Genomic DNA, 138,858 nt, shown 5'->3' with positions numbered 1-138,858 from the left:
CCAAAACCGATTCCGCAATTATTGGGATTTGTTACGCGTCCGCAACGGATTCCGACTGCCAAAAAGATAAGCACGACCTGGCACGGCTCGAATTCGAACTCGATCCACGAAACCCGGCGCGCGCATGCACGTCGTGACGAGGCGAGCGGCGGAGGAGGAGCGCGCGTGGGCATTTCCCTTGCTCACTTGCTCAAGAGGTGAGAACCAACATACCTTATATATTGGTCCAACTACCCCTAAACTAGCAAGGTGGAACTATTCCCACTTCCTCATCCCACTGCATGAATGGGCTTTTGAGATTTTCCAGGAATTAATTTCAGATTGGGCCTTGGGCCTAACCCAAAATTCCAACAATCCCCCACAATATCTTATAAGCACATAAAATTGCCGTTGATCCAAAACTCTGTTTTTGATATACCAGCGTTTCAGTGGAGACCGGTTAAGGTTGAACATCCATCTAAACAAATAGCTTCACTCACGCACAACTGAACAATGGACAAACCTTGAATTGTCATTTTTCTGTGTTAGAGCTTCACTAAATTGTTGTCTGGTACTGGGCTGCCGAATGCTACCCCGCGGTGTGGAGCATATAAGTCATTCTCCAGGCCTTTTCATGAGCTTACTAGAGACCACCCAAATCTCATAGACTGCAACCAACAGTCAGGCTCATATAGGTGTGTTGTTTAGAGACTACTCTGTAGGACAGTATTTCCCTTGCAAATTAATGCAACGCGTTAGAACACATTAAGTTAAACAATCTACCATACATTACACGAGAGTAATGCATCGTCAACGGAGTGGGATAAAGAATGTACACTCTCTTCAGTTATCCAATGACTTGTTTCCCAGGTCCTAATTCACGGGATCTCCGATCACATAGGTTGGTTTACCGCCATGGTAACTCACGTGGGTCGTAACCCCATCTCCCTTGATACAGATTCTATCACATTCCTTGATAGACCCTTTGTAAAGGGATCTGCCAGATTTTTAGCCGTTGGGATATATCCCCATGCTATTATTCCGGAATTTCTCATTGCTCTGACAGATTTCAGACGTCTCCTGATGTGTCTTGATGACTTCATGTTATCTTTAGAACTGTTCACTTTGACTATCACAGTTTGATTGTCACAGTTCATAAGAATCGTTGGTATTGGTTTTTCAACAATCGGCAAGTCCATCAAGAGCTCAAGAAGCCAGTCGGCTTCAACCGTGGATGTATCTAATGCTGAAAGTTCTGCTTCCATTGTTGATCTGGTTAAGATCGTTTGCTTGCAAGACTTCCATGAAACAACACCCCCTCCGAGTGTGAACACATATCCACTCGTGGTCTTTAGCTCATCAACATCAGATATCCAGTTTGAATCACTATAACCCTCAAGTACCTTGGGGTACCCAGTATAGTGTATACCATAGCTCATTGTGCCCTTTAGATAGCGCATGACCCTCTCGAGTGCACTCCAATGATCATCTCCCGAATTCTTATTGAACCGACTCAGTTTGCTCACAGCAAAAGAGATGTCAGGTCTAATTGCGCTAGCCAAATACATGAGTGAACCAATAATCTGAGAATATCTCACTTGGTCTCTTCCAATTCTGTGATTCTTTCGAAGCGGAACGCTTGTATCACAAGGAGTTGGAGAAGGTTTACAATCAGCATAGTCGAAACGACTCAAAATCTTCTCCACATAGTGAGATTGCAACAAAGTGATCTCATCATTGTCGCCTCCCACGAGCTTGATGTTCAGAATAACATCAGCTACACCAAGGTCTTTCATGTCAAAGCACTTCGACAAGAAAGTCTTAACCTCTTCAATAACTTTGAGGTTAGTCCCAAATATTAGTATGTCATCGACATACAAATAAAGTATAACTCCCTCACCCCCACCATGACGGTAGTATACACATTTGTCAGCTTCGTTTACAACAAAGCTGGCAGATGTTAAAGTTTTGTCAAACTTCTCATGCCATTGCTTAGGAGCTTGTTTCAAGCCATATAGAGACTTTAATAACTTCCACACTTTGCCTTCATGACCCTTTATTACAAATCCATCTGGCTGGTTCATGTAAATTTCCTCGTCCAACTCTCCGTTAAGGAAAGCTGTCTTAATGTCCATTTGATGGACGATCAGACCATATGAGGCAGCTAGTGATAGTAATACTCTGATTGTGGTCAATCGAGCTACAGGTGAGTAAGTATCAAAGAAATCTTCACCTTCTTTCGGGGTAAAACCCTTGGCCACAAGCTGCGCCTTGTACTTCTCAATAGTACCATCAGGCCTAAGCTTTTTCTTGAATATCCACTTGCATCCTACAGGTTTGCACCTATACGGACGGTCAATGACCTCCCAAGTATCAATAGCCATGATAGAATCCATCTCACTACGAATGGCTTCCCTTCCAATAGTCTGCATTCGGAGATGCAAATGCCTCATTAATGGTTTTAGGGGTGTCATTCACAAGGTACACAATGAAATCATCACCAAAGGATTTAGCAATCCTTTGTCGCTTGCCCCTAATAGGGGCTTCATTGTCATACTCCTCAGGAATCTCATCACGTGTTTGTTCAAGATTTTCCACTGGGATGGCGGTTTCAGGAGCTACACCATGATCCTGATGTTCCTCTGAACTGACGGGTTCAGCAAGTACATCATGATCCTCTCTAGATGTGCTATGTATATCTCTCATGGGAAATATGTCCTCAAAGAATGTAGCATCACTGGACTCCATAATTGTATCGACGCTCATGTCAGGTACTCCAGAATTTATAACCAAGAATCTATAGCCAACACTCCGAAGTGCGTAGCCAAGAAAGACACAATCAACGGTTTTTGGTCCAAGCTTACGTTTCTTGGTGATTGGTACATTGACTTTCGCCAAACAACACCAAGTCCGTAAGTAAGAAAGTGTGAGTCTCTTCTTTTCCCATAGCTCGTATGGGGTGACTTCTTTATCTTTTGGGGGAACACGATTTAGTACATGACACGAAGTCAATAGCGCCTCCCCCCACCATGCCTTGGATAAACCAGCAGTGTCTAACATGGCATCGACCAAGTCAGTCAGTGTGCGGTTTTTCCTCTCAGCAACCCCGTTTGACTAGGGCGAATAAGGAGGCGTCCTCTCATGGACTATGCCATGTTCCTCACAAAATGAATTAAACTCACTGGAGAAATATTCTCCACCGTGGTCAGACCGCAAACGTTTAATTTTCTTCTCAAGTTGATTCTCGACTTCAGCTTTATAGATCTTAAAATAATGCAATGCTTCATCCTTTGATTTTAATAAATACACATAACAGAATCTAGTCGCATCATCAATGAAAGTCATAAAGTAACGTTTTCCACCTTTGGTTAATACACCGTTCATCTCACAAAGATCAGAATGTATGAGCTCTAACGGTGCTAGGTTTCTCTCCTGAGCAGCCTTGTGAGGCTTGCGAGGCTGCTTCGCTTGCACACAAGCTTGACACTTCGAACCTTTAGCCACAATGATATTATGTATTAAACTCAGATTTGCTAATCGCGTCATGCAACCAAAATTAATGTGACAAAGTCGTGAATGCCAAACATTAGACTCATTATTAATAGAATTGACGCTGTTCATGACCTTATTACAAAAATCCGAAAGGGATAAGCGGAACAAGCCTCCGCACTCATAACCTTTACCAATAAATTGTTCATACTTAGACACAATAACTTTATTGGACTCAAACACTAACTTAAATCCGTCCTTGCAGAGGAGGGATCCACTAACAAGATTCTTCTGAATGGAGGGCACATGATGCACGTTTCTCAGCTGTACGATCTTTCCCGAAGTAAACTTCAGATCCACCGTGCCAACACCATGAACAGAAGCATGGGTGCCGTTCCCCATCATCACTGAGGAGCTGATGGCCTGATATGAAGAAAACAAGGAAATATCAACACACACATGAATAGTTGCACCTGTATCGACCCACCAATCGGTGGACTGACATACAGAAAATACAGTAATTAAATTACCATACCTGCCTGCATCTTCATTGTTGCCAATGGTCAAATTAATTAGCAAACTTTTGTCGGATCTGTCCTCCTTTGCGCTCCTTGCAGTTACTCGCCCAATGGCCAAGTCCTCCGCACACAAAGTAAGGATCCTTGTCCTTGTTGCCTCCTTTCTTCTTCTTCTTGAAAGTGGTAGTGTTCTTTGGACCAGCATTGTTGAATGCTTTTCCCTTTCCCTTGTTGTTACTGTTGTTGTGGTTGTTCCTTTGAACTATGTTGACAATGGATATACCCTCTTGTGTGTTGCCTTTGGGGCCAGCATCTTTTGCTCTCGCCTTCTCCTCAACATCAAGAGTACCAATCAGGTTCTCCACAGAGATTTCTTCTCTCTTGTGTTTTAGTGAAGTAGCAAAGTTCCTTCACGAGGGAGCAAGCTTGGCGATGATGCCCCCGACGACAAACTTGTCGGGTAGTGGACACTTGAATTGCTCAAGTTCCTTAGCCATAGTCAGTAACTCATGAGCTTATTCCACTACAGATCGGTTTGCAACCATCTTATAGTCAAAAAACTGCTCCATAACGTACAACTCACTGCCAGCGTCAGATGCGCCAAACTTAGCATCGAGCGCATCCCACAACTCTTTGGCATCCTGATAGTGCAGATAAGCATCAACGAGCTTATCTTCCAGCACACTACAGATCGCACCGACGACTACAACACAAGCCTCAACATACAACTGCTGAGAAGCAATTGTTTGAGTCTTCCCATGTTGTACCGCCCACCATGCGCCCATAGCCACGAGCTACATATGAAATTTATACTACCACCTCTTAAAGTGCAGTCCAGTAAACACAGGTGGTTTCAATGCGACAGCAAATTGAGACATCGAAAATTGCCTACACGTATAAGGTTTTTGGAATGCTGAGTAATTAGGTAATTTCGATGAATATTTAATCCAGAAAAACAGTGTGTAAAACATGTAGCATATTATATCATGCAAACTAGACAAATTAAATAGCAACGCACAGCAATAAAACTCATCTAATTTCACGGCATGAATAATAGAACTACTAATCAAAATCAACAAAAAAGAGCAGATTACGTACGGTTCTGTACTCTTTTCTTGTGTTTGTTTGTTGAGGTCGGTGACGAGTCCGGTGGCGTCGATGTTCACACCGGCAGCAGCACCAGCCTTGACTACCTCCTGAGCAGCGGCTAGTGCCTGCGCTTGCACCTGTGCAGCAGCAGTTGCCTGGGCTTGGAGTTGGGCAGCCTGCTGCTGCTGACATAGAGCGGCAGCCTGAGCCGCGGGATCTCCGAGGTCGTTGGCCATTGGTGAGGAAGATGCCGACGAAACAGGAACGTGAAGAAGCGAGCAGTCGCGTGAGAATGCTCCCCAAAAACCTTATCGACCGTCTCCCAGGCAGGATCTCGAAGGTCGGGGTTCTGGAGGCCTGCTCTCCCGGCGATCTGTGCACGCAGTCAATGAGATGGAGTAGCAGTTGGCGGTGAACAGCGAGATTGGATCGTAGGCGTGATGGCTAGGGTTGTGTTGTGTTTTTTTTCCGGAGGCTGCGGTCGTCTTATTATATAGGCACGCAGGCGGACTTCGGTTCGGTTTAGAAAACCAAAACCGATTCCGCAATTATCGGGATTTGTTACGCATCCGCAACAAATTCCGACGGCCAAAAAGATAAGCACGACCCGGCATGGCTCGAACTCAAACTCGATCCACGAAACCCGTCCGCAACGGATCTAATTTCAGATTGGGCCTTGGGACTAACCCAAAATTCCAACAGAAAATGTACTTAATAATAGTCCTAATGATAGTTTGATGTTGCATATGTTAATGTTTTTTTCATGCGAATGTCGTTGCTCGGTGCTCCGACACCGGGGGCGTGCGGCCACATCCCCCTTTTAGGTTCGGTAGGGGCGTTTGGGGCGGAGACCCGGTGATCGCCGGCACGGCCGATGAGGCCCTACGGGGCCGGTGAGACAACGTGCTAAGGGTGTGCGCTAGTCCGGGAACAGGTGCACGCACGTTTTTTACCCAGGTTCGGGCCACCCGGAGGTATAAAACCCTACGTCCTGCCTGTCTGAGCTGATATTGATTATGGATCAAATGCTTACAGGTTGCCGGGCAAGCTCCCGGGCTTTCTCTCAGTGGCTTAGCACTCCTCACTGCTCTCTGATGGCCGTCTACTAGAACCAACTGATCCTAGATCTAACGAGCCAGCGAAGGGGACTTGAGGAACTGAGCAACTGTCTTGCTGACTAACTGACCTACTGACCAACCCCTTGACCGTTGGCATGGATCCTCCTTTTATATACAAGGGGATGCCACGGTGCATGAGCTACAAGGGTCCAACGGGGAGGCATGCAACTCCCCCGGGTGAGCTGGTGGCGTGCATGGGTGCCACCTCCGCTGCTAGGAGCCTAAGACCCTAGGGTAGGATTAGACAACCATTGTTCCTTGCATCGGACGGGTAACTACCCGTCGGTCGGCTCGTTTACTGAGCCGCGCGCCTTACTCCTTGCCTTGGTGGGACCGCGCGTCCCGCGCCCGCGTGGCACTATCCACTGGGCCCCACGACCCGAGGCGGGGGCACGCGCCCGGGAACCCCCAGTCCCAGCAAGTTGACCCCGGGAACCACCTGGGCCCAACGCGCCCGAGAACCCCCGAAGCCCCGCTAGCCCCTTTCGGACTGGTAGCTTGCCGGGGAGCTCATAGACGATCCCCGGGATGAGACCTTCCCAGGAACCCGAAAGAGGGCCCACGCGTCGCGCAGCGGTGGTACCCCGAGTGCCACTGGTGCGACAGCGAAGCCGGTCAAAGTTGACAGAGTTTGACTTAAGACAACCTCAAGTGTACACATATTTAGAAACGGACAAAAAGTACTGCCTCGATCCATAATTAGTATCGGAAATTTAGTACAAAGTTAGTACGTAGACACTCGTTATGGATGGGAGGGAGTAAATAATAACTATTTAGGCCCACCTTGAGAGTTAGATTCAAATGTGGTCTCATAGATAGGAAGATGTTATATTCTTCTCAAATCTTATATTTGGGGGCTAGTGCTTTCTATTGGTCAGTTTAGCTATGCGGAAGTGATAATTGAATTTGACAAAATAAGCTCCAATCATTTGCAAGTTACGTTCGTGTGTATCAGCTGGTTGCGTTTGTGGCGGAGAAAAACTCTTGATAGTCAATACTGGTTGTTCGGCGAACCAAGTTGGTTGCCAGAAAATGTATATAGTGACATGAATGACAGCCGCTTACACATGATAGGCCAATTGAGATCTTTTTTAGCATATTCTAACCTATTTTTCTGCTTTTGTAACGCTGGTTGGCGATGTAGTATTTTTAACTGCTTGGCTGGTACGTGCAATTGTGCACAATTGTTGTAGAGACCCGGAGACACTAAAGCTCCTCTTACAAAAAAAAAAAAGTGTACCAAACCAGGTACTCCTTCGGTTACAAAATAAGTGACGTGCATTAGCATAGATTTTTATACGAATTAATGTCACTTATTTCCGGACGGAGGGAGTACATGATATTTGTGATGATATACACGGATGGCGTAGACACGATTCTATACCTCGTGACTAATTACCATGTCGTTTTCTTTGCTTTGATACTGCTATTCCTCTGTCTCTGATTCAAATTCTGTACCATGTAAGCGAATAAACCGGTTTATAGCCAACAAGCCAGGCCAAATCGTTTTCTTTCTCGTGCAACTAAACGTGCTGACGGCTATACGTTACTTCGCAGTTTGCAGAGGATTTCCAGATTTGGTCAGATCCATAGCCATAGCATAGGCTCTGTTTTGGTGCTCACAGAAACATCGCTGAAGGAAAGAAGAATTAAGAAAATGCGTTCCCCATAAATAAAACCGCTGGACCGTGTACATCAAATATCTCAGGCTCCGGCGACGAGTTTGCCAGTTCCAGCACTCAACCACCCTCTCCCCCGCACGTCCGCGCGTCCAACAAAAATGCGTGTGCCGCACGCCGCACACCGGCGATTCGGTTCGATCCAAATCATCCCACCCTGTACATTGTTGTCGCTCGCGGCAGAGATACAAGCGCAATCTATCTGGACAGCACAAGGGAGCAACAGACAACCAGCGTTTATTCACACATATACTCCTTTGGCATGGGTGTTTTGCCGCAAAGCATCGTTGACCCGACAATTAATGAGTCGAAACCCGCGCCACACGTATCTCTACTCCCGTCCCTTTCCTCTATAATTTCAGACACGTTTTCGGTTCTCCGCATACGCTGCGCAACGCTAAGATTGAAGCACCATTCCATTCGAATTGAGTTGTATATATATGCGGATGTTTTAAGGCACCGCATGGTTTGGTACGAAAAGATGGCCACGAGTTAATGCCCGAATTGCCGTCCACATTTGATCAGCAGGCTGCAGGGAGGAGATTAGGCTGACGCGGCGGCGTGTTTGCGCACCAACCGGACACTCTGTCGGACGGGCTCTGGGACTGGGAGGCGATCGACCAGTTAACTTGCGGGGGCATATTTTCCTGCATCATCGAGACAGTGACATCAACGTCAACCAAAAGATTGGGCGTGCAATCAGATGAACTTGGTTTGCAACGAACTCTCTCGGCGTCTGCAGGTTGCAGTGGCAAGATGGCACAAGGCCTGAAAGAGAGCAGATGCGCAATATGAATGCGAAGTGACAAAAAGTTCGGTCCTTTGCCGTTGTAGGCTTGTATAGTAGCTAGCTCGTTAGGTTAGGTGACTTGTGTTGATCAACAACAAGGCGAACTGACTTTCCACACATGGACACATGCTGATGATATCATAGGTAGTTTAACTAAGGGCATTCTCAACAAAGGATACTATACGGGTACCAACAAATCAGTGGCCAATATGAAGGAAAGAGTAATGCCATAACTAAGTAATGATCATTTGAAAAAGTAACAGGTACTATATGGATACCAAAACAGCAAAGAAGATGACATGTGAGTCCATAAAAAAAATGAAATGAATAGGAAGAAATGAATCACATTGAAAAAGGGTGAGAGAAAAGTTAGTACCGTAACTAGCTGGTATCTTGTTAGAAATGCCTTAAGAGTACCGGAAGAAAAAATATGATACTCCCTTCGATCCATATTGATTGTCAAAATATTGCATGTATCTAGACGATTTTTAGAAATAGATTTTAGGCAAATTTGAGACAATCAATACGATCATAAGGCAAATGCATGCATACGCCGAGGACACCATCAAGGAGACTCACCCACACGAGTGTGCCTTTTCGTCACAGTTGAATTTTCTAAGGGAGGAACTTACGAGGAATAAGATGCCTGTAGAGCGATTTTGGAAGAAGAAAGGACACATCTGGACAGTGGCGGACCTAGGAAAATTTTTTAAGGAGGCCAAGGGTTGCCCACCTTTTCAAAAAAAAAGAAAAAAATTTAAGGGGCGGCGATGCAATACAACTATCGTGATTTTGGTTGTCAGTTGCAATTTTGGTTGTCGAATATACCTCTCGTGACGACAGCGTATCGTGATTTTTTTTCTTAGGTGGCATCTTGGCAATCGAGCTCTAACTGCCCTGCTGCACGGCGGCGCGGCAGCGTCTCCTCCGTTGATGGCGTGGTCAAGGTAGAAGAAGATCAAATTTCGAAGGGACGATTTCGAAGGAGAAGCCGTGGTGTGCCTGCCAGCCGCTGGGAGGAATAACTGAAGAAGGAATTGAGAACTTCGGGACGGGAACAGAGAAGCGGCAGATAGATCGATCTGAGATCGATCAGTAAGTTTTCACGATCGAGAGACATATAGGCCCGATTCAGGCCTGCCCAGCCCAGTCCCCCGTGCAGCCCACCTCAATTCTCAGGCCCAATAGCCATGTAGACAGCGTATACTATGCGTATATTAGACTTCTGTACCGTATCTTAGGTGCGGCGGCGGCCGTACCTCGCCATATTGGTAGGTCCGCCCCTGCATCTGGATTGAAGGAGACAAGGATAATCCACAAATTTCATGTATTTCTTTATTAAATCGCATGAACATGTGAGCACCATAATAAATTTGACCTTTTTCCGGGATGTAGAAGTTGAACTTTAGTACATAGGATGTAGAAGTTGAACTTTATTAGATGAGATCATGTACCAACAATTTAACGACCACCAAATTACTTCCTTCATCTCATGTGAAGTGACTTTTCATTACATGTAACTAAACACTTTTTAGACATACGTAACAAGAATTTTGAGCTATGATTAAGAGTAAAAACAAAATGAAAACTCCCCGGAAGTATGGAGCAAAACAAAAATAGAGAGATTCCAAAATAGAAAACTTCAAAAAGTTCTGAAATAGAAACATTAATGGTTGCCTGCAGTGTTGTCGGCGCCGTGCTCATTGTCGTGGGGCTATACACGGTGATCTGGGGCAAAGGGAGGGACATGGATGCCGTTGAAGAAACAGCGGCAAATGGTGATGAGGAGACGAACAACGCAGATGGATGATGCCCACGAGGGCGTCATGGCCTCATGGGCACCGCGCCTCGCTAGCTGCTGATCGACATCAAGTGATGCGCCCGGATATAGCATGATGCGAAATTAGTATTGCCTTCTTGGTCGGTGTGATGCACGTATATGCCAACTTTGAAGCTTCTTTACCTCAACAAGACGTGTGGTTAATTTGTTACAAACTGGTGTCCCGCGTTGCGCAGCAAACATTTTTAATTTGGATAACCTCTTGTTCAACTCCCCTTTGCCTTGGCATGCGCCCTATTTTTACTTCTGAGCAATCCATTCATGATACTTTGTTGTTATCAAGCCATGGAGAATGGTAAACGGTATCCGATTGAGTATCTCGAAAGGAACATGCTCCTACATGTTCCTTTCCATGTGGAGAATGGTACTCTCATTTTTTAGAGTATCTCGAAGATTAGAAATGACCGCATCTTTAACTTTATTCGACCCAATATGTATAGACGCAGAAGGATTTTCAAGAAGAAATTTGTTTTTTTTCGCGGAGAAAAAGAAAGAGATATGCAACTGTTTGGCAAAAAAAAAGTCCTGTAATTTAGAACAGAGATAGTACGAATAGTAGTTAAATAAGGGCGACGAATAATGTCACTAAACTACTAAAGTGATGTTGGGCTGATCCCTCCACATGGAGGTGGTGAGCTGCAGCCCAATGAAGACCAAAAACCCAGCTCACGTGAACCGTTGGTCTTAGCCCCTCCAATGGTTGAGATTGCTCTCCTTATTGTATATAAGGAGAAGAAGAAAACCCTAACCACTAGAACCTCAGTTCAGAGAGTGTGGCTGCCATTGTGAGAGCAAAAAAGAGCAACACAAAAACACAACCTATGAGAAGAGAGGAAGAAGAAGCCCAGAGCTGATTTCTGTCCAGATCGGTGACCCAGACCGGCTGTCTTCAAGCCGATGGTAGCTTGTTCCTTATTTTGAGTACTTCGATCTGATGGCTGGTTTGAGTGTTGGGTCAGAGGAGCATCAGATTTGAGAGTGGTTTTGTCATCTTAGTGACTGCAGTTTCAGAACAGAGTAGTTTTGGTAGACGAACAGTTTGGGTAGGCAAACAGTATCCGATTGAGCTGAAATTTGGAGGGCTTATTGAGGACTCGTGGGTCTAATGGTCTGCCAAATTTGGTGCTGTTTGGATCGGCGGTTTAAGAACAGTTGACAGAATACTGAAGGGAACAAGTTGTGTCAACTCTGCTTTGTTATGGTTCTACCTCTCATGGTTGTTGTTGTGATTACCGGTTGGCAAGAGTGTGTTGTACATCTCTAAATGTTTTAGAGAGACTCTTGTACCCATTTGCTCATAGTGAAAGTTGCGTGGACCTATCGGTCCACAGGCATTGTTTTTACTCCTCACGTTGAGGAGGGTTTTTCACGTTAAATCCTTGTGTCAGTAGTGCATGTTGTTTGTGTTATTTTTACTGCATATTTATGGTTGAAGCTATCCTCAAAGTTCATTACAGGTCGAGGGGTTTATGTTTGCTTAATTGTTGTCCCTATTTCCAACAAGTGAATCCATTGGACCGCCGAGCGGAGATAAGGGCCGGTTCTATGGGACAAAGAAGTGGACATGAACTCCTCAACTTTGGAAGCATTCTAGGCCAAGACTATCCTATCAACATTACATGAACCAGGCAGCCTGCAGAAGCAGAGTGAAGCTTTTGGGAGCAAATCACAACTTTGTGATCACAAGCCGTCTGTGACGGTCTGTAGAATCCTTACCTCGCATGGTTTTAGGCTTTTAGCTTCTCCTGCTGCTAGTTTATATCCCGGTATTCCTGTACAGAACAGAACGTAGCAGACCAGCAGTGGCACATGATAAAACAGTTGTAAAATTCTCCAAAATTCTTTGTCTGGTTAACTTCCACAGATGCGATCTTTTTTTGTATAGCATGGTGTAAACTGTAGAGTAATTACACTTGCTTCTCCCTTCCTCCCACTCTACCTACCTATTATTCCTTTCGATCTGTCGTAAGAATATAAAAATCCAATGGAGATATGGAAATTAAGAAAGAATCGAATCTATGCTACGCAACGAGGTCGATCTTCACCGGGAAAGAGAATGACAGCGATTCGTCTCCGACCAGGACCCTGCTGACCCCGGCCGGCACGACGGTGTACGCCGTGCCCTCGACGATCGCGAACGCCTTGCACACGCTGAGCGTGAACGGCACTTCCACGGCATCCCCCGCCGGCACGAACATTCTCCGGAACGCCACCAGCTGCTTCAGCGGCGCGTCGTCCACCTCGGCCGGGGGCGCCGTGTAGACCGGCACGACGTGGGAGCCGCCGATGCCGCCCGTGTTGGACACCTTCAGCGTGAAGCTGACTTCCTCTTGGCACCCGTGGCCGGCCACGTTGATGGCCGGGCAGGGCGCCGTGGATGCCGTCGTCCCTGGCTTGTAGGTGAGGTTCTTGCAGGAGTCCTCCCAGGCGGTGCCGATTTTGACCGTGACCGATGCGCCGGTGGTGTAGGAGTCGTAGGTGAAGTTTGTGTAGCTGAGGCCGTGCCCGAACGGGTAGAGCACGTCCGGGCCGCTGTAGAACTTGTAGGTTCGCCCCGGGTACCCCTTGTCTGCGACGGGGCGCAGCGCCATGGATGTCATCGGAAGCTTGCCGATGTACTCGTTCTTATACCACGTCAGCGGAAGCCTCCCTCCTGACAATTTTGGTGACAATCACCCGAGAAATCTTTCAGAAATCATGTAAAGAATCTGCGCGCAATTGATTGATCACGCAATGATAGTAGTAGGTACCTGGATTGTATTTTCCGAAGAGCACATCCGCGATGCCCGTGCCGCCTTCCTCGCCAGGGTACCCGGCCCACAGGATGGCGCCGATCTTGGGGTTGTTCTGCGCGAAGGAGATGTCGACGCCCCCGGCCGAAATGATCACCAGGGTGATTGGGTCCCGTGACGCCTCGGCTACCGCGTTGATCCATTGGGTCTGGTCCCATGGCAGCAGGAGGTCCTCCCTGTCATTGCCTTCCCTCTCCACGCTCATGTTCAGACCGGTAATGACGATGGTGGCATCGACGGTCTTGGCAGCAATGGCCGCTCCCAACGCCGTAGTACCGCAGGCACCCTTGTCGCACGCTTGCATCGACGTGCCACTGACAACCTTTCTTATCGCTTCGTATGGCGTCACGACCCTGCAAGGTTTGCCTGGAGGCAGAGACGAAGAATTTTACACGACGGTATACAGTAAAAAATTAGTAGCCTGTTGCTGGGGTAGTGAAAACAACAATTTACTGTACCTCTGTAGTCTCCAAGCATGACATCCGTGGCATTGATGTGTTGCAGCAGGCCAACCAACGCCAGCGAATTAACCTTGTTGGCATCCAATGGGAGCCGATCGTGGTCGTTCTTGAGGAGCACCATGCCTTGCCTGGCGGCCTCGGCTGCCATCTCCTTGTGCTCCTCCGTGCAGACGTCGCTGGCTCCGAGGGACTGGAACTCGGGCGAGCCGTCGAAGAAGCCGAGCCTCATGAGTGTCAAGTAGAGGTGGCCGAGCGCTTCGTCGACCTCGGCCTCCTTGAGCTTCCCTTGCCGCACGGCCTGGAGGCCGTAGGCGGTGAAGAAGTCCTTGGCGCCCTCCCAGAACATGCCGCAGTCGAGGTCCAGCCCGGCCTTCATGGCCGCGGCCGTGGCCTGGACGCCGTCGTAGCCGAGCCACTTGGCGTCCCTGACCATGACGCGCACCGAGTCGCAGTCGGAGACGATGTAGCCGTGGAGCTGCCAGTCGCGGCGCACGGTGCCCGTGAGGAGCCGCCCGTTGGCGCAGGCCGGGACGCCGTTGATGCGGTTGTAGGAGCACATGACGCAGCTGGCGTCCCCGTCCCTGACGCACATCTCGAACGGCCGCTCGAAGGTCTCCACCATGTCACGCTCCTGGACATTGGCGTCGAAGCTGAGCCGGTCGGCGCCGAACCACTTGTCCACGTCGTAGGCCGCGTAGTGCTTGCAGCAGCTGGACACCTTGAGACGCCGGGCGAAGGGGTCGGCCGCGCCGGCACCGGCATTGGCACCATCATCGATGTCCTGCATCGCGCGGACGAAGCTGACGGCGAAGCGGCCGACGAGGAAAGGGTCCTCACCGGGCGTCTCGCTGGCGCGGCCCCAGCGCGGGTCGCGGACCACGTTGATGTTGGGGCTCCAGTAGGTGAGCTCGGCGTGGCCCAGGTTGTACATGGCCCGGATCTCCGTGGACGTGGCGCCGCCGATGGCGCGCCACAGGGTCTCGTTGAAGGCGGCCGCGCTGTTGAGGACGAGCGGGAAGCTGGTGGCGCCGGGAACCACGTCGCCGAACCGCGTGCCGCCGGGGTTGGTGTCCGACACGCCGTGCAGCGCCTCGCCCCACCACATGTACCGCGGCAGCCCCACGCGCTGCTCCGCGCCCTTGGCTTGGTCGCCCAGGTTGGCCACTTTCTCCTCCAGCGTCAGCCGCCCGACGAGGTCGCGCACACGCTCCGCGTAGGGAAGCGACGCGTCGCAGTACCGGAAACCGGCCATGTCGAGGCCCAGGGACGCGAACCGGGCCGGGTCGCACACCTTGGTGTAGTTCCGGCCATTGGTGGTGATGGGGCCCAGAACGGAGTCGGAGGCGAATGCCACGGAGACGACGCAGAGGAGGAGAGACGCCGCCAAGAGCACGACACAATGGCGAAGCGAGGACGACGCCATTGTGCCGAGCGACAGGCGCTCGCTCGCTAGTTGCTCTTGGACTGGAGCAAGAGTGTACGTACAGTGAAGCAGTGTTTGTATGTGTAACTATATAGTAGGATGGATTACAGGGGTCATTTGGACCAGACAACCGGCAGCGGGAACAGCTGGTTTTCAGATCTCGAGAGCTGGCAGGAATTGAAAGCTGGGGATCAGAAATCAGACCCCCGCACATGAAACGCGGATGATGAAGAATTCTTTCTCTTCTCTTTCGCATTGACTGCTTTGTCATGGACCCATGAACGTGCCCGGCCGCGAGGACAACGAGGCTCGTATTCTACAGCACAAACTTCACATGATTCCGTTCGGGGACAACCTCACTACATCACGCGCAAGCTATGTACTAATTCAGTAAGGTTCCTCACGCCTCTTTTTCTTGCTTCAAGGAAGAATCTTTTTCCAAGCAGGGATAAAACCCGGATTCCAATTAGCTGCTTGCTTCGAGCAAATGCAGGGCATCTTGCTTCTCACACAAGACGTACCGATGTTCTAAATAAATCACATAAATACTTCAAGTATCGAGCAAGAAAGGAACGGTATTCAAGCAGGAAAGCACGATCGACTAAAATTGTCTACGTTTTGCCCTCCGGCCATCTAGTTAATTCAGAGTACTAGTTTCTATATATGCCTCTCAACTATTAACTGATTTTATAATTTTTTCTGTCCCCGAACTATAAACGAATCAAAGTTTGACATCTAACTTTCAGCCCCAAGATTAGCCCCTACGGTCAATGGGTGCATGAGTATAGAGAAGTACTCCCTCCGATCCTAAATTTTTGTCTCAAATTTGCCCAAATACATGTAATATTTCGACAACAATTTAGGATTGGAGGGAGTACTTTGTTCCTTGGGATATAGTCGCGGTTTTTTCTGTCATGTGGTTCTGATTTGTGGGCCTGAGCGATCAAATTTTAGATCAAATGTCTAGTATCAACATTTGGGTTCTGTAATGCTCCATCCGTCACATATTAAGTGTACACAAAGTTGCGACACTTAATATGAGGCGGAAGAAGTACTAACTAGTGCAATAACTATGGTCATAAGAAAAAAAAAGGTACAAAAGTCATGGTTTCATAATGCTAAACCCGCAATTTTTTGTAGGTGTTTTGTGAAATTTACTGTAAATATTAAAAAACATGAAAAATCTAACTATTGGAGTGATACCGAACCAGTATATGTTGTGCACTATTTGGCCCATGCCATTATATTGCCAGCCTCCCTTTTGACGGCGCCGATGATCAGAGAGGACGGGAAAGGAAGTTATGTGCGTGTATATAGAGGAGAACTTATTTGCTTGTTTCTCTTCTCCATGGAGGCTTTTCTTTTCAGAGCGGTGTTGTACTCAGATTATTTGTCTCCTTTGTTGCCTCCGGTGGGAAGTGTCCAACTCGTTCCGTCGCTCTCTCCTTCGACCGGCTCTCCTTCTGCCTCCCTCTTTACATTTGAATAAATCATGCTGTGGCGTTTTAGAATAACTACAGTCCATGGCCTTTGTTGTAGTTTGCACACCTTGATCCTTCCTCTTGTAGATCTGTCATGAGAACCTTTCAACCACCAAATAGCAAGGCCCCCTCTATGGGTATCAGGCCATGCCGGCTTTGAAGATGAAAAGCGATGGCGACTCCTCGGGTTCCAAGGGTTGACAACTTGTTGTTGGGACACTTATTCCCTCTTTGGGTCATGCGCTTTTTCAACATCATTGGGGCCGTTGTGAGGGCTATCCTCATTATCCGGAGCCTTCTATCCAATGGCGAAGCCACGTTGGAGGCTACGATCAGCTAACCACACGGACTTTTAACAAAATAGTGTAAATTCATGTGAAAAATCATGAAAAACGGTTTTCTTCGTTCATTAGGGACTAAGTTGTATTTTCTTCGTTCCTTGGGGTCCTGGGACTATGTCTTGTTTGTAACTTTGCTTGGAGGTGCTTTTACATCTTATCTTAATATATGGAGTAGCAGTATTTAGCAGGACTGTTTCCAAAAAAAAAGTGACGTTGTAAGCCGTTTCCAACCCGAGGCGTCGAAAACAGTTCGGGGCCGGCGACGTGGCATCTGAGATCTGACCGGTGGAAACATCACACCTTAATTTTTCAGATTAGTGTTTTTGAGACCAGGTGTCTCAAAAGTTGTATTTTTTAAGAGAATTACAAACAACCAGGTTTTATGAGACAATTACAAACAACAAGGTTTCGTGAGACCACACTACCACAAAAGTTGTGGTTTTACTCACGTTGAAAAGGAAACCCAGCCTCACAACTCACAAGTCACAAGGACGTTAGAAATGGAAAAAATGAGTTGGATATAGAAACGCGCTACCAAGTACAGGACGAACATGTTGAAGATTTAACAAAAGTTCTACTTAATTAACTCGTAACCGCCCTGACATAATTGCCGAACTGTAGTACTACTCCATGAAGCAAGTGCTGTTGAACAAAGGCTAATCTACGGTAAGTGTGTCCTTGGCACCATCCTAGCAGCATGCTCTCTGGTGTTTGATACTGCGAGCTATGCAGCTAGCTGAAGCTCTTGCGGAGGTGATCCACGGCTTCCACGAAGCCACGCGCCAGAGAAGCATCAGCGCCATCGCACTGTTTGTGATTTGAGTACTCCTATGTCCTTGTCACTGTGAAAAATCACAAGCAGATCGATTCGATTACCGAGCCAGGTGATTTACTAATTGTGTATTCATTACTGAAGTGAATCTTTTGTTAGTTACAGCTATTAATACTAATTGTGCTCTTAACAGCATTTGACTCTTCAGTGGTTAACTTAAATGCAACTTGCCACTCGACACAAAAATCGTATTACAGGGAATCCAAAAGATAGCAATTCAGTACTTCACTCCTAAACGCCCCAAGCACCTGAACTGCCAAAAGTCTACGGAGTACGAAGATTTGAGGCTTTGATATTGTTCGAAACTCGAGAACCGGCAGGAATTGAAAGCTGGACAGCTAATTGGAGATACTACACCAAGATCAGATCGGGCGCACGTAATGCACCGTGATGAAGAATTCTTATCTTCTGCCGCATTGACTGCTAGGCGATAATTAGAACGTACCCGCGTGGGCAACGAGGTTCATTTTCTGTAAAGCTGTGCTTCTATTCGGAGACAACCCATTGATCGTCCATTACGCAATATATGATCCAAAGATCAAATTCAGTAAAACGCTCCTCGCCTATTTTCTTGCTTCGAGGAAGACTTTCTTTTTCTCCTGAACGGGTATGACCCGGATTCCATTAACTGCTTGCTTCAAGCAAGTGTGGGCTATCTCGATTGACACACGATGTTCCTATTTTCTAGAAGGCGTGTCACGAGAATTAAAATGACAAACGCTAATTTATAGATATCTGGTGTATGGGGTGATATTCTGCGGATGCTATCCACTGATCACGTACCGTCACTTCAATTGCCGATCAGCAAAAAAGGAATGGTATTGTAAAGTGTGACGCAGCTCCCCTGATGTACTACGACGAATATGTTCATACCTGTAACTAATCAGTCACAGGTAGCGGAGCAAGGCGTGCTTCTGCCTGTCCTCGGCTCCGATGTTCGCGTGTCTCCCTCCACGCAGATGATGCCGGAATTTTCTTCAGCCCGCACCCGGCGGATTTGGCCGCGATCAACCGCCTCCTTCATGTGTTCGGCGATGCCTTCGGGACTCCGCACGAACGTGGACAAATCGAGCTCTTCCCCATCGCCTGTGACGACGAGACCACCCTTGCGGCTCTGCAGGAGGCCTTCCCGGCGAAGCATGGCGCTTTCCCGACCACCTACTTAGGCCTCCCCCTCAACCCTTCATGACCCAAGGGCGCAGCTTTCCAACCTCGTGGCGACAAGGTTGGCACGCGGCTGGCCGGATGGAAGGGGGCCCTTTCACTCGCGCCGGTCGTGTGGTCCTCGCCAAATCCGTCCTCTCCACAATGGTCACGAATCATCTCACGTCTTTCAACATTCCTGGGTGCTCCGACGAATTAATAAGTTAACGAGAACCTTCATTCGAGCGAAACACTGGGAGCATAATTCATCGGCCTCGTCCGTCTCTCTGGTGAACTGGAGCACCGTCTGTCATCCTCGCTCCCTTGGCAGACGGGAATCCCGGACCTGACCCGGTTTGGGCGCGCCCTCTGCCTGCGTTGGCTTTGGTTTGCCTGGAAGAACCGGACCAGACCTTGGGTGGGCTTACCTTCCTTCCCCTGCGATGGGGCCGACCGGGCCCTTTTCCGGGCCTCTACCTGGGTCCAGCTGGGTGATGGGACCTCGGCGCTGTTTTGGCACGATGTTCGGCTCCCGGACGGCTCCTCGCCGGGCCAACACTGGGCGGGGCTCCTTGTCATCGCCACCAGGAAAATGACGCACGGTCCAGAAGGAGCTATCTTCTCATATTTGGATACGCTACCTCTTAAAAATTGCCACGCCACAACGACTCATGGACTTCGTCGAGCTTTGGGCATGTCTCGATGGGATCACCCTCTCCGACTAGCAAGACGACATCTCTTGGTGATGGACGGCTTCAGGAATTTACTCTTCACATTCGTCCTGCAAGACGCAATTTCTTGGCTCGGTGCCTCTGTTCTCCACCAACAAGATCTGGAAGGCCAATGCGGAGCCCAAGTGCAAGTTTTTTGGTTGGACGATGATCCATGAGAAGATTCTCACGGCTGACAACCTAGCGGTACTAAGCTGGCTGCATAACCCCACTTGCCAGCTCTATAGGATTCACCCGGAAACGATCATGCACATTTCCATGATTGCTCCTTTACTCGCGAGGTCTGGAGACATCTGCAGATATGGTGTCCGGATCAACCCCCAGTCCCACGGCCACTGGCTCCATCAATGAGCTCTGGGATGGCCTCTCGTCAGGGCTCCACAAGCACGCCAAGCGAGACCTCGATCAACGGACGTCTCATCTATACGTGGTGGGGAATTTGAAAAGAGCGCAACCGAAAAACTTTTAGGGGATCGACGATGAATGCCCTTCAAGTGATCCATTTGATATGGGAAGAGATACAGAGGGTAGGATTTGGACATGCAACCAACGATTCGGGAGTCTAGATCTTTGTTCTTTCTTTTCTTTTTCTTCTCTTATGCTTTGTTTCCTCCTCCCCTTATCTGAGGATCAACGTTTGATCCTTATCCTGTACATGTACAGTGCTCTTTTTAATCGACGGAATCAACCGTCCTGTTCCTAAAAAAAAGACTCTCACAGAGTCATGAGTTGTGACAGGCCATGATGCATAATATATGCAACATTGCCAGTACTTGTCGGTTACCGCGCGTTTTCCATTTTTGGACAGGCACTAATATACAACTCCGTACTCCATGGGCAGAGAGCTCATGTTCAACTCTTGTCCGCGCGCGCGGCCTGATTTGTCCCGTGTGTGAACTTTTTGTCCATAATAATTGGTTGGATATCAGCTGGTACGTACGACATGGGTGAGCTGAGACTTGCTGGAACATTTTGGCTGGATTAACTTGCCTCACATGGGCGCGGACGCGCCTAAGCTTTCGGCCGGATTAATTTACCTCCCATGCGTGCAAGTTGGGCAAACGTACTACGTACGTATTAGCTGGAATCACTCCATATACCTCGCCTATAAACAGAAAAAAAAAATCAAATAAAGGTTCTACGATTGGACGTACATCGGGACTTCGGGACCGCGCGCCCGTGCGCAGAGCAAGCACCGACGGAAGCAGAGTTGCCAGGTTCAAGGTTCATCGGTCGGTAGCCGGTCGTACGAGACTTGCTACTAGCATCATTTATTGGTAGGGACGGGCTAGGAATTCAGGTTCCGAAGTGAATCAATGAGCTGCAAGCCTGAAGCGCGTGATGTTGGTCTCTCCCACGTTACGCTTCTGACTGACCGTCTCGAACTCTTGATGTTGACAGAACGCCACGTCTCAATGTTCACTCGCTAAGGTCATCCACGCTTCCATTTGTTTCTCTCCATTTTTTCATTTGGCTGGTTAGACAAACGAGGTGGAGAAAATACCATCGTAGTGTCCATATGAATTCACATTTCTTGTCTTTGACATGTGTGACACACGTCCAAATTTTGGACAAGTTTTGCATAAGTGAAAACTCTCTATTCTCTCATCCAAATTATAAACGAAGCATGAGAGGTGGACACTTTTGAACCAATGATGATCTTCATTGCACTACATTGGATTGCGGTTTTATTTATAAACCCTCAAATAGACAAATCAGAAGGCCTTTGAACATGCCCTAACGCTGTGGGAGTGTGGGTGTGGCTGACGAGAGGCTAGCTGGTGGGTTTATTTTTCGATAAAGGATTCTTTTATTGAACTTAAAAGTCCCATAAAGAAGATACAACAAACAAGTTACATAACAAGATGCACACAACCCAGCAAAACCGAACGAAAAGGAAAAGTAAAAATCTTAATACAACCAACAAGAAAAACACTAAGGAGCCTGCAACCGAAGATTATGCTGCCACCAATTTTGGGTAAAAACCTACTTGAGAGCTCGCTTCACTTGAGTATATGCAGCCATAACCATAGGTCTGTCCATGTGCCGCTGTAGTAATATAGCATCCATGAACAGAGCCAATAAGTACACTGGAAGATAACCTGCATAAGAGATGTAGATTGTCTCGGTTATAATTAAAAATAATGTCGTTCTGCATAGCCAAATTGACCAACAAGGCCAGTGGGTTTATGACTGGTATGGTGTTCTGTGGGAACCGAAGAATCTGAGTAGTACTTCCTTTGATTCCAAATTTTTGACTCAAATTTGTCCAAATATATATGTAACTATTCTTAAAAAATGTTTAGATACACGTAATATTTCGACAACAATTTAGAATCGGAGGGAGTACTTTGCAGGGTCTCACACGGTCAGCTTCAATTTGATTTTTTTTAATGGGAAGGCTTTAATTTGTTAGACGAGAATACATGACTACAGGACCACATCTTAGCATCTGTTTATTATTTTTTCAGTGGGCGAACTTAATAGTAATACTAATGATAAGTCGATGCATACTCTACGTCTATGTGAAGGAAATCGACCTGATCGCCTAGTGGGCCGGCCGGGATTCAAACTTTGACGGGTTACAAGCAAAAGTTCCTTATAAAAGCCCACGAGAATCGAATAGGAGCCTGCGAACCGGCGAAAAAGACGTGCGCGTCTGGCAAAAATGACAGCCTGTAAAACAGATTAAATCTCTTAAACTACGTACCGAATAGGATAGAGTAGTTTAAAAAACATCTACTACTTGAGTAGTACGAGATAAGGAGCAATGGGTGGGTCCCCCTTAATTCGTCGTGTCATGTTTTTCCTCCATTTTCCGTTGAATTTGCCCACTCCTGACAATCGCCCTCCACATCTGGTGTTTATCTGTTTCCTTTTACCAGCTGTCAAACAGAAACAACTACCGCGAATCTATGTGCGTCGTCCCTCAGCTCTCCTAGCTTAATTTAGGGGCCGCGTCACGCACTCGGCAATTGATGGATCACGTGCTGCCCCTGGCCCTGGCGCCGGCGGAGAGTACAGCCCTCTTCCTCCGCCGATGTCGTCGATGCTCCAGCCCGGCTCTCCCTGTCCCAGAGCGCTCGTCGTCGCGGAATACGCGAGCAGGCGGCACGCCATAGAGACGAGGCTTCGCCTGCTGCATGGCTTCGAAGGTACTACGTGCTGCTACATGCATGCATGTTTGTAACTGTATAAGCTGTGATGTACTGTGATGAATCTTTCGGTGCTGTGTTTAATTTGCTTGCAGTGGAGGCTTACAGCGATCCAACGATGGCCATGGCGATGCGCAGGGGAAGCTACCAGCGCGTGATGGTCGACATGTTCCCGCTACGCGGCGGCGCGGTTGAGCTCTTGGAGTGCGCCTTCAGCGAGATGCACGCTGACGCATATGGTAATTGAGTTAGGATTCACGGTTTAGTCCTGTCTCTTATTCCATTGAATCCAATACTAGAGATATGGGAGTTTTCTCATTGCTATGATCTATGGACAAAGATCTAAAATTTGGTTAATATATATGAATCAGTGCGCGCCGAAGAATTTAGAGCTGTGTTGCTAAATTCTTCTTTGTGGAGAAAAAGAGCTCGGAAAACATTGATCTAACTGCTTGGGACAAGAGAAAGATATCATGGTTGTGTAGAGTTAGTATGGATGCATGCTAGTGTGTTTTCTTCTATTTACTTTTCCAGATAACTACATGCTATTTAATTCTTTTTATTGCTTAAATTGTATATTAAAAAAGGGAAGCAAGTTCATGCTTGATTGAGCTTAGGAATTACTTCGATTTAGAGTATCTTTGCTATACATGATCTTCAAAATTGCATCCTATGAGTTTGCGCAAAAATAATCCCTCCGAAACCAACGGCAAGAACACTGCCTGCATTGCCTTTTGCATTCTGAAAGAGAGCATTATAGTTTTGACTTCACAGGATAACACAAAAATAATAGAAACCTAACTAAACCTCAGCTCAGAGGAAATTCAAGTTTGAAATGTTTTTTATGAACTTGATTAGAAATAACATAAAGAGATGAAGTCTATCTATTATATTGTCAACGTCATTTTCTTTTCTTCTTCGTTTTCTTGATTTTCCTTGTTGGGAATGTAATAGGATGGAATAGGCAGCGAACGTTCACTACCTGTTCTTTCGATGCGATGGATAAAGTTGCCATCCGCATAGATCTCAAGTTGCCACCCTCACAGACTAAAGTTGCCAACCCCACAAAACTAAAGTTGCCACCACACGGGAATTAAACGTTCGCTCCCTAGTTTTCTGACACGACGGAGTAAAGTTGCTACCTGCACAAAACTAAAGTTGCCATACTCACGGAGCAAAGTTGACACGCCACGGAACTAAAGTTGTTATCCCACAAGACACGTGGCGCGATTTCAGGCACAGTCTTCTCAATCGGATGGCCAACATGCAAATCGTTTTCTCCGAGAGACTAAAGAGCGAACGTTCGCTCAATATAAATTCCGTCGGAATAAGGCATCATCAATTATATACACTTGCTTATCAAATCACACAACTTGACCAAATATTATTTTAGTTTTTAAGGCTGGATTTTTCTTTGAATTACTAATATACTGGCTTAGAGTTATTACGTATGATTTCTTGAGTACTTTTTTTTGACATGTTGATTGCTTGACTACTTACTATAGACTATATCTTCAAACCGATGCAATTTCATTACTTATTTCTGAAGCAAAAATATGTCTTTTATCTCTCTTTTAATACCAACATTTATCATTTTTTAATTCATGTCAAGCACTATCAAAAGTTGGTGATAGTTATGGACCCCTGTCCATGAATAATATTGAGACCTTCAAGCGAGCCATTAAGTTCCACATATCTACATCAATAGAAGCCACGCCGAACCATCGGAGCAACAACTCAGCAACACATACCGTATCCACAACATTGTCATCCTCAAGAAGGAGGGCGACAAGCAGGGAGATGAGACGACAAAGCGAGACAAAGATTCAAGAGGCGGAGCAGGATGGAGAGCACAGTGAGGAGGAGCAACAACCGGTGAAAAAGGAGTCGAAAAAAGTGCGGCTTGTTTGGACTGAGGAATTAAAAAAAAAGTTTGTGAATGTGTATAACAAACTCCCTCCCAAAGGTATCGTTGTTAATTATCTATCTGCATATCTTAACTTTTACAATTGAAAAATGCATGCATCATATTTGCAATTAATTACTATGAATACTTGAATTTTTACAATTGAAAAATGCATGCATCATATTTGCAATTGATTACTATGAATACTTGAATGTGAGAATTTGAACATGGTTAATATTTACATGATTTTTTTAGTTTACAAGGTGTTATCGAATTATTTTTGTTATAATTATTTTCTCAGATGCCGTGCCAACGAAAATACTTAAACTGATGAACGATCCAACACTCACTAGGGAGAACATTGCCAGCCACCTTCAGGTAATCGAACTAAGGTTATTTAATCTGATCTTCTTTATGATTTAATTATGGGCGTATTTCTTGTTTCTTCTTCTTTTGTCTTCGTGGTTTTATTGTCTAAGGACGAGCAATTACAGAAATATAGGAATTTGAAACATGGAGAAGCGCACACTATTCATAAAAACAATTCAAGAACAAATCATCATACGTCTGCTGAAGGATCCTTTCTCCCTCACAACATATCTCAGCAGGTACTATATTATGCATCTAAACTAAAATCATTTATTAAATACTGATACCGAATTTTTTTCCAAAGCTATACCTTCAACATGTGTGTACAGGTACCTCATATGATGATCCAAGTTCAGTCGAGGGAAAATTTCCAGAATATTTTCATGATATAAAAAGCTCATGTTAATAAAAACATTATCTCACATATCTGATTATCATACAGTGATCAAGCTTCAGAAAATACTGAAATAAAAAGGTACATGTGATGAATCTTTTTTATTGTTGTTTTCTAATTATATGTTGCACTTTAATATGTGTTGTGTTGTTACTCTTTGTTATAGATTGCATACCAGAAAAGACGTACACCGGACCTCAGGTTGAGGTGGAATATAAAGTTGATGTTCAACACAAATAAGAAATGAGAAATTTATGACAATGCCACTAGTCTCCCTGAACTAACAAAGATAAGATCGAACACATATTGATTATCTAGTCTAAGATTATAAATGATAGACAACATTCTCTTTAAAGATATGTAGTGTATTTTATTTTAGTCCATAGCAACGCACATGTATTATACTACTCCCTTCTTTTTACAAAGGTTTGCATATTTGGTTTAGTTAAGACAAAGCTTTGATCAATATTACTAAATTAATGTGTTTTTTCATACACGAAATTTATATCAATAGATTCATCTTCAAAAATCTTTTCTGGTGATTGTGGTTTCGTATCATATAAATACATATGAATAAAGTTAAGATTGGTCAATACTTTGGGCTGTTTGGTTTGAGCCCAAAGTTGTCCTACCAAAATTTGGCTAGACAAATAATTGATGATGATTTTACTAGCCCATTAGTTGGCCAACTTTGGTTAAAAAGTTGAACTAAAGTTGGTTATGAAATATTGGCTAGCCAAATATTTGATCAGCATACAAACAAGCACCAAATTCTGGTCAATGACTAAAAAATTAGATTTGTATGTTTTGTTAGCAAACCAAACACACCTTTTGTCTTAACGAAAACAAACACGCCACCTTTGTGAAAAGGAAGGAGTAATATTTTAGCATTTCTTTCTTTAAGAGAATATTTTTTAACACCAGTACGCGGCCGGCCCAAAGATAAGAGTTCCTACGGCAGCCCATGTTTCGCCCTCAGCCGTTGGGCCGGACCATATATGTGTGGTTCTAGCTACCGAATTGTTCAGAGGGGACCTGCACCTATGAGAGATCAGATACGGAGTACATATCAGAAGTCCCCATAAGTGATTCGATAGGGAAAAAACAGCAACAAATTTACTCACCTAGTCACCTGATGGAAACAAAGCCCCCAACAAGAGCCAACCAGAAGTCATCAACGAACTTCTTCAGTCACAGTTGCCATCAAACTGCCCCGTCCGTCATCCTCCTTGGTCGATTGCAAGACTGCAGCTGAGCGTGCAGCGGCCAGCTCTGTTGGAGTGTTGGCCCCTGCCTCCTGCGACGATCGATGCTGCCTGGCCTGATGAAAGTTCAACTGTTCAACACAGAGAGTAGTGCTATTTTCGTTCTCATTCCTAGCCTAATGGCAGTGCGCTCCCATGCAACTATTCGCCGTATCCTTCCATTTGCAGGGACTCAAAACTTTCCGTATAGGAGCTAGCTAATTCTGAATATAGTGAATCACAAGTCACGACGTAAGGATAACAAGGACGAGCTAGGATCCAGAATTCCAGATCGATTTGCGCGGTAGTTGAAGTGCTCCAAAATTGAGCAAGGAATGCATGCCCACTCCTGTGAAACTTCGGTGGATCACAGAGAATCTCTAATGTGTATTGGTCCCGGCCCTTTTCGGAGTTAGTATGAGATGGAGCATCTTTCGCAGCTTTTTTTTCCCGCAACAAACAAACATTCCCTGCCTGTATGCTTGCTCTTCATCTTTAGAAAAACCGGCAAGAAGATCTAGGGGGCAGAGAGCCTGTAAAGCCAAAAGCTCCCTTGCCTTTCTGCACACTGATCAGCGTTTCGGTCCGTGCTTGATGTCACTCTACTTGCTTATCTGAAATGAATTATTCGCGCTTTTGTCGCAAGCATTTCTTTGGTAGCGTAGATTAGTCCTATGTCCAATCTGTACATGCATGTCTTTCTTTACTCATATACTGATTATCATCTGCCTGCAAGGTTGCAATTGATGCAACAATGGTGTTTCTTGAGTTTGCACATTTTCTAATGCAGATTTTCCGCAACTATTGTGCCGCCCGCACCCCATATGGTCGGAAGTTTCGGAGTTTTCAGAAAACTGAAGCTTGTGTTGTATCTTAATCTGTAAAATTTCATCCCCAAAATACAACCGTATGTGATATGTGCAGAAAAGGAGATAAAAATTAAGCCGCTTGTCTTTTTTGTGCAAATCATAATTGGTTATATTGTTGAATGAAATTATATGGATTTAGGAAATGTAGCCAAATCTATATTTGTTTTTCTAGGGACAAAAATCCATATTTGTGACTTTTTTGGCTGTGTGCATCGATTGATGCAGAGGCCGGGGGTTTTCCTCCTTTTCAAAAAAAATATTTGTGACTTTTTTCAAAAAAATTTAAGTCAACCATAAAATACGGGGTTGCCGCCGCAACTAGCTGCGGATTATAGTTTCTCTGTTACTACCTATATTTATAAAATAAAAGCTTGAGAACTTTTATTTAGTAATACAGCTTGACAACTTACATCTCCTTAATTTCATTTTCCTGCAAGGTTCAACAGATCGAACTAGCAAGCATGCAGGAACCACTTTCTGACAGCAAGAACACCCATCCGCAGGTCTTCTTGTCGATCAGACCCTTCCGCTCGATCAGTCGATCCTTTTCTTCTTAAGAAACAGAGATCGTTCCTGACGAACATGCTTGAAACTCACTCGCGCCAAATCGATCTCCTTTATCTACTCTGCCCGCCCAGATTTGGACCATTGCAAGTGCCTAGTGACATAGACGACTTGAAGCATATAGTCTTTATGTTAGATTTTTTTTCGCTGGTTTATTTCTATATCCACGATTTCCGATAACTGAGTTGTATAACTTTTGAATACTTGACAATAAAATTGGTTGTGTGCATCAATCAATTGAGCATAGGTTTTCAAAGAAAAAGTGCCCAGTGACATGTACATAGTCCGTCCATTCAGTGAGGTGATTCACCGTTGACGATGCATAGATATATTTGCTTGCTTACACTGGCAAAAGAGTTAAACATGCAGCTGGGATATGGTCCTGCATACAGCCTATAATTACATGCTGCTCCTGATCTGAGTGGCGTTCCAATAATGCAGCTCTGGTTCTTGGATTATTGGTCCATATATCCTTTTGTGGGAGCCTCCCTGGACGCATGCCTGCCTTGTTAACATCTTGCCTGCAGGGTCAATCTGCATGCCTCGGTAGAGTGCAGATAGAATGTTCTTGTTTTGTCAGAATTCAGGTGGAATGTTGCCAGCTTATCTTGTCAGAGTGCATGTATGTCCTTATGTCAATGTCTGGAGACGTGTTGAATGATGCCTTTTGCTTTCTTTCTTTTTTACTCTACATATAAACCACAGTTTGCATTCACTCGGTTGATAAGTGGCAGCACTGTTGGGGATACCTGGTTTTACAGTTCGATAGTACTACACTCCTAAGTGCTGGCCCGAAATCAGTACCCTGTATATTCCTAATAAAGGATGGCTAGAGATTATATGCAACCAGACATCATCAGTAGATATGCCAGAAATCAGTTATGAGACTCTGAGTACAACGTGCGTGATCTGAGAAACCTTTGAAGCATCAAGCATGCCCGTGGGCCACGGTACTACACAGTATGGGCCCAAGGGTCTCATCGCGATTGTCCAGAAAAATTATCGGTGAATAATTGTGAACGACGTACTACTGGAACATGTTTTTCCACCGAAAGCCCCAATATGTACCTGCAGTTTGATCGGTGCTATACTATATATTAAGCAGATAAATTACATTAAGATCAATTTAATTGATGATGTGCCAAACAGGCCGGCAGCTAACTAAATTTGCGGCTATAAAGTGAGAAACGTTGATGGTGTACGTGTGTAATACGTACTACTAACCAATGAGTTTATAGTAACAACACCTAGTACCGTGCTTTGTTACGGATCAACTTTATGTTGCTTAACATGTTTGAACCACTATTATAGAGTTGGAAGTATTCAACACATAATTGAGTTATTATTTGTGGGGAGTAACATCTTGGGCAAACTTGGACTGAATGCTGGCTGTCAAAAAAAAAAAACTTGGACTGAATGCTGTGGATGCACTTACGAGGATGGACATATTGGCTTTTGCTACAATCTAAAAATAGTGTCACGTGTGTGAGAAGAGTGTGGAAATGTGAGGGACCTTGCCATGTATTACAGGTAGCGAGGTTGTATCAACGCAACGGTTCCTGGTGGAGTCTATTGCTACGTCGACATATATGGTCTTGTATCCAGTTTTAGCTAGGTTTTCGCTAATTAACTGGAAAACTTGAATTTTTATGTGATGATGATTTGGGCAACCCTTTTCACTGGTGAATTCAATATTATTTGCTCTGCCCATTTTCTACATGAGTCTTCCAGCTGAGGTTATTTTACAAATTGATAAATATAGAAGGCGTTGCTTATGACATGGCAAATCACCAAGAAGAATCCTCCACCGGTAGCATTGCAAATGGTCGATCGACTTAAGAAGGAAGCGGACCTTGGAGTCCAGAATCTTGCTCTCCACAATACCTCACAAGTTTTTCAATCATGTTGACCTTCCTTCGGTCTGGTATGGAAATCTCACTATTCTCATGGCATCCCTCCCAAATGTTCTGCATCTGCCTCTTCCTGGTGGAGAGATTCACTTAAGCTTATTTACATTTTCAATAATTCTGCTACATGTAATATGCACAATGGGAAATCCATTCTTTTTTGGAAAGATAATTGGAGGGATAATCAACTTCACCATGAATGACCTCATCTCTTTTCATTTGCTATCAATAAGGATGCTACAGTTGCTGAGATCCTGCAGTGTAATGATAAAACTACTCTCGTCCAGATGCCCCCCTCTATTGAGGCATTTGACCAGTTCCAAGCATTTATGCTCATGGTTGATCAGGTTACCCTGGATCATAATCATGATACATGGTCTCTCAAATGCTCCCTGAATGGCTTCCGCACAACAAAGATATATTTATCACTTATTGATCACCTTGAGATTGCTGATTCCTTCAAATGGCTCTGGAAGTCATGCCGTCAGCTCAAGCATAACTTTTTCAGTTGGTTTTGATTGTTTCATCGCCTCAACACCTGATGCATGCTTCAGAATCAGAACTTCAATCTGCCCTCACATGAATGCATCCTTTCTCGAGAATCATCTACTTGAAAAGTGATCATGTTTTCTTCCATTGCCCATTTGTTCAGAGTTGTTCGAGATATTTATGTCCCCAATTTTCACCAAGGCAAAATGTGCATCAGAACTTCAGGTTGAATGTTTCTTTCTTCATGGAGATTGCAAGTCTTGCTTGTTGGAGTATTTGGAAGATCAGGATAATGACTTCATCTTCAGTGTGATCCAGCCAGGATAATGACTTCATCTTCAGTATTTCGAGCATTTTAAGATGTAGAAAGACTTTTAGGGTTGAGGTGAACCTTGTCTTCCACAGGGCCTGAAGAAAATCATACACTAGTTTTAAGGATTGGATTTGTAATTTTCATTGATTTAGCTTTTATTTTGGTGATAACAATCTTATGTTATTACCTTGTATAGTTAACCTTTTTTCTTAATATAAGTGCAGTAGATATTGACCTACTGTTTTTCCTATAAAAACTTTTTCCTGAGGTTTCTTGGGAAAGAAAAAACATGTAGATATTGCCACTCTGTAGAGAGAGAGAGAGAGAGAAAGCAAAATATTAGAAAGAAACAGGGGTATTTTGTTAATCGAACAACAACAGCTATAAACCATGTCCGGGCTTGAATTTTGTTGCGCAAATCATGTCTATCTCTTGTTGCGGGAATCAATGGATGTCTCTGTTTTCCAGGGCAACTAGCCCGGCCAACTAGTTAATTCCAAAAGAAATGTTGGGTCTTTTTCTACCGGGGAGAAAGGGGGATGGGCAGAGTTAGGATTTAGGAACCATCATGCCCTTACCCCTACTAGAGGGGACCAAGGAAGAACTACCGAGCGCAAAGCAAAAGGGAAGATGCATGCATGGCACATGAGGGAGGCAAAAGAAAGATAAAGAAACTATATATACGACCACGGACCACATGTGTATATTATACTAGTACATCGTTTATAATGCAAATGGAAATTAACCTTCAATGAGCTCGTTAATTAGATGCAAAGTAGTGAGCTAGCTAGTAGATTACCTTTTGAGAGACAGGGAGAGAAAGAGCATTGACTGATGGAATTCTTTAGCCAGCACAGCATAGCACGATCAGTTCGCTCGTAGCGCCATGCAAACTGCAAGCAAAGCCAGGCAACACAAAACACTAGGACTATCCGACTATATCAGACTATGTGTAGAAAAACGGGCGACTGCTTGTTATAGGTAGATCACGGAAAGCAATGCCACATGGACTCAACACTAGTGCAACTGGCCTGGTTTTGATCGCGTGCATGCCATCAGGGCAACTCCAGCGGGAGACCCATTTTTAATTCGTTTTGTGGTCATTTTTGTCCGTTTGGGTCGTGGTTGGAACAGACCAAAGGACTTTGCTGGACCACGTCGGGGTTGACGCCCAGGAACGGGCCCGTGTCCTCCAGCTGACTGGGAGAGAGCTGGAGTTTGTCCACCAACTTGACGGACAAGAGGTTGAGGCTGGCCCCATTGTCGACCGGCACCTTGGTCACGGTCACGTTGTTGATGACCGGTGACACCACGAGGGGAAGCACACCAGAGCCCAGCCGGAGGACAGGATGGTCGCCGGAGTCGAAAGTAATCGGCACATGCGACCACTTCACCGGTTGCTGCGCCTCCGTGCTCGGAAGCACCGTGCAAACCTCATAAGCGAGCCACTTCACCTCGATGTGGGAGGTGAGAGCATAAGCTCCCCCATGGATGCAGGCGACGTCGCGGGGTTCCTGGAAGCTGGGCTCCCCGTCTTCTTCGTGTTGCTCCCCAGCGCAGGGATTATCGCGTCCCGGGGAGGCCAATCTCGACCGCCACGGCCTCGACCTCGCCCTCCCCGAGCTCCATTGCCGGGATTTTTTGCGAACTCCCGGGAGAGATGCCCTATGTCGCTGTAGTTAAAGCAGGCATCGGCAGCGCGGCGCTCCTCATGACGCTGCTCGCGTTTCTCCACGATGTTCGGCAGGACGCGGAAGTCCTACGCGTCGTAGGTCCTGCTGGTGTGGATGGGGCACCTCGAGGCCGTTGCCGGCTTGCTCGTGGATGCGCCTGCTGCTGAGGCCTTCTTCGTAGGCCTCGTGGGTGCCCTCGGCTCCACGGCGAGCACCTATTTCCCACCGCGCTTCTGAGAACACTTCTTTTGGGCGCCTCCGAGGGAGTGGCCGCCGCCTTGGCTGCTACTTCGAGTGCCATGCGTCCTTCTTTAGCCATTGCGCACTTGTGTCCAAGCGCGTAGAGCTCATGTGTCATCCGGATCCTATGCTTGTCCAGCTTCTCACGCATCTTGACATCGTGGATGTTGATGGCGAAGGTGTTGATGATGGCCGCAGCCTCCACCTCCGGGATGGTGTAGGAGTTGTTGGAGAAGCAATGAATGAAGCTCCTCAACGTCTTCCCGGGCTTCTACACGATAGCGTGCAGCTCAGCCATTGTTCCCGGGCGCTTATAGCCTCCCTGGAACGCGTTCGTGAACTGGTCCCGCAGGTCCGCCCAAGAGGCAATAGTCCCGGGAGGCAGGTTCAGCAGCTAGGTCCTCGCCGATTGCCTAAGCACCATCGGGAACCAAATGGCCATGACTTTCTCATCAGCGCCAACCGCGCACATGCCCAACGAGCAAGTCAAGAAAAAGTCCTTGGGGTTGGTAGCCCCGTCGTACATCCCGAGCGGAGGCACTCGAAACTTGCGGGGCCACGCTACCCGCTGCAGCTCTCGGATGAACGCGGCGCAGCCATCGTCGAGCCGGGAGGAGCTTCTCCCTGCTCCCCGGGGTGGTTGCGGGCAAACTCCCACTGGCGACGGCGCTCGAGGCGCTTGTGCATATCCTCGCCACGGCGCGTGTTGACGATGGCTCGCATCGACTGTCGGGGTCGTTGAAGAGGACCCGATAGAGTACTCACCGTGTCCGGCGCCGGTGCACCGATCCGTCAGTGGAGTTTGATGTGCCGAGGTCATGGTAGAGCCTCGGATCCTGGTTCTTCGTCCAGCCCCGTCCCTTGCTCGTGACTAGGCACGGTGCGGGAGAAGGACGGGTTGCACGCTGCTCCGAGTGTCGGCAACCAAATAGGAGGAACGAATTAAGCTCCCCGCGCCAGTCTTCTTGGGCCGGCGTTCCTTGCGGTGGCTCGTAGCGAACCATCGTAGCGGAACTGGCCCGTCGCCCACCACTTCCTCATGAGTTCCGATGCCATGCCTCATGGCAACAGAGTCGGTGGTCGGAGTGCGCGACGTGCTTGGGCGGTGCGAGCCTTGCTGTTGCTTGGCATTCCTCCGGGTGCGGTCGCCAACGGCCACGCATCGGTGGCTACAACGTTGGCGACGATGACGTCACGGCCAGTGTTCGCCGCGTCGCTGGCGGCAGCACCACGCCTTGCGTCCGCTCCTGCGAGGCGTGTGGTGGCGGCAGTGGCAGCTCATGCTGTTGATGGAGGTCATGGTGTGATTAAGCACCACCCTCTCGTATCTGTGACGCCCGGGCCGTGTCGTGCGACCGGGTGTTCGCCACTAGCACGTCAGGCATGCCTAGCCTGGGCTCGTCAGCCTTCTTCGGTGGCATGGCGGGTCACGTAGCGAATGGAGTGTTGCTGGTGATGCCGACGATCACGAAGCTCTCCGCATGCCACCCTACCTGGTGCGCCAAATGTCGGAGCCCGAAGCTCAAACACCGGGGATGCCGGGCACCGCATTTTAGGTTTCGGTGGTGGGCGAAAGGGACCACTCTAGCGAACGTCGACATGGTCAAGGAACACGAAGTGTGAGACAACGAATTTTTACTCAGGTTCGGGCTGCTCAGAAGCGTATATCCTAAGTCCTGCTTGTCTGTATTGCTCTCTTAGTATTTGAGTGGATTACAGGTTGCAATTAGAGATTTGCGAGTTCTAGGGCTGGTAGATCATCTACTATGTTTGCTAATTGCCCCCAAAGAGTCCACCCCCTTCTAAGGGTGCGTTTGGTTCTGCTTTACTTTTGGAGAAAGCTGCTTTGCTTTTTCTGCTGTGGAAAAGCTGCTTTGCTTTTCCTGCTGTGGAAAAGCAGGAAGCGTGTTTGGTTTGGACAACTGCTTTTGCTTTTGTAATTATCTGAAGACTGTTTATATGCGAATTGATCGTAAATTTATGATCTTTGCATTGATTGTGACGACGAAGAAAAAATTAATTTTGATTCTAATTATTGTTTACGTAAGAAGGGATGAGTGCAAGAAGTTGAATATCTCATCCCTCCTTGAAGTGCACGACCACGACGAAGACGGAACTCCGGTAGATGGTATGTACTCCCCTTGATCGGTGCAAGGTATCCAGTTCGGTTAGGATAACCAGCATCCACGAGGTAGTACTACTCTACAGGTAAATAACAAGTTAGCTTTAAAAAATGAAGAAAAAGAATATCATCAAGAATAAGTTTGTACCTTTGGGAGGGACGGGAAAAGAAGGAAAATTTGCCAATGCATGATTGAGCACCCTTGTATCATGTACAGATCCGGGCCAACCAGCAACCACAAAGATAAACCTCATGTCGAAGTCACACATCGCTAGCACATTCTGAGATGTATATCCATGTCGACATGTGTAGTTCACCGTTTCATCGGTTGGGACAATAACAGGAATATGTGTTCCATCAATAGCGCCAATAGCTCCCCTGAAATGAGGCCAAAAACGTTCTTCTCTGACCTTATCATGGTCGACACTGAAAGTAGGATCTCTCGGCTTGATGTTGTGTTTCGATAACTTGCACAGACATCTCAATACTTCCTTGAACTTTGTGTGAACTGTCCACAGCGACCGTGTAAAACGGTTTTCAACTTGTGCAAATGATTGCGGGCCTCCAACAATCCATAAGAACATAGCTAATGACTCAATTGATGACACACGGCTAGTGGACCTCAAACCATAGGATGACACCAACAGATCACTAAGTGCCATAAAAACCTCAGGGCTCACCCGAAACATCTTATAAAAATATCTAGGACGCTGAAAGCACCTCATGACCCACTGCAAACCAGTTTCAGGAGTTGATCTATACGAATCTTTCTTCAAGTACTTTTCAGTGTAGTTGTTACCCATCTTTCCAAGGATAGCAGCATGATGAGCAAGTTCATCTAGGCGTGCTAGTCTCATGCCCCTTTTTGGCCACATCCAACATGCTTTCATCCATCTACATTGGACAAATATAACTGCACATCAATACGATGTCAAAAAATGAAAGAAATGACAAGGACAAAAATATGACAGGGACAATAACTCCTAGCAAATATGTTCATAACACAATATAAGAAAACACGGTTCAGGAAAAAAATTAATGGTTCACAACACACAAGTAGCAAATAGATAGTTCATAACACAATAGAAGATAACACGGTTCATGAAAAAAATTAATGGTTCACAATACACAACTAGCAAATAGGTAGTTCATAACACAAGAGAAGATAACATGGTGCCAGCTACATGTGCCTCGACTGCTTCTCATGCTCCCTCTCCAGCAAATCCAATCTTCCTTCTTTTGTTTCTAGCAAGGTAAAGATCTCCCTAAATTCTGGCTTCACTATCAGAAAGGTAGCCGTATGCATCAAAGCAGTCTTCTCTTTCACTCCACATTCTTTTACCAACTTCATAACCTCGGCAATGGTAGGAATTTGGTTGACTGAAGAAGGACTTGATGATGATGAAACACTATCAGATATTTTATTTGATGCATCTCCTATTTCTGCACAAGTGGTCTTGTACAAACGAAGGAAAGGGCTCTTCTCTTCCTTATCTTGCTCAATTTTGCGCTTCTTGGTTTCTTTTCCTTTCTTCACTAAAGGCAACTTCGGTGAATCGATGTCATCATCTTTCTCTACCCCCGTAATATAATCATCTCCGGAATCATCAGAAGATAAATCCCCAGGACATGCTGTAGTAACCCCAGTGACATGTGCATTAGAAAACAAAATATCAAAATCATGCAGCTGATTGGGACCACGTTTCCTGAACCTCACATGGTTACACTTGATTCCTTTTTCTGGATTGTTGCATTTCTATAATTCAAGAATATGAGCAAGTTAACTAGTGCACACGGATTAGCATGGTTTGTGCAGAAAACATAAAAATGCAACTATTCTTACCCGAAGATGCTCATCCCACCATTCCTTTGATGCATCAAGAGTATTCGTTGCATCAATCCATCCCAGACCAATAGCGGCATTTTTCAGCTCCATAAACCATGTATAGAACTGTTTCATGTTGTCCCATTTGTTCTTAAATTGTGTCTTGGTTAGTTTCTTTCCCGTTTTTGCAGCAAATATCCTCAAGATTCTTCCAACCTTTGTTGTTCAAATAGGTAGTAGGCATATTTCCATCAAATACCTCCTCCTTGCAAATATCAACAAAATGTTTGACATTTGCCGCATCCCAAACTTCCTTCTCACCCATACTTCAATAAAAAAGTTTGGGACAAACATTACTTTAGTGACAATGCAACAATCTATACCAGCACAATCCCATAATTGTACACCTTCAATTGCTAGAAATTAGAAAGGAAGAAGGGACACAGAGAGGGATGAGACGGGATGAGACGTACATGAGGATCGGAGGGGCGGTGGCGGCGTCTGCAAGTCAGGAACGGGCGGGCCGGGGCGGCCGGGGACGGACGGGCCGGGATCGGGCGGTGCGTGACGCTGCCGGAGGAGACCGCCGTCGGTGGAGAGACCGCCGGAGCTAGGGTTCCTCCCGGCCGGTCAGAGGAAGAGCTCGATGGGAGACCCTAACATGTTAGAAAATGAATCGTTTTTCACTTATGGGTGGCAAAGGTGGGTAAATAACTCCAAGTTGGCAAGAAAAAGCAACCAAAAGTACCTCTGGACCTACTTTGAGGATTGTACTACGAAAAGCAGATTGCTTTTTTGCTTTTTGCTGTGGAAAATAACCCTTTGGTTAGCTTTTTCTGCTTTTCGGAAGCAAAAGCAGAAAAGCAGCCTAACCAAACGCACCCTAAAGATAGCCATGGTCCTCCTTTTATAACCGAAGGGGATATCACAGTGGCTATCTGACCAGTTGACACGCGGGGTAGGCACGTGTCGGGGTAAAAAATGAGGTGGCCTAGCTTCACCTTGTTGTTGCTCATGCAACGCCTCTTCTTACTGTTTGATGGGCTAGACGGGCCCTAGCTCCACCGCTATAGCACTGCCAGTGTAATTAATGCCACCGCTTTGAATTGGTCTTCCAGGAGGATGCCGCTGCTTCTGGAAAGGAGTTGCCGGACGCAAGCGTTCCCCCAGCTGCCTCGCCCGCCTAGGCAGGGCGCTACCACGGGGAAGGGTCGTCGGGATGAGCGGTTGCCGGGTAGGTGCACCCGAGGAGTTGACGGGAGGAGTCTCGCTCTTCCCCCACAACACCCATTGACCTTGTCCACGCGGGAACTGGCTGCGGCGACCCACACGTCCAGCATCAGTGGGGACCCCTGGGACCACTGGTGCGACAAAATCCATCACACGCAATGAACAACACATATATAGGATCTGGGCACAACGGGTTGTGTAAAATCCATGTTTGTAAAGATTAAAGATAAAACTCAAAGCCTCACGCCAAACAAAACCATGATATTATTGAAGGAGAATCAAACTTAATTTTTGGACTCAGCTGGCATACAGCCTGTCGGCGATAGCGGCTGCCAAGTAAGACAGGGAAATGGCATCATTGTTCTCCTTCGTCATCGGGTTCTTCTTGGCGCTCCCCATGAACAATCGCATGTCGCACAACTCAGGATCACCAACAGCAATGCTGAGCAAGCCAGATGCCGTCTGGGCGTGACCCGCGTGGATGTTGCATGCCGCGGTCACGAGCATGTTGGCCATCCACTTGTAGGCACTCAGGCACGCAGTGAGGCTCTCGTGGAGGTCGTCGAGCACGAGCAGCGTTGCCGAGACGTTGGCTACGGCCAGGTTTGCCGCGACAACGGCCAGCGCGCGGGCATCCTTCGCGACGCCGGCCGCCAAGTCTGCCGCGAGCGCAAGCACACAGAAATCATAATCCACATGTGTGGTGAAGTTAGACAGCCCGGCGCACGCCTTTGTTATGGTCGCTGATGACGCGTCCGCAGTGGCGAGGAATTTGCCTTGTAGCGCCTCCATGGTGATGCCGTACGCCATGTAGGACAGGGATCCGGCGTCCTGGTTCTCCTTACTCATAGGGTTCTTCTTGGCGCTCCTCTTGGAGAAGGACGAGTCACACTTGCCCGGCTTACCGGCAGCACCAGACAACTTACCGGCAGCCGCCTCCGTGCGCCCGGCGTGGATTTCGTCTACCGCCGTCTTCACTGTGTGGTTGATCTCGCCGTAGTTTCCCAGGCACCCTGCGATGTTGTACATGAGGTCCTCCAGCACCAACACCGTCGATGTGATGTTATCCACCACAAGCTTCGTGGCAATGATGGCCAGCACGCGGGTGCTATTGGCAGCCGCCGCTGCCGGGTCTGCTATCAGCACGCCGACACAGAAGTCGTAGTGCACGAACGTGGTGGAGTTGGATGCTTCGGCGCAGGTCTTGGAGATGATGGCCGATGGAGTGCCTTCGCCTCCCGCGAAGAGGAGGACGGAAGAAGAGGAATACTAAGGCAAATTGGTTCGTCACCATCTTACTCATGGTCATTGTGTCGTCAATTATGCATGTGGAGAAGAAACTGCCGGATCAGTAAAATTGGAGAGGAATCAATACTCCTCTAATTTAAAGGGGGGTGCAAGTAATTGGACAGAAATCAATACTTCACTAATTTAAAGGGGAGGGTCAGCAATTGGAAAGAAATCAATACTACACTAATTTACAGGGAAGGGTGAGTAAATGGAAAGAAATTAATGCTCCTATGTTGTTTGAAAGATCTCTATTGAAGACAATCGATGACCAGAACATATCTCGTACTATCTACTCCCTCCGTGCCATGTACCTGCGTAATAAAACACGTCTAGATACATGCGTATCTAGGAAAAGTTGCGGCACTTAAAAGGGAGTATTAATTTTTAGTTGGTGTCTGCTCATGTGTCGTTGTAACACCCCTACCTAGAATATTACCCCTCTAACCCAATTAACACTAACTCTAGGAAGTACCGCTCCTGGCTTTTCATCAGCGACGGTGGGTGCATCTTTGGCGGTGCACGGTCCATATGCCTACCCTGTAAGTACCGCGCCTTCGCGAAGCTAGTGCAAATGTGCAATGAGGTTAGATTTGGAGGATCTATTGTGGTTTTTACCCAAGCCTAAGAGATTTCTACATGCATGCATGCACATCAATCTCTGGTCGATCGACCAGTGGAATTCACTCTAATCCTGTGGATCGTAGTGTTATTCTTGATGCAGATGATGCATTAATTTAATTGTGCTAGATGTACACGTGTTTCGGTTAAACATGGTCGATGAATCAATAATATGATGCGTTTAGGTAATTTGGACGGTGAAGCCTCGGGTGTCGGAGAGAGAAGAGGCAGTGAAGGCGATGGGCAGCTCTGCCGGTCCAATGAGAGGGCGCAGGTGGGTCGGCCTTTTCATAGCTGTGCATCCTAAGCGCTGTGTTTTCCACTTGGAACATGCTAACTTGCACATGCTTGTCATCTCGGACGAGTTCGTCAAGGCTAAGCTGGCCACGTGCCTAGGATAGTCATGATCCGGACTTGCAAACACTGCGAATGGAGGGTGCAGGTCGCTCGTTTCAAAGAGGTCATGGTATTCGGCAAGGGGTGGCATTATTTGGATGAATTCTATGGCTTGAAGTCATTTGACTACTTGAAATGAGCGACATCCCATTCTGTCGCACCCATGGCCCCGGGGGTGCTACTCGTCACGGGCGTGTGGGAAATGGTGCAAGTTACAATGCAAAGGGTAAATGCCAGCTACCCGGTCAAGGAGCGAACCTCGAGGCAGGAAAGGGACCAAAACCCGATGCCTAGCCTTTGCTATAAAAGACCCAACGCAGCTTGCTCGGAGCACAAGTGAAGAAGAAGGAGGGGCACCACAGAGACCTAGCTGCGGAAATGTCACCGGAGGTGTAGTCACCGGTGCGTTGTCGCAGCCGGGCCCCGGGAGTACCCCTCCCTGGAAGGTTGAGCCTTGTAAGCCAGGCACCCGCCGATGCTGGCTCTCACGGAAGGGACGCACGAGCACACGATACGACGAACGCGTGGCACGCCGCTCCTGCGCGCATTCAATGGCTTTGCAAAGAAAAGTAAGGGCCATGCCAGGTGCGTACAGGTGGGGAATCTCACATGTTCATCGACGAGACAAGACCTGACCAGGCCAGGGCTGACTGGGCAGTGCGTCCAGTCCTATTGGCACAGGACATGGGGAGGTGTGTGGAGGAAGGGCTCCGACACTACATCGTCCACCGCCGCACACGACACGTGTTGAGGTAGCGTGCCCAAGTTGTGGGATCCCCTTGCCATATGAAAGGAGGACCAAGGGCAGAGTAGAAAGGTTAGATCCAGGCTACACTTGGGAGAAAAGGAGAGTAGAACTCTGTAGTAGGAGCCACCGAGAGATAGCAGAGGGCCCTGGGGACCGTGTAGCCACTTCATTACAGCGAAGAACACAAACAAGCAGGAAATAGGGTATTAAGCTCCGGCGGCCTGAACCTGGGTAAATCCGGCATGCCTTTTGTGTTTGTTTATTACTCGCCCCCAACGCAGCTCCCGCGCCCTCCACGAACCAAAGGGGGTGTGCAGCATCCCCGATGTCGGAGTTCAGGCACCGGCATCTGGCGTAGCACGTAGGGAGCGCGCGGGTTGCATGGGCAGCGGTTCGGTTCGAGTCGGCATCCAGCCAAGCGTCGCGCCACTGATGGCTCCGAGGAAGGATCTGAAGGCGGTCGCCGATGACCCGCCAACAAAGCACACCCGGTCGCGGGATGTGGCGTTGGGCTCGTGGCCCCATGCAAGGGAAGTGTCGCTGCCGCGGCCGTATGGGGAGTTATCGTTGCCTTCCCCGTTCCCGGCGGTTGGGACCACCACCCAGCGTGCGTTCGTACGGGCGGCGCTTCCCAGTCTGCCCCGGTGTGCAGGGGGGGGAGCGGGGAAATCCCCCAAACAATCCCCTGCCTGCGATCAAGGACCCACATCACCGCCATGGGAGTGAGCATCGGCATGGGTCGCAGCGAACGGGCTTGGCCTACTCAAATAGCCACATCCCGATTGACAAGCCACGCCCGGCCACAGGCGGGCCCAGCGTGAGCCAGGAGCGGCTGGTGGGGGTTTGCACTCGGTCCAAGGCACTCGCTGCGCTCCAGGTGATCCCGTGGTATGAGATACCTCATGGGACCCCCGAGCATGACAACTGGGCGTGGGGTCAGGAGGAGCTCTTGGAGTTCGCTCGAGGGGAGCCTGCCCCCAGGTCGGCGGTGGGAAGTCGCGAGCCTCCTAGGCTGCACGACCCACTAGAAGATGAAGGGGTTGCGTATCGCGGGATGGTGCCACTGCCCCATCCCCGAGGGCGTGGTGCTGGCGAGGAGGACCGCATCTCCATGTCATCTTCTTCCTCCTCATCCCGCACGGACAATCCTTCGGTAGAACACGTCCGGGAGATCATCATCGAGCGGCGGAACGTCGAAGCCTGGGTGCGCATTGAGCAGCAACAACATCAGCGTCGCGCTATTGCGGACCGACAACCGGAGCTGCCAGCTATACCTGGGCATGGGTGGCCCGGCCCGAAGCCCGGTGTACCGTGCTGGGCCCGGGCTTCACTTTTTTGCCCAAAGCCCGGCCCGAAAGCCCGAAAAAACCCCGAAATGACTTAAATTGAGTTTTTTTTAGCAAAAATAGGTCTAAAATACATTTATTTTTTAGATCAACAGGAGGCCCAAGGCCTCCCAGCTCCTTAGATTTAAGAAACCAGGTCTGTAGCAAACATGTTCAACAACAAGATAGTAAACAATTCGGAAAAAGAGAACAGCGGGACGGGGGGAGGGGGGGCGGTTACAAGCTGAGCACACAGCAGCGAATTACAGAATTTTGCAGAGCGCTAAATATGATCTGGTGCAGCGTCGGCCGGAGTAGAGAATTGGCGGACGACCTCGCTCAGCTTGGACCTGATCACCTCCTGCTGCAGAAGTCCAGCCTGGGGAGTCAAGCCCTGTTCAAGGACTTAAACCGGGCTGCCCGACGTCACCACGAGCTTCATCTCAGGTGTGCCCGTTGGCGGAGGAAAGGTACCTGGTAACACAGAAACAGTAGGGGAGGAGCCAGAGAGAGGCACACTTAAATCCAAGGCAGTAGCAGAGGCATTCCCAGTATATGAGACACCTCTTGGCAGAAGGAGTCCACTCTGTCCAGCACAAAATCTCTGAATAGCAGCGACCATTTCCGGAGTGACTGCAGGATTAACCACCAAATCTGTTTAGAGGAAATCCAAAGTTGGTTATCAAAAATCATGTTATTGCGAAAAGTCCAAATGCTCCACAGAACTGCAGGACGGACACTGTTGATAACAGATAGCTTTTTATTGGCAATCCATAAACTGGCAATAGACTCAAAATTAGACCCCAAATGTCTGCCAAGAATGGTAGAAACAGTGGCCCAAAGGTGTTTAGCAACAATGCACTAAAAAAATAAGTGATGGACAAATTCATTTTCGGTACAAAAAACACAATCAAGAGGTTTATGAATATGTCTTTTTAGCAAGTTATCTCTAGTCATTATCTTGTCTTTACTGACCAACCAGAGAAAGATGTGAATCTTTGGGGGAACATTAAGCGACCACACGGCAGGGATAAACAGAAGAGTCACCCCTCGGAAGTTAATAATTTTGTACAGGGAGCTTGTGGAGTAAAATACATTTATTTATTCCGAAAATAATTATTTTAATGCTTGAATGGCCTATTTTATGTGCTTCGGGTTGGGCCGGGCTCGGGCTTCAGGTTTGACCATCGCGCTTTTATGAAGCCCGGCCCGAACCCGGCCCGGCTCGAGGTTTCCCCAGGTATACTGCCAACATTCCTGCCCGCCGGATATGGTCACGGGTGTGTGGCCTTTACTCCGGAGCTAGACCAGGTGTTTTGGCCAAGCAAGTTCCGGCCTGCTCTGCCTCCCGCGTATGATGGCACCAACGACCCCCAGCAGTTACTGCAGCTGTACTCGTTGGCCATGCAGGCCGCCCGGGCCGGTGAGAAGTTGATGAACCTCAAGTCGGCCCCAAGAACGTGGCTGATGAACCTCCCGCCAGTGTCCAACTGCTCGTGGGAGGAGCTGTGCGAGAACTACTGCGTCGTGTTGTCTAGCGCCCGGGAGAGATATTACGCAGCTTCATGCAGTGTTTCTCCGAGGAGTGCTACAAGATCCCTGGCGCCAGCAACGACGACATCGTCGACACTTCCATATCAACGTTTAGGACCAGAGGATGCTTGAGAAGCTGGGCACCCGACAAATCCGGACGTCGCATGAGCTATGATTGAAGAAGCGCAGTTGGCACCTACTGCGGCGGCGCAGGCATCCGTGCAACCCGAAGACGCCGCCAAGATGAAAGAGAACCGCAAGCGCAGAGGAGAGGAGGTCCTCGCCGCCGCCCAGGGGCCGGCCCTTGGACTAGTGAAGAAAGCCAACGCGGGGGGAGGAGCTGTCGCTCGAGCTCCTTGCCCGCTCCACCCGGCTGGAGATGATGTCCTAAGAGCATGTCCGCTCCACGACAGGAGGATGCTGGACCCAAACTACGCGGATTGCCAGGCCCACGGCGCCTGTTTCAATTGCGGCGAACCAGGCCACATGTCCAAGAATTGTGTTACTCCCCGCAGGCAGCGCCCGAAAGGCAAGGCCGCCCAGGCAAGAAGAAGGTGGGGTCGTGAACCCGCAGGCCGGCCAGCCCGGGCGCGCGAGGAACCTACCGCCAACGAAGGGCACGGGAGGGGAGGAGAGGGTGAGCCTGGTCGCCAAGAGGCCCGGGCCCGGCCTGAGAATGTGAATAGCCGGCCTACCCCCATCGCTGAACAAGTTGGATGGGGGCGCTGAGGCAAAGAGCCAACCCCTTAGGGGTTGGGTACGCCCCGAGACGGGGTATCCTCCCCGTTAACGAGGGACGGACCCTTTTGGATCTACTAGTGCCCCCAACGAGACCATCCATTTGGTTCGTTCTGTTGGTCATGAACATGCGGGTCACGGCCTCACGAGAGGAAAAAAGAGCAAAAAACAAAAAGAGGACAAACGCAGTGAGAAGGTATTGCCCGCTCTGTGACACCCGCCATGCGCGGAAGTGCGAAGATTTCGCAGCGGAGCAGTATATTGAGAGAGGAGACAGGCAGCCGTAGGTGGGCTACGTGGTGGCCGCGGTAGTGGTCGTCGTGCTAGCGACGGCAGTCATGTGTGCGTTCCCACTCCCCCCACCCCCACCCCCACCCCATCTCTGGTGTATTTTTAGTTCTTCTGTAGCGCGCGGTTTTGGACTCGATTGGACTTTTTGACTCCGCCTCGATCTCCTCGTGCGCGCCTGCGCTGCGTCCGCCGCTGGCGGGCTGCAACTCATGCTGGCTATGTGCGCGTGAGCGTGTGAGGATCGGACGGGCACTGAGCCACTGAGTCGTGTCAGTCATCGAGCGCATCGAGCGCGATGGCCACAAACGATCGGTTCCGACTTCCGAGCCACACGTACATACGCGCCGGTGCGGTGCATATGCATTGTGGGTGGCGCTCCGAGATTGCCTCTGCCTCGGGGCCTCGGGGGTTCTTTTTAATCGCGCGCGTTATATATGGACCCCCCACGTGTACATCCAACGTGCACGCGTGGTCGATCGTGCTGACTGCTGCGGTCTGCCATCTCTCGATGCCACGTCATGTCTTGTCCTGGAACTCGATCGTATAGTCAGGGTCGTCTGCCATGCCGGCCGTTAAAGTTTAACATGATGATTACTAGTATATCTCTTATCAGGAGTGGACACAATATACAAATAAGCACAATAAAATATATAAAGAGGGAATTCAGTATTTATCCTTCTGAATTTGCTTGAAAGATCAAATGCCACTCAAGATTTCCAGCTCCCAAGTTTACCACTCAGTATTTACGTTGCTTACAAATTTACCACTACTCTCACTTGACCGTCAAGTTGCTGATGGAAGCCTCTACCTATTTGTGTCGATCTTTTTTTTTGTGAGTACTCATTTTGGAGGAATCAAATTCCACTCCAAAATTTTGGCATGAAAGCAACACATGTTCACAATTAGTATCAACAAGAGAATAGCAAAAAAAAAATGGATTTTAGTTCAAAATAAACACAATTTTTCAGCATCACATTTCCATATTCCATGGAGGAGACGATGGGCGAGAGAAGGACGAGTACGACCAAGGGAGGGTGGGGAGAGAGTGGCATCGAACATGTTGTGTTTAGGTTTTCCTGTCTTAATTCTTCTGACCTAGACGGAATTCCTCTGCCAGGTTTCAGTCTTGTATAATTTAGTGATGATCAATCATCTTACTGTAATGGTTAATTCGAGTGGTATTCGAGCGTTCGAACAAATTCCGGTCGGTAAATATGGAATTCCCACATATAGCTAGAAATTCGGGTTGGCAAATTCTGGTTGGTAATATAAATACGCACCGTTTGTTGCAACTTTACACCTCATTTCCCTGCACCCACTGAGGATGACGATCATTCCCTTTACACCAAACAAGGGCAAATCTGGCTCAAAAAGAGTAAGGTGAGTGAATTTCAATTTTCACTCCCACTAACACATTTTACCCCATTTTGCAAAATATCCTTCATTTTACCCATTGGCCATTTAAAAAACTTTAGACATAGTTTTTCCTTTTTTATGATTTTCCATCATCATGACAAGAGTAACCCCGCATGTCAGACTTCCGTGGGACCTCCACATCGGAGGCATCTGTCATGAATCTCCTGAAAGCACTATCAAACAGGTCATAAAATTTTGGTAACCAGGAAATTTCAAAGGACTTCAGAACTTATGATATGTTCAAAATCATTTTGGGATTATCTTGATCGAGATTCATTGAAATTAAATGGATTTTAACAAACTTTTATGTCAGAATTTATTTATTTTCTAAATCTAATTCGAAATTTTGAGGTAAATTTTTTTTTGTACCGACCGAAATTTTCATTGAAATTTTGAACACTCACGCTCAAGTTGGCTAAGCCACACGATATCACGGTCAACCGCATTGAGTTGCTAAATAGACCTGACATGTGGGGCCACTCTGTTACGATTCAAACAAAATTTAAATCCTAGGATTTAAGTTTTGTCAAATTCACCTAATAAATTCAATGAATTTTGATCAAGATAATTCCAAAATGATTTCTGGAATTTTAGTGACCTTCGAAATTTAGGGTTGCCAAAATTTTAAATAGTGCTCGGAAGCGTACTCAAGAGATATGCCTCCCACGTATAGGTGTGATGTAGGTCTGGCATGTCGGGCCACTCTGTTAGGATAAAATGTGTCACAAATGGATAAAACCGTGTTCAAAATTTTCTTAAATGGGGTAACTTCAAGAAATTTTTGCCAAATGGGGTAAAATGTGTCACAAAATTTCATATATGGAATACAAAATTAATTTACTAAAAAATAAGGGTAATTTGTTAAACCTAAGATATGGAGCCACTCAGAAATGTGTTTTATTTGGTCATGATGACCTGCTTGCGAGCCAATGGCACAGCTCGTTAATAATTTCACAGCCCCGCATACTCTTGTTAACTACTTCCTCCGTTACATAATTTTTGTCAAAATATTACATATATCTAGATATTTTTTATGAATAGATACATTTATTTTTGGGCAAATTTGAGACAATAATTATGTGACGGAGGGAGTGGTATATAGCCAGTACACCTGTAGTAGTGTACTGTTCTGTGTGACGCTGACTGTGCAGTCTGTGGACACTGGGCAGCTGTGAGTCAGCTCCTCCAGCATTCACTCAAACCTCGCTTCACTCCCACCTTTTTGGCAATCTTGAGCGACGGAGGCCGCTCGTGCACAACCGTAATGCAGCGCTCCTTTCTAGCTAGCTAGCTCTTCCTTGCTTTTCCAACCTAACAATCCCAATTATGACGCCAATCATGGGTCACAGGCTGCATCTTCTTCATCTAGTTTGCCCCTAGCCATGGCTATAGCTACCTCCTCCGGCCGGCTCGATCTCCTTTGCACATAGGTCATGCATGCGCCCACAAGAACACTAACTAATCCCTTTGTCACTTTTTTGCTGCAAAGGACATGTTAATTGGCAGGTATTTCTTGGTTGGTTAGGTGCTGGTTTTATGGCCCATCTCCACGACAAAGGAAATTAAGTGAAAGTAAATTTAAGTCGTATCTAGAGTCGTCACACAAACAGTTTTCTCACGCCGTTTTGTGGATGTTATTATTGGGACAGAAAGTTATCAGGCATGCATTGCAGGGCCCTGAAAGTGTTTCCCCTTACCTTTTGTTTTTGTTTCCTGCCGCACATTTAGTGGTGCCTTTTTTGAACGCCCTTTTTGCTTCAACTCTGCGGTCATTTTTCTATTATTGTACCTTGGCCATATTTGAGATCCACGCTGCTGCTTATGTCAATTAAGGGATCTATGTTATGATGATATGAAGATCAAAATATCATTTGTGGGAGCGCAGGATCTACAGACAGACGGGTGGTCCGGAGCAGACGAAACAAAGTTCAGAACACAGTTTACTGAAGAACCATGCGCAAACATTCTACATTCTACATGCATATTCCAGTAATTCTCACGCAAATCACCTCATATTACCACGACATTCTCACCTTTCTATATACATAATTACTACTGTAATATTTATCCTCTATGACCACGCTTTTAATTAAGGTCTTTTTTCTGCACTAATATACTTTGTCTGGTTTTGATTCTTATCTCTAAGGGACGTGTAGTGTAGTGTAGCTACAGTATGATCTTGATCATCTAGTAACACTTGAGGCTGCTGCTGTCGTCCACATTCCTGGGCACGCCGTCCATGAGGCAGGCCACGGGCGGCACGGTGGGCGTGGTGGCGTTGCCATAGACGTTCCAGCAGAAGGGGCTGTCGACGGTGTCGCCGGTGGCGGGCAGCAGCTCGACGCCGGAGAGCGTGATGTTGGTGCAGGGCACGGCGTCGCTGCATCCAAAGTGGATGGGCGGGCCGCGCACGTCGTAGGTGCCCCGGATGCCGGAGTAGGTGACGCCATTGACGAACACCGCCGTGGTGGCGTTCTCGCAGCTCTTGCTGAGGCAGTAGTACTGGTCGATGATGATCGGGTTGCGCACGGCGTCCATGCGCACGTTCTCGAACGTTACACCGGACACGGACCCGGACCCGCCCTGCCACGTCTTGATCCGCACGCCGTTGTCCGAGTGCCGGATCACCGCGTTCCGCACCGTGATGTTGGACACGCACGCCCGCGTCCCCTGCTTCCCAAGGCTCCCGATGCTGCATGCCACAACATATATGCACTCAATGTCAATGGCCTTCATCTTACTACAACATCTCAAGGAACAAAAAAAACTTGATTCTGACGAAATTAACCTGATGCCGTGGCCGGGGCCGCAGGTGACGTTCTCGATGTGGACGTTGAGGGTGCCGGCGCCGATGGAGACGCAGTCGTCGCCATTGGAGACGACGGTGTTGGCGATGAGGACGTCCTGGGTGTTCTCCACGTGGATGCCGTCCGTGTTGGGGCTCAGCGCGGGGGAGCTGATGGACAGGCCGTGGACGTGCACGCCGCGGCAGCTGTCGAACCGGAAGTGGAACTCCGGGCTGTTCTGCACCTTCAGACCTTGCACCGTCACGTTGTTGCTCATGAAGAACCTGAGCGCCTGGAGGAGAATCAACGTCCGTTAGCGCTGATACTAGTGGCGGTTAATACGGTTAAGGTACGTTGTTGGGTTAGGCCACTCACCACTGGGCTGTCGCATGGTCCGTGCGTGTTTCCTCCCTGAAGGAAAAAAAGAAGAGAGAAACAAAATTTGACTTTTAGATGCTGCGCAACTCTGCTCCTTACGTAGTGAACTCGATTTTCGCAGGCTAGCTGATGCTGTAATATCAGTTATTGTACGTGTTAGTACCTTGTGAGGCTTGCAGGGGAGATCCCACCATTTCTGCCCCTTGCCGTCGATGAGCCCGGCGCCGCGCAGCGAGACGCCGTCGGCCTTGTAAAACACGAGCCAGTTGCGCTTGCTGTTGGCCGGCCACTCCGTGGGTTCGCTCGGCGCCACGATCGTGCCATCAATCTGCAAATTATACACCCACCCACGCCATATTTAGAAACCGTAAAGCCAGAAACGCAATAACGCATGGTCATTCAATGGCGTGCGTTTTATGAACGAATTAACTTCTTTACCTGCAGCGTAACGCTCCCTTGGCACGGCCCGGTGAAGACGGTGCTGCGCACCAGGAAGGAGTGTCCGGCTGCGGCCACGACGACGCCCTCCCCGGCGTCCTGGCACGCCGTGTCCCACGCCGTCTTGATCGCGTCCGTGTCGTCCGTCACGCCGTCCCCGGCGGCCCCGAAGTCCTTGATCACGTCGTACACGTTGTCCGCTGCCTCGCCGTCCCCCGGCGCCGGCGCGGGCGCGCCCGGCATTGGGCTTGGGCCGGACGGCGCTCTGGCCGGCGGGGCAGGGGGGGATGATCCGTGGTGGGCCGGGGAAGGGGCGCGCCTCGGGCTCGCCGGCCCAGGCGCGTGGGAGGAGGACGGCGGCCGCGCGGAGTTGTGCCTGGTGTGCCTCGCGTGGTGGTGGTGGCGGTAACCCCGGACGCCCTGGACGCCGGCGTCGCTGAGGAAGCTTAAGGCGACGACGGCCGCCAGAAGCAGAGTAATGGCGGTCCTAGCCGTGACCTCCATTGGCGCAAATCTAGTTTGGATCGGAAGCTTGATCGAGCTGAGCTGAATGGTTGATGAATCTTGTATCACTAGCTAGGCCTGCTTATATAAGAAGGCAGAGAAGGCCGAGGAGCTAGGCGCAAGTGCAACGTGTGCGAGATCGCTGTCCCGGGGATCTAGAGACAGGCTACGTACGTACTGGATCGAGTACTAGAGCTAGACGGTTCTCGTCGTAGTAGTTGGCTTCATTGGGTTAATTGGAGAAGAGCGAGTGCACGGTTTTATAAGCTGGCATGGCAGCCAATTGAAGGGTCGATCAATTACGCTAAAGGGCCGGTAAGCGTGCGCGCGCGCGGCGGCGGAGGAGCGGTGGTGGAGTACTGGAAGAGCTAGCGGTAGTGGAGGCCTCATCAGAGGCGCCTGTTATGTGGCTGCCTGGATTTGGCCACCCGCGCGCGCCGATTTTTCTAATGGCGGCGACCGACCGGCCTCCGATGGATCGCTGGCCACGGCACGGCCCCCCCTCGTCGCTTTTCGGCAATGGGGGAGCGCGCGTGCACCGGCGGTGCACGAGCACGCACAGGAAAAGGAATTACCCAAGCCAGTGGTAGCTAGTTAGTGTGCGATGAGGTCACGCGCGAGACCACGAGTTCTATTTTGAGAAGTCGCCGCGACATATGCATGTACAGCACATGCATAGACTGTAACGCTATAATTAATTGGTATATACCACATTCTCCTTGATCACTTTGTTAGCTGTAGATTACGAGGGGCCATGCATATGCATGCGCGCATGCAAGTCATATATGCATACATGCTGTCACTGTGTCGTTGCTGTTGCTGTTCTTCCACGCTCCAATTGTTGCATGCATGCATGTGTATTTCTACGCATGTAACTGTAGTATACGATGTATCGCTTTCAAGGCATGCATTGGATCGACCCGGCCAGCCAGATCTCTTCCGTCTTCTCTTCTGGTTACTTAAAAATGCCAGGTCGAGGGGAAATGGTCCAGACCGGGAGATGAATCCTGCGACGGGATTGGTCGAGCCTGCGCTCGATCGATTGATGCGTTCGTGCCTCTCCTTTCCTTTTGTGGTCATAGATTGCTGCGCGCTGCATGCGAGATGGAGTGAGTGCATGTATGATTCTTCCATAGATCGTGATAAGGTCACCACTTAGATAGAAGACTAGCTAGATATAGCTAGCTAGGCATAGGTGTGGCACTTTACAAAGTGGATTAACCGGCCGGGCCGGACGGGCGGTGTCGATCTCGATCGAGTCCATGCAAATTGTATTATTGAGCACGGCTCCAATTAAAGGCTCACACCACGGCATGCATGTATGAACTTCGATCCGTGCGGTAGGGAGAAAAAATGTATGTCGAGTGTGTGGTAATTCGATGGCAGCCACAAGATCTGGTGGTGCTGGGGTGGTCCATTAATTTCGGTAATACTACTATGTAGCCATTATTATGTAGTGTAGCACAACAGCAGTGCGACACTTTAGGGCTGAGCCAGGTGATCCGTGCCGTATAGCTAGACTGCTGGAGCTTAGAAGTGGACCTCCCACGTACATTTTGAACCCCGAACTTGCAGGACTTGCCTGAATCAAACCCTAATCTTCTAATGCCGGATTTTCACCACCTGACCTATCTAATCCCGGTCAATTTAAACCTTAGCTCGAAATTTTCTGTTTGACTGGTCGGGATAATGATGTGTCTTAGGATCTGGTGAGTGAGCACTGTCTTTAGTTTCCGGCTACTTATACTTTTACGGTTATACCTAGAAAAATTACCCACATTTTAAAAAGAAACTACCGGGCATCTGGTGAGGACATCGGCATTCTTCCCTCGAAGCAAGCCCTCGCAACCTGACGAGCGACGACCTAGGCAGCAGTAGCGGAGCATACGTGCAGGTAGCGCCGGTTCTGACGAGCGGCAAGCCAAGCCGTCGCCCCGCCTAAGAAAATATATCAGAATATCTTAGCCAACATAGTTAAAAATATATCAGAAGACGCTCTAAGAAAATTAGTAACGGTTATTCTCGTTAGTTATTTCCTAAATATAGTTAAAAATATCAAAATTAAAAAAATAAGAGATACGAGAGCATCATTTGGGTCCTTCCTCTAGTCTTAGCCAGCAATCTCAGTGTTACGTCAACAAAATTAGTCCGCCAAACACCATTTTCGGGATTAAGAGGCTTAATTGACTGGGATCAGTGAGGTCAGGGTCTGAAATTTAAGAATTCAAAGATTAAGGTCTGATTCAGACTTTGTATACAAGTTCAGGGTTGAAAATAGACTTTTTCTCTCCCATGTATTGTTAGCCTTGTCTCGACGACTACAATCAAGAGACGTTGTTGGTCATGATACACAACTCAGATCAGCACATCAATTGGACAATTGGACAAGAAGAATGAAAGCCCTTCAAGTGTCGATCCGGCTTGTCCTCCTCGCGCCAACCCGTCTCGTCCCCAATGGCCGCCCATGTCGTCGTCGTCATCCTCGCCTCGCCGCCCTCATGTTGCCTTCGGCGGACGCCCGTGATGTCCTCATCATTTGACTCAGAATCTGTTAAGGGTATTTGTCTTGTAAATGTGGATCTCGAGCCACCGAAAACAACCATGTGCTCGACACCAAAGTTCCATTTGACGGAGCCGCGCACATGCTTTCACCACCGCACGTACCAACATGGTTTCACCACTTCACAAACCTCAAGTGAAGCCAAGACACTTTGGATGCCAACACTAGCGCGGCCAGGGCACCGCTATCCCTCTATCTCTCTCTCCTAGATTAGTCTTGTTAAAAATGTTTAGTCGAGCAAAAGTTTACGAACGAGAAATTGTGTCTAGAGAATTTTTCGTGTTTGATGGATGGTGTAACAACATTTCGTGTTTAGCTTCAACATGGACACCATAGCAAACCTGTGGAGCCAAGGGTGAGCCCAAAGAAGAGAGGTAGAAAGACCTTGTCTTGTGTTCTTCCAAGATGAAAACGGAGAAAGTGATGCTCGAAGGGGACGAGTACAGGTTTGTGAGGAGAGGGCAGAAATGAGAGAAAGACACTAGTTTTTGATTCGGCTTGTTCGGATAATGGCACACGTGTCTTGTTCCATAGGAAAACACGAACATCTTGCTAGTTTTCTTATTAGTTCGCACGTCTTAAAAGGACATCTTTATTTATTTAAGGCTCTCTCGCCCGTGCACAATCGCTTAACGCAAAATGAAATATTGACATCTTCAACCGGGGAGGGGTATATATCACACAAAATATCTATAGATATATACAACCGGAGAGCACGGGTATATTCCTTAATTATAAATGAAATATGGAGGAAGTAGGATATGATTGAATATTCAAACGGAATGGATGTAAAGCTATCCATATGAAATATGGATGGATGATGCTATGATGGAATTTCAAATGGAGTGGATGTAAAGGACAATTATTTGGTGAAAGTTAATACTCCCTCCGTCCAACAAATGATGTCTCAACTTTGACTAAAATGCATCTATACACTAAGTCATGTCTAGATATATCCAAAGTTTGACAAACTTGAGACATCCTTTGTTGGACGGAAGGAGTACACAAATTATGCAATTCAGATGTAATTATATTAGTGCATGATTAATTATAGGACACAAGGTTGTATCTAATTTTCTCATTCCTTGGATCACTTTTTTTAGTTTTCTCATTCCTTGGATCACTTCCTTTTGGATGGTCTAGTTGATTGGATCTAATGGCTATCGACTGTTCCACACTCCCCTCCTTCAGCTTTGCACGGACGCGCCACAGTAGAAACATCATTAAAAATATATGATTTACTACCTCCCTCCAGGTTTAAAATATGTGTGTCTTCTTACATCACCAATTTAACTATTCCTCTGTCCAATAAAGGATATCTCAACTTTGATTAAATTTAAATGCATCATACACTGAGTCATGTCTAAATATATTCAAAATTTAACAAACTTGAGACATCTTTTGTTGGACGAAGGAAATAAAAAAATATAAGTTATAAGACAAAAAGAAAATGGGCATGACAATTTCTTAGTCGACTGATTTAAAAAAAATCTCAGTTGACGTATCCGATCTGTTGGATCAAAATCAAAAAAATCATTCCCACTCTTTCCTTTTCCGCTTGCTATCATTGGATTAAGATCTGACGGTTAAACGATCGATTTCTAACTAAAAAATCCACTTCTTAATAGCAAAACCGAAAGAAAATATCATTGCAAAGTATTTCGACTACGAATCTAAATGTATAGTTTTTGTGCAATATAATACATATTTATAAATTAATGATCTAGAAATACAGACAAGCCAGAGGTAGTATCTTCAGTTGTTTGACGCACGTTCGGCTGAATTGCAAAATCGTGGGTCAGACTTATCGATCGGGTTATGGCGCTATGCTAGGACGTGCGCGCGTCTAACTGCTCTCACCCTGTCAACAACACGAAAAGAAAAAAAAATCCAGAATAGTTGACAGAAAAGCAATAAAACATAGGATCAAATAGTACAAATGCAAACGTTACATTTCCATCAAGGAGTTTGGTGGTTCATGGTCAAAACTGTTGATAGCTGGATGATCTAGATTGTGCACCCTATGGCCCAATATATCGATCCAGGTCATTCAGGCAGGCAGTCGTCATCAATTCATTGTTACACTCGACAGGGCATCTCACTAACATGGATCCAGACTCCAGGCCATCCCCATTCAAATAATTCAGGGGCGTCAATTTATGTGACACGTTGAAGATTGAGATTTTGCAAATGAGTACTCGAATCATACCAATAGAAATTGAATGGGTTCTCATTATCTTATAGGATCAGAGAATGATGATGAAAAAACAATACAAATACAATTAAATGAAAAGCTTCCATTGTTCCATCCAAATAGAAACGAAATATGGATGGTACATATGCATTTTCTTTCTTGGTGGTGATACAGATCAGAAGACGATTGAGTTCTCAAGGTCATGGCAGAAAAATATACAAGTCTTATCTGCTTCACGGAACGTGGTAGAAAGAGGCACTCACCGCTGTCTAGAACAAAAAATAGGTCCCCGGGGTTCTTAGAAGAAGAAAACCACACGCATCACCTATTCAATAATACTGCAGGTCATGCTGTTCGACGATTTTTAGTGGTTTGAACTGCCTGCTCATAGTCCTAAGAAGGCACATTGCTTCTTAGCATGCTGCGGTACCAACTTCACAAGAAACTCCATTTGTGCTCCTTTCAACTCTGTTGAAGTTCAGCATGAGACAAATCAGACCGTGACACCATGACATTATGATTGCGTGCAACATCATTCTCAACTTACCACGAGGCTTAAAATTGAAGAGAGGAGGAAGAGGGCGGCCATTCGGTAAGCGGGTGTTTGGATCCCGTAGTTCATCAAAGAATGGATGGACTAATACCTCCAACTGGAGCGATTAAGAACCCAAGAAATATTAGGCAATGGAATATAAGCATGTGAAGTGACCAAGATATTCACTAACACTTACTGCAGTTGACCGGAGGTTTGGTGAGTACTGCAGAAGACGAGAAACAAGATCTACAGCTTCAGCTGGCATTCTTTTATTGAAGATCTGGTGAAACATGCATATTTAGATTTAATGGGGTTTGAATAAAATAGAAGGCGGTAAGTTTTGAAATAAAAGGAATAACTGAAAGATGTGAAGGCCCCTACCTTGTGCCATGGGTGAGCTTTGATTTGGGGGAACTTGAACTCAGTGTAGTTTGGGTTCATACGTTTAATTTCTTCACGTGTCGGAGTACCCAGAACCTGAAAGAAAGGCAAGTTTCCTGCATGAGTTAACCAGAAAAGGGGGAAATACTACGTGCCAGGATGCCCCATTTAAGGTTGTTGTACCTTGATAATTTCAACAAGCTGGTCAACACCACTGTCCCCAGGAAAAACAGGCTACCAAAAAAAAATTATGATTAATTTCATCAGGAAGCTTGCTGGTATATCACAAGAACTTGGTCGGTCCCTTACCTGCCCCAGAAGGAGTTCAGCAAGAACACAACCAGCTGACCACACGTCAATAGCTGTTGTGTACTCTGTAGCACCAAATATGAGCTCAGGAGCTCTGTAGTATCTAGAGCAGATATATGAAATATTTGGCTCGCCTTTTACCTATGAGCAAAAGAAGGTACAATTTAGAATTGTATACTGCATCAACAAATATATGTGAAATTCAGTAATATAAAGAAATTATGAATAATACCAAAACTTTTGCACTGCCAAAGTCACACAGTTTCAGCTGATGAGTATGGGGGTTCACCTGTCACAAGAATGGTCTGACATTAAATCATTTAATCGTGTTGGAAATTCTATGATAGAAAAATGTGGAAAGTTCTATCAAGCATTCAGACAAATGATGACCAAAACACACCAGAATATTTTGTGGTTTTATGTCTCTGTGGCATACTCCTACGCAGTTATGAATGTATGATAAAGCTCTACAGATCTGCAAAGATAGTTGAATGAAATGAAATTGACAGTGAGTTATACAAAGACAATACTGGAAGGTACCCACAACCCTTACCTGATAGATATAAAGTTTGACATATATCAATGGCATGCGTTGGTTCATCTTATTGTAATGTTTAATAACACGATGAACAGTTTCTGGCACGTATTCAAGTACCAAATTGAGGTATTGCTCATCCTTCTCAGTTGTTGAGTAAAAGTAATGCTTCAAGCATACAACATTTGGGTGATCAAGAACTTGCATAGTTTGCAGCTCACGGTTCTTATACCTCGCATCTTGAAGAACTTTCTTTATAGCTATTCTCTCACCAGTTTCCAGACACTTTGCCTGTAACAGATATTGTGAACAAACCAAATGTCATTATTCTTCAAAACAAAAGATATTAACAGGCCAACACTCAAGCAGATAATATGAGAATTTAGGTGCGGAACAAGAGAAATATCATTATCTTGTTTTTATCAACCCACCTGAAAGACAACTCCAAATGAACCATGCCCCACAACACGCTCAGCCATGTAACTAAATGTCTGCAATCCAATATAAAAGATTCAGTAAAGTCAGCTTGTTGAATTTCTTCATATGGATTAATAATGCTAAAATTAGTGGCAAACAGCCGCAGTTTTTTGCCATGTTGACGGCACATGTGACTTTACCCATTGCGACAAGAAACCGTGGCACATATATAACTGAGGATCACCAACGCTGTGTATGGTGGTTATAATACCTGCTTTGGCTGCCCATTTCTTCCGCCGACAGCCGTCACGATAATATGACCTATGTCCATCACACTGCCATTGACAACCACAGCTTCAACTTCCTGCAATGCTTGCATATAAGAGCCAAATAGGATACTAAGATAAGGATGATATCATCTTCAGAAAACATGAATAGCATGTTACAAAGTTACCTTGCAATCTCTTATGTTCATCTCGTTTATCTCCTCTGGTAGTCGATCATTCGCTCCACTAGTACTTGTTTCCTGAAAACCTGATGAAGGATGTACTAGACCTATTGATGTCATATTATCACAGAAGTGTTCTACTTTGCGGCTCAATTTTACTGACCAAGTTCCTTCCCTAAGCCAGAAATATACCGGATTCACCTGCAAAGTGGATAATTTATTAAGTCAAGAAGCACAACCTAGGGTGTAATCATTCCTTGCATACTACCAGCCATACATTATTATTCTGGTATCCGCACCTCTACATAAACAAATGTAGCCACGGGCGGAGGACCCGTTAGGGCAAGGCAGGGCGGCCGCCCTGCCTTGATTTTTGCCTCGGTTACGGATTGGGGAAGATTATGAAACGGGGAGCTAAAGGGCAGAATCCGTTCGTGGGGTGATGGGAGGAGAAACGGTCGGGAGCGAGAAAATCGAAGGGGAGATCAACCTGCGGTGGAGGCGCTCGCGCGAGGAGGAAGACGATGGGCGCTCGGCAGCGGGATGGGTGGCGGCGCTCGGCCGAGGAAGAAGATCCAGGGAGCGAGGGGGCTGGGTCGCTCGGGCGGCTCGGCAGAGTGAGAGAGGGGGTATAGTTAGCCAACTACCGAGGCCGAGGGGGTGGGTCGCTCGGGAGAGGAAGGAATCAGTAAACGAGCTCGCCTAGACCATCTCCGGTCGCACCCCCGTTTAGTGTCCGGTGCAGCTGTTTTTAAGACCGTTTCTCCGGCCCAAATTTTTTTTAGGAGTCCGTCGTGATCCAGCCACGTCTTCAATACCAACTCCTCAAAAATTGAAAATAGGCAAAATTTAACTAAATTTGGTGAAATTTAAATGAAGTAGGTGAAATTTAACTGAACTCGACGAAATTTAATTAAACATAAAGTTTTTTATTACATAATTCGAAAATTAAAAAACAAATCCCGCGCGCTAGTCGCTGAAGTCGGCGAGGTAGGTGTCGTCGTCGGAGTCGAGGTTGATCGGTTCCACCTTCACCTCCATCTTCGGCTTCTTCCCCGCCGCCTTTGCCGCCTTCTTCTCAGCCGCCTCCCTCGCGCATCCGTCATGCCGAAGCCAAGGCGTTCTGCCACCTCGGCCACGCGCTGGCTGGCGCGCTCTGCCTCCAGAAGCCCCCGGAACTCCTCGGGGTCGCCGTCCGATCGGCTTTCGAGTGCCAGGCGCTCGTAGGCCGGCTCCGGCGTCCCCTCCGGCTCCGGCTTTGGCCAGACCAAGCGGAGGTGGCCGCGAGGTGGCGAGGGCGCCCGGGGGCGGGAGGACAAACCTGGCTCATCCTTGATGCGCAGCGCCGGCAAGGAGGCGCTGCGGGAGGACGACTTGGAGCCGGAGGGACCGGCCTGATACCGGTGTCGGCCCATTGGAGGCACCGCGGGCGGCGGAGTCTCCCGCCGGGGGTTGTCATCGGCGGTGATGTGGGCTAGAACCGCTGCCACGGTGCGCCCGCGCCAGAACCGGTGCCAGCCGTCGATGTTGAGTCGACCCGGCGGTGGGCGCTGGCCTTGGCCCTCAGAGCAGGCGATGTCGGCGGCGTGGTGGTCCGCGAACAGCGGCGCCCAGTTCGCGCCGGTGGCACGGTTCCACGCCGGGTCCTGGCGCTCCTCCACCGTCAGCCCGTGCCACCAATGGGCGTTGATGGCGGCCGTGCGAGCACGGCCAAAGGGCATCGGCGACGTCAGGATTCCGTCGATGCTCAGCGTCCAGTGCGCCGGCAACTGGCAGCCGGCAGTCGGGCAGCGTCGGGTAGTCATGCTCGTGGAGGGCCTCGGCCTCCTCGAGCATTAGCGTCGCGCCGCACCAGTCCTCGTCGCCGGCAGCCTTGGCATTGGAGGGCGAGGGAGAGGAGAGGGCGAGATAGGAGAGGAGAGGGCGAGAAGAATGCCGAGCACCGTCAGGGTCGACCGCTTTATATAGCAGCGGAATGCGAAACGGCGGGCGTGTGAACGCGGCGATAATGGCCGGGGGAAGCGTCGGGAATGCGCGGGGGCACGGCCGCGTGGCAACCGACGGGCGACCACCAGTAAAGTCGACTCGGCAGTCGGGGAAAGCCGATGAGAAACCAGCGAGGCGATTAATTGGTCGGTGACAACGCGGGCCCGCCACAATAACGTGTTGCGCCGGTACCCCCTCCCCCCCCCCCCCCCCCGCCCCCGTTGGGCTGGGTTCGGCTTGGGGGCGCCGGCTGAAAAAAAATTTGGGAGGCCGGTTGGGTCAGATTTTTCGCGCCGGCGCCCCAAGCCCGTTTAGGAGGGCCATTGGGGGGGGGGGGGCTGGAGCTGCTCTTACACGCAATAAATTAAAAGTTCAGTACACAACATGAACATGGTTCAAAAAAACATCGCTTAAGCGCGCAAAAACTCTCATCAGTGAGAAAACGCTTCGCTTAGGCCCTGTTTGGTTGGGCTTAAAACCGATTTTTGACTTTTAAGCTAGAAAAACACCCATTTAGATGCTTTCGGCTTCGGATTTTGACATTTTACTTGACATTTTTACATGACGATATAAGCAAAAATCCAAAGTCAAAATCACCAAAATAGGGTGTTTTTCTAGCTTACAAGTCAAAAGGAAAAGAAAAAAACAGTTTTAAGCCCAACCAAACAGGGCCTAAGGCCCTAAGCTGCTACTTAAGGATTGATAAGGCTCATTAGCACAATTCTCTGCCGCAGGGGCGCCTTCTCTCTCTCTCGCCTGATTCCCTCCAAGGATCCCTCCAATTTTTCCAATTCGCCTTTTTTCTCCAAGGATCCTGCCAATTTTTCCCTAGGCGAGCAACAGAATCTCGCCAATTTCTCCAATTCCCCTGGACTCTCCCCAAGGATCCCGCCAATTTCTCCTGGACGAGCAACAATGTCTCTCAAATTCTCCAATTCCCCTTGATTTTCTCCAAGAATCCCGCCAACTTCTCAGAAATAGAGTCCGTACGGAATGCTTAAACTTCAATTCCTCTCAACGGTGCCTCACCTCTCGCTTAGCGCTTATTTGAACCATGGTTCACAAACTTATAAAACGCAAGAGCAACGTATTAAACTGGGATTAGTGATACTGTTTAAGAATACATGATAAAGATGAAAGAATGACAAACTCGTGTTAGATATCGTAACCTTTGCATCAAATTGTTGGCTATTCGGATTAATGCTAAGATAAATTATTAAATCTTTGTTAGATGTACATTTGTTTGTGCCTTTAGAATTTGTATCTGCGTCTATGTATAAAATAAATCTTTTTAGATGTACATTTCCAACCCTAGCAAGGGATTCGAAGGAAGGCGCAAAAAAAAATCATGAAAGGTCTAGAGAAATTACGATATCAGGAGATTTTCGGGAGGCGGAGCAACCCTAATCGATGGGTCACAACGTGCTTGATCCCAATTCGTTCCGCTCCCCCACTCCTCCCACTCGCAGACTTGCCGTGGGATTTGAAGGGGAGGGAACACAATAGAAGGGAGGGAGGACGCGGCCTAGTTAGTAAGAGGCGAGAAAGAGGGAGTAAAGGTAAAAGCAGAAGAAACGGTTTCCCTAGATCAAGTATTTTTAGCCGTTCGCCCATAAAACATAATCAGGTATGTTTTGGCTGTTGTCCTGTTGATCTGCTTCCGGTCGTCATTATCTGAGCCTTCGAATAAAAAATAAACAGCTCAGATTGCGCTTTATTTAAAACAAAGGAATTTTCCTAGTGCAGTTCAAACAGTGATTTTGCCCTGTGCACATATACGCAAAGAAGTGTCCTCACATCCATTGAGCTCACCTTTTAACCCCATCTTAGTTTCGACCGATTTATGGAAATACACATATACGCAAAGAAGTGTCCTCACATCCATACCACCAATCTATACTATTGCGTACGATACAAAAGTACGTACAAAACAAGCAATACTTTAGTCAAAAGAAAAAAAAAGCAAGCAATGCCATCAATACCATTATAACATCTCCAATCATTATTCTCCAGAGAAACCAGAGTGCAGCGTTTTGAAGTTTGGACTCCTTGGAGCCCGAAATTCTGAAACAGAACAAAATAAAATAAAGAACATCTAAAAGAAATTCTGAAAAAATATGTATGTATATAGTATAGATGTATTTTGCATATGTGTGAAGTTTTTTGAAGAAATTCTTTAACATGTGATCCACACAAAAAAAAGATAAATCTGGATTTATAATAGCAAATAGTACTTTTCACTTAGAAGACATATTTGTTTCTTCGAGTAGTCTGCAAAAGAAACTGTTTGGCAATAAATTTTTACAAACTTTATCTAGATACGCATGTATCTAAACACATTTGAATATGTAGATACATGTGTATCTAGACAAAGTTGCGACACTTTACTCCGGACGAAGGGAGTAGTATACAATCACATGTCTATGTATAATTATTTTCATAATTTTGAAACTTCGATATATGATTTTTATTTCTTAAAATTCAGGCTCCAAGGAGCCCGAGCTCCTCGTTACTCATATAAAAAATACAACTAGTGGCCATGGTCCGTTACCTCCTCATCTCCTATTGTAAAATTCTTCATCTCCTTCTAAAGCAAACATTTAATTTATTAAATATTTAAGACACTGATGATGATTTCCATCAAATTTCATATAAAATTACTAGCAAGTGCCACTGGTATATAATAGTGTCTTAATCTAGTTTATCTTGGGCATACAGCCTATTTTGTTTTATCCATATCAACACATGTGCATTTAGGTAGTAGTCTAACAACTAGAAATCTTAAGACTCGGACCGAGTCTTAAGATGCAGCCCACCGATCAGATCTTTTTTGCCATCCCAACATCCTACAATGTTTTGAGTTTTCAATAGTCATTTCCGTAACCGTTGGAGGGGGTCGGTTTAAACTGGCCATGCCAAAAAAAACTCCCCAACAACTAGTTTTTTAGTTTAGCCCCCTTGGTTAGGTTCAGCGAGATGGAATGGCCCTTGAGACTGCTTTGTGAGTCATGATTAGTGCTTTCCCTCACTTAATAGCCTTGTTGCTCTTGGCGATGTGTGGGAGGAGTCGATGCTTTCTTTGCACCTGGCATTGCATTGGTTTGAACTGTCTTTATCGATTGTGTTCGAGTGGAAGTTCGAGAGAGATCGTTACTCTTGAAGGTCACCAACTCATAGGTGTGTTGGGTCATTGTGTGTTCTTTGATTTCTTTTAGAAGATGTGAAAGGCCCGAGAGTTGTGAGTGTTGTGGAGCTCACCATCTTTGGAGGTGGACTGGCGGAGGAAGGAGCTATTCGTAGTGTCAAGCATTGTCTAATGAACCTAGCTCAAGGAGATTAAGATGGACATGTCAACCATGGTCTAAGAGCAAGTCCAGCAGTTCCTCTAAAGCCTCCCCAATACCAAATTTAGGGGGGGAAAGCCCAAAAACAACGTCCAGCAGTTCCCCTAAAGCCTCCTCGATATTTTGGCGTCCCCGATCCAGAGCTTTTTCTCCCCTACAGATCAGGGAGCCCGATCCCTACCCCTATCCACGCGAGGAGCAACCGATGCCTCCCTCCCGCCACCACGCGCCCGGCCTCCTTCTCCTTTCTCTGTTTCTTGCTTTGATTTGGGGTGGCAGATGCAGGTGGCGGTGGCGGCGGCTAGAAGCGGGCAGCGGCGGCCAGATTGGAGCGGCTCTGCCTCGCGGGCGGCGGCCAGATGGGGGGGCGGCGGGCTGGCTTGCCGGGATTTGGGGAGAAGGAGCAGGGGCGGCTAACGGATCGGTGGGGAAGAAAGGAGGAAAAAGAGACAGCTCGGTGGGGAAGAAATAGAAGGAGAGGGGGGGAATCCAGCGCGAAAAAAAGAAAAAGAAAATGGTTGTTACACAAAATTCTTAAAATATAGATTAGGGGAGATCTTTTAGGGCAACTGCTGGAGTTGGGCAATTTTTAGGGGAGAATATTTTTAGAGGAGTCCCCCATTTTGAGATATAGGGGTGATATTTTAGAGGAACTGCTGGACTTGCCCTAAGTTTCCAAACCTCTCCAATGAAGACATAGTCTATTCATTCGATATTTGAATTTCGGTTACAAACGAAGTAGTGTATCTTCTAATGTTCGCTCCTTCCGAGTAGACCAATCAATCATTTCATCCTACCAAAAAGAGGCTAATTTTTTTAAAATAATACATTTTTTAATCATTTTTGAAAATAATACGCGTTTCTCAAAAATTTCAAAAATAATACGGCCTCGGCCTAACCCAGGACGATTGGGTCCAATCGGCCTAGCCCATGCCGGCTGCTTAGATCATGGGGCCCACACGAGGCAGTCAGCCTGGCCCAGGCCGAGAGAAGCCCAGTCGGCCTAGCTGTGGACGAAAGGAGTTGGGTGGCTCGCGGGCCCTCTCTTCCTTTTCTTTTTTCCTTTCCCTTCCTCCTTTCCCATCTTCCTCCCATGCCCGAGCCAACCAGACCCAGCCGCCCGTCCGCCCGTGCCCCCCTGCCTTCTTCCTTCTAGTTCTTCTTCTGTTCTTCATTTTCTCCTCAAATGCCCCAATTTTCTAGCCCAAATTAGTGCAGTTTGATCCCATTTAACCCACAAAATCGCATCCCCTACCTAGTTGGCACCCAAAGACACCTCGATCTACTGTTTTCGTAGGCCATGTAGAGCTAATTTTGTGGTGCAAAGTTGGAGCAATGGTGGTGGTTTGAGGAGGTTGGAGGTAGTGGTGGTGCTAATCCGGTGACTGTGAGGCTGCTCGAGGTTGGGGTTCACAAGCTTCAAGGGTAAATCCTAATCTCTCACATATTTATCCTACAATGTATATGTTTATGAGGGTACGTGTCTATTTATATATCACAGTATGTTTTAGGGTTTTCGTACTGCTAATTATTTTGTATAAAGGTTAATGTCGTACTGCTTAGTATTTGATGCGTCTATATATTATGGCCGGTATTAATATGTTTTGATAGGCTAGATTTTGTTTACGTCATACTGTTTAGTATTTGACGCGTATTAATATATTTAATATGCCGTACTGCTTAGTATTTGACGCGTATTAATATTTTTTTAGGCATCAGAGATGTCCGGTGTAGTGAAGTTTGTTTTTTACTACTGTTCCGGTACTGTCTTAACAACTGAGCACGGAGCTGATCTGAGTCAGTTTAAGTATGTGGAGTTGGATCTAACGGCGCCTCAAACATGGACGTTTAGTCAGTTGCAGGAATGGTTGGTAGGATGTTTAGCGCTCAATCCTGAAACATACACCGTCCGTGTGCAAGGACTGTGGACCAAGTCAAGTTTAAATATTTTCTGGGTTTTGAGGCCGATAGACCGGACATCAAAGTGGGTGTGCTGGTTAGAAAGTTGCGAGAAAAGGGAAACTACACCTGTCGCCTTAATCCAGGTTGTCGCTCATGAGACCAATCAAGCTGAAGGTGAGGGTGAATCAAGTTATGACTTGTCCAATGCAAACTCTATGTCGAATGTTGGAGGTGGTGGTTATGAATCAGGCCAGAGCTCCGGGGCAGTAGGAGAGGATGAGAACACTGGCGAGGCAGATGCGGACGAAGAAGATGGTCACTTGTAGAACCAGATGGAGGATGAAGATACATATGGTCGTAGTTCTTATGACGATGAGTCTCATGAGTCAGACGAAGAGGAGGTGCCGATTCCTGCATCATGGAATCAGGACTTCTCTTTAGCTATGACCGTGAACGATGGGCACGACTCTGCATGGCAATATCATCAGAACAACATTGCGAAGGGTGCCAGATTTCCTGACAAGAAACATCTGTAGGATGCAATAATTGCTTGGGCAATGTCCACGCAAAGGGTTTTCAAAATAACAGTCTCTTCACAAAAATATCTGACAATGGAGTGCGAACAAATAGATTGTCCCGAGAGGGTGCATGGCTATGTTCCTAAGTATGACACATATTGGATTGTGAGTGACTTGGTGTTGCACACATGTGTCATTCCCAGTATCCCTCAAGACCATCATAACCTCTCGTCGACGCTTCTTGCTCGGTTGCTTTACACGGAGATAGTGGAGAGCAAAGCAATGGAAGTGAAGGCCATCATGCATAAGGTCAGGGTAAGGGTTAAGTACAACATTTCGTATGGCAAGGCTTGGAGGGCTAAGCAGAGGGCTCTTGAGGAAAGATTTGGTTCGTTTTTTGACTCGTACAACTCTGTTGTCCGCCGCCTCCATATATTGCAAGCCCGTAATCCAGGCACCCATGTCGACATCCAACACTTCCTGCACCCAGAGTATCCAACTATGAGGGTGCTGCATCGACTGTTCTTCACTTTCGGTGTATGCGTCCAAGCTTTCAGTCATTGTCGACCGGTGATATGCGTAGATGGCACTTTTCTCACTGGCAAATACAAGGGGGCAGATCTTGACCACCATTGGTCAAGACGGCAAAAATCAAATCGTTCCGCTCGCATTTGCTTTCGTGGAGGGTGAGAACACTGAAAGTTGGTTATGGTTTTTCAGGCAGCTCAAGAGAGCAGTTGTCCATGATAAGCCGAATGTGTGCATCCTTCATGACAGACATGAAGGCATACTCAGTGTGATAAGGACACTGACAAACCCTAAGCCTGATGAACAAACTCCATGGCAGGACATGCAGAGTCGTTGGTGCATGCGACATTTGGGGGCCAACTTCTTCTCGCACTTCAGGAACAAGTCACTTATGAATCTATTCAAGAAACCCTGCAAACAGAACCAACAATGGAAGTACACTAAGATACGTGGTTATCTTGATGAGTTCACGAAGAAACATGTTAGGGAGAGGAGAGCAGCACGAAACGCAGCGGTAGCAGCACATGTAGCAGCAATGGCTGCACAGACAACAGTTGGAACAGGACCAGCTGAGGAAGAACCTGTTGGGCTTTGTGACTTGCCAGGGTTTGACCCACCCGACACTAGGAGAAGGGTTGGGAGGCAGATTAAAAACTTTCAGCAGTGGATAGAGCACGAGCCTCTGGAGTGGTGGTCTTTGCTGCACGACACACATGGCGCTAGGTACGGCGTCATGACTACTAACCTGGCAGAAACATATAACTTTGTCCTAAGGGGAAATAGGGCTTTACCACTTACAGCCATCGTCGAGGGTATTTTCCATGGCACGGTGAAGTATTTCAGAGATAAATGCCAGAGAGCTGAAATGCATATCATGAACAACCCAAATACACGGTACTGTGAAAAGATTATGAAGTACATGGATGAGAAGATGGAAAAGGCTAGGTCTCATACTGTCGTCGCCATCGGTAATGAAGAAAACAGGTTTGAGGTGCGCTTGCCAACTGACAAGTTCGGTTGGGGAAATGAATTGAGGACACAAGAGGTGAAGATTGGAAATGAAGCGTGGCCAACGTGTAAGTGCACCTGCAACAAACCAAAGTTGATTCGCCTTCCTTGCTCACATGTACTTGCTGCTTGCGGGCAGCTAGGGATGGACGCAATCTCATTTGTGTCTCCCTGTTACCTGAAAGAGTCTGTGCTTAGCACATGGACGGGTGAGATGCTAGGGTTTCGTGCAATGGGCAATTTCAACAAGGTAACCCCTGGTGAAAGGCGGTACATCCCTAACCCCGGACTACTACGGACAGGCACAGGCAGACGCCCGTCCAGACGCATCTGAAATGATATGGATGAATCTGAAGCCAGAGGACCTTCACGACAATGTTTTCTATGCAACCATTTTGGCCATAGGGACACTTATTGTCCAACTTTGGGTACTGGCGGAGCTACTGCCCGTGGAAGAAGGAGCCGTGGACGACGAGGGAGAGGAAGAAACTATACTGTGGCCTTAATATGTACTCTATGTGAAACTATGTTTTAATTTGTACTCATGTTTTTATTTGTACTCTATGTGAAACTATGTTTTAATTTGTACTCTTCGTGGAACTATGTTTTAATTTGTAGTCTATGTGCTATGTGAAACTATGTGTTAATTTGTACTTTATGTGAAACTATGTGTTAATTTGTACTCTATGTGAAACTATGTTTTAATTTGTACTCTTTGTTCAACTATGTTTTAATATGTACTCTCAGTTTACCTATACTTAACTTTGTATTGTATGTCTAACTATGTTTATAAATATTGCAGGTGCAAAATGGAGAGAGTATCATTGCTATCTCCGGAGATTGAGAATAAGCATCGGGCTGCTCGATTGGTGGTGCATCCTGAGAGTGTCGAGCCCCTTGTCACGCGCATCCTGGCAGCAACAGCCCTCTTTTCAAGCTGGAGGTTCGGCGTGGGAGCAGCAGCCCCCTTTTTAGGCTAGAGGTTCGGCATGGCATCACTAGCAGAGTCCCACGATGAACTTTGAGTTTCGTTCACAGACCCAGCCACACGATATGTATATTTCTATCTATTGTGTTCATTACCATGACTGCTACACAATTCTAATGCTAAGTACTTTCCCACATGCAGGAGCCTACGGGCATCAGTCGTCGTTGTCCGAACCCTCGTGAGGTAGTGAGCAGGATCATGTTCAAGAAGAGGACTATTCTGTACACCACAGCTGGATGTTCAATACTTCGCCACCAGACCCCACACAGGAGGATACACATTATAGTGAGGATGGGTCCGTGATTCCTCCGCGCAACGTTGTGCCACCTCATAGGTATGGCTGGACCACGCCACATCCACCCCCTGAACGCCGTCCCAGACGCCGTGCCTGATATTTGCATGTAGGACCTATGTATGAGACTTATTTCTACCTATGTATGAGACATATTTCTATCTATGTATGAGACATATTTCTACCTATGTATGAGACATTTATACCTATGTATGAGACATATTTCTACCTATGTATGAGAGAGACATGTTACTATTTTTCACATTCTTATTCAAGTTACATTTGCAAATAAAAAACGGTAGGACTGAAATACATATGCAATAGAAAGACTGACATTAAAACTGACAACTTAAAATAAGATAACCTAATTCTAGCCCTACGAAGATGAAGTGCTCTTGCCCTTAGACGATGATGTGCTCTTTCCTTTCGACGGTGCAGTACTCTTCCCCTTGGACGATGAAGAACTCTTACCCGTGATGCTTGGCATGAAGATATCTTCATCGGACGATGATGTGCTCTTCCCCTTTGGACGATGATGTGCTCTTTCCCTTCGACGGTGCAGTACTCTTCCCCTTGGACGATGAAGAACTCTTACCCATGATGCTTGGCATGAAGATATCTTCATCGGATTCCTCTTCTTCAACCCATAACAATGGATGTTTTCTAGCCCATTCTAGGTATGACTCACTCTTACCTTGACCGTGCTTCTTCCACCTTTCGTGCAACCTTAGCAGTTCTTGCCGTATCTCTGCAGAAGTCCTCAATGGGAATCTGCACCTTCTTAATTGGTGGCCCAGCTCAGTTAGTAAGGTGTCACTACTAATGAGTTCGTCCCATGGAACTATCCTATTGTCTACCTTGAAATCACCGGCTAACCATAATAGCCTCCGGGACATACCTGACCAAAATCTACGATCATCTGGGAAGCTGGACGACATCTTCCCAGACGAAATGGTGAGACTACACTTCAATACTATGGACGGTCTTTTATAGTTATAGAAGATACAAATAGGCGGGAAACAGCGGCGGGAGAATGAGTTTTAGAGCCTATAAATACCTCATATCCAGTAGTCATCCAAGCACCCTTCCCACTACTGTTTTTTCCAATATTCCAGTGTCCCCCAATGATTTTGCCTTGCTCCGACCAGGGCGAGAGGCCGAGGAAGATGAAAGAAGTGATGTTGCCTCCAGGGGTGGAACATCTCAGGTGTTGGTGCGGCAATCTATGCAAGGCGAAGGAGGTGACAGATTTTTCAGAGAAGCTGGGCATGAAGTTTTTCATGTGTGCGAACTATGAGCATGCTCCACCTGTCCCAGTTTCGCCGTACGATAAGCCTCCGGTAAGCACATATAGGTGTGCTTAAACATGTTGTGTGTGTCATATTTGTTTTATTTGTAACATTAGGCTATTTTGTAGTCTCTTCCGCCCCTATGCATGTGATATCGTTGGATTGACACAGAGATGCTAGATTGGGCGGTGGAAGAGATTAACACAAGGTCACGAAGTGCATGGCATCGTTTCCACGCGGAGGAGCGTGCGACAAAAGCTGCAGCCCAGGAGAAAGAGGAGCAAGAGAGAGAGCTCAAAGAGCATAGGGAGGAACAACGTCGTTACTTTGATGAAACACCGAGGAAAAATAGGGAGAAAGCGCTTCGCATGCAAGAAGAGCAACGAAGGCGTAAGGATGCTCGTGAGCCAGAAAGGGAGAGGCAAAGAGAAAGGGCCGCCGTGGCAAAGGTTGCAGAAGAACGTGGCGATACAACTGGAAAATGGCCTAAGTGGACTCAGTGGTGCTTGTACTGTGTTTCAATTGTATTTGATATCTTTAATTCTGTCCAATTGAGGTATTATCGATGTATGTTAATTTAGTCGTGTCTTGGTTCCGTAACCAGCACATTATCGATGTATGTTAATTTATCTAAGTTGTCAAGTCTTTTAGTTCAAAAAACCGCAAGGATTCAACACAAAAATTGTCAATTAGTTTCAATCGGCTTCAGCGAAACCAACTGAATCCAGTCGGCCTGGCCGAAACCGACTGTTCCAGTCGGCCTGGGCGAACCAACTGGGCTTCAGTCGGCTTGGGCTAGGCCGACTGCCTCTTGCAGGACCCAGGCTCTAAGCAGCCTGGCCCAGGCCGACTGAGCCTAATCGGCCTGGGCGAGGACGAGGCCGTATCATTTTTGAAAACCGTGTATTATTTTTAAAATGATTAAAATAAATCGTATTATTTAAAAAACATTAGCCAAAAAGAGGAGGGGATACCGACAGGGGATATTTTGGTGCCGAAAAATCTGACTTGTGGGTCCATGATAAAATATGGATTCAATAGTTTAGAATTCTACTCCCTTCTCAGATACATAATGACTGTCTCAGACTTAGTACAATTTTATACTAACTTTGTACTAAATTCGAGACACTTATTATGAATCGGAAAAAAGTAGTTGTGATAACAAAAGACGTGGTATTTTGTTTCAGAGAATGAAAGGTGTGTGTTTGTGACGAAGATTTGACATTTTGTTCTCGCAATTTTTTTTTTGACATTTTGTCAAATTCCTCTTTCAAACTCCTGCAGAGCAGTCGCTATCGGCCGTTCACCAAGCCTGGGGAAAATGGCGGCCACTCTTCTCCCGACCTTATCGCCGCCGGTTTCACGTGCCGCCGCCTTCCTCCTCCTCCGAGCACCGCCAAAACCCTTACGCACTCACCATCATCTTTTCCGCAGCCTCCTCTCCTCCGCGTCCTCTCCATCAACCCCTGCCACCCTCCGCTCCCTCGCCCCCATGGCCTCCGCGGCTACCCCCGACCGCCGCGACCTCCTCATGCTCGGCATCGAGACCAGCTGCGACGATACCGCGGCCGCCGTGGTACGAGCGGTTCATTCCCTGCCCCGCTTTATGAACAATCACTTCTACTTGTGGTGGAGCCCTCTAGGTTTTGTGCTTAGAGCTTGGCTCTCTGTTGCTTGATTGGTTGCAGGTTAGAGGCGACGGGGAGATCCTTAGCCAAGTGGTCTCTTCTCAAGTAAATGATTTGTTCTGAGACTTGTCATACATAATTCTGATTCCATCAGCTAATTTTACTGCATACATATGATCCTTTACACGACGCTGATTGTCAATTTACTTCCAACGTTTGGAAGGCAGATTTGCTAGTGAAGTACGGGGGTGTGGCTCCTAAGATGGCTGAGGAAGCTCATTCTCTTGCAATTGACCAGGTTCGGCTTTTCTTCTAGAAGACAGATAGCAGTTCTGCAGATTCTGTAGTCTTTAACATTTATGCGATATGTATTTTTTTGCGGTTTATGTGATATGTATTTGTATTGCAGGTTGTTCAGAAAGCACTTGATGATGCGCATGTGTCAGAGAGTGATCTTTCTGCTGTGGCTGTGACTGTTGGGCCAGGACTTAGTCTGTGTCTTCGAGGTTTCTATTTTTCGCTCTTCTGATTTCGATCAAGATAAAGATGAATATCTTCTCTTTACCACTACATGCTACTGAAATAGGGAAATGTAGGATTCTATTGTATTCAACTTTCATGCTTGCACATGAGATGATTTGACCAATTGGGTTTTAGTCTGTATTGATGTGGCACAAATGAGTTAAATTCAACTTGAATATTTGTTATTCGCTTTGAGAATTATTTGTCTAAAATTACTGCTGATTTGTTTGAATGTCCATGTTTAATCAGAAGTTATCATATAACTTCTGATATGCCAGACTTATAGGATAGATAAATGGCATGTGTATCTAGAATTGGAAAGTCAAATTCGTTTTGCCACTTCCATGCTTCATAATGCATTACACTGTACAAGGATTAACTAAAGCTCTAGTGTTCATTCATGATTCTTTTTTTTCTTTGTAGTACTTAAGCAAAACTTTCAGGTGCAGTTCATTTTTTATCATTTATCTTCCTGGCCTTCAGCATTTTTAGCAATCTTTTCTTACATCTAGTCCGTCATTTGCAATTTCAATCTGTATAATAACTATTAGAAGTCTAGTGTGCTGAAGTGACATGTTAGATAAATACATATACTATTCACTGACCCTCTATAAGAGTCCTACTTTAAACCTTGCTGAGTAAACCGTGTATACATATACATATGTCTTTTCTTGTATGTGTGACAGTTTTGAGAGATACCTTTTTATTAGTATGACTTAATGTGAGTGTTATGCCGTAATGACCTCTCTAAATTGCAGTTGGTGTTCACAAAGCTCGAACAATAGCCAAAGCATTTGGCTTGCCTATAGTTGGAGTTCATCATATGGAGGCGCATGCATTGGTTTCGAGGTAGTGAGTCTTGTCTGCAAAATTTAACTTTGTTTTTCAAATTCATTGCTCCGCTGACATCTCAGTAAATGATGGGCAAGTTATTTGATCAGTTTATCATCACACAAAGAAGCTTATGAATTTTTTTAGGACACTAGAAGTTTTGGCATGTCAGTTTGTGAAACCAGATCCAGTAAAACATGTTTATTTTTTCTGGATCTGTTTTTACAACAGCAGTTGCAACATTGTTTTAGAATTTAGCAGTACCTATTTATATTTTTCTGTTTCTAATGGCTACAGGCTTACCCATACATTGAACTAGATGGGTAAAGTAGCATAAGCAGCAAAAAGCTAAGTGTTTTCACTTCTGCTACTTCCAAGAATTGAACGAAATGCCACTCTGTAAAACCTACAGCTTGTTGTTTGAGCAGGAACATAGTTACAACTATAAACTATTCTGTGATGATCTGTTACCAAATGGATTCTTGTAATGAACTGATGTAAAATTCATAGTTTCAGTACTTAAGATTATTTTCAACATGTTTATGCTGAAGTCCTCATTATATAAACATGAAAAGAAGAGACTAAGAAATACGCTTCACCATAGTTCTAGTGACGGTGCATGGATTGAGTTACAGATTAATGTAGTTTGATTTTTGCCAGGTTAGTGAACAAGGGCCTTGATTTTCCATTTTTGGCTCTTCTAATTTCAGGTATATGCTAGTTACAGTATTACTTCTCAGCATTATACACCATAATCTAGTTTAATTAACAGTATTTGGAGTCCCAAGTTTACAGTTGAAAGCTATAATTGCAGTAATAAGCCCCTAGAAGGTCTATGTATCTGCAGTAACATAATCCGTTTGCTGTATTTCTATGCCAAGTTACTCATGAGAGAAGCAGAACTAAATTATAATGGGAACGCTGCCGTTCCTTTACTTCATTCAAAACATCAACTTTTATCATCTTGATATATGTGATTGGTACGGGGATAAAGATTTGTCCTGAATTTGCATTAGATATGTCCATGAGAAGCAGTAGTGGCACACTGACAGTCAATTATTAATGAATGATGGGATTGGGGACACAGGACATGTGGGTTTTATGATGCCATTGCTGCATCTTTAATGAGAGAAAGACGATATGTTACATACTCAATCCATGATGTTATGCACTGGCAGTACATATTAGCTATAAAGATGACTCATGCTTGGTGGTTACTTTGACTTTTTTTTGTTAGACCCTGTATATTAAAGAAAATTTATATTGGATCTATCCGAAATTGTTTTAGGAAAAAAAACTGCATATCATAAACCATATTACAAGGGCTTAGGAAGTATTTACAATGCGCTCCATCGCAACTTTATTAAGTGCTTAATTAGTAGTCCATAATTCTATACGATCAATTTACAAACCTATATTGGGAGCGCGTTTGGATCCTTAGCTCACCTAGTTTAGGTAGGCAAGATTTCACTAGCCTATTTGAGCTATAACCTACCGTGGCAAAGCTACTCCTTTGGTTCTGTGGCTAGCTAGTCCAACTTGAGCACGTTCAAGCGGCAGTTGGCAGGGCAGCAGCCAGCAGTTCAATTTTTGTTCGCTTCTTGCCTTCGAAGGAGAGCTGATTTGGCTCTCCCAATGGAGCAATGAGTTTCTAGCCCATGCAGGCTAGTTTGCTTGGCAAAGCCTGTTAATTTTGTCTACCAAACACCTGCCCTTGTCTAGCATGGCAGTATTGACCTTTGCTTAGGAACCAAATGCATCTATCACAACATTAATAATTACGACGCATCTCCATATCGTCAATACTAATGTTCATACTGAGACCAGAAGATAAAATTATTGTTTGCTATTATTTTTACGACATTGAGCTATCTGACCAGTTAATTTTTTTAGGAGGACACAATCTTCTTATTCTTGCTCATAACCTTGGTGACTATGTTCAACTGGGGACTACCGTTGATGATGCAATTGGTGAGGCATATGACAAGTCAGCAAGATGGTTGGGACTTGATATACGAAAAGGTGGTGGTCCTGCTCTTGAAGAGCTTGCCCTAGAAGGTGATCCAAATGCTATTAAGTTCAGAGTAAGTTTTCAGGTGTACTTCTTCCACGATTTCTGTAGAGCTAAATTTTGTTCAGATATCAGTATATGACTACTCTTAGGCTGACATATGTAGTTGACTTTTCTTTTTTATACCTTCAGGTTCCCATGCGACAACACAAAGATTGCAATTTCTCTTACGCTGGTCTCAAGACCCAAGTTCGGTTGGCTATTGAATCTAGAAATCTGTATGGGTACACATCCCTTTTTATTGCAATCTTAAGATAAATACTGCCTATGTGCTCAAATGGAACTCCCTGTTTCTTTCACATTGTGCAATTGGTTTTTTATTGGTATACCTCAGGTTCAGTGTTCTAGTTCGACAAACACGACTTCATTTTTAAACTCTCTATAGTCAATAGTGTACATGCCTTTTTTTTGTTCTATTTTTAATCTCTTTCGAGTAGTAGAATTTGTAAGTTGTAACATGAAACCTGTGCATGTGGGTGTGTCCAAACTCCAAAATTTAGTAACCCAGTGTCAAACCTGCAAAGTTCATTTTAGGAGAACCTGCATAGGCTTTTCACAATATACAATGATCTATCGTGTGAATGTTTTCTATGCAAGGGTTGGTATTGCTGAATTTGGAAATCATTTAAGTGTACAATGCTTTACCTAGATGTCGAGCATTCTTCTGGATCAGATAACAAAAACGACATTAGTGGGAAGAGTGATGCAATCGATGCTTACAACAAGATACATTTTTTTGCCATGGAAAATTGGAATCATCTTATATTCTTCTCACGCAGTTGATACCGTTGCATAAATTAAACCTTGATAAACTGAACATTTCCAACCCAACCATGAAACAATTAGGTTAAGTAAACAACTATAGGACTTTTTTTCAAACAAATGAGGGTATAAAATGCATGATCTTTTATATTGCTGAAAGAAGAATTTTCACTATTCTGAAGAGGCGTTGATGCGTGGCCTACGGCCTAATTGGTATTGATTGTTAACTGTGTTGTCATTTTAATATAGTAGATGCACAGATGGTATCCCCATTTCATCTGCGACAGCAGAAGACAGACAGTTAAGGGCGGACATTGCTGCTTCTTTCCAGGTTATACATTATGGATTGTATTCATTGTCCATGAGGATTCTGATAAATTTCTGACAATTTTAACTTCTGCAGCGAGTTGCTGTTTTACATTTGGAGGAAAGATGCCAACGAGCAGTTGAATGGGCATTGAAGATGAAACCTTCTATCAACAACTTTGTAATCCATATATTTTAATTCTGGTTAAATTTGAGTTCCTTGCATTTATTTATCCAGTGTGTTGATTGATTCAATTATTAAAGGTTGTTTCAGGAGGTGTTGCATCAAATCAATATGTTAGGACTCGCTTGAATTATATTGCCGAGAAGAATGGCCTACAGCTCGTATCCCCTCCCCCAAGTCTTTGTACTGACAATGGTAATAAGTGTTTTGATATGAGCTGTACATTAGTTGTACAATTCAACTATACTGCATATTAAAGCATCTAATGTTGAAAATCAACTTCCATGCAACTCAGCACAGTTCTTGGTTTTTCAATCTAGCCTCTAGGCTGTACTATTATTACCTTTTCTTTGAAGTAGGTGAACTCATTATTCTAACTGTTTCTGCCAATTTTACTCTTAGTTATTCCATAGTTCTAATAATAATAAAGATATAACAAGTCAGATTTTCTATCATGTTGTATTTGCATAGGTGTCATGATTGCTTGGACTGGAATTGAGCACTTTGTTGCCGGTAGATTTGACGATCCACCTGCTGCTGATGAGCCTGACGATATGCAGGTAACCTAACCAAGAAGATTGCAGAGTTGAACACAACCAAGTGCATACTGGATGTGTTAAAAAAGATTAAAAACATATAATTTATAAATTAAATGTAAATGGGCGAGTAATTGAGTAAGTTACACTGTAGAAGCTTCATTTTTTATTTTTGGTTGCATAATCTTTTGTAATTAGTAATCTATTTAACTTTGTACATCAGTTTCATCATATTTTTATTTAGTTACAAAAAGGTCTACTATTCAACTATTGCCTCAGTCTAATAATCTAATTTTCTAACCATATTTTTATTTAGTTACAAAGGCTGGTTTTGCTTCAGTAAAAGAAATAAAGGTTCAAGCAGCATTCGGAGATTAGAAGAACGTAAATAAGCAACCCAATGACAATAAATTCAAATATCCAAGTGGAAACTCTGAAACACCGGTACTTCAATCAAGCTGTGTATCCATGTCCGATAGTATCCGATACAGGATATGTACCTGATACACTTGATACATATCCTCAGAGTATCGGTCAAATAAATGAAACAATAATATAAAGATGGACAATTGGTGAATACATTTGGGACACGTTTGGGATATGTCCTAGCCCAGCAAGAAATAATAAGTGCCACCGCTCCCTACATCAGTGCCCACTGAGGGAGTGGTCAGTGCCCCGACCACGAGGGCTAGGAGATAGGCATAATGGAGAGATGCTTAGGTTAAGAGCAGAACACATACTCATGAAGTTAATTGTTGTTCAAACCGTGATACATGAACTATTATTTAATGTTTTAAAATACTCAAATGTATCTGTGTACCAGCCTATATCCGTCCGAAATCGATGCACATATCTGGATTGGTGCTGCATAGAGTGGGAATATTGAATAAACTATATGAACTTGGTTTGATAAATAAGTGTTCTTTTTCTAATCCCAAATAACTGCATTTAGCTCCATTGTTGAAGCTTGATAATTTAATCTTTGAATTTGGGGACTAGCAGCACCAGGCTGCCTAATTTTCTTAATGGAAGGCACTTTTGAATCAGGGCTATTCATGTCATGAAAGTGTTTTGTACTGAGAATTGAAATTCTGATGTAGAATTTACATGCCTTATTCTGGCTTGAATTTGGGGACTAGCAGCCCCAAGCTGTCTATTTTCCTTAATTGGAATGGAAGGCACTTTTGAATCAGGCCTATTCATGTCATGGAAAGTGTCTTCTACTGAGGCTCAGTTTGGCATTGCTGAACTGTGCTGCGCTAAACTTATTTTATAAACTGTTGTGGAAATATACACAAGGAAGTAGGAAAAAGTTGGTTAGCCAAACATGAAAATAGCGAAAAGTGGGTGAAAAAAAGGGATTATGATAATCCACCGCAATGCCAAACAGAGCCTGAGAACTGAAATTCTGATGTGAAATTTACATGCCTTATTCTGATGGTTCGCTATTATCCTGCCTGATTACCGTCTTCTCTGGTACAGTATGACTTGCGTCCGAGATGGCCTCTTGGTGAGGAATATTCAGAAGGAAGAAGTGTTTCACGATCAATGAAAACAGCTCGGATCCATCCATCACTTACATCCATGATACAGGGGTCTCTCCACAAGTAGCTTAGTGAGATCATTGGTCTTTGCTGCTTGCTGCCATTGAGTTCCACATCTTTCAGTTTTGGGATCATGAATAGCCCAGCTCACCTTTTTGTTGTTGTAGAAATGCAGTCATTAGCTACAAATGCTCGAGCTGGCGAGTTGCTAGTTTGTTCATTATACATTTGAGGAGCAATATATTGATCCTGTTCATATCAATTACAAGAAAATTATTGCATTGTTTTCTATATTTTGTATATTTCTTGCGCCTCTACTTAGTGTAACTTGTAAGCCCTTAACCTGGGATCCACAGAGGTTATCTGGCATTCTGTAGCGTGTTTTTTGTATTGCTATTTACAGGCCTTGATACCAGTGAAGGTTATTGACCAGAAGAAGGATCAGGAAAAGTAGTGCTGACTCTTCTTTATCTCAGTTCTCAACCTACATGCGAAATATCCCGGTGTGATCGACAGTATCTGCGCCCACGGTGGTAGCTGTACTACTACAAAAAAGTCTTTGAAAAACTTATGGTATTAATACATGTAAATATAAGTGTACATGTAAAAATCTGTGTAAAAATAACTTGTAGGTGTCTATTTTTTCTGTTCTTGTGTACAGTAAAAATGTACATGATAAAATTACACAAATTTTTACATGCACTTTTGTACTTACATATACTAATACCACATATAATGTTTTGAGAAATTTTCAAAGGTATCCTATTGTAGATATCACTGGTGGTACCCTTCTGTATTGTCTCCTATTCTTTCCGTCCTCAAATAAGCGTACGTACATCTAGTTTTTGTTCTAAGTCAAATATTTTAAAGTTTGACCAACTTCATAAGAAAAAAGTACAACATTTATGACACCAATTTAGCATCGCTATATCCGTTCTGAAATATAATTTATATTAAACGCAGCTCCTCTGATGTACAGCTGCTGCCGTGGGGGTGGCTAACGGGTGGGCCCGGCCCCATGTGTCAGCCACAGCGTCGTACGTCAAGGGATCCTCCTCCGTTTATATTGTACCGATTGATGTTGTATAGTATATTGCTAGTCTTTTCAATAAAACTGGTCAAAGTTTAAATATTTTGAGTTAAGACAAGAGGTAGAAGTACATTTACTTGAGGGAGTACCGAGTACTTGCCTAATTCTTCTTCTTTTGTTTCAGTGCTCCTTCGAAGTTTGAAGTTCTGTTTATGTTTAACTCTGTTACATGTAGGCAAGGATAAGGCCAAAAATAAAAGATCATAATGGGAAAATGAGAATATAGTTGCTTTGGTCATGGATTATCGTGTGCATCCAAAGTGACGAGATGATGATGGACCCTCATGCGTGCCACAATTTGATTCTCCACCCAGGGTCGGCACCTACAAAAGATGAGTCCCAAGAAACGTACAGTGGAAATGTTTGCTTTCTGTCGCCACAATTACAGAGGTTGATTTGTCCACCTCTCATTGGTGGCAACTGGCAAGGAAAGAAAAATCGTTGATAAGAATCTGGAAAAAGTTTGACGTTGCTTCGAATATGCTACTACAGTACTAAAATTTTGACTTGGATCCAGAATTACAATTTCCACCTATTTAATCAGATGACCGCTGACTCACTATTATAAAGATAATTTTGCCCCTACTAGCTGAAAGGACCACTTTGCTCCAAGCCTCGTGGAGCTCTTAACCTGTATTACAAGAGGTACTTATGTTTCAGAACCCCAAAGTCCAGGCCTCCGAGGCTACCTGTTTTGGCCGCTAGGAGCAAAATAATCTTCTTTCGTTGTGAATTCGTTGACCATGAAAATGTAATTTGACCACGTCAGGAACTGGTGGCTGGGTTTGTGCTTGGAGGACAAACTCAATCGAAGGTGGATCAGTTCACTCTCTAGGCCCTGCATCTGCATGATTGATTTGATTTGTCTATTGCTACCTTTTGTTCGGGTTGCAAAGTCATTCCTCCTCGCGCCTACCATAAGCGCTGGATGCCTGATTTAGCTTATTTGGTGGGATGTATAATTGCCTGACGTGGTGGCTAGCGAGCGAGCACACGTGTGTACCACGGTTACATATACGAGTACGTGTCACCTACAGGTCGTTGTAGTGCGAATTTGTTTGCGATATCATCAAGCAAGGACAGTTGGCACGGCGCAGCTGCCTGATTGTATGAAGGAGGAGACGGCACGCAGGCGCACCACGATTATTCGTCGCCCGCGAGAGTCAAGTCTCGGCAAAAATTGAAATCGGTGGAAGAATAAAAGGAGCATATGGTTGGAGGGCCGCCGCCCACGCTCGCAGGGCCGCTGCTTTCCATGGACCGCAAGCAGCGGCAGCGGATCCATGGAAGAAAGAAGAAGAAGCAAAAGGCAACACGGATGGCAACAGCGATCCAGGCGACCTGGCGACGGCAAAAAAATACGACCCCTACAAAATAACGCGAGCGGCTGCTGCCCACCTGCTCCCGTTGACCGACCCCAAAAGCTAAAAGGCGGCTTCTTTTATGTTGGAGGTGCGCTGCTGCAGATTAATGCGATGGCGTGGAGGGCACGCGCCGGTCGCCGTCCGCTCCGGCTTTTTCTTCTTTTCTTTCTCCGTAGCCATCGATCGATCCCAATTCCCAAGCACCGCCGGTGCGACGGCCGCGTAGTTTCGATGGGATTCACTGACACGAGTTTCTGGAGGAGCCAGGCCATAGGATTTAAACGCTTACACTGAGATTTCCCTGTCACGGGACATTGCTCACCTCGCTCCGCAAGAAAATGGACTCTTTTATAAGGAAAACAGTAGGTGAATTACCTACGTCCTGCAAACATATTAAAAAAACCAAATGCAACTCTACAGCGAAAGCCAAAAGAAAAGCAAAGAAACAGAAAAACTATCTAAATGAATCAGTCCATGCTTTGAGGCCAACTTGGCTTTCTCTTAGCTACATGGAAAACCGAGAAGAACTTTTCTTCGAAGGATCTCCTGCATACGTATAAGCTTGGCTTTTTCACCTTGAAGATTACTCCCTCCATCTGCAAATAAGTATACATTTGCCTTTGTCTTTAAGTCATAGTTTTTAAAGTTTGATCACTTTTTAAGAAAAAGTAGCAGCATTTATCACATCAAATTAGTATCACTAGATCTGTCTTCAAATATAATCTCATAATATACAACTTTGATATCACATATGTTACTACTATTTTGGTACAAAGTTGATTCAACTTTAGAAATTTTGACTTATGACAAAGGCAAATGTACACTTACTCGAGGACGGAGGGAGTAGATTGTTTCTAGCCCCCCAAATACACCAGGATGTGAGCATGATGGTCTAGATACCAAAAGGAACTCCCAGCTCTCTCTTAAACTCCACAATTTCATTGAAAGGATCACTTTGCAGCTGAATGTTGGGGCAAAGGTAATTCTAGCAGGTCTTAGCAAACTTACAATTAAAAAACTGATGATCTATGGTCTCAGATAATTAATAAAAAGGCATAGAGCACACAGCCACACAGGTGTATTCTGGCAGACATAAGTTCTTCTGTTAAGCCGCCAAACTATACGGTGCCACCCCAACTATCTACCCCCATGATGGGTACCAACCACGTGTCCCGTGCTACTCTCTCTCCTCGCTTCTTAATCTTGATTAGCAGATGATCGTGGGTCCCAGCAGTACCCGCTCGTCAGAAGCCCACGCTCCTTCTCTCTCGTACTCTCTCTCTCCGCGAGGCCGTCCTTCCACCTCCCGCAGGGATCCGGTGCCCCGGTCCTGGCCGCTGCCACAGCCCCCGCAAGCCTTCGAGTCGACCTCCCCCGCCGCCCCAGCCGGCGCCGGTCGCTGTCCCAGGCTCCGCCAACGCGCTGGCCGCTGTCCCTGGCTCAGCCGCCGCCCCGGACCGCGCGTGCGTGCCTTGTCGCCGCCCCTGCAGGACGCCACCCCCTCACCGTCTCCCCAGCCCCGCCCTTGTCTGCCGCCTCTCCAGCCCCGCCCGTGTCCGCCGCCGCGGCCTTGGACGTGGAAGCCCCCCGCGCCATGGAGGTGACGGAGATTTGTTTTCGATTTATTTTTTCTCCTCGTTTGAGGTTTGAGGATTGACCAAGTACAACTTGATTTTCGAAGATCGACGTGGACGTTGAATTTGTACTTGATTTGAGGTTTTTGAGGATCGAATTTGTACTTGTTGGTACCGTGATTTTGTCCTGGTACATGATGTACCCCGCTTCAATTCCTTTTTTTCTATGTTATATCCACGAGGTATTGTGTTTTGATGACTGTTTCGTACTGTGATTTTGTCTTGGTACATGATGTACTCCGCTTTGATTCTTTTTTTCCATGTTAGATGATTGGTACCATGTTTCGATGATTGTTTGTACTGTGATTTAGTACACGATGTACTGTTATGAATTGATGTATAAAGTCTTCATATGAGCAAGTACTTAGATCAGTTCTTCTTTTTTCTATCTTCATTGAAAATTGAGGAGGTACTTATCATGTAATGTGATGTAATTTATCGTTCATGAGGTACTTTTTAATTGTATGAGTTCGGAACTATCATGTACCTTGATGTATCTGTCATGTATCTTCATGTACTTGTCATATACCTTAATGTATCTGTCATGTGCATGAGGTACCTAAAAAACTGTTAAAATGCATGTGATGTACCATACGATGTACTTGTATCATAAGTTCATGTACACGAGATATTTAAAAACTGGTACGGTACAGTTCATATAACCTAATGTACTAAATATGTACTTAAAAACAGTTCACGTACCACAATGTACTTAAAAGTGGGGAGAAAGAAAGAAAGAAAGAAAGAGAAAATAAAAAATTGTCAGGTGGTAATAGTGTTAATCCTGCACTCTATTTTAAAGTGTCAGAAACTAACTAAGAGAGAAAAATGGGAGAAGGCCAAACATGTGACTACGAAAGAGGGTGCAAATACTTGGTGTGGCACGGCCACCGCGTTACTGTTAAGCCCATCCTTAAGAAGGAGCCAAAAGAAGAAACTGGACTCTTGGAACAGGCATTCAGGGAAAAACAGGGAGAGGAGAAAAGGTGACTTAAGATGGAGTATTAAAAAAGGTCGATAGTAATATTGTGAAATTCTTCTAGGCATTATCAAGCTGAACAGCTGATTGTACTTTTCAGAGTATATTCATTTATGTTCCATATGATGTGACGTAATTTGCATGTTTTAGCACGCTGTCGATACTTTCTTCTTCCAATTTTCTCCTTTGCTTCCAAGACCATGGCTTCCCTAAGAAGGTACTCCTCCAGCTTTCAGGAGAAGCCGTCCTAAATGTTTTGCTAGGGAGCTAGGGAGAAAGCAGCTTCACGGTTCGTAAAAGCCGAAAGAAGGAAGTCGAAGACCATTTGTATTTTTTACGGGGAACCGCTGCGGCTGTGGAGGCGCGGGAGGTCTGATGCTCCCATGTCATTGCCTCTCTGTTGGATCCGTGTTCATCTGTTTGCTCAGAGACATATTTCCATTACTTGTCGAACTTTTGTCTGGTTCTTAACAGACAATAAGCTAGATCTTTTTTTGGTTGTCGCGGTTATTTCGTTACAATTAAATTATGGTGGTACTTCCTCCGTCCCATATTAAATGTCACGACTCTATTTACATATGCATTATCTAAACACGTTGATAGTTGATAGTACGAAACAAGATTAGTGTAGGCCCATCAGCACCGGCAGACACATTCCACTTAGGAAGGCTAAGATTCGTCAAGAACGTTGTTTTTTTTGCACACATTTTTCTAGCAAAAAATTAAAAGACACGTGCAGAGCGGAGACGATATGAAACATAAACTACTTCTGTAACCACGTCTAACAATCGCAGCTAGTAACAAAAAATAGCATGGTGTGTCCTTTAAAAAAAATCAGCATCGTGTGTTTGGTATTTAATCACCAAGACACGGTTTTTTCCTGTGTGCACGCGCATTGAAAAAACGAAAATTACCTCACGAAACGGACACGCGGAAGGTGTGAGAGAGGAGCGCAAACGCAACACGGGTGCGATGGGTCTAGACTCTGGTGCGCGTGCCGGTACGCAACGCGCGCATAAATAGCTACTCCCTCCTAATTTCCGCCGTTTCTTCTCGTCTCCTCTTTCCTTTCGGATCAGGAAACTGTGCGTGTGCGTCCAGGAAAAGTTCAAATCGCGTCTCTCGGAGAAATTTCTGGGGCTGATCCTGTCCAGATCGAGCGGCTTCTTGTTGCGAGCAGACGGATCGGGGTTCGGGAGCCCTGTGGGTGAGGAAAGGCGAGAGATTCGGGAGATTGTTTGGCGAGGGCGGGCGGAGATGGTTGCTGGACCGGAGGTTATGCATCAGGTCGTTCCGATGTTGGAGGCGTCGTTCCATCGGTGCCCCTTGAAGGGGGGCGAGGAGGTGGTGGTCGCCAGGGTTGCGGTGTCGCCGCCGCCGCCGGTGGCGTCGCCTGAGGCGGATGCAGAGGTCGAACTCGAGGTACCCGATCTGGTGAGTTCTTGATTTCTAGATGTCAAAGATCTCTATTTTTATTTATTTATTTTTGGGTTCGTTTCGGTAGGAGTTCTTGTAACCTGGAGTCGTTGGTCTTGCGACTTCGATATGGTAAAGGTGGATCCTTCTGTGTCAAGATTGCTCGTGTATTGCTGTATATGGTGTTGTAGGATTCTGTAGATTATCGGCATACCTTTCTCATATCTGATTGCGCTAGCAACTTGTGATGCCTACATGTAACAAGTAACCTTTCTTGTGGAATTGGTACTAGTCTAAAGTGCTCATGTGGGGATTGAAGGAACTACTTGCTTAGGATGCCAAAGGTTGAGCCTTTCTCTTGCTGCTTTGTAATACCAGCGGGGAATTGGAATCACAGATGGACAGTGGAATCTTTGGATAGGTGGTATGATTCGTCGGTGCATATTGATTGTTTTTCTACACAAGATGGTATGATTCGCTAAGGCTTTTCGTTTTTAGGATGTCAGGTTTATGCTATTTTGACCACTGATGGCTTTTTCTTTGGAATTACAAGTTTGTAGGTTGTTTTATCAACTCAGTATTGAAATGTTTGTTCATTTACCTCCATGACCAATTGAACTGGATTGAAATTTAGACACTGAACCCTTTGAGTGATTGAGCATGTGATGGTTGGCAACCCAAATGGTCATAACTTAACTGAAGATGTGATTCTTTCCCCAATACATTGTTTTCTGGAGGGTGTCCTTGTTGGTACATGTGACACAGCATAATTAACTGTCATCTTCTAAATGCAGGAGCGTAAGGCACCTTTGGAGACACTACAGTTTGTCCCCAACATTAGATCTGGTAGCTTCGCCGACATGGGACCTAGGCGGTACATGGAAGATGAACATATCAGAATTGATGATCTTTCTGGTCATCTTGGCTCTCTGTTGTTGTGCCCAGCGCCTAATGCCTTCTATGGGGTATGCTTGACCTTCTATCGATGTCTATCATACTAAGATCTTCTGCACCATCTGGACTAAATATGTTGTTTGCTTTTAGGTTTTTGATGGCCATGGGGGTTCAGATGCAGCAGCCTACATGAAAAGACATGCTATGAGGTTGTTCTTTGAGGATTCTGAATTCCCAGAAGCAGTGGAAGAAGATGAATTATTTTTTGGATCCGTTGAGAACTCGATCCGAAAAGCATTCTTGAATGCAGACCTTGCTCTTGCAGATGATTCGGTCATCAGCCGATCTTCTGGAACCACAGCTCTTACAGCTTTGATCTTTGGAAGGTAAGGTGAACATGCAATCTTCGTGACACACCATGCTGTTGCATAAATGCACATGCGTGCCAACATCTGTTTTCATCCTATCTTGCAGGCAGTTGTTGGTTGCCAATGCTGGGGATTGCCGTGCAGTTCTATGTAGGAAAGGCACAGCTGTGGAGATGTCTCGTGATCACAGGCCAACTTATGATGCAGAGCGCCAAAGGGTCACTGAGTGTGGAGGATACATTGAAGATGGCTACCTTAACGGTGTACTCTCTGTGACCCGGGCTCTTGGGGATTGGGACATGAAAATGCCGCAAGGCTCGTCGTCACCTCTGATTTCTGAGCCAGAGTTCCAGCAGACCATCCTCACTGAAGATGATGAGTTCCTCATTATAGGCTGCGACGGTATATGGGACGTCATGACCAGCCAGCATGCTGTGAGCCTAGTCCGCAAGGGGCTCCGGCGGCATGATGACCCTGAGAGGTGCGCAAGGGAGCTTGCCATGGAGGCGAAGAGGCTCCAAACCTTTGACAACCTCACGGTGATCGTCATCTGCTTTGCGTCTGAGCTCAGTGGGTGCTTGCCGCCTTCAGACCAGGCGTCGTCCAGAAGGATGAGATCTTGCAAGAGCTTGTCAGCCGAAGCCCTTAGCAACCTGAGGAGATTGCTGGAATCTGATGAGTAGACGCTGTAGGCTGGCGATGTAGAGTGTACGGCTGTTTTTGCGCAGCCAGCAATTTTGTAGGGCATTTCTCGGTAGCTGCTGCTCTTATTTTTGTTTGTTCACTGCTATTTCGGTGTACATACTAAACCGGTTTCACGTACCGTTGATTAGTTCCTTGAGATAGCGAGGACTTATTTCAGTGAGTGACTCCTTCCAGATTCCCTGGATTACCAATTTTCTATTTACGGTTTACGATTCTACTCTGGCATACGTTTTCGAGATCATGGCCCGACGTCATTGTACGGATCATTGTACTCCGTATTCCTTCCGTCTCATATTAGTTCATATTAATTGATGCGAGTATTCCTTCCGTCTCATATTAATTCATATTAATTGATGCGAATTTAATACAACTTGTACAGGATAATACTTCAGCAGATTACAGCTTCTACGAAACAGAGGATAGAAACGGCCTGAAAGCGTTAAGTTTTGACTTTACACAAGAAATGAATAAGACTGCCTTGAGTCATTGACCTTGTTTCAATGTGCTTTTATATTTCGGATTTGAATGAGTACACGCTAAAATATTTTTGGGTCACGTCGCGTTGCGTGTAGGGATTGTTGTTGTTGTTTCTATATACTCTGACAGGAGAACTGCCCTTTGTGGTATAACATATGAATGGTCCCTTGGGGGCAATGGTATTGACACAGCATCGTTAAGCGCCGGACAATTGGAGAGATGGAGTCGTCGCGGAAGCCTCGACTGTGCGTTACCGGAGGTGGCGGGTACATCGCCTCATGGCTCGTCAAACTGCTCCTCTCCCGCGGCTACGCCGTGCACGCCACCGTCCGCGACCCACGTACGTCTGGTGAAAGTCACACACCTGCTCTCTCGCTGCTTTCCACTTCCTCTTTATTCTTTTGTTCTTTTTCCCAAAACATAAAAGTCATGGTATCTAGCTAGGATGCACAAAGGTTTTCAAGAGCTAAGTTGTGTCCAACCCTAAGGAGAAGGGTGACCTAGTGACTTAGTGAGGGTGGAGCTATGCGCTTGTGATTATGTAAGTGAGGGGTAAGTCTTATTTCACCTGATTTTTAAGTAAAAGGATAAATCTAAATTGACAAATCAGAACCATTGGATTAGTACCCAGATGTCATTTATTGTTACTTGTTTGTCATTTGTTTTGAATCTTAAAGCACAAACTATAACGTCCGTTGAGGGATCAACTTATCTACTAAAAGTTAGTCGACTTAGATATCATCGTGTTATAATTTCCCTTTCAGGTGATCCAAAGAATGCATGTCTGAAGCAGCTGGACAAGGCCCAGGAGAATCTGCATCTGTTCATGGCAGACGTGCTTGACTACGACGCGTTGACAGCCGCGTTTGCCCGGTGCGAGGGCGTCTTCCATGTCGCCTCTCCCGTGCCCATAGACAAGATGGTTGATAAAGAGGCAAGTACACCTTACGATGATTGTCTCCAAAGAGCAACACAGAAAATAATCAGGACGATGTTTGGCATGAGCTCATTGTCAGTTAGATTATGGCTTTACCAGTGCTAATCCTCGACTCTTATTATGCATCGAAGGAAGTACCTTTTATGTTCTGAGAAAAAGGAACTCGAAATGATCTTGCAAATGATTGTCCTAAACTCAAATCGTACGTGCGTGCAGAAAGAGATGATGGCCCCTACTGTCAAGGGCACCATGAATGTACTCAAAGCTTGCTCGGCTATGAATGTTCAGAAACTCATCGTGGTGTCTTCCGGCGCCGCTGTTACTTTGAACACAAACTGGCCGCAAGATAAACTGAAAGATGAGAGCTGCTGGTCGGACAAAGACTTCTGCAAGGAAAATGAGGTCAGCAACGCTAGTTCTAAAGAGAGAGATTGAAATCGGTCATGCAACACTTGCCGACATACCGATGTGCGTCTCAATTAGTTTCTTGATTTACGTAGAAATCTATTGTGTTGGCAGATCTGGTATGCTCTTGCCAAGACTGAAGCTGAAGAGATGGCCCTGGAATACGGACAGGAAAACGGATTGCACGTGGTCACATTTTGCCCTGGTGCTGTCTTTGGCCCTCTGCTGCAGCACGTCGTACTCAATATCACCACCAAATACCTTCGCTATATCATTAAAGGTTCACTTCTGATCAACGATATTCTGTTTTCTACAGTATTTATCTTCATTTATCACAAGTATATACTCCAACTTTTTGATGGAAGACAATGCACAATACATCAGTACTACATACAGTCTCCAGCAGTCCAACGAAGTTCAGTAAAAATGGAGGTGTTTTTCTCTTTTTGTTTCTACCCTGCTGTAATTCCATTAGTTGTATCCATTGCAGGAGGTCCTGACATAATAAACAACAAATTCTGGCCTATAGTAGATGTTCGCGATGTCACTGATGCGCTACTCTTACTCTACGACAAGGCAGGATCATCTGAGAGATACATATGCTCGTCGCACCAAATGGACATCAAGGACTTGGTGAATTTGATGAAGAGCATGTACCCGAACTACAGTTATGCAGACAAGTAAGCTCTGTCATCATCGTCGTGCTTATTTTTCACAGAGGATTTTCATTAACCATGTTTGTTTGATATTTGCAGATTGGTCGATGTGGATTATAAGCTTGCGATGACTTGTGATAAACTGAAGAATCTAGGCTGGGAGCCGAGGAAGCTGGAGGAGACCCTCGCGGATAGCATAGTGTCGTACGAAAATGCAGGAATCCTTGGGGATGTGGATGGGGAACCTTGCCGGGTTCCGTATTTTTACCGTATGCCGCCTGTCCTGGAATGAGCACGTACGCTACTGTTGACCTGTGGTGGTGCCGTGGTGTTTCTGCATTTTGCTTGAAAACGTAAGTCACCGAATATGTTTTGCACAATAAGGACGTCAGTGTGGGTGACGCTTTATGTGTTGTGCGTTTTGCCTGTCTGTGTAGTGTGTTCTAGCTGAATCTGTGGAGCCATGGCATGTACAAGTACCAGTATGTCTATGTGCAGTCTGTACGATTACATGTATATCGATGAGGTAGGCGGATTGAGCTCTTCTCTTCTTCTGTCCGTCACGGCATCATAGGTTGGGTTGGGTTGGGTGGGAGCAACCAGCCCAGCCCGGGGAGAACGTGTTCGAAACTTTGCCAGGGCCGGTAACACCAGCCGGTCAAAACCACCACCGAATGGCTCTCTCTGTTGCCTGCCTACACTACACTGCAAACTGCATGTCACCTGAAGACTGAATGATTCATATTCTCTTCTCACCGTTGAACCAAGAAACCACGAAGCAGCCCCAAAGATCCAAACCTCAACTCGAGAGAAATTGAACCCACTCCAAGGACGACTCATCATCCATGGCCATCGACGCTCAATTACACTGGCAGCTCCTCCTCTGCGTCGCCATCGTCGTCGGCTCAGTCACGGCCTCCTTATGGACGATCCTCCGGAAGAAGAAGAAGAAGGACACGCACGCAGACGCAGTGCAGCCTTGGACCGATGGCGCCGCGTCCGGTTTCAGTTCTTCCACCGGAGCAATGTGGAGGAGCGGGGTGCACCCGGCGTGGCTGCTGGCGCTCAGAGCCACCGCCACGGCCGCGCTGGCCGCCGTGCTGCTGTGGGACCTGCGGACCTATGACCCCACCATCATGATGTACTACACAGAGTAAGCGTCGCCTCGAGACAGTCCATCCATCCTAACAAGTACTCTGACAGTAGATTTTAATCCCATGAGCTAATCTGTCTGCAGATGGGTCTTGTCACTAGAGATCGTCTACTTTGGGGTACGTTTCCTGCTCGCTCTATTCCTGCATCAGAACAAAATCAGTGTTGTTGCTCAGGTTCCAGGGGGAAAACATATGCGCGCAGGTTGCTACTCTGTTTTCTGCGTACGGATGCTTCGTCCACACAGAAATCTTTCCGAGCGAACAGGCGAACAACGAAAGTTTGTTGCTCTGCAGTAGCCCTACCGAGATCAAAGATTGTGCTGACAAGGGAGCTGGACGGTGTTTCGCACGCTTCATGCAGATTGTCTACCAGGTTGTTACTTGTTAACTTGTTATTACGACTGATGTAGAGTTGATAGTTCCAAGAGCTCCGGATTCATCTTTCAGGTCTGGCGTTTCGCTGGTCGATTTTGCAGGTCTGCGGTGGCGCGGTTGTGCTGACGGATGTGGTCTTCTGGGCTATCATAGTACCCTTCATCTCATCAGCTCATTTCAGTTTCAATGCAGTGAGTCATGAACTCATGATCCAATTATATGAGTAGTTTTTATTTAAAACAACTAGTATCAACTAGTACATCAGCTATTTTAGCCTCTTCAGACAATAGTTGAGTTTACTTCATTTGATCACAATCCAGCTAATTATAAAAGTAATCTTCAGAACCTAATATACGGATTTGCAGGTCATGGGCTGCATGCACTCTTTCAACCTTGTGTTTTTGCTGGCAGAGACTGCTCTTAACTGCCTGGTAGTAAAACCGAAACAAACGAAAACACGCCTATTATTATCTTCAGGCAGAAACTAAGGCAGAATGTAATGTTATCATATTGTGATTTTTTGCAGGCTTTCCCTTGGTCCGGAATAGCCTATTTCCTTCTCTGGACATGCTCATATGTAATCATACAATGGATTGTGCATGTCTGCGGCTTGACATGGTGAGAATAGTGTTTTGGATCGATCTCTTAAATCCTGAACGGTTTTTTTTTTCAAAAAGGAGGAAATAGCCCCGGCCTCTGCATCAATCGATGCACACAACAATAATATTATTAAGTCAAGTATTGTAACAGCATCTACAAGTACATCTCAAGAGTGCTAAAAAAAATAAAGGCTGAAAAAATCATCCATAATTTCAATTTATCAGTCCATATTTTTGGATAATAATTAAGCTGGGTCAAAACATCCATCCAAGGGAGACTGGTGCATGCTCAACCTGTCAACACTTGCCTAATCGACGTAACTCCAAAATTTATCGTCATCTATCTCTTTTTATGGAGTTTCAATCTGAAATACAGCATAAATAAAATTATATCACCAGTTCTTAAAGTGACTTCAACATTTACATCTTTGTATTTAATTTGGTGTAGGTGGCCTTATCCATTTCTTAATCCAACAGCGCCCTGGTCACCATTGTGGTATGGCAACCGTTATTGGAATTACACTTGTGTTCATTTCATAATAGTTTTTTTTCAGAATGAATTCATAAATACTCCCTCTGATTCTAAATTCTTGACTCAAATTTGCCCAAATATGAATGTATCTATTCTTAAAAAGCGTCTAGATACATGTAATATTTAGACAACAATTTAGAATCGGAGGGAGTAGTTTTTACTGATAGGGATTAGCCCCAATCACTTAGGATGGGCAGAGATTTTAGTTCAATTTCCCTACCTATCTGCAGAGATTGGACCTAATCCTTATATCCAGCACCAAGGTGATCATTGAACTTTGTTCTGACAACGGTTTGAAATCTGTAGGTATTTCTCCATGGCATTGCTTCATCTTCCTTGCTATATTGTGTATTGGTGGATTGCAAGTGTAAAGAACAGGTGTCGTCCCTTGATGTTTCCACAATTTACTGCGTGATCACTAGTGGTTTCCAGAAAGACCCACTTTTAAAAAGCGGGCTGCTAACTTGCTTCATTTGTTAATATAACATGTGATCATATAGTAATTCTAGAATATCCAAATTGATGCTTGAGCCTTGCTAGCACTTTCACCCTCGTCCTGAACACCATTGCCAACGTCTTGCCGCTGGTGCTTGACTCCAGGGTATTCAAGGCCTTTTTCAGTAGGTGAAAAGGTTTTGAGGCATTCATGTATCAAGACTAGAGTTTGGAAAATTTCAGTTATAAGTTGGACATTGACTAGAAATTTTGAAATATCGGATTGCAATATTTGTTCCTTGAGTCAAAAAAAATATCTTAGTTATTAGAACTCTGATTTTTACTGCCATGACAGACACGCCACAATATTTGATTTTGGGTCACTAGTTTGTGAGATGAAAAAGATGGTGGTGGAAAGCTGGATCAGGAGTGCCAGATGGGGGCATCGAGGATTCTCTGACTAAGTCACCTGACTTTGAGGTGACTAACATGTGACTCCTACAACAAGTTGGTCTTGATGTTAGCCACACAAAATTAGGTGACTTAAGCTAGAAAATTTGCGCCTAGTTAGACATTGAAGCGCATGAAGATATTGATACAAGCTACTACCACAAACCCATAGTCCAGGTGCGGGCACCCTTTATCGATGTATCAGCTGCCAGTGGGAACGAAAAGCTCTTCACTAAATTCACGCTGTCCGATGAGCACCCGCAGAGCATCAAGGGCACAGTAGCACGTGAGGCGGCTTGCCAATGCCTTGTCGAACCACTGCTCACTGCACGTCGATCCTCACCACAAACAACTTCATGCATCTGGCAGTATCTACTACTGAGTTACTGAGTTAAGCACGATAGCATGTCAACGACATCGAAAACGACCATGCCTACATCGTGTTTCCCACAGACTATCGGGCGCGTATGGACCTGCCCGTGCCAGACAATAACCTTGGCAACTGCGTAGGCTTCGATGTTCCTGGCCTCTTCACCATGTGCTCTATGGTTGGCATCGCTGTCAGAACAACGTCGTGCGCCAACCAGCTTCCGGGTGAAGGTGAGGCGTGGCGGTAGTGACAGAAGGAGCATCAGAGCTGAGCAGGAGCCGCACCCAGATCGACTTGTCTCTGCTAGGTCACTCGCTTCGGCATGCACCACCATGTGTTCTGCTGCCGTGTTGGTGGTTGTCGGACGAGAACGGCGCATTTCCGTGCTCCTAATCGATTCCAATAGAGGAGGGAAACTCCATGGGGATTTGGGCAAAAATCCACTAAACCAAATTTGCTAAAAGCCCTTGTGATTTGTATTAGTGGCCATGTCAGCCACCACGTGTCCATTTGACAACCCACACCATGATTTGGACTTGCTAAGTTCGGAAAATCGAGATGCCAATTTACAAGTTTGTTGACTAAACTGTTCTCACGTGTCAACTTTATGGACAACCAGTGCAATTTCCTCTGCGTAAAGAGTTTTTTTTAACATCAAGACACCTCTTTATTGATCCTGAGTAAGAATGGCATCTTCTATTAACATATAAACAATCGAAGCAGGGAGATCATCAAACGAGCTACTAGGGCCTCCCAGGCGTGCAGTCCTATCAAGCTCGTGTGCTACATTATTCGCCTTCCTCGGGCAGTGCTCGAACTTGATTTTAACCAACACGTAATCTTGTGGTATAAAAGCAATCATCAAAGATGGCTGCAGGAAGTCCCGGTCGAGAAGTTACCAGCCTCAAGCATTATGTTCATTACCTCCATCTTGTTGGAATTGAGAACGAATTGATTGCATCGAATCGTTAGAGCTAGATCGAGGCCTTGTCTATGTGCCTCGGCGTCAGCGGGAAAAACATCTCACACCACTGGAATGTTTGAGCTTGCCGCTGCTATAAACTTGCCCTTGTAGTCACGAATTATGACCCCAGTTGATCCACAGAGATGGTCGTTGTCAAATGCCGCATCGGTATTGAGTTTCACAAATCCTGGGAGGTTTAATCCAACCATGGCGTTTGATTTTAGACATCTTAATCCTACATCAACGTTCCCTGCAAGCTGAGTAGCATGGGGCGCATTTAGGTCCTTTTAGGCCAGTGACAGGCCCAGCTCATCCATCCCATCGGTAGAGGGGCAGTCCTGGTCCATTCGCACACCTTAAACCAGACCCAGGCCACTAGTACAAAGCACGAACCAAGACACAGCCCCTAGGAAAAGACGAATTGAAAAAACGTAGTGCAAACCAAGAAGAAAGCTATCCCATCGAGTGTTGAACCGTCGCAGTCATGGATCAAAAGAAAAGGGAAGCTAATCACGGAGACTGTCGGCCAGGCCATCTCCTAGACGACGGATCCCAAATCGTTATACTTTGACTCGAGAATCCCCTTTGCCTTCTTGACAAAGAGCACGCCCACAGCAACTTCCTTCTTCCCTTCGCCAATCCCGTAACATTATACATATACCACCTTATGGCTTATACCCCGTACACAATAGAATGCTTGCAGTTCAAGAACACGAAGAAGGGAATGAATAGACTAGAGAGTGACCGGATAGGTCGTGCGCCACCACACGCTCGCGTTCCGGGACAAGTCTTTGACCACGCCAAGAGACAAGAAGGAAACATTCCTGGAGCTGTGCCGTATTAGTTACTACAGACAGAGAACGGAATGTGTTCAAGGTTCAGCTGGCGCAGTCCTGCACGCAACTTGGATCAATTTACTGGCTGTTCCCGAATGTGGGTCGTGTGTGCACATGCCCCCGCGCCGCGCGTGTACAATTCTTTCTCACGTTTAATGTTGTTGGTCTGTTGAGATTGGGCTAGATTTGATCCTGTCAAATTCCTGACAATGAAGAAGAAGCAAAATAATAATCCGTAATGACAAATACAATGTCGCACAGATTAGTTGCAGGATGTGCAGCTAATCAGGCAGAATTATTAATTTTAGAGAGGCTTGTTAATGGATCGACAATGGCATGGCATGCATGTTCTCATGGACCAAAACGTCAAGATTTTTATTCCAAGTATCAAATTGTTTTGCAAGGAGGATTATTCAGACTAGTTAAACTACAACTTATCTCAAGTGTGATACAGTTCATCGTGCCAATCATCCACCTCGAAGGGCTATCTAGATAGCCAGTTCCGTAAGCAACCTGTTAACCAATATAAAAACGTGCAGTTGTTGGGGAGCAGTCCATGGAATCGCGTGGAGGCCATACGTTGGATCAACTACTACTTGCCTAAATAGTATGCACACGTATCTTCTTTCTTCCGCCTCGCGATATACACGTCAGGCCACATGTATCTCGCAAGATGTTAATAGCTCTTTTATGAGTTAATTAAACTTAAATGAATTATTGTACCCGGTATTTTCCACGGATAAAGTAGTATATACATGCATGAAGTAGATATGCCACTGGCCGGACAGCTGCGCTGATCACTGATAGACATGCATGCTTACGGTAGTTACACGATGACTATATTTACAGAGGTTCCTGAAGACTCGTGACCTGTCGGTGACATTGTAGATTTATGAGATCGTCAATAGGTTGAGTTTTTAGGAGATTTTAGAACGGAAGACGTACCCCGTGTTTGTCATGATCGATCGAACAACTAATGGAATAAATCAATGTGGAGTTAGCAGATTGTCAAGTTTTAAAGCGAATTTAAGAAAACCTAAGGTTTTGGGCTCATTTACTCATTTTTACACAACGTTTTTTCTTTTTTTGAGGGACACACCACATTACGCAACGCTTCTTTCTTAGCACTTCACAGTACGGGCATGTTCAATTTATAGCCAGGCTATACCTGACAAGGGCAGGAAATCAGAAAACGGCACCATAGCCCAATCAAACAAGACATAGGTAGTCTAGCTGTAACCGCTGGACAACGATTTCTATTTTCCTTTTCCAAAAGAAACAGGAATTGAACTAAGCTACAAGAGTAGGTTGTGGTGTTGTGGTCAGATCGTGCCATTCCATTTAAATGTTTTTTTTATAAGATCATCCCAATTCGTATAGTTTATACTACTTACTTCTTTTGCTGAACACTTCTTATCTATATAGTTTTTTTGGGAGAGCTATGTCCCGTTCGCCAACATTTAGCCAAAAGAACAGGTGTATCCAATATAACAGACGCGCATCACCGAATGATGGACCAACGACCCTAGCGAACAAGACATGGGGTCACTGGGTAATACTAGTTCCGGCGATTCAATTAAGTAATGTATTGCAAGTTCTCTAATCAACCCCAAAAAAATCTTCCTGGAACAAATATGAAAATTGAGACCTATAGGTAAGCTGGGCTATAGAAAAAAATTGTAATCGTGAAGTTCATCTAGTTATAAGAGTAAATTTTGCAAAACAACACATTTTTGTGGCTAGGATTTTACTGAACCACAATTAATGCTAATTTTCTCACACAACCACTACTCCTGACACATATCTTCTAAAAATATCCAAATAAATGCGTTTTGATAGCGATTTCGATAAATGGCACATGTAAGTGCCATGTCATCTCTTAAAGAGCTTTTTGCTCAACCTGTTCTTGACCTCCTCCGGGTACGAAATTGGATAGAGGTTAACGAGTCGGGTCACTGATCTGGCATCTTTTTCATGTAGACACTTAAAGGGCCACACATGTCGAAAACACTGTTAAACCCACTAAATTTGGAATTTTTGGGTTATTTGAGAAGCCCTGCCTCAAGATTTATGGTTCTGTAAGAGTATTAGTATCAACTCTGGTTCCATGAAATCCTCTCCACAAATGTGTGATTTCGTGAAATTTACTCTAGTTGTAATTATAAGAAGACATGGGGCCAAAGAACCGAGACACCAAACCTATTACTGAATTGTTCCAGGAACCGAGACACCTGCCGTCACCGTGGGGGGTGGGGTGGGGGGTGGGGGGGGGGGGGTTCCCTCATTTTCGAGAAAAAAAATTGCCGCTGTCAAGCCGATCGCAAAATTAAACCAAAGGGAAGTATTAAAGTATATATCTAGTCCCACCAATGACTAAACGTACAACCATGCATGATACCACCGGTAAAAGATTACTAAATTATTAGAAACATCTGGATTTTTTTATAGTATTGACATAGCAAAAGGGTAAATCTATTATATCGTACAATTTCAGATAAAAAATGTTTCTTTTGGAGAATAGCTGCTACAGTCAAACCCTTGTGGCTGGCTGAAGAGTTCTTGTCTAAATCTCGGCTCTGCTTGCAAATGACGGCTGACTCGGATCAACATACAACATATAGTACAGGTATAGTACAGGTTTATGTGTTTTTGGCGACGACGGGCTTACCGTGGAGGTGGCATCCTATGAAACATGTGTATTTGGTTTGCTATCTAAATATACCAAGCAAATTTTTTGATCATTGGTATTTGTTTGGATGATAACCAAATATTTGGCAAGCCAATGTTTCATAGCTAACTTTAGTTTTTTTTTTGCCAAAGTTGACCAACTCATGAGCTTGCAAAACCTTAACCAATTATTTGGCTAGCCAATTTTTTGGTAAGACTAATTTGGGTTAAAACCGTACCCTAAATGTCTCTCACTCTGTCTTCGTCCTAAGATTGGCATCGTGGCCTACTCCATGAAGGTATCTGTTCTCGTAGTTTATAATTTTGTGTTTTTGATCTTCTTTTTTGTCGGTTTGACTATAAAGCAACATTTTCACGGTCTATGAAGTGAGGGGCGTATCCTCGATGGCAACGCAGCCAGTGATCTCGCGTCCCACTTGATGGGGTAGGCATCTTAGGACATCTCCAATATGAGGTACTAAGTAGGTACTAGTCCTACGTGGCGGAGAGATGAAGAGAAAAAGTTAGTACTAGTTACTTGCAGAAGTAACAGTTTGTGCATGGGTACCAAGAATGAAAAGAGAATGACATGTGGGTCCATTAGAAAAAAAAAAGAATAAAGAAAAAAAGATGAGAGAGATGAAAATTAGTAACGGCTTGCCATTGAAGATGCCCTTATATATGGCTCTCCAAACTATGTAGTTAGTCCAACTTGATCAAATCAGTTTCTTCATCAAAGGACATGTATGGAGTAAAATCAGAAGTCCAACTTTTACTTTTATTGGGATTATTGTTGGTATTCGTTTCAGCATTTTCGTCCACAAGCCATGCCGACGTTATAGAAAAACATTTGTTTTCTCAGCATGTGCGTGTTTTTGTTGAAAGAAAATCTAAAATAAAAGAGAAAAATGAGTGGCACGTACTATTCACTGAAATCTTTCTATCCTTTTTTGCTCTTCTTGATACACTTTCCGGCCGCTTGTTTCAGTTTGGCAAGGTAGTTGATCAAATCATACCCTCGCGCGTGCAGGTTGTTTGGCTTACGGTCAGGCTGAGCTTACGTACGGCCCTCGCCGCGTCACCATCCGGTGAGATCGCCCGGCGGTGGCCTGAGAGGCTGAGAGGGTGCCTCCTCCACATTTTTTTTCCCGCCACCACTATCTCTATAATACTCCGTAACAGCTAAAATATGCATCCACCTTAACCGGATCAACAATAATAGACTGAAGTAGTACTATATCATCACGGGATCACCATGATCCCGTTGGGCTCTCCTTGTCAGACCGAGCGCCCATTCCTTGAAATAAAATAAAATTTCACGAACCGTTAAAAGACTAAAACCTGGCGCCCTATATAATCCCCTCCAACCTTGAGCTCAGCACATCACACCACAAAGCAGCTAACAAGCAGAGCTTAGCTAAGCTTCTCTCCGATCAACAAGCTAAGCTAGATAGGTCGCGGCGTAGTTTAGTCGCGCCGATCGAAAGTAGGATCAACGAGGACATGAGGCTCTCGGTGGCTCTCCTGTGCGCCCTGGTGGCCATCCAGGCGGCGCTCCTTGTCGCGCCGTCGGAGGCCGGCGAGTTGCAGGTCGGGTACTACGACAAGAAATGCAGGGGCGTGGAGAACGTCGTCAAGTGGCACATCATCAAGGCCCTCAAGGTGAACCGCCGCACCGGCGCCGCCCTCGTCCGCCTCCTCTTCCACGACTGCTTCGTCAGGGTATATGCACATTCTTTTGGCCTTTGGGTTCTACTGATACACCTGCACGCAAGTTAATTATACCGTGGGCGCATGGCTTGTGGCAATTATTATGCGTTTATTTATTAGTTAAGCCAAAACCTCAAAAGCGATGAGTACTGACTTTGTAACCTGCATTGCATGCAGGGGTGCGATGGCTCTGTCCTCCTTGACGCGTCCGCGGAGAACCCTCACCCAGAGAAGGAGGCCGCGGTGAACATCGGGCTAGCCGCCTTCGACCTCCTGGAGGAGATCAAGGCGGCCGTGGAGCACAGATGCCCCGGCGTGGTGTCCTGCTCGGACATCCTCATCTACGCGGCCCGCGACGCGGCCAGCATCCTCAGCAACGGGAACATCCACTTCGACGTCTCCGCGGGCCGCCTCGACGGGCTCGTCTCCTCGGCCCACGAGGCCCAGCAGGAGCTCCCGGACTCCACCATGACCGTGCAGCAGCTCATCGACAACTTCGCCCGCAAGGACTTCGACGTGGAGGAGCTCGTCATCCTGTCCGGCGCGCACTCCATCGGCGTGGGCCACTGCTCCTCCTTCACGGGCCGCCTCGCCGCGCCGGCCCAGCAGATCGACCCGGCCTACCGCGGCCTGCTCAACTACAAGTGCGCCGGCCATGGCAATGGCAACCCGGCCGTGGTCAACAACGTCCGCGACGAGGACTACGAGGCCGTGGCCAAGTTCATGCCGGGGTTCACCAGCCGGGTGAGGAAGATCAGCGACTTCCTGGACAACAGCTACTACCACAACAACCTTGCCAGGATCGTCACCTTCAACTCCGACTGGCAGCTGCTCACGCAGAAGGAGGCGCTGGGCCACGTCCGCGAGTACGCTGAGAACGCCACGCTCTGGGACGGGGACTTCTCCGAGTCGCTGCTCAAGCTCAGCAAGCTGCCCATGCCGGCCGGGAGCAAGGGCGGGATCAGGAAGAAGTGCAGCATTGTCAGCCACACGCTGCCGTACTGATAAATCGTAGAGTACGTGCAGGGTGGCGGGACGGCGGGCGAGAGATGGATTCATGGAAAAAAGGAGCCTGTTGCGTGTGTGGACTAGCTTGGAGTTCAATAATGTCGTGGATTGATTGCTTTGTCGACGCTCTATCCATTCTTTTGATTCCCATTGGTTGTACTTAACTTGTGTGTTTCTGATCAGCTCTTTTAATTTGTTCTACATAATTATAAATGTATATTTGCAATAAAGCTATACGTTCTTGCAACTTATTGGAAACAAATTAATCACGCACCAGAGCTAAATGTTAATCCCTCCGAATCATAACAAGTGTTGCTGATTTTGTACACTTATTATGAATCGGAGGGAGTAAAAATTAGGTCCATGTCCACATGGGAGAGGCTCATTCCCCATGACATCAAAGCTGCCATTGTGCAAATTTCCTATCATGTCCATTTCCTATCCTGATGTGAAGCTGACTGAATTTACATTGATCATCTGATCAGTATATCAATTGTTTATGCTATCAACCAATATAAACAAAGGCATATCACACGTAGAGCAGTTAGCTACATTGTCTCTGTACAAGCTTAGAGTTAAAGCTGAAAACAATAAATTTGGTAACTTATTGGATCGTGACAATGCAAAAGTTCCAGAACCTGGACTTGAGCTCACATGAGACAGCATGCACCTACCCAACAAACCCTACCAACCAGATCCAGATGACATCTATGTTTCATTTAGCTAATTCGAAGGAGATGTGCAGTCGCCAGATTTTGGGATCGGCGCGGATCCTCCTTTCCATTTTTCTTTCTTCATTCATGCATGTGGACTCACTGTTAAGACCCTGTGAATCGTGATGCAGACATTTCTGTATGTAGGCCACACCCCGCAACACACCACCGTCGTGACACGTGAGCTACAAACTTCTGTCGTCCCTGATTCAGGATAAATTCCTTTTCTGGTTCGTTGTTATATTAACCAAAACCGGGTGCTCGATCTAATAAAGATTATCCCCGATGCAAACCAAGAGCACTTACGTAGATACCAACAAAATGCAAAATGAAATGAGGATTGAAAATCTTCATTCAATTAAACAAGTTACAGTTTCATCTGTTTTTTTTTTTGAAAATCTGATACAACCAAATCAAACAAGTTTCATCTGATTTTTGTTGGAATTTATTTTTTTAGGGTTCTGCGTATTAATTTATTCACTCTAAAAATTCTCCTAGAGTATATTTGGAGTTTTTTTGAAGCTTTTTCTAAAAACAATGTAGGATTTTCAGAAAAAGAAAATCCTTTTCCTTTTACCACCTCTCATCCTGGCCCGAAGCCCAGGGTTGAGCTTCTCTTCTCCTCTCTGGGCCGTAGCCCACCTCTACCTCATCGTCTCTGGACTCTCTGGACCACCTTCTCTACCTTGGTCCACTCGGTCGACCGGCCTGCCCTGGCCCAGGCGAGCGCCCCTCAGACACTGCCGCCGCCTCATTAACGGAAATCAAGTCACTGAGTTTTCCGGCCACACGAACCGCAGACATAAAACAAACCAACCTGCCCGCTCGCTCTGCCTACGGCCGCCGTCGGCCGATTTCGATCCGGCGAACCGGGACGCTGGAGGCGGAACTCGATCTCGCCTAGCAGGCTCGACCGGACGACCGCACGTGAAGAATTTCAGCCATCATCCTCGTCCTTGGCATTGGCGCTGGATTTTTCTTCGCCCGTCGGTGAGTTTCTGTCCGTTTCCTTCCACCGGCAGACTAACTAGCCTATCTGCTGGACATGCTCGGCCGGCCGATATGATTGATAACGTTGGCCACGTCACCCGTGAAGCCAGTACGTTTTCTCAAAGCTGCTTCTTAGTTCCAGAAAGTAATATCAAATCAAAGTTCCAGAAAACTGGTTTTAGTATGTGACTATGTGAGGCGCATGATTGCGATCCTTGGGCTGACAAGAAACAGATGCAGGTCGCTAGCTAGCGCGGATGCACAGAGAAGTTGCCCCACCAATCGGCTTTTAGTTTGCGTCCCAACCGGACAGCAGGAAACATATTTGTCGTCACGTTTTCAGGTGCCGGGACATATTCACCAAAATATGCTCCAATGATGAGGCTAAATTGACACCACTGATTTCGCTTGGAGGAGGCACAGAATCAGGTTGCGGAGTCCGTTGCCAACTTTAAGTTAAGAAATAAGTTGCAGTTGCCAACCAAAGGTTGTTTAGTTGACGAGGCAAAATGAATTTAATATACAGTATATATACACGGTGCCGGCTCAGCTGACCGTCATTGCGGCGACTTTTCAAAAGCACATTTTTTTTTCACAACACCAATTATAGCCCAGTCGATCAGACGCATATACAAATACGCCCACATAGCATACATTATGATACTTACACACGTGTACAGAATGCAAAGCCTCAAAATTGACAAAGTCACCGCTAGCTAGAGCCCTCATCGGCAAGAACATCTTCTGCCAATCGAACGATAAACATTCTTTTATGAGAGATATAAGAGTGTCAAACCTGAAGTTTGATCTTCGCTAGGCTAGGAGGACAACCACTCACTGGCCATCCAACCAGGTGTTAGTTTATCTCTCGAAACACCATATTTGTAGTTAACTGAAAACTATCTTGCATTAAAGTCTTTTTAAAACTTTTTCTAGAATACAAGGTTCATCCGAATTCAGCAGAGCAACTACAAATTGAGCTTAATAACACGTTCTTGAATTAGCATATTATGAATTTGTAACAGCATCATCATGCCCCAAAACCAGTTAATGTTAATCTGACTAATTCAAACAGCACATTTGACAGGAAAGGCATTATATGCACCCAGCATTCCGGTGCATTCTCTTATGGTGAAAAATTAGCTAGCTAGTACACCATCCTTTCTAAATTATAGTAACACAAAACACATATTTCAAGATTTAATTTTGATCATCAATTAGACAATTAATTGTATAATTAATATATCAATTATCTACTATAAAAATTATATCACTGAAAACTTCTTTTATATGCGAATTTAGTGGTATAATTTTGAAACAAATAAACCATATTTAATTGGTCAATTTGATGTTCAAAGTTGAATCTAAAATACGAGAGCGCCATATAACAATGGAACTAAAGGAGGGAGTACCACCAATTTTTAATGATGTTTACTTAGTCTTGACAATGATGTAATTAAGATTCAAAATGCATGAGTTATAGGGAGCACAATAATTTAAAGAAGAGATTAAGTAACTAAATTCCATTCCAAATGATTAATTAGCATGAGGTCAATATGCAGGCACACATACATTTTAACGGGAAACAAAACGTCAATTAATAAGGACGGACGTGCATTTATGTTGTCAATGCCACAACCCACAACCGAAGTCGTTATAGGTCAAATAGTTTAATTAACACACACCGGCAAACTCTGTACACATCTCAGCCAACAAACATACAAATTCAACCGGCAGTCGGAACGGTGGGCATGAAACTATGTCAACGCCAAGATGCCACTTGTGATCAATTAGCCGGGATTGATGCTCCCATGATGTTAGACAACAAAAACTGGCCAATATTCTTGTGATCATTGCCCTCCAAATATTCCTCAAATCTCTGCATATACCTCTGCTTTCTGTAGTTGTGTCTATAAATACACATCCTGGCTAGCTTGTCCATCACATCATCAGCCGGCACACATCTTCCCTTCGATTCTTGCAATTCCATTCTCTTCCCAGTTGTAGAATTTTAATTTTAGGAAGATAAGCATAGCAGGATGACATACCGGCACCAGCTGCTCATGGTGTCCCTCCTGGCTACGCTCATGACAATGTCATCTGCAGATTTGCAGTACAATTTCTACGACTCGTCATGCCAGAACGTCGAGACGACCATCAGGGGTGTCGTCCATGGCATGATCGACGCGAACTCCAGTGTTGCTGCTGCCTTAATTCGCTTGTACTTCCATGATTGCTTTGTCATGGTACGTAATGACTCGTTTTTGTATAATATACTTATCCTTTATTTGAATGTCCAGATATGCATCGTTGGCCACTAACATATTGCAAATATATTTATATGATGAGCTGAAAGGTACTCCCACTGTTCAGATTAATTCTTTTGAGTTGAAAAAGGATCAAATGTGTCACGGAACCAAGAGACAAAATAAAGAGTGATATGCTACCGTACTTAACTATACTGGGAGTAATATATCATTTAATCTGAGAAAATATAAAAGAACATCAATAAATTTGAATATGTCTTATACTATTATGAAACAAGATGGAAGAGAGCTTATACACTTTATACAGAGAGAGAAATGGAGAGAATATTTCTTTTGTAAATATACATTTTATAGCTTACGCAATTAAGCACAGTCTAGCTAGATTCTAGATCAGTGCACACATATCTATCTTTTTTTTCAAAAATAAATTTTACTTTGAACCAATAGCGCTTTTGCTTTTAATACCAACATCAGGGCTGCGACGCCTCCATCCTCCTGGACCCGACCAGTGCAAACGGCTCGCCAGAGAAGAAAGCCATCCCCCTGGCCGAGGCTGGGTACAAGGCCGTGGACCAGATCAAGGCGGCCGTCGAGGCCTTGTGCCCCGGGAAGGTCTCGTGCGCCGACATCCTCGCCTTGGCCGCCCGCGACGCAGTCCTCAAATCAGCCGGCTTCTACTACAACGTTCCCTCCGGCCGGCGCGACGGCAATGTGTCCACTGCCTTCTCCGTCTTCACCAACATGCCGTCGCCGTTCTTCGGCATCGACAATCTCGTAGCCAGCTTCGCCCGCAAGAATCTCAATGTCGACGACCTCGTGGCTCTGTCCGGAGCGCACGCCATCGGCGTAGCGCGCTGCTCCGGCTTCACTAACCGGCTGTACCCGAACGTGGACCCTACGATGGACGCCAGCTACGCGGACAAGCTGAAGATCACGTGTCCGGGGCCGCCGGGACGCGACGTGCCGGACAACCTGGTGAACAACAGCGCGGTGCCGTCCAATACGTTTGACAACCAGTTCTTCAAGAACGCCATCGCCAAGCAAGTGCTCTTCACGTCGGACGCGGCGCTGATGACCCGCAGCGACACGGCGGCGAAGGTGGCGGAGAATGCTAATGGCCTGACGACGTGGAAGGTGCGGTTCGCGGCGTCGATGATCAAGATGGGAAACATCGAGGTGCTCACTGGCGCGCAGGGGCAGATCAGGAAGTCTTGCCGCGTGGTCAACAGCTAAATCTACGGCGCGTGAATATAAACGTCCAGAAGCGTACTGGACAGTTTGCTGATTCTATATTTTTTTTTTTACATTTCATTCTACCTCGTGTAAGGATTATTGGAGTTGCAATTACTGTGATACTGCAATGTGTCTCCCGATCCTTTCTTCTCGTACGTCTTCCCTGCAGTGGTCACGGTCGTGACAGATACATTCCCGTCAGATGATCAATGTGTGCATGTTTTGGATAAAGAACATAATACTTTATCAGTGTCTGCGTTCAAAGATCACAATTCAAAAGTACAAGAAGCTAAGTTTCACACCATCTACGCTAGAACAAACTCAAGCATTACATATCAATATTGTGATTATAAACCACAATTCACACCAGGATGTAAATCCCCTAGTACACAACTCCGACCCCCTGGGACAGCTACCGTCCGCTCCTGTACTTGGGTGCTTGCTGTCTTTGCAAGGACAACGGCTACAGCCTACAGCCAACTTTCAGCGGACTAAAACATATCACCCAGAATAACATCGAGGATCGATGATCGCATCGGGATCGGGGAAGGTCTTCTTTGTTCGCCGATAACTAACCGGGTGACCCACGAGTTTCCGCGGCTAGGCTCACTACAGAGTTTTGTCGCAGTTTCAGCGAATTATAGTTTGAATCTATCTCCATTAAACAGTTTATTGGTTTCTTTTCCTACAGTGTTAATCACGGACTCACGGTTATATATGTGTGGACTTCTATCCGGATATCTTGTTTTATTTTTATATTTTTTCTATCTTTAGATCTGAAATGTTATAACCCAGACACACCATGATTCAGGGTGGAAACGCGAGACATGGTAGTTTAATTTGCGCAAACTAACTCAAATCTAGGACAATGACTGAAAGGAGGTTTTGAGTATGCTTTCTTGGTGTTTGTATGTTGACTTTTGGACGTCAAGTGTGTAATTTCAGTGGAGACGGATTACCGATTTTTGAATATACTATATTTACATTGGCACATAGATAATCGATTTTTTTTTATATTTTTCCCCTAGCTAGCTAGGTGTTCTATCGATCGGATTCTAATGCACTAGCAACTGACTCCGGCTCGGGCCAGCTTGGTCCAGACGACCCGGATAGCTTGATTAACCAGAAGGCTTAATTCCGCGCGTGTCAGAAAAACAAAAAAAAAGGTTTAATTGTTTCTCTGAGAGCAGCTGCTCTACAGGACAAAGGCCCACAAACGGATGGCCAGATTTCGCCCGAGTACACAATTGAACAGTGCCAAGGAGGCGTGAGAAGGTTAGTCCGCCTTAAGAGGAAAGAAAAAGATAACAATATTTAAGAAGGCAATGTATCCTTTGAATCTGTCCAAGCACGTGTATGCGTGCATCCTTCCGTCCTCCTGCGTCCGATTGAGATTACACGCTTATCGCTTATTTCGCTGCACTTTTGTCCTAAGACGCCTGTCCCGGGCTTTAACTAACTATGTACGAATTAAAACATAAAGAAAACTAAACTTGGAACGGAAAGTAAAGTAAAATGGTTATAGGTGTAGTTTTGCATGGATTAGAAGAGAGATATAGTATTATTACGTATCTTTGCAATTAACAAGACACATTAAAGCTTACTGTTGATTAAATCTTACAATATAGTTTGGCTGTTAAGTAAAAAAATCCACCCCCAGGACATCAACTGGAACACTAAAATTCACAAGCTTACAAATATGATGATATTTTGGTTCTCAAATACAATGGATTATATATTGCCCAAATCCACACCTGTGCAATGATCCTAGCCCCAATTTCACAATGCGGTATAGGTTAAACAACCTAAGAGCAATTACAATAAGATGAACTATAAGACTTTAAATATTATAATTTTTCTTAGTTGGAGGAGAGAGAAGAGAAATAGGCTAAAAGCTAATAACCAGCTGAAGTACGAGGTCCTAGAAACTGTATGAGACTGCAATGTGGGCCAAATATTAATGAAGTGGTACATACATAAATCCAACTACTATAACTATTGCACTATCTATAAATGACATAGAAACAAATTATAGTCAGCAGTTGGATATACTATTGTCCTTGCTCTAAGCTCGGTTTTTGTTTTCTTATGGGAGGGGGGTCTGTGCAAAATTTCAGGTATTCCAAGGGACGCACTGCAGCCTGACTATCCTCTGCCAGGGAGGCATAATATGGCGGCCAATTGTAATTTGGACTGTATAAGCTCCAGCATGCCAAGTTGTGTGTGTACAACGAGCAATTTGCAAACTGGTGTAGTAAATTGCTCCTACCGGCCAAATTGATGTACCACTAGTGTTAGTATCTCGTTAATAAACAGCATATGCATCATGTTGTCAATGCCACAACCGACGTCGTTGTAGGTCAAATACTTCAATTAAGACACCAGCAAATTCTATATACACAGCTCAGCTACTATACAAATTCAACAGGCAGTCGACACTAGCTAGTAGCCAGGCATGAAATTGATGTCAACGCCTACACACTTGTGATCAATTAGCTGGATATGCTCCCATGTTGTCAGACAACAATAACTGGCTAATTTTCTTGTGATCATTGCCCTCAAAATATTCCTCAAATCTCTTATTAGTTTAATTTACTTCAAGTGCATTAATTCATTACGTGCATACATCTGCGATTTGTTGTGCCTATAAATACAGCGAATGGCTTCAACCATCATATCATCAATTGGCAAACATTCTTCCCTTCGCCTTCTTGTTCCCTTCTATTCCACAGTTAGAACTTTAGGAATATAAGCAGTGTGATGAAGCTGACATGCCTGCGGCTGCTCATGGTGTCCGTCCTGGCTACTCTCCTCACGATGTCATCTGCAGATCTGCAGTACGACTTCTACAACTCGTCGTGCCCAAACGCCGAGACAACGATCAGGAATGTCGTCTATAGCCAGATCGACGCCAACCCTAGTGTCGCTGCAGCCTTAATTCGCCTGCTGTTCCATGATTGCTTTGTCAGGGTATGAAATGACATTTTAGTAATTTTATTTATATACTTCTTTGTTTGTTTATTTATCATTTTGAACATTATAATATACTCTAACTCTTCGTTCTAAAATATAAGACGTACTTTCTCCTTTTCATAATATAAGATGTATTTCGTGTGCATTGACCAAACTTTTGAGTAAGTATTACTGCATCAACGTGAGATATGTGATACAAATCATAACCATAAACAAATACCCTGAATATGGATATAATGATATTAATTTTATAAGTGATAACCATAGAGAAATTTGAAAAGGAGATAGTGGTAACCGTAGATACAAGTCAAAAAAAATACATGTCATAAATAAATACTTATGTGATACAAGTCATAACCATAGAGAGATTTTTGGTCAAAGGATAAGTCAAAAAAATAGGCCTTATATTTTGAAATGGAGAGAGTCTACTTATGTTGACTAACAAACTTTCTTAAATTTGATCATATTTAGAACACAAAATATCAACAACTACCGTCTCATATAGGATCATTAGATTACTTGTAAGATATATTTTCATTGTATCTTGATTTAAAAAAGTATATATGTTGATATCTTTTGCAATAAGTTTGGTCGAATTTTATATATTTTTTAACGGATCTTTTTTTTTTGAGTAATTTCCTACAAAGCTTGAAAGAAATATATAATTGAGAGCACCGTTAGCTCACGCTTGCTTTGGGACTATTTATCTCCGTTTACTCACTCTACTGCAAAACGCGCGTACTCCATACAAGCAGAGTCTACATTTAATAGGAGTAGCATCTTTTTTCAACGAAAGAGAGGAAGAATTGTTTTGCTTCGACCTATAACAGCTTTGCATTAATAGGGCTGCGACGCCTCCATACTCCTGGACCCCTCCAGTGCCAACCCATCGCCGGAGAAGTCAGTCATCCCCCTAGCCCAAGCCGGGTATCAGGCCGTGGACCAGATCAAGGCGGCTGTCGAGGCCGTGTGCCCCGGGAAGGTCTCCTGCGCCGACATCATCGCCTTCGCCGCCCGCGACTCGGTCAACAAATCCGCCGGCTTCTCCTACGCCGTCCCCGCAGGCAGGCGCGACGGCAGCGTGTCCACGGATTTCTCCCTCCTCACCAACATGCCGTCTCCTTCCTTCGGCATCGCGGATCTCGTGGGAAGTTTCAAGCGCAAGAACCTCGACGTGGACGACCTCGTGACACTCTCCGGGGCGCACACCATTGGCGTGTCGCACTGCTCCAGCTTCACTAACCGGTTGTACCCGAGCGTGGACCCGGCCATGGACGCCGGCTACGCGGCGGACCTGAAGGTCCCGTGTCCGGCGCCGCCGGGGCGCGGCGTGCCGGACAACCTGGTGAACAACAGCGCGGTGATCACGACGCCCATGACGTTTGACAACCAGTTCTACAAGAACGCGCTCGCCAGGCGAGTGCTCTTCACGTCGGACGCGGCGCTGATGACCCGCAACGACACGGTGGCGAAGGTGACGGAGAACGCTGCCGACCTGGCGGCGTGGAAAGTGCGGTTCGCGGCGTCCATGGTTAAGATGGGGAACATCGAGGTGCTCACGGGGACGCAGGGACAGGTCCGGAAGTACTGCCGCGCCATAGGCAGCTAATTAAAACATTACTGTGCACGAATTAATATACGCGAGGCAAAGCCTGGTCTACCTTTTGCTGATAATATTTTTGTATGTCTTTTGCTGATAATGTTTTTTTATACATTTCATTCTACCACTGCCGGAAAACCTCCTGTTGCCGGAGGCTCCTGTCTTTGCTGGAGTTAAAGTTACTGTAATATCTTTTTTAGTTTTGTTTTCAGGAACTGTAATATCTCCGGTTAAATGACTTTTTTTTAGAGGAACGGCCAAAGCTTTATTACTCAAAAATTACAGGGATAGAAATGTTTGCTGGTGGTATAACGACCAACACTAAAAGAAGTAGCTAGTCGAGCCAATTTATGAGCCTCCCCGTTAGCTTCACGCCGTTCATGACCAAAAATGGTCTCTTGTAACTGTAAACGTCTCACCGATTTACCTCGAAGGATCATGCCATACGAGCTAGAATAGTTCCCACTATTGATCTCCTTCACCACTGTCAAACAGTCCGAAGCAACCTTAATTTGCTAGGCGTGCACATCCACTGCAAGAGCCAAAGCTTCATCACATGCAAAAGCTTCCAGAATTTGTGGATCAGATAACTACGGCCGAAGCGCCAACAAAAGTGCCCAGCGCATCACGACACATGGCCGCAAAAGCTCCCTTCGGACTGCCCCTGGCAACAGCTGCCAGACAAGATCCGGGGCTTTGTGGCCGTGCGCCGCCGTCCTGTGTCCATGGCGCCGTGCCTGCCCGTGCCGCTCTACGGCGGGCCTCATGGCCCAGATCCATGATGCTCTGGCGTGGGCCGGGCGAGACCCAGCGTGCCATGCTGTGGGTTCTCGTGCACTCGCCATCGTCTTCATCTCCCGCCATTGATCTCTGCCCCTGCCATCAACCGCTCCTCCACCATGCCATCGCCTGGGCCGGTCGCCGCGCTCACGCGGGACGGGCGGGATGGGGTACAGGGGCACCTGCGCCCTGCTGCTTCCGCCCGAGATCCTCTGCCGTTGTTGCTGCCGTCCCAAATGACCTTGCCCTCTCCTTCGTCTCCAGCGTTCTGCCTACACATCTGCCAGTCCGGGTGCTGGTATCACAATCCCCTTTCATTTCATCATCTCCACTTCACAAATTCACTTCGTCCTCATATTGCGATTTTCCTGATGTTCACGTTGATTAGAGTGATGCTGCATGCTCCTCTTTTCTCTTCTCGTCCCTCCATCCGTCGGCTATGGCTTTGCCATGCACGCCGTCGGTAACCATGGTTGGCAGTTGACAGCTGTGGTGGCGACACCGTTTAGTCTAACGGCTGGTGTCGTGGTTTGTATTTGGAGGTCTCTATACAACCTGATTGTTGTGCTCCAGGATCCATGCATGGTTCTGCAGATGGCTGACATGGAGGCGACATCCTCCTATCGGAGATGGCCGCGAGAGAGTATGTGTGTGCTACTAATGGTCGATCTGAGATACATCCACCTCTAGCTAGCTCCTACAAACTTTCAACAAACTTTTGCTTGGTTGGTTTTGTTGTCTTCTTTTAGTCGTCGTATGTGCCATTCTTTTACACTCCTCGAATGGGTAAACCACCCTCTTTTGGGGAGATATCTTTCGCTAGTGGCACTCTTCGAGAGCATGTTTTCATCATGTCGCTCTTCTCCTTCTCTCGAAAAAGTCACCCTCTGGTGGGGGATTTGCGCGACATTTATGAGTGCTCGATGAGTCTCCTATTGTTTTCCCCAATGATGGCATCGGTGCGGCTTACTGATGATGATGCTTTGGTTTCACCGGCTTAGTTGTCATGCTTTGGTTTGAGCTCTCTGGTTATGATCCCCACTCTCTGGTGCTGCCCGTGACAATCCTCCTCCTGTTGTTCGTGATTCCCTGTTTGTTGATTATAACATAACATATGCTGCATAGCTTAAAATGACAGTTTGGTTGGTGAAGTAATCACACAATAATCCACCAGGAGGACTTGACTGATAACATCCCTCATCTCTTCTCTTCGTTTATAGCTACTGATAGTGACCCTTTTATTGAGTGATAAAACTCCCACTTGTCCCCCCCAAAAAAACAGGAACTGAAATCTGGTCATTTAGCCGATCTGAAGGTTTAATTCATCCTGCCAGTTCCATCCAACGGCACAATTGTCAATATGTCGCAACGACTATATGTTTGAAACGTGCGCGTTGCATCACTGGCACATCTTTAAGCCCTCGTGGTCGTGGAGCTGGATTGCGCGAAACACTACTACACGAAGAGCTCGCGGCAACGGATCTAAAAAGAAATAAAGAATGAGATCGCAGCTTTAACTCACCGGTTATAGTAAGGATCAAGAACCCCATTCGAGGACACAGGAGGCGCGCATTCCAAGGTCAACTCCAACTCCTTGCTGTCTTGCTCTTGTCTGTCACTCGACGGCACGCACACAGTACTGTTAGTACATACCAGTTCAGTTCTCCCGTTCGCCACGTTGTAACTCAAAGATCGACTGATCCAGGCATATAAATAACCGCTGTTCAGGCATCCATTAATTACTGACGACTACACTGTAATCTACTCGAGCTCTACAGAATCCCAAGATCGAAATCGATCGAGAGAGATGAGCGGAGCACGTAGTGTTGTTGTTCTTCGTCAGTTCCCTGCTTCCGTCCTTGTGCTAGCAGCATGGATCGTGTTCTCCGTCGCTTCTTCTGAAGCGCAGCTAGAGGTCGGGTTCTACAACAGCACCTGCCCGAGGGCGGAGAAGCTCATCCGCACCGTCGTCCGGGCCGCCATCCGCCGAGACCCCGGCAATGGCCCGGGGCTCGTGCGCCTCTTCTTCCACGACTGCTTCGTCAGGGTAAATTCCCACGGCGTGCATCCATTCACGGCCAGCTTCATTTTATTTGTAAGCAAGACTGACTGACACACGCTTTGTGTTTTCTGTTTGTGCACGCACAGGGGTGCGACGCGTCGGTGCTCCTTGACGACGTCCCGGGCAGCACGGGCACCGTGGAGAAGATGTCGCAGGCGAACAACCCGAGCCTGCGCGGGTTCGGCGTCATCGGCCGCGCCAAGCGCGTCGTGGAGCGCCGGTGCCGGCGCACCGTGTCGTGCGCCGACATCCTGGCCTTCGCGGCGCGGGACGCCAGCTTCGTCATGGGGTCCGGCATCGGCTACTACGACGTGCCGGCGGGCCGCCGCGACGGCCGCGTCTCGAACGTGTCGGAGGTGCTCAACAACCTGCCCCCGTCCTTCTTCAACGCCTCCCAGCTCGTGGCCAGCTTCGCCGCCAAGAACCTCACGGCCGACGACATGGTCACGCTCTCCGGCGCGCACTCCTTCGGCCGCACCCACTGCGCCACCATCGCCTTCCGGCTGTTCCCGCGGCTCGCGGCGGACATGGACGTCTCCTACGGGAGGTTCCTCCGCAGGCGGTGCCCGGCGGCGACGGGGGGCCGGCGGGACCCCGTGGTGGAGCTGGACCCGGTCACCACGCTCCTGCTCGACAACCAGTACTACAACAACGTGGTGGCCGGCAAGGTGCCGTTCACGTCGGACGCCACGCTGCTGACCCGGAACGACACGGCGGCGCTCGTCGGCCTCTACGCAGGCAACCGGACGCTGTGGGCGACGCGGTTCGCGGACGCCATGGTGAAGCTGGGCAACCTCGACGTGCTCACCGGTGACCAAGGGGAGATCAGGAAATTTTGCAACAGAGTAAACTAGTGCATGCATCCCACTGCTGCTGCGTCAGTGCTAGTAGGTTTTTTTTTATTCGTTGTCTTTGCTGATCAGAACGATTCATTGACATTGTGCTAGTTGCTTCATACACTATGATTTCATTGTGGCTGCAATCGGTATCGATTTACTACACCCCTAACTGTGTGTCAAGTTACAAACAACACGTCATTTGTAAGCATGGGCAAGACTGCCGCGGAAACGAAGACAGCCTCTGGAGTGTGGATAGTCCACGCAGGTGACAGAGATGAAACTGACAACGAGACCCAACCAGTGCCTCTCTTTCTCTGACAATCTGAAGAAATTAAAGGAAAAACGCAGTTGGGCACGTGGTCTAACCTGAAATCAGCATGTCTAGCGAACCTCCGAGAGCAACACTTTACATTTAAACTCTTGTTGGACCTATTTGTAATTTATTTAATGTTGCATGACATTTACATTTGCATCCATGTCATGTCATCTCTATTTTTGCTTCAAAATTTGAAATTTACAATTCAACCTGTTGTTTGAATTATTGTTGTTAGAATTTGCTAGAAGATTCAAATAGGAATCTTCCCTCTTTTTATTTTGGAGTTTTAAATTTTTTTTTACAAATGACATTCAAATGGGTTTTGTTTTCAACCTTTAATCCCATTTGAATACTTCCAAATATTAGTGCCATATTTGGAATCTACTATTTCTCGGCTCTTCAAAATGGTATTTGAAATTTGAATCGAAAAACTATTTGCAAAAGAGAAAACAGAAAAAGGAAAAAGGAAAAAGAAAAAGAAAACTTACCTTTCTTACCTTAGGCCCGAGCCGGCCCAGCAGCCGCCTCGGCCCAGTCTCCCGCGCGCCCCGCCGCCTGCTCGGCCCCCGCTGCCGCGCGCGCCGTCCGCTCCAGAATGCGCCATCTCTCACGAGCCCATCTTCCACCTCTGCTTTTCTTCCTCCTGGCCGATGGAGCCCGCGTGCCATGTCGACGCCGATAGCGACCGCTGTTCCACGCCGCCTTTATAAGCTGCGCCGTGCCTCCTTCCTTCCCCAGCGCAAGGCAAACCCTAGCTAGGGTTTCCTCTCCCTCCTTCTGCGCCGCCGCCGTCGCCTTCTTCCCGGGCCGTGGACGTCATCGCGCCGCGCCGCCGCCTCCGACCGAACCGCGACGAACCGTGCACGTCACCGGCTGCGCCTCGTCGTCCTCTACACATGCGTGCAAGGAATTGGACCGGGATCGCCTATGTCGCCGCCTAGTTCGTCTTCCCCAACTCCGGCCGCCGCCACTTCTCCAGCCAAATTCCGGCGAGTCGTCCACCAGAACCTCGTCAGCTTCCTCCTTCATCCTGTACGTGAGCTCCTCTCTCTCCCACTTCTTTCCGCACGCGAATTGGTGCCACGTAGCCTTCTAGCCACGCGCACGCGCTCCGGCTTGCCGCCGGCGAGCTGCTGCTCGTCGTCGCGCCATCGTTCTCGCTAAGGACCGTGTGGTGGTCTTCGTGCCATCTAGTTTTACTCCGCGCGCCGCCGCTCTTTCCGCCGCTAGTTAGTTCCTCCGCCGCGCCGTGTGGTCACCGCCGGCGAGCAGTTGCCGTGGCCGCCGAGCGCGCCCGCAAGCATCTAGCTTCGGTTGGTTCAAAAGGACACACGCCCTTGATCTGTTGAGATCCGAGTTCTTACCGCGGTGACTTGCTTCCTCAGCGTTGGATCTGACCGGCGCGGGTTCGAGTTCCCCCTCGCGCAGGATAAAACCCCCCCTTTTTGGGTTTTCACCGGCCACTGACACGTGGGCCCCACGGACCCACCTGTCAGTTTCTTGGTGCACCGCTACACCCGGTGGACCAAGTCCATGCGCCGGGTCTGTTGTTTTTTCTTTTTGGTTTTTGTTTAAATTCCAGAAATGTGTTAATCTTGTTTAAATCCTAGTAAATGCATGCTAAATCCAAATTGGGCAAACCATATATGTTTTGGAATCACAAAAATGTAAGGAATTTAACTGTGCTGTCAGTTTTCCATTTTGACGTTTCAAATTTCAAATCTGTCCCAGATTTGAAATTCAAACATATGAACTTGTTCGGTCTCTATTTTAAAACTGGTAGCTCATCTGTAATTAATGTAAACACCAAAGTTGATCCCTGTAACTTGTAGAACACAACAGCATACTTGGTTAGGCCATTTGAGTCCTTTAAAGCTGCTGTTTACTTTAATTAACTTTGTTGCTAATGGAATCAATTCGCTTACATATTGTTGCATCATGATGTCACATGCCATTTTATGTTGTATTGTGCATTGCACCTATTGATTGTTACCTTATTGTGAATTCGGTGTTTTGGTTCTTTACGATAGCGAGTCCGACTCACTCCGTCGACGATCCGGGTTCCCACACTTCTTTGGACCCCTTCTCTCGGTGCCCAGCGACCGAGAATTCAGGCAAGCAGCCATTCCTTGAACATGTTGTTTATACCCAATGCCTCTCTCTCATTCTTGCACTAAGTTACGTTCTCGGTTATTGTCACGATGCCTCTAGGATTACAGCTTTAGTCAGCCCTACTCAAATGCCTGTTGTCTTGTTACTTGTCCTATTACCATGTCACATGTTTGTTTATTGCCCTAGTTGGTCATTAGAAGTCTTGCTTAGATTGCTAGTCTAATGGCCTTACTTGGGTTACACAATTGCTACATCCACATGCTACTTTCTGTATTTAAATTGCAATTATTAAATTGTGACATGTTATTACCTGTAACAAGGCAACGATGGGAGGCCCTGCTAACGCATTGGTGTTTTGTTCCATTTGCGCCGACCTAAGGACTGAGTTCTCGTTTTCGCCGATCTAAGAAACCTCGCGCTAACCGCTCGTGGGTGAAGATATGGCTTCCCCCCTGGGCCTAGTACTCGTTTCATAGCTCTTCCAGGGGCCACATAGTTCGGGCGTTCCATTTGGCATATCGCATATACACTGGTGTTGAGTTAGAGATTTGTTGGTACTTTGCATTCATATAGGGCTTGCGGCACTAGTCTGGAGTGGTTATCCTGCGGGCTCTGAACCGCTACCAGCTGTCCTCGCAACTCTTGAGTCCGTACGACACTTCGGCCGGGCTCTCGTTTCGGATAGACTCAGTTGGGTGGTCCCCTGGATTAGTTGTGGGGCTTGGAAACGTCGTGTCGCCCAATCCTGCTGACACACGTCTTTGTGTGTTCCTACTCGAGTAACAACAAGGATTGGACGAACGTGTACGGGTAACTTGGTGCAACCTGCAGGGATAAATCTTTCGGAAAGCCGTGTCCACGGTTATGGACGATTTGGTTGGTCATTACTTGATCATAGAGAACTTAATCAATTTAATCTCATAAACTTGAGTAGTAATTAGCCTTTAATCATGGATATGCTTAAAACTGCTTAAGTGTGAGTGCCTTTGGATCATTTCCTCACAAGGGGTTGAGGGGTTGATAGGAGGTTGTGTTTGGTTGGTGTTAGTTGTTAGAAGATCACCTCACTTAGTAGACACTTCTCATCCTCTGTTTAGATGATGTCATTAGTGAGTCTCTCCAGATATATTGCTGCTGCATAACCCCACCACATTTATCCATCCTTTGAGACTTGTTGCATATCTAGTTTAGATCTCCCGTAAGCCTTGCGAGTACTTTGTACTCAGTTGCTTTGCAACGTTGTTTTCTCCAGAGTTTCCGGAGGAGCAGGTGAGTGGTTACTTCGTGGAGTTCGACGACGACATCTTCGACATTTAGCTAGAAGATTCCAGAGCAGGGTTTTGTGAACTTGTGGCGGGCTCTCCTTTCAGTTTCAGCCTCTTAGGCAATAATTGTAAACTTGTCCATACTCGGGCCTAATTTGCTTCCGCTGGTGTAATGATGATTGTGGACATGTGTCCGTGAGTTGTAATAACTTGGTATTTCGCTCCTTGTATGAGCTTGACTTAATCTTGTGTCATAGAGTGATGTAATGATATCATTTTTGTTCCAACCTGCGTTGAACACATTGCGTGTATGTTGTGAAGTATTCATCGTAGGGAGTCACTGGGGCTTAATTTATGCGCGAGTTAGCATTTGGGGCTAAATTGCATAAATTCGGTCCCGGAGTCTCACAATTTGGTATCAGAGCCTCGCTGCCCTTAGGTTTCTCCCTGGTTAGAATTATCCTCATAGATAATCGTTAGTGATTCAATTGAACCAATACCACATGATTGTTGTATGTGGTTAATCATTCTTCGTAGCCATACACTTTCACGAGACGCTTCGTATAAGGTTGTTATTTCCGAATGATTTGTGGATGTAGCCACTAGAGTCTGTTTAGACGACTTCCACGATATGGCTGTCCCACCGTGCAGGAACACGAAACCGGTCTGGGATCTGGCATTGTGGGGATCAGATAAATAGCCAGCATCAGTGTATCCGATTAATTCAGAGTCTTGGTTTTCCTTTTGGAAATACAGATCTAGATCTTTAGTGCCTTGTAGGTAGCGAAAAACTTGCTTGACTCCTACCCAATGGCGTTTTGTTGGAGCTGCGCTGTGTCTAGCTAGTAAATTTACCGCAAATGCAATATCCGGCGGGGTGCAATTTGATAGGTACATTAATGCCCCAATAGCACTAAGATATGGGAAATCAGGTCCCAAAATTTCCTCTCCATCACCTTTTGGTTTGAATGGATCTTTCTCTACGTCTAGAGATCGAACTACCATAGGTGTTTGCATGGATAGGATTTGTCTATGTTAAATTTCTCCAAGATTTTCTGAATATATGTAGCTTGGTGAACCAATATTCCCGAGGGAAGGTGCTCAAGTTGTAAACCTAAGCAGAGCTTGGTTGTACCCAAATCTTTCATTTTCAATTCCGTCTTTAGGTGATTGTATGTATCACCAAACTTCTTGATGTATACACTTGGACAATCATCACTGTTTGAGTATTTCTTTAGTGGAAGAAAATCATTTAGTCAGCTGTACCAATTAGCCAGAGTATGTTGATAAGCCATATAGTGACTTATTAAGGTTTTACACTATTAATGTTGCATCTTTCGTGTGCATTTGGAAATTGGGATTGCTCGAGGAATCTATATGTCCAAAATAAGTGACTTATAAATATATTTTTTTGTCACTACGTCTATCAACTGCATAAATAGACGATTTAGAATTGCCATTGAAATATGTTATCGGAAAAATGATTTCATGCATGTATGGAGAATTGGTTTTGGGTATCTGCGTGAACCCTTGTGCTACAAGCCTCGCTTTTGAGTTTCACCACCTCATTATTTTCATTTATCTTTCAAAAGAAAATTGGTGTAGGTATTACTTTCGCTGATACCTTCCTTTTTATTGAGTGAAGCTGATTCTGCTTGCATTGCATCCTTCGATTGAATCCAGTCCGAGTGTTTGCACACTATGCCATGGCCATGGTCTTTGGACCTGGATCATTCGGGAGGTTCTTTGCAATTATAGTGCAGAATGTATGTCGACAATTTTGTAGTCTTTTGATGGTTCTCCGAAATCTAGATATTTGTGCATGTTTCTGTGTGTAGATCAGACACACGTGAGATCATCATATAGATGATTATGTACCCATGATAACTATTCGCAGTTTCCCAATTCGGTCAAGTCTAGGTATTCCGATGTCCCAGTCATTGTGTGCACTATTGAGCTGGGTTTGTGGAGATTTCCCTTCCACTGGGTGTATATTACCCATTTGGTATCTATCAACGTGAAGTTGAATTGCATTTACTGATTTTTGAGAGTATACTTAGAAGTTTTCTTTGTTGCTCGCGAGGAGCTGAATCATGTGGTGTGGCCATACTTCTCCCCCTCGTGTATTAAATGGGGAGTTGTTTGGTTTTTTATTGGTATCTCCACTCTTTCAGGCACATTAATTGCATGATTTAAAGGATTTGTATGATACCTTTATAGTCAATAAATGAGTATGGCAGATTATTTGCAATGTGTTGCAAATGAATGATTTTCTGAACTAGAGGTTCAGATCCTTAAGTACGTGGATTTGAGGAGAAAATGTGTTGGACATTAATATTGATTTCCTGGCATTCTTTCTGGTACTTGAAATCTCCCCCTAATGTCTGGAAATGGTCCTCGGTGAAATAGACAGTGTAATAGCCATAAATAACTCCCCCTGATTGGGGCTCAAGGTATTTGTAAATGACAGAAAATACAGTTATTCCTCACATAGATCTCAAATCTGTGAGGGGCCATTGATGTACGCTGGAGTGGTGATATCGGTATTTAACCGAATAATCGCAGATGGGAAATCTTTAGTAGATTTCCACGTATAAATAGGATAGGAGAATTATTACAATATGCAGTTGTTCACTTATGAATTAAGTCAGTAGTGTGTAGAACTGCGTGACCTAACATGAGGTTGATAAGTTGTAATTCATTAGTAAAAATCATGTGTAATGAGCTATATCCTTTGATCAGATATTCAAATCAAACCATTATGAGTTTGGACATATGGGACATAGTGTTGAGCTTCAACCCCCCCAAAACCATGCAATAATCATTGAAAGCATGTAAGGAGAATTTTGCAACAATGTAAATTCGAATTGATTTAATTTGATATTCAGCATTATGAGCTTGTAGTTTACTACATTGGCTCATTATTTAGCATATACATGGTTTGTGGATAGAAGACACACGTGAGACATCGTGTAGATGAACTTATTGAACCATGAAATACAGGGAAAGTCCAGACCATGGTTGTATGCAACCACAATTATCACTTTGAATGTGCTCAAGGAATTTGAGTGGTATTGCTAGTATTTTGAGATATGAAGGTCCCAAAATTAACTTTCATGTAGCACAAATAGTGCACTTGGAATCTGAACATTGAGGAAATTTAGCAATATTTAAGCCATGACTAACAGATTGGAATTGCTAGTAATTTTCCACATCATCCCTAATCCAGGGTGACAATGGCGACTATGCCATATTTGGAATGTAGTGACATTCTGAAAAATTACCTTATGCACAACATTTGCTACGGGTGTGGTGTATGTGTAGTATAATCTGGACGATAAAGAATTTACAATACATATGTCAAATATGTAAGTACCAATATGTTGATACAATAATGTAATATTACAATATAGATGACAACATTTACTATAAATATTTACAACAACATTTGGACATAAATATAGATAATATCTATTTTGGAGATAGGTAAACTAGCTTAGGTCTCCATACATGTCATTTGAAGTAAATTTAACGATCATGTTCTCCGTGCTCATTGGATCCTCGGACGATCGGATTTTTGGGTTCTTGCTTGATGATTCATTGACATCTTGCGAACAACCGGCTTCCTTGGAATTGTCGGATTGGAAATTGAAATGTGATTCAAATCATGGTCCTTGATGAGCAGGCCGCTTGCATCCTACGGATTGTAGGTACAGATCTACCAAATGACGAGGGGTACGTCATTTCTTTGTAATGTGCTTGTAGCACCCACATTTTTGACAAACTTTAGATTTGTCGTATTGTGGTTTGGAATTGCCTTTCCCCATTTCCTGTACACGTGGCTTGTTTTTGTTGTTATTGCCCTTTTGCTTGCCTTTGAAGTTGTTTGGTCGATTATTCGATCCATTGAACCTGTTATTTTTCTAAAAATTAGCATGTACTTCAGGTAAAGGTGCAGCGCCTACCGGACGCTGATAATGATTTCTCATTAGAAGTTCATCATGCTTTTCAGCCTGAAGTAAAACATGGATAAGATCAGAATATGTAATAAATTGGCGTGCACGATATTGTTGCTATTGTTGCTGGAGGATCCTATCGGCCGGAAGCATGGTGGATAAGGTCTTTTCGTTCTTTTTCACTTCAGTAGGTTCCTTCTCGCAAAATTGCAATCTTGAACAAATTTTATGAACGACATGATTGAACTCTCCTATAGATTTAAAATCTAGTAGGCGTAGTTGAGTCCATTCATGTGTGGCTTCAGGAAAAATTACGGCCTTCTGATGTTCATGTCTAGTTTGAAGGGCAAGCCATAGTGTGTATGGATCTTCTTCCATGAGATACTCTAATTTGAGATCAACATGGATGTGGTTCCTTATAATGTATAAGGCATTATATTTGTGTAGATCTATGATTGGCGGTTGTCCCTCTATAGGAGGTTGTATGGCCGTTGAAAGTCCGCGTGATGCAAGGCTCACTTTTACCCAAGTTGGATAGTTTCGACCGTCGAGGGCGAGTTCATCAAACTCTTTCCCGGTCATTTTGTCCTACATGGGATTGAAAAACCATTGATTTTGTCAATTACTAGTAGGTAAAGCCAAAATATTGTGGTCATTGTTGTAAGTAAATTGCAATAAAATGCATGAAATTTAATCAATGTTAAATTCATATAGTGTAGACCTCAAAATAACACTGAAGATAATCACCAATTTATTGGTGTAGATCTCTCAGTTCTACGCGAAATAATTCGCTGCTTTCAATAAGGTGTATGTTCCCATGGAACATTCAACGCAATTATATTGTTTTACCATTATTGAAATGCTGTAACACCTTGTGTTATTTAATATTGGAAGAGCACGGTGAAGGTAGTCATTGTGTGTTTTTACATAATGTAGACCTCTCAGTACTACGCGAAATTATTCGCTGCTTTCAACAAGGTGTATGTTCCCATAAAACATTCAACGCGATTATATCGTTTTACCGTTATTGAAAGTCTACAGTACTTTGTGATTCGCATATATTAAATTGAGGTAGTCACATGGTGATAATTTTGTTTATCACAAATGGAGATTTTTCTTGAATCAAGTCAATTTTGGGCATTTTTGGTGCCTTTTTGGGACTTAATTGTTGAAGCAAAACTCTCAAAAATGCAAAAGATAAAGATTTCAATTGCAAAGTGTAAATATCACATGTAATAGTGGATGTATATTATACAAACACATTGAACATGACAATATTACATTGACATTTACATAGGAATATGTCTTTAGTAGGAATATATCCTAAAACCACTGGAATCTAAATAAACATAAGTGCAGGGACCTATAGGTATGTAAAATACAACTATTTAAATAGATACATGGACCAAATCGCAAATAGCCGAAAACACACAGACTTTTCTGCAAAATGGCCGAACCAGTGGGGGAGGGGACGCGGGCCTAGGCCTGGGCCTCGGCGGTCTTTGGCCGGCCCAGGTCGGGCCGAGGCAAACCAGCGCAGGCGGTTAGGGGGCTCGTGCGCGGGCGGTTCCCGACACCGCCGCCGCTGCCACTCTCCCCGATTCCGCCGCCGCTCGTCGCCGTTCGGGGCCCTCGACAGCTGCTGCCTGGCCGCCTCCGTCGCTTGCTGCTGCCTGCCGCCACCCTCCATGCTGCGCCTGTCGCGCCCAGAGAGAGGAGGGGAGGCCAGGGGCCTCCGGGTTCCAGCCACCGGCCCCGGGTCCGGCGTGGGGCGCCGCCATGGCCGGAGGCGGAGAAGGTACTGCGCCCGAGGGGGCCTGGGCCGGAGGCGGAGGAGGCCGCGCCCGAGGGGGCGTTGGCCGGGGATGGAGGAAGTCGGCGGCGACGAGTACGGGCTTCACCCGTGCGGATCCAGACGGCGATGAGGCCACCATGGTCATGGGGTCAAGCGGCGATGAGGCCGTCGAGGTCCTGCGGTCCAGTGGCGACGAGGCCGCCGAGGACAAGCGGTCCAGCGGCGACGCACTCGACGACGACCACGGTAAGTTCTTCGGCGACGACATTTTCCTCGTCGCAGGAACTCGAAGAGAACGGCGAAAATCAAGGGCAGATAGTAGATCGCCATGTTTCTCACCTTTCTTGTTCTTCTTTGTTCTTTTCTTCTCGCTCTATTCTTGCTCTGTAATGGCAGAGTCTAGTGTGGCTGATAATGTGTTATGAATGAAAATGAGAATGAATCTCTCCGTTGATTCCATTGATTGATGATGATATTTATACAGGTTGATGAGGCATCAATACATGCATCGGTGTCCCAAACTTTGCCTTCGCGTCCCAAATTTTCCAAAACTTGGGACACGAGCGGTTACAAATAACTGTCTATTTAATTAACTAATTGATCATATATTATTCTCAACAAATACACCTGTTTTTTCCGGTTGCCATGCCACACAATCAACACTTCGTCTGGGAGAGGGCCGAATCTTCATGATAATGTCACAGTCTACTGGCAAAAAGTTCTGATTCAACATCTGAACATTCCAATTGCCGTGAGCATCCAGGAGTTCAGAAACCTTGCGCAACCTGCAACGTCCTTTCAGCGAGACAGGACGTCGCGAGGGCTCACGTGGCAGCCACGGATCACGCCAAACCCTAATCTGCTTCCCATTCCCAACTCGCCAAACAATGCCTAGTTTCAGCAACTCCAGCCCATACGCAATGGCAGACCAAGAAGAAGGGTTGCCTGTAAACACCGTATCCAAAAGCTGACCTGAAAGATAGTACTTTGCTTTCAGAATTCTCGCACAAAGGCTAGCAGGAAATTGAATTAGACGCCACGCCTGACGTGCTAAGGGAGCCTGATTAAAAAGCCGCATGTCCCGGAAACCAATTCCTCCTTCACTTTTTGGATTTGTCATCTTGTCCCATGCAGTCCAGTGTGTTCTTCTCTTCCCTTCTGAGTAGAGCAGATAAACCATCCATCGGCAACGAAGAGGAATAAAAAACGGAGACAACGGATCACCTTGTCGTAGGCCGCGTGACGAAAAAAAAGCTTTCAACAGGGTTCCGTTGAATTTTACGGAATATCTCGCCGTGGTAACACAAATCAAATTCTGAAGAGGGCCGACGAAATGGGGATCCTAGGGATTTCAATTCATCTCGTGTATTTCAATCAAAGGGGTAAGTCTAAACTGCGTAGCAGGTTGTACCAATTCTACAAAACAGGAGGGCGTAAATGAAAAATTGTCAGCCCGCCTGTGCTGTGCAACTTTGCCTACGTGGCACGCCACGTGGGCTTGATCTGGCCCCGGATTGACCATTTTGAACCAAAATTCACCCTCGCACCAAATTAAAGCACCTGACCGAACCAATTTTTCACTTGATGCACCAATTTGCACATACGTGCCAAGTTCATGCACAGCCAGCGTTATTACCTCAACTCTTTTTAGCAAAACCACTCGAGCCCCAGAAAGTATCAATTTAACTTTATTGATAAAAAGACAAATTTTGATCTATCTTGGCCAGTACTCCGTACTGTTACCAGCTACACGTCACAGTAGAGTGGACGATCACGGGAAGATCAAAGTTCACCCAGTTCAAAGCTTCCGTGAGCTGTACCTCTCCAGGAGCTTCTCCTTCATAGGAGTGGCAGGCAGCTGATATCCTGCTGGGGCAGCACAGAAGGGCTGCCCCAGCTAGCCTAACACTTGTTTAGTGCTCCCCCGCTAGCCTAACACTTGTTTAGTGCTTCCTGAACCAGCTTCTGAAGGCAATGACCTTGCTATCTGAAAATGTGGACACCGAGCAAGATTTCTGCCAATTATGAAGGCTAGCTGCAGAGAAATTGCGCTCCTGAAATGAAGAAAGAAGAATGGGTTTTACAAAAAAGCATCGGCCTAGCTAGAGCACATCACAGGCAGGTAGATATACAATCGGTGGCAGCGGCCGCGCGTGCTGTGTGGAGATGGGCCGCGGCGCCTGGGTAAGTGGGCCGGCCTGATTGGGTCGGTCCGATACCCCTTTCTTTTTCTTTTTTTTTTCTATTTCTATTTTCTGTTTCTGAATGCAACTTTTGATTTAAAGTTTCAATTCAAGTCAAATAAAATGCAACAAATTTGTAAAATCATATCTTCATATGATTCAACTCTTTGGACAAGAATTCCCTCAAGATAAAATATTTTAAATACTTTTGCCTATAAACTAGCCTTTAGGGTTTTTTAGCTATTAAAATATTTTAGTGTTTTCGAATTCAAATCAAACACCAAAATATGGGGTAGCACCTTTATTGCGTTAAACCCCTTTATGACATCACCCTCATGGGTTAAGATCCAATTGACAAAAGAAAGGTAAAAGAAAAGATTCAAATAAAAGGGCACATTGTTATTGAGTTCATCTGAGTTTGAAAATTATGGTTTTAAATGTGGTTGAATGCAAATGTTATATGATGCTTATGAAATGCAATGCATATGGAGGTTTTTTTTTAAAATTGGGATGTTACAAACCTAACCCCCTTAAGATGAATCTCGTCCTCGAGATATCTGCTAGTTAGCAAATAGGTGTGGGTGGTCTTCTCGAAGATCTTGTTCGCGCTCCCACGTAGCTTCTTCTTCGGTGTGGTGATTCCACTGTACCTTGCAGAATTTGATGGTCTTGGTACGAGTAGTCCTCTCTGCGGTATCCAAGATCTTGATCGGCTTTTCTTCATAAGTGAGGTTGCTTTGTAACTCGACTTCTTCAAGTGGAACTGTATCCCTCAACGGTGTATCAACTATTTCCGGGTGACACTTTTTCAGCTGTGATACGTGGAACACGTTGTGGACGCTCGTCAACACTTCCGGTAATTCTAACTTGTAAGCTACTTCTCCTTGGCGTGCCCAAATCTTATAAGGTCCAATGAAGCGCGGTGCTAATTTTCCTTTAATCCGAAATCTCTTAACTCCGCGTATCGGAGAAACTCTGAGATACGCTCTGTCACCAACCTCATAGGTGACCTCTCTATGCTTGGAATCCGCATAACTCTTTTGCCTGGATTGAGCTATCTTGAGTCTGTCTCGAATCAGTGTCACCTTCTCTTTGGCATCCTTTATCATGTCGGGGCCGAATAAACTACGGTCTCCTACTCCATCCCATAAAAGAGGTGTCCTGCATTTCTTGCCATATAAGGCTTCGAAAGGTGCCATTCCAATGCTTGATTGAAAACTGTTGTTGTATGAGAAAACCGCATATGGTAGGTTCTCATCCCAACTGGAACCGTAATCCAGAGTGCAAGCTCTTAACATGTCTTCGAGGATTTGGTTCACCCTTTCGGTTTGCCCATTCGTCTGTGGATGAAATGCTGTGCTGTCTCGTGCCTAGAGACTCATGCAATTGTCCCCAAAATCTTGAAGTAAACTGAGTACCTCTGTCTGAGACGATCTCTTTAGGAACTCGATGTAGGCACACAATCCTAGACATGTGACGTTTGGCCTACTGAGCACTTGTATAAGTGGTCTTCACAGGTATGAAATGGGCAACCTTGGTCAAACGATCAACTACTACCCATATCGAATCATAACCAGACCTTGTCCTCGGCAAGCCGGTGATAAAATCCATGCCTACTTTATCCCATTTCCAGTCTGGCACTGGCAACGGTCGTAGTAGTCCAGCTGGTTTCTGGTGTTCCGCTTTGACTCTGTTACATACATCACACAGAGCAATATACTCTGCGATGTCTCGCTTCAATCCTGTCCACCAAAATCTTTCTTTCATGTCCATGTACATCTTTGTGTTCCTGAGGTGAATCGAGTATGGTGAGTCGTGAGCCTCTTGAAGTATTAGCTTTCTAATCTCAGGGTTGTCGTCGCACGGTGCTCCGACACCGGGGGCGTGCGGTCATGGCCCCCTTTTAGGTTCGGCAGGGGCGTCGGGGTTCGGCAAAATGATGTACTAGGGGTGCGCGCTAATCAAAGAACACATGCACGCACGTTTTTACCCAGGTTCGGGCCACCCGGAGGTGTAAAACCCTATGTCCTGCTTGTCTGAGCTAGTATTGATTATGGATCAAGTGTTTACACCTTGCCGGAGGAAGGTCCCCGGGCTCTCTCTCTTTCCTTGCGAACGCTACTTGCTACCCTGAACTAACCAACCTTGCGAACGTGGAAACTCCGAACCTCCAACCTGGAACCGGAACTCCAACCAACCACCTTTTGACCGCTGGCGGGGGTCCTCCTTTTATACTCAAGGGGATGCCACAGGTGCCACGGTGCATGGGCTACAAATGTCGAGCGGGGAGGCATACAACTCCCCCCCGGTGAGCTGGTGGCGCGCATGGACGCCACCTCCGCCGCTAGGGGTCTAAAACCTAGAGTAGGATTAGACAGCCACTGTTTACTTGATTTGGACGGATAACGCCCCTCCTGTCGGCTCATTTAATGAGCCGTGCGCCTTACTCCTTGCCCCGGTGGGGCCGCGCACCCCACGCCCGCCAGGCGCCCGCGTGGCGCTGTTGATCTGCCCACTAGGCCCCACCCTTGAGGCGGGAGTCTATGCCCGGGAACCCCCTGTCCCGGCAAGCCGCTCCCCGGGAAGCGCCCGGGCCCAACGCACCCAGGAACCTCCCCCCGGGAAGCGGCTTCCCGGGAGGTGCCCAGGCGGGAATATTCGCCGAAGCCCTGCTAGCCCTTCCGGGCTGGTAGCTTGCCGGGCTGCTCGTAGCCGCTGCCCGGGATGGAACCTTCGCGGGAACTCGAGGACGGGGCCCACGCGTCGCGCAGCGGTGGTACCCCGGGTGCCACTGGTGCGACAAGTAGCCCCCGGGTGCCACTGATGCGACTAGAGGCAATCATGTGATGATGTTATTTCCTATGTATTCATGAGTTATTGTTATTGTCCTTGAACATCATCACTGATATGTATCAATAAATACGTGATTTGTTTGTGAGACTATGTATTCTATGATGTTGTTCTAATGGTCCCTGGTCATTGAGGTTATGCGGACACATAACCTAGACTAGCAATGTGAATCAGTATGATGACTATGTTTCACAAGTCATAGGGCAAGGTGTTGCCGACTGATAGCATGGACTCGACAATGAGATTGTTGAGTCGGACAGACCCGCACCGAGACACAACGAGATGATTGTCATTTGTTAGTCTCAAGTACGATGTATATGCCAGTCCTAGACCTGAGGTCATCGCATGAGCTTGGGATGTGAATCGGCCTACTTAGGGGTTGCCAAACGCTACTCCGTAACTCGGTGGTTATAAAGCTAGCTTTCGGGTTTGCTGAGAAGCATGCTGCGAGTCATGGTTGATCAAGATGGGATTTGCTCCTCCTGTTCGGAGAGATATCTCTGGGCCCTCTCGAGTGATCAGATTCGGAAAGCATGACCATGCGACTTGGGTTAAGTGTTAACCCGTTCGGGAATCTGTATCACAGGAACGAGAAGAGACTCGAGCTATCCACAAGGATGACAAGCACTCGCCTTGAGCTCGACACACATATCGTGAGGCAAAAGGAATGTTGCATATGACACATTGTTTGTTCGTCAATATACCTTGTGGTTACTCGGTAGTTGGCACGTGCTGCTAGGCGCCGCTACCAACTATCGGCTTGAGTCGGTGCCAGTGGATGAGTAAGGTGTTACTCGGGCCCGCAGTTCGAGGTCGTAGTCGTGTCCGACTGACCGCGAACCTGAAGGGTCACACGCTTAAGGGGTGGGAACCGAGTTGGATCGGATCCAACTCGTATCAGGCTTAGACTCCTAACGGGCCTCAAGTGTTGAGCCCACTAGGGACGTCTATATAAGTGGAGGAGACCAACCCGTCTAGGGTTACACCAGTCCAGACGCGAGTTAGACTCAGCCGTCACACCTCCACGCCCAAAGCCTTGAGATCGGATCTAGCAGTCCGCCGCACGGAGTTCCTCCCTGTACGTGTGGATACCTCGGAGACGCTGCACCTGCGGCGCTTGGACGAACTGCTCGTGGGATTGGCGAGGAGGAGCAGGCTGTTCGACTACTCGGCATCGACGTGCTACATCGACTCTACTTCCTCTACGGGTCTGCGCGTCTAGTGGTAATCTCGTGATCCATTATCTACAGCATTGATCCGGGCGGAAGCGGTAGAAATTTTATTTTGTGCTAGCGTAGCATACCGCGTTCCCCAACAGTGGTATCAGAGCCGATGCTGTCTGTTTTGGATTCGAATTACGTGCATAAGTGTTATGCGGTTAGTAGTAGATGTGATCTAGTGCTATCTTGGTGGTCGATCTAAGTGTTAGATCGGTTTTGTACTCAATCGATTGGATCGATTGCACTCGGGGATCATGGATATTCGATTCTGATAATCGTGATGTAGAAGGTCGTGACACAACATACGCTTACCGGTCGGATTTCCGCCATCGGAGTAGACAGTGAAACATAAATCCGGATACAATTCACGAGATCAATGCGATTGATCAAATCGGAATAGAAATCCATGAAGGAAATTTCGGATTGGATCTGAAATTTTTTGGATTGGGTCTGAAAAATTTCGGATTGGATCTCAAAAGCGGGACCGCCGTGCTATCTATTCGTAGCGCCTTAGTTGTCGTTGCGAGTTCACATCAATTCGGTAGAATAGGTTTCTACGCTTAACTTGTTTTTGCAGGATTGATGTGAATAGTATGGCTCATATGTATGTGATGCATGTGTGTAATATTTGCATGACCTGCGTGTCATGAGTTTGTCAGCCAGGCTGGAGCCAAGGTGCTGTCTTTATAATTGTATAACGACCTGCGTGTCGACATTTGATGTCATTCTCCATGTAAATTCTTTGCTAGATACTAGGTGTAGTCATTTAGTATGAATTGGAGGACGTGAGCACCATGGCGGCTTGATGAACAGGTTCATGGAGATGGAGATCACCATGAAGAACAGAGCCATGCTATTTCACATGTTAATTTGATTATCTGTGATGGTTATTGCTTTGTTTACTCCTATGCATGTTATTGTGTTAGAGTAGAATCATCCCTCAAAGAATGTCAAGTTTATTTACCTCCCCAATAGCTGCAACACCACAAGACAAGTACATTTGGTGATGGGCTCATGAAATTGGGGTATCACCATTTTTCCTTGTCGTTGGTGATGTTCGTGTCGGACACTTACATGCGAAGCTTTGGTTAACTTGACGGGGCTATCAAAACAGTTTTGGGCCTCGAGGTGAAAGGAGTCGGAGCCGGGGCAAGTGTTGCCTACCGACTAACAAGAGTCGTATAGAGATACGATTGGCAAGAGTTGCCTACCGAGTGATTCAATCGGCTAGCAGTGATGCTAAAGCTCACTAGACGATTGGTTGATCTTGGATCTTGAATCACTAATGATCAATGGAGGGATGTTGATTTTAGTGAGAGTATATTTCTATTAAAGTGTTTAATATGAATTACTCTTCATGAATACTTGTCTTAGTGTTTTTGCATTTTCTGTTGTAGATCAATGGCACCACCTCAATTATCCAGTTTTGCTTTGAGATCTGTTCTTGAGAAAGATAAACTAAATGGAACTAACTTCACCAACTGGTATCGGAACCTGAGAATCGTTCTCAGGCACGATAAGAAAGAACATGTCATAGAGAACCCACTTCCAGAGGAACCGGCTGATAATGCCACTGCTGCTGTTAGAAACGCCTATCAACGCTCATGCGATGAGTCGATTGAGATCAGTTGTCTGATGCTTGCCTATATGGAGCCCGAACTGCAGCAGCAGTTTGAGAATGTTGAGGCTTTCGATATGATCGAGACTCTCAAAGGCATGTTTCAGACTCAGGCTAGGACCGAAAGATTTAATGTCTGGAGGTCCTTCCTGGAGACTAAGCTGAAAGAAGGCGAACCCTTGAGCCCGCATGTAATCAAGTTGGTTGGTTACACGCAAAGCTTGGAGAAGCTGGGCTTTCCGCTGAGCCAAGAGTTGGCCACGGATACAATTCTGGCATCTCTTCCGCCGAGCTATGCGCAGTTTGTTCAGAACTACCATATGCATGGCATGGAAAAGAAAGTCACTGAATTGCATGGGATGCTTAAAACAGCAGAGGAGGATATCAAGAAAAATACCAAGCAAGTGTTGCTGGTACAGGGAAAGCCAAAGTTCAAGAAGAATTCTTGGGCTAAAAAGAAGGCAAAGAAGGGAAAGGCTAAGGATGTGATCCCGACCCCTGCCCCTGCTGCGCCTAAGGCTGGACCGGACTCAGAGACCGTGTGCTTTTTCTGCAAAGGCACCGGTCATTGGAAGAGAAACTGCAGCAAGTACCAGGCTCACGTGGCAAAGAAGGGTGGAAGTGTGACTTCTACTTCAGGTACGGTTGTTGTATGTGTTATAGACATTTATCTTGCTGATGCACCTAACAGCTCTTGGGTATGGATACCGGATCGGTTGTTCACATTTGCAACTCGATGCAGGGGCTGGCAAGGACTAGGAGCGTCACAAGTGGAGAGGTTGACATAAGGGTTGACAATAAAGCAAGAGTTGCAGCGTTGGCCGCCGGGACTATGCAACTTCATTTACCTTCTGGATTTGTTATGGAATTAAATAATTGTTATTATGTTCCTGCTTTAAGTCGAAACATTATATCTGTCTCAAAGTTGTTGAGTCATGGTTATGAATTCAATATTAAGGGCAATGGTTGTTCTTTTTATTTGAAGGATATGTTTTACGGCTTTGCACCTGTTACGAACGGGTTATTCATCCTTAATCTTGAAGGAGAATCTGTCTATAACATTAATGTCTAGAGGCGCAAGCCTAACGATCTGAATCAAACCTATTTTTGGCATTGTCGTTTGGGTCACATAAGTGACAAACGCATGAAGAAGCTCCATGGAGATGGACTTTTAACTTCGTTTGATTGTGAATCATTCGAGACATGCGAGTCTTGTTTACTAGGCAAGATGACCAAGTCGCCTTTTGCAAAGAGTTGCGACAGGACGACCGACTTGTTGGAACTCATACATACTGATGTGTGTGGACCAATGAGCACGACGGCTAGAGGAGGTTATCAATACTTCATAACATTCACTGATGATTTGAGTAGATATGGATATGTCTACTTAATGAAACATAAGTCGGAAACCTTTGAAAAGTTTAAGGAGTTCCAGAATGAAGCAGAGAACCAACGTGGCAAGAAAATAAAGCTTCTACGATCTGATCGTGGAGGCGAGTACTTGAGTCACGAGTTCGACGATCATCTGAAGAGTTGTGGAATTGTTCCACAGCTCACACCGCCGGGTACACCACAAAGAAACGGTGTATATGCCAGTCCTAGACCTGAGGTCATCGCATGAGCTTGGGATGTGAATCGGCCTACTTAAGGGTTGCCAAACGCTACTCCGTAACTGGGTGGTTATAAAGGTAGCTTTCGGGTTTGCTGAGAAGCATGCTGCGAGTCATGGTTCGGCCCCAATTCGCCGCGGGCTCGCGTCCCTTCGCTGCCCCGTGTACAGCGCCGTTACAGAGGGAGTAGTGGGCGCGTGATTTCCGTCCTAACTCCCCCCCTAAATAGGAAAGTTATGGCCACCCCGCGCATTACTCCTAATGATTAGGAGTTATCCCCGCGCACCCGTAGGGTACGAAACCGACCGTTATAAGGCTCTCACTGTTGCCAAAAGGGGAAAAACACTCGGCCCTCACAGCCTTCGTCTTCATTCCCTTTCGCATCTCGCATCCCAGTGCTCCTGCTAGCTTTCGCCTTAACCCCCATGGCGCCCCCCACCACCAGAAAGGGGAAGGAGGTGCAGGCCTCGAAGAAAGCAACGGCCAGCAAGACCGAGGCGGCAATTAAGGCAGCCGCCGCCAAGGACCAGAAGAAGCGGGAGATGCGGGCCACGCTCGCTTTCTTCCGCCCTGGCTTCAACGGCGAGGCGCTGGAGAAGGTCCGGCATGCCGTCGCCTCCAACTTCAACGAGCATGGGGAGACGCTGATCTTCCCGGCGAGCGTCGAGCACCAGGACAACGACTTCCGGGTGTTCGCGCGCTTCCTCCTCACCGACCTGGTGCCGCCCTTCTCACTATTCCTCCGCGCACTGATGGAGTCCTACCAGCTGCGGGTGGCGCAGCTTCACCCCACGTCGCTGTTCCTCCTTGCCACCTTCCAGTTCCTCTGCGAGGCGTTCGTGGGGGTGATGCCGTCGGTGGGACTCTTCCGCCACTACTTCTACCCCTGCATTGACAATGCGAAGGCGATGTCGTCGGGGGTGTTGTTCCGCGCCCGCGACCAGATGAAGTCCGAGTTCATCGTCCGGTCGGGGAAGAAGATCGAAAAGGAGTGGCGGAGCGATTGGTGGTGGGTCCGAGTGGAGGACCCCCAAGAGTTCATCCGGCCGCCCACGGAGCTGCCGCAACCCCAAAACGGCTGGCAGGACAGGTACCACCACGACGCCAACCTCCTCCCTATTGTGGAGAAGATCAAGGCACTGCGGCTAGCGGGGCTCACCGACGTGGACGTGGCGTGCACCTTTGTCCACCGGCGTATAGCGCCGCTTCAACTGCGCTCCCGGCCCGCGTGCATGTACACGGGCCCCGGGGACAAGACACGCCTCCAGCAGGACGGCGTGGACTTGGAGACCCTCAGGACGTGGGTGAGGGGGATCTCCGGCGAGACCTTCCAATCGACGGAGTTCCCGCCGGGGGTTTCCTTTCTTCATGCTGGCGTTGCGGCACTCAGCGACATAGTCAGCGCCTTCTCGCCTTGCAATGAGTGGGGGTTGATGCACGACACCCCCACTCGGGCTTCGCGCGCTCCCCTACAGGCGCCCGCGAGAAGCAGGTGCTCGAGGAGAGCGGGGGCGGATCCGAGCCCAGCTGGCCCTCCCTCCAGTCGCTGGACGACGAGGCGGGCTAGGCGCCTGCGTCCCCGGAGGTCGTCCCCGTGGACAACGACGACGAGGACAGTGACAGCGCGCCCCTGATCGTGCGGAGATCAAGGGCGTTCGCGGCGGCTGCAGCTCTCTCTTCGACGGCGACGTCTGCCCCAGCAGCGGCCCCCAACCTTGCGGTGGCGGCCGCTTCAGCGGCGCCCGTCGGAACCCCGGTGGCATCCATGGCCCCAGCGGCGGCCTCCACCTCAGCGGCAGCCGCCAGCACCGTGGCGGTAGCCGCTCCCGGGGCGCCCACCGGTGCTCCCGTAGCGCCTGCGTCCGCAGGGGTTGCCGGGGCCTCGGCAACGGTTTTCGCCCCAGCAGCGGCAACCTCCTCAGGATTGTCTCCCGGCACCGCGGCGGCATCACAGTTGACACCCACGGCACTTCGGGTCACGACGTCCCCGCAAGCGCCTACGGCGCCACCTGCTCGGGGGGTCTTCCGGGGCTTCGCGCTCCGGCGTAACCCCCCAAAGTCCAACTCGGCGGCAGGTGCCAGCAAGAGGGCGAGGAGCGATTCCCCACCCGACACGCCAAGCAAGAGGGCGCGCGCAGACGCCAGCGGCGCCGCCGATCCTACCGCCGTAGGGGTCAGCCGATGACGGCCCAGCCCCCACGGAGGCGGGGGCCGGCAACTGGTATGTCCTCTTCACTTCTCCTCAGCTGCATTTTTTCAGTTGTTAGTTAATCTCATGAACGTACCTCTTTCGCAGTGAGCGGTAGCTCGCTCGCGGCAAGCCTCTCGGAGGCTCCCGTTGGCGCGGGCGTGGTGGGAGAGGCCACCCCTGCAAGCCCGTCAGCTGCGCAAGGTAACCACCCTGGTCATCCTTGTCCGTTTCCAACAACTCTATTACTCGCCCATCCTCATATTTCTCATCGCTGCAGGCACAAGTGCGACCGCACCTAGAACGAGCGCAACCGTGGTTGATCTTGACCCGGTCGTCGAGATCACGGGGGCGGAGGAGGAGCCGGAACCGGCTCTCACATCGAGCCCCGCTGCGCCAGAGACAATGGTAGCGATGGACACCACCGCCACTGAGACGGCGCTCGGCGACGCGCCCGTAGCCGCGGACACGACTGGCGCAGGCTCACCTGCCGCCCAACAGGAGACAGCTCCCATCGGGAGCAGGGAGGCTTCCCCAGCCCCAGGGTCCCCGGGAGCAGGCGCAGGGGAAGTTGCCGGGGGAGGGCAGCAAGACCCCCGGGAGCAGGCTGGCGACCCCACGCACAGCCCCACGTCGGCAGCGGGGGCCTCGTCATCCTCGGCTGCTCTCCCCGGTACCGACCTCGGCACCCTTGCCGAGATCGCTTGGAACCCCATCACCTGGGATCCGAGCATCTTCAAGCGGGGGCACCGGTTCCTGGACGCCGTCAGGGACCAGCAACAAGCGTTCGTCACCTCCTTCAACGAGGTGAGGGAGTACCATGCCGCCGCCAAGAACCAACTTGGCAAGGTGCGGGAGGCCATGGAGAGGGAGTGGCAAGAGCTCTCCCGACTGCGCGAGCAGGCACACCTCGCCAGGGACGAGGCGCGTCTCGCACGACAGGCCTTGGAGGACGCGAGGGAGCCGGTGGTCCCGGAGGCCGAGCTCCACCGGCAGCTGGAGGCCCAGCGCACGGAGCTTTAGGGGAAGCTAGACTCGATGGCGGCACCCCTCGAGGCGGCCCGGAAGGAGCATGCCGAGGTGCTCGCGACGGCCCAGACCCGGCTGGACGAGAAGAGCGACCTGATCGCCAACTACCGCGGCGAGATTTAGGGCCTTCGCGTCATGCTGGAGGTGCAAGTCAAGGCCACCGAGGAAGCGGTGGGAGCGGCGGCCTGGCACGAGCTCCAACTTGGCTCCGCCAAGGACAGGGCGGACAGGCTCGAGACCGAACTGGCCGCCGTCCGGGAGGAGCTCGCTAAGGCCGGCAACGAGATCGCGGTGAAAACCGCGGAGCTCGCGGCGATGGAAGATACCATCCGCGAAGACAAAAAGGCTGCGCATGACGCTCGACTCCATCACGGCACGCTGATCGGGCAGCGGAAGATTGAAACAGAGAAGCTGCTGAACATCGCCCAAGCGTTGCGCGATCTGCTGCCCAAGTTTGAGCTGCAGGCTGCGGCGGTGGACGGTACGGACGTCTCCACCTTGATCCCCTTCTTCGCCGACTTGGTGGGGAAGCTTAGGGCGCTCGACGTCTGGATCGCCCAGTATGGCGCCAACGAGGTCGCCAACTGTGCCCGGGAGGTTGCCGGGACAATCCTCCCGCGGATTCATCTCCGGGACCCGGAATTCCCCTTCGAGTCCCTGCTGGACGCTTGGTCCGACAGCGAGGACGAGCCCACACACACCCAAGCAGTGCGTGAGTTCGTCGACGAGGTGGTCGAGCGGATGCAGATGAAGCCGGAGCCCGATCTCCCCGCCGACCCCCCGACCGAAGACGCCGGCAACTAGTTGCCGTAGCCCCCAGCCGTGCTTGCTGCTTCCCGATGTATCTTATTTTGTTTGCTTTCCCTGCAAGTGTGGCGCTTAGCGCCATTTGAACAATTATTCTCTGATTAGCCCATGTAATCGTTCGACTCTTAGTCAATCAAGTTCTTTAACATGTTCACTTTCTAGTTCTTTGTTCCCGGTGCTGCCTCGCGGGGCGGCCCTACTAGCCTTTGCGCATTTTGCCTTGTGTTGTAGGGGACTCGCGCGCCTCACCCTTGACCAGAACAGGGACCCGGAACGGACCCGCGGTGCCGACCTGGGGTCAAGCGGTAGCGGGCAGCCACTCCACTTACGGGGTAACTACTCCAAGCCGTGCCCTTCCGGGACGGACTCGTGAAACCACACGGGGAGCGCACTCCCCGCAAGCGTTTTTCTAACACTCCGGCTACACGCAGGATCTGGGGCCACACCCAGCGAGACAGTGCTCGATTTCGTTCAGTTCTTAGCGAATTCAACGTTCATGTTCAAGCACTTAGCTTTTTCGTTCAGTCCAATGCCTCGTGACGCTTGCCGGAAGAGAGTGCGCCTGAAGCACTGCCTTAGTACGGACCCACCCGCGGGTACCTGTTCAAGGAAATCTATTTCTGAGGGATGTGGCAGAAACGTAGAGGTAGGATCGCCGCCGACGATGCTACCGCCACGCTCATGCAGCAACCCGCTTGAGGAGGCGCGGCAGGAGCACGGCGGCAGTGCACCCGTCGGCGCAGAACGCTGATGGCATGCACTACCACCGTGCCTCTGCGACGCCCCTCGGGATGTGCTCGATGGGGTGATGCGACAAGGGCGCGATGGCAGTGCACCCGTCGGCGCTAAGCGTTGATGGCATGCACCACCATCGCGCCTCCGCGGCACCGCCCGCATTAACAACCCCTCACTTGGCCTCGCTCTGAGCCGTTCCATGGCTGGGGCGCGCCTTTTATAGGCACGGGGGAGGGACTTGCCACCGCGCACGACGGATCCACGCGGCACCCGTGGCATCCCTCCCTTGAAATGCGGTACAGTCTCCGCCACCTCGCATGCCAAGCCGCTGTGGTACACGTGGCGACGCCCTCCCGAGACAGAAGTCTCGAAGTGCGGTGAGTCCCTTGCGTTGCGATCGTCATGCACCACAGGGCACCGCTGCATGCCGCGACCCGTGGGCAGCCCAAGGGCATTACAGTGCATAAGATTCCATCTTTTCCTGCGGGATAGATTCTTACCAGGTCCGAGGTGCTGCAAATTTTTCGAAATCCACGAAAATACACAAAGCAACACGGACAAACCCCTCCTGCCTCTCATTTCCCAGGCGCAGCGACTGCGCGGTGCACGCTGCGGGGAGCCCGGCAACTGCACGTCCCGTGATGCAAGTTGCGGGAAGCCCGCCAACTGCATGTCCCGTGATGCACGTTGCGGGAAGCCCGCCAACTGCATGTCCCGTGCCGGAACGATCCGGCAACGGGTTTATGTTTTCGAGGCTCCAGCAGCCCCCTGCTCACAACCAAGTATGGGAAGACACTTTTGCGCACTTAAAGCAGGAGACAGAAGAAGGAAGAACATGCGAATAAACAGGGCGAATTCAAAGCTCAGGAACGAAACACTTATCTTTATTCACACTAACTAGTGGTTTACACACGGGGGCTGCCCGGCTACACTAGTTCGAGAGGTATGCATCGGCGGCATCACCTGAGAGTCGGGCTCCGCCGCTTCACGGGTAGAACTTGCACAAGTGCTCAATATTCCAACTGTTGGGCATCGGCAAGCCGTCTTCGGTCTCCAGCCGGATAGCCCCCGGCCTGGTCACCTGCACTACCCGAAAGGACCCCTCCCATTTCGGAGTCAACTTGTTCCCGGCCTTCGTTCCTTGTATCCGGCGCAGAACAAGGTCTCTGATCTCGAGCCCCCGGTGACGGACTCGCCTGTCGTGATAACGACGGAGTCCCTGCTGGTAGCGTGCGGCTCGCACAGTAGACCGGCATCGAAGCTCTTCGATGAAGTTTAGATCGTCGACCCTTTGCTCGTGTTGGCTGGTGTTGCCGTACGCGCGTACCCGGGGAGATCCGTGTTTGAGCTCGAGGGGCAGCACCGCTTCTGCCCCGTAGACAAGGGCGAAAGGAGTTTCGCCCATTGCCCGACTAGGTGTGGTCCTGATCGACCACAGCACGGGCTGGAGTTCTTCGACCCAGTGTTTCCTGTGGCCTTTGAGCTTGTCAAAGGTTCTCGTCTTGAGCCCCCGCAGCACTTCTGCGTTGGCTCGCTCCGCTTGCCCGTTACTCCTCGGATGAGCGACGGACGCGAAGTGCAACTTAGTGCCCATGCCTTCGCAATAG

At 46.6% G+C, this 138,858-nt stretch overlaps 13 protein-coding genes and 1 pseudogene across 23 annotated transcripts; 9 read left to right on the top strand and 5 right to left on the bottom strand.

The window, feature by feature from the left end:
- Window positions 1-12,315: 12,315 nt before the first annotated feature.
- LOC100823750 (beta-D-xylosidase 3) lies at window positions 12,316-15,370 on the bottom strand. The gene is made up of 3 exons (XM_003565644.4): window positions 13,753-15,370; window positions 13,253-13,660; window positions 12,316-13,155 (listed from the first exon to the last, which is right to left on the bottom strand). Exons 1-3 carry the CDS (start codon window positions 15,176-15,178, stop codon window positions 12,524-12,526), a joined length of 2,466 nt encoding a protein of 821 aa, XP_003565692.1. The 5' UTR covers window positions 15,179-15,370; the 3' UTR covers window positions 12,316-12,523.
- A 7,236-nt stretch (window positions 15,371-22,606) lies between these two features.
- LOC112270983 (two-component response regulator ARR14-like) lies at window positions 22,607-28,410 on the top strand. Of its 3 annotated transcripts, none has more exons than XR_002963723.1 (7): window positions 22,607-22,861; window positions 22,957-23,100; window positions 24,474-24,827; window positions 25,069-25,145; window positions 25,262-25,375; window positions 25,466-25,611; window positions 28,090-28,410. XR_002963723.1 is itself a non-coding variant. In XM_024459786.1 (6 exons), the coding sequence occupies exons 1-6, from the start codon at window positions 22,747-22,749 to the stop codon at window positions 25,526-25,528; spliced, it is 867 nt and encodes a 288-aa protein (XP_024315554.1). In that variant the 5' UTR covers window positions 22,607-22,746; the 3' UTR covers window positions 25,529-27,519. The 3 variants fall into 3 exon arrangements, 1 of the variants encoding a protein (XP_024315554.1); XR_002963722.1 differs by having other exon boundaries at window positions 28,081-28,410; XM_024459786.1 differs by lacking the exon at window positions 28,090-28,410 and having other exon boundaries at window positions 25,466-27,519.
- Window positions 28,411-36,131: 7,721 nt separating this feature from the next.
- LOC112270697 lies at window positions 36,132-37,101 on the bottom strand (annotated as a pseudogene).
- A 1,155-nt stretch (window positions 37,102-38,256) lies between these two features.
- Window positions 38,257-42,340, bottom strand: LOC112270696. The gene is made up of 2 exons (XM_024458727.1): window positions 42,203-42,340; window positions 38,257-39,275 (listed from the first exon to the last, which is right to left on the bottom strand). Exons 1-2 carry the CDS (start codon window positions 42,338-42,340, stop codon window positions 38,304-38,306), a joined length of 1,110 nt encoding a protein of 369 aa, XP_024314495.1. The 3' UTR covers window positions 38,257-38,303.
- A 5,936-nt stretch (window positions 42,341-48,276) lies between these two features.
- Window positions 48,277-50,851, bottom strand: LOC100827672 (polygalacturonase At1g48100). Its single transcript, XM_003567526.4, has 5 exons — window positions 49,964-50,851; window positions 49,689-49,853; window positions 49,523-49,558; window positions 49,150-49,439; window positions 48,277-49,053 (listed from the first exon to the last, which is right to left on the bottom strand). The coding sequence occupies exons 1-5, from the start codon at window positions 50,465-50,467 to the stop codon at window positions 48,549-48,551; spliced, it is 1,500 nt and encodes a 499-aa protein (XP_003567574.1). The 5' UTR covers window positions 50,468-50,851; the 3' UTR covers window positions 48,277-48,548.
- A 4,382-nt stretch (window positions 50,852-55,233) lies between these two features.
- LOC100827982 (shaggy-related protein kinase alpha) lies at window positions 55,234-58,318 on the bottom strand. Its single transcript, XM_003567527.4, has 13 exons — window positions 58,146-58,318; window positions 57,853-58,047; window positions 57,670-57,762; window positions 57,413-57,472; window positions 57,000-57,272; window positions 56,847-56,921; window positions 56,679-56,735; window positions 56,447-56,587; window positions 56,321-56,371; window positions 56,138-56,233; window positions 55,953-56,036; window positions 55,769-55,871; window positions 55,234-55,689 (listed from the first exon to the last, which is right to left on the bottom strand). The coding sequence occupies exons 2-13, from the start codon at window positions 57,964-57,966 to the stop codon at window positions 55,607-55,609; spliced, it is 1,230 nt and encodes a 409-aa protein (XP_003567575.1). The 5' UTR covers window positions 57,967-58,047; window positions 58,146-58,318; the 3' UTR covers window positions 55,234-55,606.
- A 12,654-nt stretch (window positions 58,319-70,972) lies between these two features.
- On the top strand, window positions 70,973-78,385 carry LOC100827062 (probable tRNA N6-adenosine threonylcarbamoyltransferase, mitochondrial). Of its 7 annotated transcripts, none has more exons than XR_730316.3 (13): window positions 70,973-71,277; window positions 71,390-71,434; window positions 71,553-71,627; window positions 71,739-71,835; window positions 72,610-72,700; window positions 73,343-73,392; window positions 74,576-74,766; window positions 74,886-74,977; window positions 75,765-75,846; window positions 75,919-76,002; window positions 76,096-76,200; window positions 76,477-76,565; window positions 78,024-78,091. XR_730316.3 is itself a non-coding variant. In XM_010232512.3 (13 exons), the coding sequence occupies exons 1-13, from the start codon at window positions 71,023-71,025 to the stop codon at window positions 78,150-78,152; spliced, it is 1,392 nt and encodes a 463-aa protein (XP_010230814.1). In that variant the 5' UTR covers window positions 70,975-71,022; the 3' UTR covers window positions 78,153-78,385. The 7 variants fall into 7 exon arrangements, 4 of the variants coding, with proteins under 4 accessions (XP_010230814.1, XP_010230813.1, XP_003567572.1 ...); XR_001406446.2 differs by having other exon boundaries at window positions 70,974-71,277; window positions 74,886-74,971; window positions 75,768-75,846; window positions 78,024-78,385; XR_730317.3 differs by having other exon boundaries at window positions 70,974-71,277; window positions 74,886-74,971.
- A 5,794-nt stretch (window positions 78,386-84,179) lies between these two features.
- LOC100826754 (probable protein phosphatase 2C 2) lies at window positions 84,180-86,752 on the top strand. Of its 2 annotated transcripts, XM_014899715.2 has the most exons (5): window positions 84,444-84,586; window positions 84,861-85,036; window positions 85,363-85,533; window positions 85,613-85,848; window positions 85,937-86,752. In XM_014899715.2, exons 2-5 carry the CDS (start codon window positions 84,995-84,997, stop codon window positions 86,511-86,513), a joined length of 1,026 nt encoding a protein of 341 aa, XP_014755201.1. In that variant the 5' UTR covers window positions 84,444-84,586; window positions 84,861-84,994; the 3' UTR covers window positions 86,514-86,752. The 2 variants fall into 2 exon arrangements, with proteins under 2 accessions (XP_003567571.1, XP_014755201.1); XM_003567523.4 differs by lacking the exon at window positions 84,861-85,036 and having other exon boundaries at window positions 84,180-84,586.
- A 116-nt stretch (window positions 86,753-86,868) lies between these two features.
- Window positions 86,869-89,551, top strand: LOC100826439 (cinnamoyl-CoA reductase 2). Of its 2 annotated transcripts, none has more exons than XM_024459607.1 (6): window positions 86,869-87,352; window positions 87,777-87,946; window positions 88,166-88,351; window positions 88,469-88,634; window positions 88,935-89,034; window positions 89,110-89,551. In XM_024459607.1, exons 1-6 carry the CDS (start codon window positions 87,232-87,234, stop codon window positions 89,300-89,302), a joined length of 936 nt encoding a protein of 311 aa, XP_024315375.1. In that variant the 5' UTR covers window positions 86,869-87,231; the 3' UTR covers window positions 89,303-89,551. The 2 variants fall into 2 exon arrangements, with proteins under 2 accessions (XP_024315375.1, XP_014755202.1); XM_014899716.2 differs by having other exon boundaries at window positions 88,845-89,034.
- Window positions 89,552-89,672: 121 nt separating this feature from the next.
- Window positions 89,673-93,490, top strand: LOC100823147. The gene is made up of 9 exons (XM_010232507.2): window positions 89,673-90,163; window positions 90,248-90,281; window positions 90,367-90,537; window positions 90,641-90,730; window positions 90,905-90,970; window positions 91,066-91,157; window positions 91,587-91,634; window positions 91,977-92,048; window positions 92,461-93,490. Exons 1-9 carry the CDS (start codon window positions 89,856-89,858, stop codon window positions 92,567-92,569), a joined length of 990 nt encoding a protein of 329 aa, XP_010230809.2. The 5' UTR covers window positions 89,673-89,855; the 3' UTR covers window positions 92,570-93,490.
- A 5,263-nt stretch (window positions 93,491-98,753) lies between these two features.
- LOC104581289 (peroxidase 2) lies at window positions 98,754-100,357 on the top strand. The gene is made up of 2 exons (XM_010232506.3): window positions 98,754-99,114; window positions 99,280-100,357. The coding sequence occupies exons 1-2, from the start codon at window positions 98,896-98,898 to the stop codon at window positions 100,105-100,107; spliced, it is 1,047 nt and encodes a 348-aa protein (XP_010230808.1). The 5' UTR covers window positions 98,754-98,895; the 3' UTR covers window positions 100,108-100,357.
- Window positions 100,358-103,762: 3,405 nt separating this feature from the next.
- Window positions 103,763-105,455, top strand: LOC100822838 (peroxidase 5). Its single transcript, XM_024459745.1, has 2 exons — window positions 103,763-104,059; window positions 104,555-105,455. Exons 1-2 carry the CDS (start codon window positions 103,853-103,855, stop codon window positions 105,311-105,313), a joined length of 966 nt encoding a protein of 321 aa, XP_024315513.1. The 5' UTR covers window positions 103,763-103,852; the 3' UTR covers window positions 105,314-105,455.
- Window positions 105,456-108,007: 2,552 nt separating this feature from the next.
- LOC100822526 (peroxidase 2) lies at window positions 108,008-110,140 on the top strand. Its single transcript, XM_003565642.2, has 2 exons — window positions 108,008-108,283; window positions 109,131-110,140. Exons 1-2 carry the CDS (start codon window positions 108,074-108,076, stop codon window positions 109,893-109,895), a joined length of 975 nt encoding a protein of 324 aa, XP_003565690.1. The 5' UTR covers window positions 108,008-108,073; the 3' UTR covers window positions 109,896-110,140.
- Window positions 110,141-112,116: 1,976 nt separating this feature from the next.
- LOC100822216 (peroxidase 5) lies at window positions 112,117-113,666 on the top strand. The gene is made up of 2 exons (XM_003565641.4): window positions 112,117-112,713; window positions 112,815-113,666. The coding sequence occupies exons 1-2, from the start codon at window positions 112,474-112,476 to the stop codon at window positions 113,580-113,582; spliced, it is 1,008 nt and encodes a 335-aa protein (XP_003565689.1). The 5' UTR covers window positions 112,117-112,473; the 3' UTR covers window positions 113,583-113,666.
- The last annotated feature ends 25,192 nt before the right edge of the window (window positions 113,667-138,858 follow it).

The sequence above is a fragment of the Brachypodium distachyon genome, chromosome 2, assembly GCF_000005505.3.
Source record: "Brachypodium distachyon strain Bd21 chromosome 2, Brachypodium_distachyon_v3.0, whole genome shotgun sequence".
Lineage (NCBI taxonomy): Eukaryota > Viridiplantae > Streptophyta > Magnoliopsida > Poales > Poaceae > Brachypodium > Brachypodium distachyon.
This window is presented reverse-complemented; position numbering and strand designations above follow the sequence as displayed.

Excerpts from the sequence above, each read along its gene's own strand:
- LOC112270983 (XM_024459786.1), top strand. The coding sequence starts at position 22,747 with ATGTCGTCGATGCTCCAGCCCGGCTCTCCCTGTCCCAGAGCGCTCGTC. Across the intron at positions 22,862-22,956 it reads CCTGCTGCATGGCTTCGAAG|TGGAGGCTTACAGCGATCCA; the intron begins GTACTACGTGCT and ends ATTTGCTTGCAG. Across the intron at positions 25,146-25,261 it reads ACATTGCCAGCCACCTTCAG|AAATATAGGAATTTGAAACA; the intron begins GTAATCGAACTA and ends GAGCAATTACAG.
- LOC104581289 (XM_010232506.3), top strand. The coding sequence starts at position 98,896 with ATGAGGCTCTCGGTGGCTCTCCTGTGCGCCCTGGTGGCCATCCAGGCG. Across the intron at positions 99,115-99,279 it reads TCCACGACTGCTTCGTCAGG|GGGTGCGATGGCTCTGTCCT; the intron begins GTATATGCACAT and ends CATTGCATGCAG.
- LOC100823750 (XM_003565644.4), bottom strand. The coding sequence starts at position 15,178 with ATGGCGTCGTCCTCGCTTCGCCATTGTGTCGTGCTCTTGGCGGCGTCT. Across the intron at positions 13,661-13,752 it reads CATGCTTGGAGACTACAGAG|GCAAACCTTGCAGGGTCGTG; the intron begins GTACAGTAAATT and ends CTCTGCCTCCAG. Across the intron at positions 13,156-13,252 it reads CTTCGGAAAATACAATCCAG|GAGGGAGGCTTCCGCTGACG; the intron begins GTACCTACTACT and ends CAAAATTGTCAG.
- LOC100822526 (XM_003565642.2), top strand. The coding sequence starts at position 108,074 with ATGAAGCTGACATGCCTGCGGCTGCTCATGGTGTCCGTCCTGGCTACT. Across the intron at positions 108,284-109,130 it reads TCCATGATTGCTTTGTCAGG|GGCTGCGACGCCTCCATACT; the intron begins GTATGAAATGAC and ends TTGCATTAATAG.
- LOC100823147 (XM_010232507.2), top strand. The coding sequence starts at position 89,856 with ATGGCCATCGACGCTCAATTACACTGGCAGCTCCTCCTCTGCGTCGCC. Across the intron at positions 90,282-90,366 it reads TAGAGATCGTCTACTTTGGG|GTTGCTACTCTGTTTTCTGC; the intron begins GTACGTTTCCTG and ends ATATGCGCGCAG. Across the intron at positions 90,731-90,904 it reads CTCATTTCAGTTTCAATGCA|GTCATGGGCTGCATGCACTC; the intron begins GTGAGTCATGAA and ends ACGGATTTGCAG.
- LOC100827672 (XM_003567526.4), bottom strand. The coding sequence starts at position 50,467 with ATGGAGGTCACGGCTAGGACCGCCATTACTCTGCTTCTGGCGGCCGTC. Across the intron at positions 49,440-49,522 it reads GACCATGCGACAGCCCAGTG|GCGCTCAGGTTCTTCATGAG; the intron begins GTGAGTGGCCTA and ends ATTCTCCTCCAG. Across the intron at positions 49,054-49,149 it reads GGCCCCGGCCACGGCATCAG|CATCGGGAGCCTTGGGAAGC; the intron begins GTTAATTTCGTC and ends TGTGGCATGCAG.
- LOC100822216 (XM_003565641.4), top strand. The coding sequence starts at position 112,474 with ATGAGCGGAGCACGTAGTGTTGTTGTTCTTCGTCAGTTCCCTGCTTCC. Across the intron at positions 112,714-112,814 it reads TCCACGACTGCTTCGTCAGG|GGGTGCGACGCGTCGGTGCT; the intron begins GTAAATTCCCAC and ends GTGCACGCACAG.
- LOC100826754 (XM_003567523.4), top strand. The coding sequence starts at position 84,410 with ATGGTTGCTGGACCGGAGGTTATGCATCAGGTCGTTCCGATGTTGGAG. Across the intron at positions 84,587-85,362 it reads AACTCGAGGTACCCGATCTG|GAGCGTAAGGCACCTTTGGA; the intron begins GTGAGTTCTTGA and ends TTCTAAATGCAG. Across the intron at positions 85,849-85,936 it reads ACAGCTTTGATCTTTGGAAG|GCAGTTGTTGGTTGCCAATG; the intron begins GTAAGGTGAACA and ends CCTATCTTGCAG.
- LOC100826439 (XM_014899716.2), top strand. The coding sequence starts at position 87,232 with ATGGAGTCGTCGCGGAAGCCTCGACTGTGCGTTACCGGAGGTGGCGGG. Across the intron at positions 87,353-87,776 it reads CGCCACCGTCCGCGACCCAC|GTGATCCAAAGAATGCATGT; the intron begins GTACGTCTGGTG and ends TTTCCCTTTCAG. Across the intron at positions 87,947-88,165 it reads ACAAGATGGTTGATAAAGAG|AAAGAGATGATGGCCCCTAC; the intron begins GCAAGTACACCT and ends ACGTGCGTGCAG.
- LOC100827982 (XM_003567527.4), bottom strand. The coding sequence starts at position 57,966 with ATGACATCAATAGGTCTAGTACATCCTTCATCAGGTTTTCAGGAAACA. Across the intron at positions 56,736-56,846 it reads TAAAACCACAAAATATTCTG|GTGAACCCCCATACTCATCA; the intron begins GTGTGTTTTGGT and ends TTCTTGTGACAG. Across the intron at positions 56,588-56,678 it reads TTGGCAGTGCAAAAGTTTTG|GTAAAAGGCGAGCCAAATAT; the intron begins GTATTATTCATA and ends TTTTGCTCATAG.
- LOC112270696 (XM_024458727.1), bottom strand. The coding sequence starts at position 42,340 with ATGCCCAGGTATAGCTGGCAGCTCCGGTTGTCGGTCCGCAATAGCGCG. Across the intron at positions 39,276-42,202 it reads ACGTGTTCTACCGAAGGATT|TATTCCTCTTCTTCCGTCCT; the intron begins GTCCGTGCGGGA and ends AATTTGCCTTAG.
- LOC100827062 (XM_010232511.3), top strand. The coding sequence starts at position 71,023 with ATGGCGGCCACTCTTCTCCCGACCTTATCGCCGCCGGTTTCACGTGCC. Across the intron at positions 71,435-71,552 it reads GCCAAGTGGTCTCTTCTCAA|GCAGATTTGCTAGTGAAGTA; the intron begins GTAAATGATTTG and ends AACGTTTGGAAG. Across the intron at positions 76,201-76,476 it reads AAGTCTTTGTACTGACAATG|GTGTCATGATTGCTTGGACT; the intron begins GTAATAAGTGTT and ends GTATTTGCATAG.
- LOC100822838 (XM_024459745.1), top strand. The coding sequence starts at position 103,853 with ATGACATACCGGCACCAGCTGCTCATGGTGTCCCTCCTGGCTACGCTC. Across the intron at positions 104,060-104,554 it reads TCCATGATTGCTTTGTCATG|GGCTGCGACGCCTCCATCCT; the intron begins GTACGTAATGAC and ends TACCAACATCAG.